Here is a 144,179-nt window from a genome sequence, read left to right on the forward strand (position 1 = left end):
ATATAAACGCTAATTAAATAAATCCTCCCTATGCAGAGCTGAGAAGCTGTTTTCTCAGCCACAGAATAAGGCACATGGTTGTAGGTTCCAGGCTTCCAATGGTGAGACTGTTATCTATGTTGTCTGTTAAGTCTGTCTAGAAGCTTCTCATTTTACTATGATTAAAATACAAAGTCAGAAGGGTTCAATGGCTTATTGATCTATATTTTTTCTCTGATATTATCTTCCCATCTCCTCCTTTCCCATGTCCTCCTCTCACTCTGCTCCAGCTTCCCTGGCCCGTGGGTTTCTTCCTTCTAACACTCAGTCATCTAATAGGAGAGCTACCCTCTTTAATTTTTAAGTATACAAAAATCTAAGTGTACAATATCATTGACTGTGGCTACAACAGTGTTGAACACTAGAACTCTAGAATGCATTCATCTTGTTTACCTGAAAACTTGTGCTCATGAATTAGTAATGCCACTTTATCTACCTCTCCCTCCCCATGCTGGAAAACACCATTCCACTCTCGGATTCTATGAATTTGGCCACTCCAGATATCCCATATAATAAACACTTGCCTGTGATAATTTTTGAGGAAATTCCACACTATTTCCCCTAGTGGCTATACTGTTTTTCATTACCACCAACAGTATACAAATATTCAGATTTCTCTACATTCTCAACACTTGTCTTTTTACATTTTTCTGTAGGAGCCATCCATATCAGGGTAAAGTGCTAAGTCATTGTGATTCTGATTTTCAGTTTGTTGATGAGTCCTGATGTTGGGCATCTTTTTTATACTTGCTTGTCTTGCACTTAACATTGCCTCTCCCTAAACATTTTTTCTCTATGATATGCATGTATCTCCCTAGCATCCTTTGGTTATCACCATCTCAGTTGTACCATACTGACTATTTACAATTGCAATCTGACAATCTCGTGAACTTTGTATCTGGCCTCCCTGCTTGTTTTTGATAGAAATTATCGCAACATACTTTATATATTATTTATGCATTTTAAAAATTTGACTTCTGCTAGAACATAAAGTCAAGAATTTTGCTCATTTGTTGTAGTCTCACATCAGTGACCTTCACAAGGAGGAACACGTTAATATTTGCTAGATAAATGAATTAATTAACATGAAAGTGTTCTATTCTGCAGAAGCTATTATCAATTTCAAGAGAAAATTGAGCATAATGGAATTGGTGAAAATGTACTTGGGATACAAACCAATAGCATTGTGATAAGTAGATTGAATTACTGCAAACTACATTAGAACGGTGTAGGCACTTAAGCTCTCACTCTCCCCATCTACTGAGCATGTTGGTTCTTGTCAGGGACTGAAATGTAGAATAGAATGAAAGAGCCAAAGATCCATTCATTCACATATTGACACATTCCCAGAGAGTCATGTGTTTCACAAGGCTCTAGGAATATAATGCTGGATGGGACCTAGTCTCTGTCCTTGTTGAACTCATAGTATGGGACACAGATAATCTGTTCATTACGATTTAGTACTTTCAGTGGTATGATTGCTGTATGAGGAAAACTTGGGGAAGAAAAGAGGATTATTAGGCAACTACCTGTGTGGATTTGAGAAGAATTTACAAAGGAAGTTAAATTTTGTCTGGATTTTTGTTCAAGACTCTTTCAATTACAACTATAAAATTCAATACAGTTAGGCTTATGCAACTAAGAGAATTTACTGGCTCAGATATCTAAAACACCCAGAGTTAAAGCAGACTTCATGGATGAGGGACAGAAGCTCCATGGCCATCTCTGTGTGAGTTTCTCAGATCCAGTCTCGGAATTCCAAATTTCAGTTTCATCCTCAAATTGTCTTCTCTCATAGGTTGGAAATGGCTCCATCAATACCACATTTCATATCTTTACTCTACTATCATATTGTCTACACAAAGAACAGGCTTTTCCCAACTGCCAAATGAAACTAAGATAGTTTATCCTACTGGATCACTTAAGGCCATTGCCTACTCTTTAGACTGCTATTATAACCAGGAAGTGTCCCATATTAATTAAAATGTATCTGCGTTACTTTCTCAGCTCTGCAGCCACCATTGCAGCAAAAGGAGTTAGAACTATGTCTTCTGGAGTTTAGAAGGGAAGTCATTGTAACTACTCTTTATCCAACCACAGCACAGCTACACAAATGAAAATGCATCAGAATTTGGCCTACATAGAACTTGAATGAGTAAGAATTTTTCAGGGGGATGATGGAGAAAGGTTATCTTAAAGTTAGAAGAACAATATATGAAAAAATAAGAGAATATAAAATGGCATGGCCTATTATGGGAAAATCGCGTTGGACAACAGGGTAGGTAGTCTTTCTAGAAAAAAATCAGAATGAGGGTGTGTAGAGATTGAAATGGAGCCTCTGTATCATAGAAAGAAGTGGGATATTTCCGCAAATAATTTAAAGCTCTACAGCCCTTTTCTATGAAAAAGACAAAAACAATTGATTGCTAATGATCAGCAAGATGTGGAGAACAGTCAGAGGAGTGGAAGTTGTGGTCCCTGTCCTTTAAAAGGTGTGAATAAAATCTGTTAACCAAAGTCAAAATTATTGGTCAATCAAGAGTTCCTCATTGTCAAGTAATGTGTCACAAATTCTTAATGTGCAGTTCAGATAAATTTACGTGAAAACTTGTGAATAGGGGAGGGAAGTCTTCATTGAAAGGCAAGGACCTGGAGCAAACTTGGATCATAAATTCATGTGTAATAGGTGGGAAGGAGCCAAGGATGTATTTAGTGAGTGGGGCTGGCCAGTGTTCAGGCAGAAGGTTAGGAAAAGACATGATCTGAGCAAGGACAGCTGGGGAGGAGCCACAGAATGATCAGAACACCTTGGTTTAGTCTTTTCAGTCCTGGCTCTGGACAACTGTTTTTTTTTTTTTTTTTTTTTTTTTGACAGCCAGAGTTAGAGAGAGAAAAGTCTTCCTTCCATTGGTTCACCCTCCAAACGGCCACTATGGCCGGTGCGCTGTGAAGATCCAAAGCCAGGAGCCAGGTGCTTCTCCTGGTCTCCCATGTGGGTGCAGGGGCCAAGCACTTGGGCCATCTTCCACTGCACTCCTGGGCCACAACAGAGAGCTGGACTGGAAGAGAAGCAACCGGGACAGAATCTGGTGCCCCTACCGGGACTAGAACCCGGAGTGCCAGCGCTGCAGGCAGAGGATTAGCCTAGCGAGCCACGGCACCAGCCAATGGACAACCATTCTTAAAAAAACATCCATTTCCTCATTTATAAATGAGAATAGTATCACCTTCTCATGTGAAGATGCCCTAAAAAGCTAAGAGAAATGGAGTTTAAATTGCTGTGTAGGTGGGGATATTTTGTTACTGATACATTGTAGCTCCTCCTCTTCCTCTGGGTAGGATAATAGAAGGAAGAGGCTCTTGATAACAAATGAATAGAAGGCCAGATTTTAACCCTTTAGTATGAATAAAAGAAAAAGCAAAAAGTGTTAGGATAATGCTGATTTCTTATTAGCAGAATCTGAGAAACATTTTCTTTCCTTTAGCTACTGCAGTCTTTGATAATACAGTGGCATTGATCTTCATTTTTCTTTTTCTGAATTGTTAAGAAAATCAGGTAAAGGTTGATTGATAGATTTTCTGTCATGAATGATACAAGTAGATCCCAAGAGAGCCAAATAATGGATCAAATATTGATAAATTGTGCTGAATACCCAAATGTTACTTTCCTTCTATGTTCAGCAAAAAAAAAAAGATATAAAATATATCTTGACAATTACACAAAAGTTAATTTTCCTTTGTATCCTTTTTTATTTTATTTTATAGGCAGAGAGACAGGCACAAATGAGAGAGGTCTCATCCATTTGTTCATTCCCCAAATGCCAGCAATGGCTTCGGCTGATCCAGGCCAAAACCAGGAGCCAGGATCTCTACCCAGGTCTCCCATGTGGAAGGTAGAGACACAACTATTTAAGCCATCACCTGCTATGCCACCCTGACCCTCCCAGGTGTGCATTAGCAGGAAGCTGGAATCTAAAAGGGAGCTAGAACTTGAACTCAGGCACATCAGAGCATGTGGGATACAGGCTTAACTGCTGGGCCAAACACCTGCCTCCAAGGTTCACTTTTCACTGACATAGACTCTACCTTTTCTCCAGCCTCAAGACATTTGTATTTAAATCTCAGTGCTCCTGTTACTATAAATTATATTCTGTCTAAAACTGAATCCCTCTTCCTAAACACCCAACAATTTCTTTTCTTTTTTTTTTTATCTGCAGCACACCAGTTTGTAAGTTACCTTTAATCAAAAATGTGGTGTAATCTTTGAATAATTCCTGACATTTATAGATTTCAGTTCTTTTATTTCTCTACCTCACCTGCCATTGCCCTTCTCCAGGTCACCTCTGCTCGGGGAAACTAAAATAGAGCCAGTTACCTTTCAGAGTTGTCTGTCTCTCAGCCATCTGATCCCTTTGTCAAGGTCGCCAGACTGTCATTGCCTGGATGGCTCCCTCATTGTGACATTGTCTACTTCCTGCACATCCAAGGTATCTGAAAGGTCAGAAAATGTAGGATAAAGATATTTTGAAACCCACAGCTTTTATTAGTTACCTACTACTTTATAAATGAATACCACCCACCTTATTGGATTAAAACAATAAACGTTTCATTATCATTCACAGTTTCTGGGATGTTGAAGTTTCTGAAGCAGCATGGCTGTCTGGTTCAGTATGTTCATAAGGTTGTGGTCAAGATGTTGGCCCAGACATCTATCACCTTGAAGACTTAACAGTCGCTGGTTTATCTGTTTCCAGGCTTCCCTCACAAGGCTAGCAAGGCCATCCTGGCTTTCACCCAGAGGTCTTGGTCCCCCTCCATGTGGGTTTCTTCATGGGGCTACTTGAGAATCTTCACAATGAGAAAGTTGGCTTCTCCCATAGAGTCTTAGAGTGGAGCCAGCCAAGCACATACTCCAGCAACCTGATGACCTTGAAAGTCATAGAGCACCAATTCTGCTACATTTTCTGTTTAGAAAGGAATCATTAATTTTGACCTACATTCCAGGGGAATGGGATTAAGTACCAGCTTTGAAAGGGAGGAATGTCAAAGAATTCACAGACCTGTTTTAAAACCACTACAGCCTTCATTACAGCCTCCAATAATATGCTCAATATAATTTTCTGCAATCTCCAGCGCCTCTTTAAGTAAAGTATCTCTAAATTTAAAGTAACAGTTCCCATTGTTAATTTGAACAAAGTCCACTAAGTAAATTACTTTCACTGTGTTTCCAGGCTTTTTGAACACTCTGTAGTGTATGTATTCTGCTGTAGAAAGAGTGCCATCAAATGCAATTATTGCAAACCTTTAACTCTCTCAAAATATATTCAAGTTCAGCCAAGTTACTCTACTCTTTTCTAGGGCTTGTTTTTATTGCTACTTCTATGGCTGGACTGGGCCAGTTCCTCTTTACTTTGCTCTGTGTACTAAACCCCCAGTGCTGTGACCAGTAAATTCAAATTGCACCTTTCCAACTAAACGAACACTGTGTCAAGTCTGTTCTGCTCAGTTCTGACCCCTCACGTGCAAACACATGCATTTTTACCTCATTGTGTTTAGTTTACTTAATTCCATCCAACACTACTTCTCTTATAATGTCTTTTGATATCAGGTACTCATCTGAAAAGTGAATGAATACTGGATAAAAATATTTAGCAAAATTATCCAAAGAATTATGTCACCACAAAAATCAATATAAAATATTAGCAAAGTGTTTTCAGACCTGTTTTTATAATAAGTTTATAAAATCTGTTTCTTTTACATATTTCAGTTTGCATGCTAAATTTTTACTGTGACAATTTGACCTGTGTTTAGGCTTCATAAAATTTAGTTCAAAGGAGTAGATTCATAGAAACATTATTTTAAAATGCTTACAACTTTTCCCAAACAAAAGTGAGTATCCATTTGTAATTTTAAATTTCAATTAAATTACCTACTACATTTATCAAATTCACTAGCTACATTTAAAGTATTCCATAACAATACGTGGCTGGTATCTACCATATTAGATAGTACATTCTGGAATTATAGAATAAATGCAAATCTGGCATGTGACTGAGTTGTGAATGACTTTTGTGAAAAGCAGTGCTGAGAAATGAAAAGGGGGAAACTATTAAAGGTTGTATCACTACTATATCTGACCACACTTCACTAATGAAAATTCCTTAACTAATTATTGTAACAAGGATTATGGACAGGATCCACAGCATGGTTGTTATATCTGAGATCCATAAAAGCCCAAGTCCAAACGTAACATAACAAAGTAATTTTGCTTTAACACCTTTTCTTTCAAAAAGTCTAAAGCAGTAATTAAATTACAAAGCACTGAAGCAATTGAAACAGTAGCACTGAAAATAATTACTTCACAAACACAGAAAACCATACGCTAAATATTCTTCAAACATCTCTATTCCCAAACCCTCATACCACAAGAGTGCCCCAATGCCTCTTGTTTTTCTCTACTCAAACTCTCTGTGAAAGTCCTTAGACTATGCCCTTCTGAATTTTCTTTCTCCTCTCTGCCTCTCCCTGAAAGGTGTATAATGTAAGTCAATCTAAATTTCATTTTTGCAACTGAACATTATTGTGCCCCCACAAAACCTGAACAGATCAACACTGAATTACTCTTGGAAGGTAGACAAGTACGATGAAGATTTGGAAGGCTCTGAATGCTATTACTTTCTTATTTTCATATTAGTACATAATATAAATCTTAGATTATATTAGTCTGAGTATTGATATTGCCCTTTGGTTGAAATTTCAGATAAATAAATTACATACAATTTTGAAATAGACCAAATATTTCACTGGATGTCTTGAATGTCTAGAGACATTTTGATTTTCTGACTCTTTATGATCCCTGTATATTTTGAGCTATTTTGCAGCTCTATAAATTATCCAGAGAAATGAAATTATGACCTGTGGTCCTTCAGTTATTTTTTGTGCTATGTATGTTAATCAGTTTTACCAGTTTTATATCTATTGAACAAATTTATTTTAACATTCCTAACAGTCTCTATGTGTATATTGTTTGAAGTTTCCTTCAATGGACTATAATGTCTTACTCTTACCCTCATTAATTAAAATATTTGGAGTGGAAGAGAAATAGCTCACCACCTGTAAAAGCAGGTCTTTTTTTCAATTAAGTTGTTTTATCTGGCAATGGAAGCTGGCAAGGAAAGTAAAGACATGAGTAATTGTAAATTTGTAGGGTATTAAAAATGTATAATACTGTTTTAAAGAGTTTAAATTCTGGCAATAAATAGATATCAATTCTAGCTTAGCAACAAACTGTATGAATTTGTTCATGATATTCAGCATCTCTGACCTTGAGTATGTTAAAACTAAAAATGTTATTATCTGATTGATTCCTTTGACAAACATGCACTGAGCACACAATATACACCTGCTGCTGTTCAAGGCTCTGACACACATCAGTGAAGGAAAGAGAAAAAATAAATTCCCTTATACCTAGGGCTTACATTCCCTTGGAAAATACCAGTAGTATTTAAAAATGTTTAGGCATTGTGTAGGAATTACAATTAAAATGAAGAGAAAGGAGGATTTGTAGGCTCTGCTCTGGATAGGGCTATCACACATGGCTGGCTGTAGTAAGATACTGGTTGGAGAGCTTAATGGAGTGGGAGGCTACCCTGTGATTTTCTGGGGATATAACTCCACAGGCAGATGAAATTACTTGAGTGAAGTCTAGAGACAAATGAAACAAAAGGAAGCAAAACACAGAGAATGAAATAAGAGTCCACTCTTACTAGAATGCAGTGAAGATGGAAGAAGTGAGAAGAGAAGCTGTCCCTAATGTAGAATTACACTCACTGTAAAATTTCCTTGGTTCTGTCTTGTTCTTTTAACAGTTCTTTACCCATTCATGATGTTGGTCATTCAGAAAATCCTGATTCAGTAAGTTATGCACATCTTCCAAATGTTGTCACATTTTATTATATAATGTCAAAAATTCATTAAAATCACCAATCTAAAAGAAAAAGACTCTTAAATATTCAAAACTGACAAGCTCAGAGAAGCAGGCATGAGTTTTCAGAAATGGAATTTTTGTTTGAAAGCTCAACTTTTTTCATTAGTCACAAATGCTGTCAGTTGTTTCCTTGAAAGACTGGGCTCATTTCCCTCATTTTCAAGAAAATGTCTGTCAGATATCCAAGTCTGAATAACTATAATTTGTCACTTGCTCTTTCAAGTAAAAATATTGACTCTTGAAAAAAGGTGGCTAATTTAACTCAAATCCCACACAATTACAGAAGTGCTTTTCCTTGAGACAACTGTCATATTTTTGTAGCCAAGGGAAGTATCTTGTGTATGCCTTTCATTTGTCAGAAAAATATTCAAAAGACATGTCCTCAAGAGCTGAGAGTAATAAAAGTCACAATGTATTGCCATATGCAGAAGAGCACTAATTGAAACTGACCTGTTTGCTTTCTGCTAGTAGGTGATGGTGATGTTTGATGCCACTGCTCAGGTACTGGCAGTTTTATGCATCTCTGATTTTGCACCATGAATGCGAATATTCAGTCAATAGCATTTAGTATTGTCACTAAAGAATTGCTTTCTATGTTGTTAATGCTGCTATTTGTTTTCCCACATTATTAGATTAGGAGGGGAAGATAAAAGATGATCTGAATACCCCCTCCTCCAAGCACTCTGATATGCAATTCAGACATCTTATTTTTTTTAAATAAGTCATTTTTTTTTATTTGACAGGTAGAGTTGTAAAGAGAGAGAGAGAGAGAGAGAGAGAGAGAGAGAGAGAGGTCGTCCTTCCATTGGTTCACTTCCAAAATGGCCGCCATGACCGGTGCTGTGCCGATCTGAAGCCAGGAGCCAGGAGCTTCTTCCTGGTCTCCCATGAGTGTGCATGGGCCCAAGCACTTGGGCCATCCTCCACTGCCCTCCTGGGCCACAGCAGAGAGCTAGACTGGAAGAACATCTGGGACTAGAACCTGGCGCCCATATGGGATGCCAGCGCCGCAGGCAGAGGGTTAACCAAGTGAACCACAGTGCTGGCCCCCAGACATCTTCTTTTTTAAGATTGATTTATTTATTTGAAAGTCATAGTTACAGAGAGGCAGAGGCAGAGAGAGAGAAAGAGAGAGATACAGAAAGAGAGTGTCTTCCATTTGCCAGTTCACTCCCCAAATGGATGCAACTGCTGGAGCTGGGCCGATCTGAAGCCAGAAGCCAGAAGCCTGCTCTGGGTATCCCACATGGATGCGGGGGCCCAAGCACCTGAGCCATCCTCTACTGCTTTCCCAGGCCATAGCAGAGAGCTGGATCAGAAGTGGAGCAGTCAGGTCTCAAACTGGTGCTCATATGGGATTCTGGCAATGCAGGCAGCAGTTTTATCTGCTATGCCTCAGGGTCAGCTCCCATAATTCAGGCATTTTAATTGATGGCCAAATGCCTGCTTCTGGGAGTCTGATTTTTTTTTTTTTCAAGAAAAAAAAAATGTCTCTACAGAAGTTTCTAAGTTTACATCTTCTTAGGCAGGCCTTACTTAACCAACGACTTGGCTACAGGAAGGTGAGAAACATCAACTTTTTGCAGGAGAGCAAGGTCTTTTGTCTTCATGGTTTTAACGATGATGGACCACTCACTGCAGTAGACTGAGACTGTTGATGAAGAAATGAAGCAGTTTCATTCTGCCCCAACCATCTATAAGAGTTACCTATCTGTGGCTAATCTTAGGCTAACAAGAATGGTGATAATAATGGTAAAGACTGATTTGTATTGGGTCTTCATGGCAAATGGTGAGAGATGAGAAACCCAGTTAGTTATCAAGTGTCCAGGAAGAGGGTCTCGGGACAGTGATGTAGCAGAGTTTTTGCTAAAATCAGCTATTACAAGAAAGTGCACAGAGAGGACTGTGAGAAGCTTCAGAAGCCTGACTAAAGTTTGGTCAAAAAAAGAACCTTTGTCAGTTGTGAAACTCATACAAAATATTGGCATCCCCTACAACTAATGTTATAATTCAGCTACTGGTTAGCTGTTTGATGTTAACAAACCTACTGTAGTTGCTGTTTGTCCATAACTGACCATGACTAATATTTTATCCTCATTCTAGAACTTTTTTCTCAGTAAAATAATAAATACAATTTACCTAATATTTGTTTCATAATGCATTCACTAGAAATTGCTCTAACATTCTTAGAATATGTCTATATAATCTTGCAAAAGAGTACATTTTCATATTAGATGTTGGCTAAATTATTTGAAATTTTCTAATGTTTTATACATCTCTGTGTATACATATTTATGCACACTAATGTTTATTATATTGTATAAATTTAGGATACTTGGAAATGAATAAAAGATCCAAAATATAAATGACATTTGGTAGAATCTTGGGGCCCCTTCCCCACCTGTAAGAGACCCAAATGAATATCCTGGCTCCTCTCTTTGGCCTGGTCTAGCCATAGCCATTATAGCTACTTAGAAAGTAAGCCAGCATTTGGAAGATCTCTCTCTTTCTCTTTCTCTAATTCTTCCTTCAAATGAATAAAATAAATCTAAAAACAAAAGATTATCTCTCTCTCTGCCTTTCAAATAAAATGAGATCTTTAAAAATTAAAAAAAAAAAAAACTGACCATCTGAGACTTGTACTTTGAAAACTCAACCCTGGCTGCTGGACAGACAACAGATTGCACTTGGCATCATAGCAGCCAGGCTTTTTTCAAGGAGACTGTTTCAGTTGTACGAAGAGAGAAGATGATGATAAGCATGAAGTAGTAGTATTGAGAATCATGTCACAGAGTCTAGATATGTTGCAAACATAGAGCCAATACAATTAGGAGGGACCAAGATTTGAAGACAGAAGCCTGGGGCTTTCTAACATGTACAAGAACATAAGTGGATATTTGATCAGTAATAGAGACCAAGAAGAAACACCAAGGTGAAGGGAGAGCCAAGACCACTTTGATGAAGCAGAGAAAATAAAATATTTTAAGGAAGAGCAAGTTATCAACTGCAAATTCTTCTAATCTGACCAATGCAATGAAACTTTGGAATGACCATGGGATTTGACTAAAATGTTTATGAGTAACTGATACTGGAGTGAGTAGATGGGTTCAGGTGAGCTCACTGGAGTGAGCCTATGGGTTCAGAAATGAGTAAAAGGAATACCTAAAGCATAGGGACTTAATTATTAAGAACAGGGGAAACTCCACTCTAGACAGGGGGTTAGGGAACCCAAGGAAGGCCTCTTTTTTTTTTAAAAAAAAAAAAAGATTTATTTATTTGTTTGAAAGTTAGAGTTACACAGAGAAAGGAGAGTCAGAGAGGGAGAGAGAGAGAGAGAGGTCTTCCATTCACTGGCTCACTCCCCACTTGGCCACAATGGCCGGAGCTGTGCCAATCCAAAGCCAGGAGCCAGAGCTTCTTCCAGGTCTCCCATGTGGTTGCAGGGGCCCAAGCACTTGGGACATCCTCCACTGCTTTCCCAGGCCATAGCAGAGAGCTGGATTGGGAGTAGAGCAGCCAGGTGTCAAACCAGTGCCCAAGTGGGATGCCGGCGCTTCAGGCCAGGACTTTAACCCACTGTGCCACAGCACGGGCCCCAGGAAGGCCTTTCTAAAAGCAGGATTTATTATAGAATGTTAGTATGCCAGTGGTCCAGTGAACGGGAACTTGATGTAGAGTGAATATGTATATCAAAGAGAAGAAACAGGATCCATAGTAGAGTACAAAGGTAGACTTGTGATCTGAGTCTGGCTATATTTCTGTAATGGGATGCCACAAACCATATGAGCACATACACATAAGAGATTTGATAATGGAAGTAAGTGTATGTGCTATTCTGTTGAGTTCACTGCAGATCTGAAAACATTAGGTAACAGTGGTACAGAGTAGGGGATGATGCACAGGTTGTCTGTTTGTGACTATGCATGTCAGGAAAATGTAAAAGAATGGAATCACCATCACCTAGCAGGAGGCACTGGGGAATTGACACGACTTATTAGCAATTTAATGTTTTGCCTTCTCTGTGACCAGAATTCCAAAATGAGTCGTTCCTGTTTGGTGTTAACACAGGGTGTCATATCCATGATTGTGGTTACATGAAGAGACAGAGCAGTAGATGGGAACTTGTGATGATTCATTTACTCCTGAGGGAAGGAATAGCCATGTATGCTTTTATTGAAGAAATCTGAATTTGCAGCCATGAGAGCACTATCTTTTTTAATAACTCCACAGTCTTAAAAATTTAATATTCAGATTTGGAAGATTGAAGTAAATCCAGAGAATCCATTGAGCCAGTGAATTTAAAGGAGAGAAATCATTTATTTCTTGCTCTGCATTTCAAGGTAGTTAAGAATGTGTCTACTGTAAGTAACCTGGGGGGAAAAAGTGTATGCATTTTAAAAAATGAATCCCATCAAAGACCCTTTAGTACCTCATTTTAAATTAATAGATCATTACTTGCTCTTCCATCCATGACATGCCAAAGGATTTTTTTTTCCATGCGTGTGAAAGTATGCACTGCAGAGGAAAGTAAAAATCAGCACCATTCTTCATTATCAAAACATCAGGGGCTAGAGGTACAAATAGATTGGGCTTCTGAAAAAGGTGTACCTGAATTCTCCCTTCATCAGAGGACCTCCCTCAGGCTTGGCTAGTGCCTCAGTTTTCTGGAACTTGCTCTCTCTAGGGAAAGAGCCCAGAATCCTTATAAATTATATAATGGACCCATGGCATAAGTAGAAAGAAAGAGCTGTGAATTAGCACATCAGACTCATTTCCACTGGTAACCTGATTTTATACCGCACATCTCATTGCTATAAGTAAAGGCAGACAGGATCCTGTGCTGCTTAAATATCTGCTGCCAGGCTTTCTTTAGCAAATTAAGCAGAGTGTTTTAGGGTGTTAAAAGGGTTTCCACTTCTTGCTGTATTCACATCGAAATGGGGAATTGTCAGTCTCCCCAAGTCTGGCAGACCCACATGCAGTACGGGCAAGTCCCCTTGCTGCTGAGTTTTCTGAAGAGTGACACCTTAATAGATCTGCCCCAGAAAAAGACAAATGGAAGTGTTTGGGAAGCCCCTTGGGTTTCCCTCTGAGCCTGGGCATGGGAGATTTGTAAAATGGGACAGTCCTCACGCTTCTTTCCTTAAAGGGAAAGTCCGTGTTACTTATTTGAAATTGATCCAAATGAGATCATATTCCGCTGACAGAGAATAAAAGAAAAGAAAAATTCAGCTATATATTTTAGTTACCTTGAAGAGAAAGAATTGGAACATAAAGAGTCTGCTGGTTTAATGCTGTTAAGTAAGCTGGAACAATCCTGTACTTCAGAGTCAGCATTACTGGACTCTAGCCCCAAACCTGCAAGGATCACCTATTACCTGATTTCACATTTGTTCTCTCACCTATAAAATCAGAGGCTTCATAAATGACTCTAAACTCTAAGTTCCCGCATAGTTGCATCCCCACTGAATGCAAATATGACAACATTTGAATTCTCTGTTCATGAACCCTAACCAACCCTGCACCGTGCATCCCCATGTGACCCCACACCTGTGGTTATTTCTGCCTATGACAGAGGTAGCTTGCTAAATAACATTGTTATTATATGAAAAGCAAAGAGAAGGACGAGAACATCCAAGGGTAAAGAAAAGAGGAGCAGGGAGAAAAAACAAAGCATTAACCACAGGCATTTTTTCTACTGGAGACTACCTCTGGCACCCTCCGCCACATGCTGTATACCTCTCAGCCACGGTCCAGCTTACAGTTCCTTTGCATCCTCCCCAGTTTGGTCGTGTTGGTCCCCTCTCCCTGCAGTGCAGCAGATGCCTGAGTTTGTTCCCCTGGACAGATCAGAGCCTTTGGAGTAGAGGAATTGTGACCTTCTGCTCATGCTCCCCTGCAATGTTCTGTGCGGTCTGCAAATGCCTGGTGGAGTAAAATGAGTTACAGTGAACTCAGACAGGGTCATGATCAACATGAAAGTTGCTGCTAGCTCCTTCCTTAGTGGAAACCCTGGGTTTGGAAACAATAAAAGATAGGGTTAGAGCAGGAAAGAGAAATGTGGAACATCAGCTTGTTAGAGACATCGTTGCTTCTGTGTCTACTATGCTGTGGTAACTAAGCAGCCTTTAGGCTATAAAGGGGAGGATGCCAAGAGCTCACTGCAGTCCATGCTCTGTGCTTTGCCTGTCTCTGTACTACTGTTGCAGGCCCCTTTGTCCTCTGTGTGAGTTACTGTGTGAGTTACAATGAAGGGTGTTAGATTACCTTGATGTTGTATATAAAATGCTTATACTCAAAAATCATTTGCCGTTTGTGTGAAGTCTCACAGAACCTGGCATCCTGTGTTTTATCCAACACCCTTAGTAGAAAGTGGCTTGAGATCCAGCTTAAAGAAAAACAAAAACAATTTATTGGCCCCCATAACTGCAAGACCCAGGTGGTAATTCAGGACTTCAGGTGGGCCTTAATTTAATATGTCATTAGGAATCCATTTAATCTCACAGCTCTGGCTTCTACCCTAATGGCTTCATTTTCTGGCTTCACATGGTGCTACGTGGTTGCAGGCAATGTCAGCCTCACATTCAGCTAGGGTAAGACTCGGGGGAGAAGAGCAGCTGCCTCCTGCTGCCCCACATCCCTGGAAGAAGAAGCCGAGTGCTTCGCTGACCCTCCCTGAACCACACGCCCCACAGTGCGCCTATGTCCTAGCCAGGTGACAGTATGCTGTGACTTGACAGACGTCTGAGTCACTTGCACCCTTGGACCCCACTGGAGGTGCCTAGGCAGAGGGTGGGAGAGTAGTTCCTAAAGCAAAGAAAACCTACGCACCCCACAGTTTGTCCCTTAACCTCTCTATGATTTATTTGGAAGAGATTTTGGAAGTTGTGGCAGCAGATGCTATGGACATTACCAGCCCTGGTTTACTAACAACTCTTTTAATCTGGTGGATTTGCTGTGACTTTATGGATCAACTTCACACATGCAAGAGGAGGAACTTGGCTATAGGTGATTTCTGAAGCTTTTTGTACTCTTACATTTGCTAGTCCTGTGGGTGATACCAAGAAGGAAGTTTTGATGGAGAGAAAATAAGAGAAAGGAGGTGAGGGATGATTCCAGAGTATTTTATATAATTGCTATGAAAGCGCTGGTGCCAAAAGCAAAATCTTAGTGTAAATGGATTATGAGTTTTACTCATACTAACTATTCATTCTGGCTGGTTTATTCTCTGTTTTTGTAGATTCTCCATAGCTATTTTAAATATAAATTTCCCTCTGTAGATGTAAATGTGTGTGTGCGTTAAAATTACTTCCCAATCATTACGTTGGGTTTTTCTCTTCAAATTAATTGATTAGAGAGTGAAAAGAAACTGAGACCTCAGAGGAATGATCAAAACTTTGTGATTTTATTTCAATATACTATACTATTAAAATGGCATAGGTCATTTTTGTGCCACAGGGATTAATAGTAATGGAGAGCTTCTGAAAGCCCTTTGAAAATTTCAGATTAAAGGAATTAAGTTAGATTTTAAAATAACAAATCTAATTACTGGGTTTTCTGAACATCGAAATGAAGAAGAAAGTCAATTTCCCTTCTTCCTACCTTCAGATGTCGTTTAATTTGTTCACTTACCACAGAGGCTGCAAGTTCAAAGGCAGTTTCATCCTTTTAGCTTAAACTCTGAGAAACAAACCTGAATAGACTTGGCCAGACTTAACCTTGACCAAAAAAAAAAAAAAAATAGTAATTGAGTCCGACAGGCCTGAGCCTTATTTAAAATCACAGCTTCCTGTAATAAACCTGTGAGGTGTAGCTTTCTATCCTCACTCAGCTAAGTCCCCAGATCATCACTGTAGGGAGTGACTCCCTAGTGTGTGAGATTGTGTTTGCCTCCAATTTGGAAAATAGCTTAAGTAAGAGCTGACTTTGGCTTTCTGTACCCAGCTGTCTTAGAAGAACATATCACGTTTATGACTTTTAATCATGTAGGCCATCACCCCCTTTAATTTATGGGTGCAAAACAGAGCCCCATTTAGGGAAGAATGACATGCTCAAGGACAGAGCGCTATTGAACACAGGAGTCTCCACCTTGATCTTGATCTTACAGCTCCCATCCTTTAACAACTAAGGCCATCAGTGATCTACTGCCGGATTTATTTTTCTGACAGCATCATCAAACACATTAAACTAATTCTAGATCACTGGTTGAGCCAGAAGCAATATTCTACATGAAAAACATTTTGAATATTTATTGACACATACTGTTAAATCTATTTCTCATCATTATTTTAAGTAATAATGTATAAAGAAAATGATTAGTGATTTAGTATGCTATTGACAAATGTATATTATTTCATGAATAAAAATGTAAATCTCAATGTTTCCCTCATTCCGGGCATTTCTGAGATATTTTCTAGTAAAATACTAACAGAAGATATCTATAACTATATCTATATCTGTATCTGTGTCTGTATCTATATGTATGAGAACCAGATAAACTGAAGATTTTTGTAAAGTTGCCATTTAGCTATTTGACATGATTTTTAATAACCATAGTAATGAAGTATAAAGCCTTCTTTCAGATTTAATTTTTAATGAGACCAGAATAGATGGATCTGTCTTCTTCTGAATTCTTTTTGTTATTTTTGTCCCAGCTGAAGGCTCTAAGAGAACATTCCCCAATTTCTGAGGCAGATGCCATATTAATATTGCATTTTATGGGGCCAATGTTGTGTCATAACAGGTTAAGCCACCACCTGCAATGCTGGCATCCCATATGGGCACCAGTTTGAGTTCCAGCTGCTCCACTTCCAATCCAGTTCCCTGCTAATGTTTCTGGGAAAGCAGAAGAAGATGACCCAAGTCCTTGTGTCCCTGCATCCACATGGACAATAAGGAAGAATATCTGGGCCCCTGGCAGCAGCCTGTCACGGTCCCAGCCATTGTGACCATTTGGGGAGTGAGCCAGCATATGAAAGATCTCTATTTCTCCATTTCTCAGTAACTCTGCCTTTCAAATAAATAGAGTAAATCTTTAAAACAACTGCATTTTATTTCACTCACTAGGAAAACATTTTTTGAAACTGTGGTTTTTTTTAAAATTTGTCTATCTTATTCAAAAGGCAGAGTTATAGTTGGGGTGGGGAGGAGAAAGGGAGAGAGAGAGGGAGAAGAAAAGAGAGGGACAGAGATCCATCTTCCGTCTGCTGTTTGAATCCCCAAATGGCTGCAATGGTCCGAGCTGGGCCAGACCAAAGCCAGGAGCTTGGAGCTTCTTCTGGGTCTCTTACATGGATGCAGGGGCCCCAACACTTGGTCCATCTTCTGTTGCTTTCCCAGAACATTAGCAGAGAGCCAGAGCAACTGGGACTCACACGGGTACCCATATGGAATGCCAGCACTACACATGGCAGCATTATCCTTTATGCCACAGAGCCAACCCCAAACTGTATTAGTTTCACACTTTAGTTGTCATGAAGTACTTCAAACTGAGCAGCCTAAAATGATAGAATTTATTCTTTTTATTTATTTATTTTTTGACAGGCAGAGTGGACAGTGAAAGAGAGAGACAGAGAGAAAGGTCTTCCTTTGCCATTGGTTCACCCCCGCCAGTGGCCGCTGCGGCCAGCGCACTGTATTGATCCGAAGCCAGGAGCCAGGTGCTTCTCCTGGTCTCCAATGCAGGTGCAGGGCCCAAGCACTTGGGCCATCCTCCACTGCCTTCCCGGGCCATAGCAGAGAGCTGGCCTGGAAGAGGGGCAACCGGGATAGAATCCGGTGCCCCGACCGGAACTAGAACCTAGTGTGCTGGCGCCACAGGTGGAGGATTAGCCTAGTGAGCCACGGCGCCAGCAGATAGAATTTATTCTTTATAGTCCTGTGCATCAGAGACTTGGGTTAGTTTCACCAGGTTAAAAGTGAGGTGTAAGCATTACTGGGTCACATCTGGAATTTTCTGGCTTTTTGAGGCCGCCCCATTCATTTGTTGACTTTTCTCCAAACTCAACTTCCTGCATTCCCACCCCTTCTCTGATACTAAGCCCTGGTAAGAATCCCTGGGGCCACTCAGATAATCCATACAGGCTCATCTTGACTTCAATGACCTTGCTTCACTCAGTACCATCTGTGTAATTTTTCAGTTTATCCACTGCCAGTGTCAGAATCCTCATTTTTAAGATGAGGATAATCAGACTGGCTACGTCATTCCTTGTGGTTTCGAAACAAATGAGATTATATCCAGCAGACACACTTTTTATTCAGTTCTGCCACAAAGAGAATGTTCAGTATGAATGTACGTATTTTTGTCTTAGCCATTCATGTAAAAACAAAATGAAAAGCATGTTTTCCTTTTAAGATGATGTTGGATGAAATAGGGCTGAAGTTAAAGTTTCTAATGATTACATCTCATTCAGTGAATAAGTCTCAGATTGATGTTTTAGAACTTTGAAGTGATTGATTATAATTTCTTTGAAATTTACTCACCATTGAGTTATATATAAGAAACTCTTTGATAAAGATGATGGTGATGGTGGCAACATATGTGATAATGTTTGTTAAGGCAAATAGAATTGGTATTTTCAGCTACTCCTGACATTGCCACCCCCAAAGAGGGAGATATATGATATGTTACTCATGGTTTTCTCCTGGGAATAAGCGAATCCATCCCAAGAAAGAATTTATGGTAATCTCATTTCTCAGTCGTTTATGCTTTTAGTCATGTCAAAGAAGCTCCAAGAAAGCTTGTGTTTGCATTTGTTGGTTCTCAAGTGTGTTCAGTTTCAAACAATCTTCATTATAGTTGTGGGACTCTGTGTTTGCCCACATGTACAAATTTTCCATAGTTTAGAAGTTTACTAAATAGATGGATTGTGCCTCATTCTTTGTGACACAAGTGCTTGGTATATGGTAGATATTCAAATCATGTGAATTCAGTAAGAGAATAACACAGTGTATGAACCAATTTATTCAACAATATTGAAGGCAAAGTGTCAATTAAGACTTTTTCAATTACAGGGAAAAGTAACAAAATCATAGAAAAAATGATTTATTGGCTTGTATTACTAGCAAGCACATTGTGACTATTCAAATCGAAGAATGATTTACAGGGACCAGTAATTTGGATGTTAGAATTGGCCCTCCTTGATAGCAAGACTCTTTGTCTAGCATTGTCTAATCATGTATTTTTTCTTCTTCCCAGTATATGGTGATTTCTTTGTCGTCTATTACAGGTAGCATTTTCCATGCATTATGGAGCTTCTAGCCCCATGTTCCCAGGTTAGCAACCTTGCAGGTTAACAGAACATATTTACCTTAGTTTTTTTTATAATTAATTCCAGAAAACAATAGTTGGACATGATTTTAAATAAATCTTTATTTTTTATTAATCACTGGTACTGGGAAAATGGGCCACTTGACTATGTCGGTTCTGGCCACTTGACTACTTCTATGATTATGTTTTTCAAGAATATGGAGATATTGGAGGGTTTAGGACTGTCCCCAGAAGAAAGGGAAAGTTGGAAAGATTGGCAATTCTCTAGATATTATGATCTACTAATATTTTTTTTATTTGACAGGTAGAGTTATAGACAGTGAGAGAGAGAGAGACAGATAGGTCTTCCTTCCGTTGATTCACTCCCCAAATGGCTGCTACGGCTGGCGCTGTGCTGATCCAAAGCCATGAACCGGGTGCTTCTTTCCTGGTCTCCCATGCAGGTGCAGGGGCCCAAGCGCTTGGGCCATCCTCCACTGCCTTCATAGGGCACAGCAGAGAGCTGGACTGGAAGAGGAGCAACCAGGACTAGAACCTGGTGCCCATATGGGATGCCTGCACCACAGGCGGAGGATTAACCAAGTGAGCCACAGTGCCAGCCATCATAAATTTTTGGAAGTGATGATGATATAGAAATAATCCATTGTTGTTTGGAACCATACATCTTTATTCTTATAAATATGGTCAAATAATCTGAGGCATACTGTAGGTTCATAATTTTTCTTCTAAAGACTTTTCAGTAGATATACAAAAAATAGTGAATTTTAAAGGAAACACATAGCTTGCTTGAGATCAACACTTCACACATTAGGCAAGTAGGATCAATGACTACTTGGTGAATAGATGGATTATCAAGACATTTGAACAGTGAATTTAGGATCATACATTCTTCATGCAAAATTCTATAGGTTCTGAGTACTTATATGATTAATATTAGACTATAAATCACTTTACTAGGATTGCTTCAAATTTACTTACTTGTAAGATGTATGTATAAAGATGTTGGAAAACTTCAGTTATAGCAACACAGAACTTGATAATCACATTAGAGAAGAAAATTATGAAACATTCTCAAACATAGCATGGTTCTAATAGTTCAAGGAGTTAGTACAAAATGTAGATCAACAAATCAGTTCTTAATAACTTGGTCTTCTTGGGGCTTAATGCATACCATTGGCCAATACAGCAGCTGTGTTTTTTTATATAAATGTACTAAGGAGCCTCAAGTCTGAGATATTGAACACCTCCCACCAGACATGTCTAGCTCTTCCGACAAAGGAACCTTCTGACACAGTGTCTGGGTGTCACCTCTGCATATGATAGCTCAATTTTGCTCAATCCTGATTGATCTTCCCTTTCCTTTCACAAGCCACTTTTTTCTCCATAATGTGGAATTTGTTACACAACTTGAAGATAATAGTTCAGAATAAAATTAATTGAAAATATATCTTTTAGATCTTTCTTAAGGGGAAAAGGGAAAAAAAAGAGACCCCCCCCCTCCAAGAATTTAACTACTTTTAACTTGACTTTGGATATTGTGATTTGCTCTAATAGGGATAAAAATTCTGGTAGACATTTGAAAGATAATTTTTTTTGTTTGTTTTACAGAAAAAAAGTACAAATCACCGATTAGGGAATACAATAAGGATTATCTTCCAAATGTATTTATTGGCACAAATATTTCTTCTTTCTAACTCAGTGGAATGCTTTAATTTGCAAGAAAATGTAGAAAAGAGCAAATGACATATGAAATATATAGACATCTTGCAGCAAAACCACACTCAAAAAATATTGAGAATTTTTATGTCAGTGAATTTGAATGTCTGAATCTTCTGGGAGTAACAACTCACAACCTGACCATCTTCTGTAACAAATACATCTCTGATATTGTCACGTGTCCATCTAGTAATTAAATTTTTTCCAGAAGGGAGGCACATCTTTGAATAATACATAATCATAACAAATTTGATCCAATTTTATGTTTATATTTCAATGGCAGGTCTAATACTTAATGTGTTTAAAAAGAAGCCCCCTTGGGTTTCTTTAAATGATTTATTACCTTAGCTACACTATTCCTTCAGGTGTAATCAGGAATATTTGTCTTTGTGTCACTATAAGGGAGATATGAGATAGGATATGTTAATATGCCTGCCTTTGTACATAATGTTTTATTAGTCTTTTGTTTGTTTCAGTCTCTTAATTAGTGACAGTCATTTAAAGCCATCCATCTTTGTTCAAATTTATGCAAATGTTGTAAGCTAATAATTAGAATTTAAAAGGACCCTGTTTATCAGCCTTTATTTTCAGCTTGTCTGTCAGTTTGTTCAGCTGAATAAAATGTCTTTCTTTAAAACCATAAAGCTCAGAAATCAATTGGTCAATTCTTAAAAATTCTAAAAGATAATTTGGGTTTCATACCATAGTACCAATCATTTGTAATGTCCTGTGTATAGGCCCCCATCAATAACTTATGTCACTGCTCAGGAAAATGATAAGGTCCTGTTAACATTTACTTCCAAAGTGACATCTTGAATTTATTGACTCATTGCAATTTCAAACAGGATCCTTGTGGTTTACTAATGGTAATTGGAGTTAATGCTAGCTAGGTTGATTAAAATGCTTGTTGGTACTATAAGACATGAACCTTTAATTATAATCTTCTTAATAGTTAGTTCACACAATCAAGACAAAAATTATCACTTGGCTTACAGCTTTGCATATTCATTGTGCACTGAGACATTCACATTTGGGAGATATTGTTATAAAAGTCATAGAGCAAAGAGCTTGGAAGAGTTGTGAGTAGTTCTCTGCAGTATGTTGCCTGGATTTCTTCCCCTATGTTACTGGGGAGGGTCACCCTTCTTTGGAGTGTATGAATATGGGTAGTTCCAGTAAAATACCTGAATTACTTTTCCTATGATTCAGATTTTCCCATGGACTGAGTTTTGATGAAGTTCTAAATATGTATTATCATTCCTGCTGTTAGATAGTTGACATGATAACAGTACAAACAGACCCACAGTACTCTTAGCACTTTTTTTTTTTTTTAATTTTATTTTTGACAGGCAGAGTGGACAGTGAGAGAGAGAGAGACAGAGAGAAAGGTCTTCCTTTTGCCGTTGGTTCACCCTCCAATGGCCGCCGCGGTAGCGCGCTGCGGCCGGCGCACCGCGCTGTTCCGATGGCAGGAGCCAGGTGCTTATCCTGGTCTCCCATGGGGTGCAGAGCCCAAACACTTGGGCTATCCTCCACTGCACTCCCTGGCCACAGCAGAGAGCTGGCCTGGAAGAGGGGTAACCGGGACAGGATCGGTGCCCCGACCGGGACTAGAACCCGGTGTGCCGGCGCCGCAAGGCGGAGGATTAGCCTATTGAGCCACGGCGCCGGCCTCTTAGCACTTTCTAGGGACAGGGGCTGGACCATGCCCACTATCTTGCCTCCTCTGCTTTGCGCACATCAGGGACATAACAGTTACACCAGTATTACTGGTTAAATTAAGAAGAAGCTATTTGTGCATAGAGGACAGAAAGAATGTGGCTGCTGGGGATAAGATGGACTTAGTAGAGATGACAGCCACTTTTGAGTTGATTCCCTCAAGAATCAGTAGCATTTTTTGGGACACAAAATTTTGAAAATTTCCTTTAGGAAATTGAGGAATTTTTGGTTTTCCAACCGTATTATGTGCTAGTTAGGGACTGATATAAAGTTTTAAATCTGCCACATTTTTAACTCAATAAATTACTACATTTCTCTGATACTGAGTGTTCTAGTCTAAAAAATGGAAATTGTAATACTACTTGAAAGTTTAATATTGAAATAGTAAGGATTAAAAATATAAGGCATTTGTAATATAGAAGTGCTATTTAAGTCCTATTTAAGTACTATTTAAGGTTATAGAAATGACATAATTTTAGTATTTGATACTCAATCCAATTTAAAAAGGAAAAAGGATATGAATATATATGTTTATCCTAGGGAGATATAAAAATAACAATAATCACATGTAAAAATGCTTAATTTTGTTATCTGGTAGGAAAATGAAAACCAAATTAAACTGAGATACTACTTCACACCCACTAAAATTACTACAATAGAAAACATAGATAGCAACACATGTTGGCAAAGATGTGAAAAATTAGAACCCTCATGTGCTTCTTGCAAAAGTGTAAAATGGTACAGGCACATTGGAAACATTCCTGGCAGTTCTTTAAAATTAAACACAGCAATTCCATATGACCTAGTAATTCCACATCCAGGAATATATCCAAGATATTTCTAAAGAGAAAAAAGAACATATATCCACACAAAACTTGTTTGTGGATTTTCACAGCAGTATTATTTAAACTATTCCAAGGTAGAAGCAACTCAAATGCCTATTATCTACTAAATAAAGACATAAAAATTTATTACATGTATTTAATGGAATACTATTCAGCAGTAACAATATTTTATTCAAATATGCACACAAGGATGAACCTTGAATACATGCTAAGTGAATGAAGCAAGTCATGAAAGACTACATATTGTTTGAATCTACTTATATAAATTTATATGAAATATCTAGGATAGGCACTTCTATAGTGTGATTTCCTAAGCCTGGAGTGTTGGAGAAAAATGGAGGGTACTTGCTAAAACTATCAGGGTTTCAAGGACCCAAAGAATGTTTTCTGAACGATTACTGTGATGATTGCAAGGCTGCAAATGTCCTAAACAGCACTAAATTCACTCAGTACAACTCACTTTAATAGGATGAAATATGATGTTTTGTGGATTATATTGCTAGAATTTATTTAGAAAACTATACATCAAATGAACAGGTTTTCAGCCTACTGTCAATAGAATCAGGGATTTCTTACTTCTTTCTAGCTAAAATATGGTACCCATTAGCTAACCTTTCCCAGTCTCTCCATTCCCACTTCCCTCTCCAGCCTCTGGAAATCACAATTATATTTCTAGCTTCTATGAGATCACCTGTTCTTTTAGACTCCACATGTAATTGAGACTTTGTGATATTTTTCTTTCTTTGGCTTATTTCACTTAATGACTTCTAGTTTCATCCATGTTTGTTACAAATGATGATTTCCTCCTTTTTGAAGGTTGATTAATATTCTATTATGTATATATATCTTTACCACATTTTCGCACTTCAATTGTTTCCATTACCAGGCTATTATGAATATCTGTAATAAATACGGGACTGTGTATGCCTGTTCGACAAATGGGTTTCATTTCCCTTGCATATTTACTTAAAAGTGGAATTGTTGGATCATATAGTGAAATATTTGGTTTTTTGAGGAACCACCAGAATCTTTTCCACAATGGCTGTACTAATTTATATTCCAACCAAGAATGAACAAGAGTCCCTTTTTCTTCATATCATCCTTCTCAACAACTCTTAGTATTTTTGTCTTTTTGATATTAGCCAGTCTAACTGGAGTGAGGTGATATCTTATGATGGTTTTGATTTGTATTTCCCCGATGATTAGAGAGGTTGAGCATTTCCCCAGGTAGCTGTTAGCCATTTGTTTGTTTTCCTTTGAGAAATGTCTGTTAGATATATTGCCCATTTTTAAACTGGATTGTGTGGCTTTTCTATTGAGTTGGGTTCTATTTGTATTTTGGATATTAACCTCTTCTCAGAAATATAGCTTACAAATAGTTTCTTCATTCTGTTAGCTGTCTATTTACTTTGCTGATCATTTCTTTTGTGATATAAAAGCTCTTTAGTTTGATGGAATTCAATTTGTATATTTTCGCTTTTGTTTCTCATGCTGTTGGGTTCTGGTACAGAAATCCTTGCCCATTCCAATGTGCTGAAGTAGTTTCCCTACATATTCTCCTAATAGTCTCAAAATTTCAGGTCTCACATTTAGATCTTTAATCCTATTTGAGCTAATTTCTGTAAATGATCGGAGTTCAGGGTCTATTTCATTCTGCATATGTATATCTGGTTTTCCCAGCATCATTTCATAAAAAGACTCTTCTTTTTTCAATCCATGTTCTTGGCACCTTTGTGAAAAATCACTTGGCTACGGATGCATTAGTTTATTTCTAAAATCTCTGTTCCACTGGCCTATAAATCTGTATATACACCATTATCATAGTGCTTTAATTATGTTGACTTTATAATATATTTTGAAGTCAGATAGTGTAATGCTTCCTGCTTTGTCCTCAGTATTGCAGTTTATAGAACCATCAACCTCAATCCCCTTCCAAAGCTGTTTACACATACCCTTTTCTGAGCAGTCCCAGACATCTGCAAGCAGAGATATTAGGATCAGAAAATCGTCATCAAAACTACCTGTTTAGCACAACACCTAACCCTAGTAAGCCCTTTATCAAAACTGGCATATTTTAATACTTGTTAATACCAAATACTATTATGACATACCTTCAGTAAGTATTCTTTTATTCAGATTTCAAAACAGATTTATGGGAGATGGAAGGTGACTTATTCTTTCTGGTTTGCCAGGATTTTTCCAGTATTAATAATGGAAGTTCAGTGTCCCCGAACCCATTATTCTCAGATACGCCAAAATAGTTGCTCAGCCTCTATAGAGGATTCATATTGGCTTAACTTCTCAACAAGGAATTCAGCAGTGTACATTATTCTTCTAGAAATGAAATATTTTCAGAGAGCAATTTCTAATTTTGTTAACCCTTTTCAATGTATTTTGTCTTATTTTGAATTATGCATTTATTATTTCAGAGAGGGAGAGAGAGTGGGAAAACCAAGTTCTTTTTCATGACATATAATTTGTTGATTGGCTCATCTCATTTCATGAAGCGATCTTAAATCATTCTCAGAATAGCAACCATGATTATTTTAGGAAACATCAACAAAAGAGTTGATGCAATAATTAAACACACCTGAACTCTGGTTTAAACTACAATTGCATGTTGCATAGAGACTTTTATATTGAACCAAAGAAAAACAAACTTCATTGAAAATGTCAAATTCATCTTTGGTCCTGTTTTTCTTTGGTTTATAAAGTGACATTTTAATGAACACTCATTTCTGGATTAGTGATACAGAAAACAGCAGTAGCTCTTACTAGTTGTTTAGTTCCTTCATACATAACTGGTTAAAGCAATAGTGTCAAATGATAGTCTTTCCCTTCCTCTCCTGTCTGCTCTATTTAAGGATAACATATCTCAGTCTTGGCATGGAATAAACTTTCAGGCCTTTGCCTCCAAAATTAATTTCTATCTTCACTTCCTATATCTCAAACCAAAAGGAAGTTTTCTCCCTATGGTGGATTATCCACCAAATGAGAATTTGAAATTTAAACTCTGCAGAAGGAAGGGTCATATGCAGGAAGTGTGCTTTCTGAACTCTATATTTCTATCAAAGTTGGTGGAATAGGTTACTTGAGGAAGATAATCTAGATAATCAGCTACATGGTGAATGAGTTGCTGGTATGTATCTATCATGAGGCAAGCTCCCTCTCCAAAGATTTGTGGAGAAGTTTGTGGTATAGTGAACAGTAAAGAAATGTTAATCTCCTTCCTTCTCTCAGTAGAGGGATGAAAAACAAAGGTAGTGGAACTCAATGCTCTGTTTACATTGAAGCTTCTAGAAAGTACAATTTGTGAGAATTGTGAAGAAATGTTCCTTGTTAACTGTAGCACTGGTATTTCCTACAGTGTGTGGCTAATAGTTATTCTCAGAAACATTTTATGGATTGAGAAAAGAATTAATGAGTCTTTTTGATAAGCTATATCTCACAAGGGAGATATTATGCAGTTTGCCCAAAAGAGGTATGGAAAATGATTTCACTATCTTTTTGTTTTGTTTCTATGACGTTCTCTCATGACTCTACCTGCCAATTGGAATATAGACAGCAAATTGTAGGGCCAGATGTTTGAAAACAACACAAAAAGCAATCATCTCTCTTATGTACTGTTTGAGGAGTTTCATATCTACTTATTATTAGAAAATTATTGTCTCAAGAGTTGTTCCATTGGCAATTACTGTCTAAAGTAGAGCTAATTATGATTTAAGAAAGAGCAATGATACAAAAACATGATGAAAAACAACATTTTTTTTTCCAAACTGGGAACCAGTGTTGTGGTACTGTGGATGAAGCCACCACTTATGATGTCAACATCCTATATGGGTACTGGTTCTTATCCCAGCTGTTCCACTTCTGATCCAGCTCTCTGCTAATGGCCTGAAAGAGCAACAAAATGTGACTCAAGTGCTTGGGCTCCTGGCACCCATATGGGAGACCCAGATGAAGCTCCTGGCTTCTGGCCTAAGTCTGGCTCAGTTCTGGCTATCTTAGTCATGTGGAGCGTGAATCAGTGAATGGAAAATCTCTCTCTTTCTTTCCCTCTCTCTCCATAACTCTGCCTTTCAAATAAATAAATCTTAAAAAAATTTCTTTCAAGGGCCAGTGCCATGGCTCACTAGGTTAATCCTCCGCCTGCAGTGTCAGCAACCCAGGTTCTAGTTCCAATTGGGGTGCCGGATTCTGTCCCGGTTGCTCCTCTTCTAGTCCAGCTCTCTGCTGTGACCCAGGAAGGCAGTAGAGGATGGCCCAAGTGCTTGGGCGCCTGTGCCTGTATGGGAGACCAGGGGAAACACCTGGCTCCTGCTTTGGATCGACACAGCATACCGGCCATAGCGGCCATTTGGGGGATGAACCAACAGAAGGAAGACCTTTCTCTCTGTCTGTCTCTCTCTCTCACTGTCTAACTCTGCCTGTCAAAAAAAAAAAAAAAATTCTTTCAAACCAACAGGCTCTGTAACATAGTATTTAACACTTTTGTTTATGGTATATCTACTATTAAAAAGTCATTTTCCTGAACTTATAGTACCCATTATGGATCAAAATATAGTCCTTAGAAAGAGATAAGAGTAATATTGTTTCCTTGGTTGATAAGCATTAGATCATCAGGTATATATAGTTAGTCTTGGTTCTCCCAAAGTTTTATCTACTAAGTTACTCATTTGAGCTAGTTTTGACCTTGCCAACAACATTTTTATGAAAGTGGATTTGATTGATTAGCAGTTTATTTGATGAAGTGATTATTTTCAGTAGATTTTCATATGTGAAATTTCATAATAAATCCTGTGGCATCTGATTTGCAGCATTACGGGTTGGTTGCATTAATATCTGCCCCATCTGGTACCCTTTCTTTTTTCTTTTTTTTTCCCCTTCTCCAAAAGTTACTGGTTTATTCTGTTAACAGAAAATCAACATTGCTCAAAGGAAAGAACACTTGAATTGGGGATCAGAAACCTGATTTTCATTTCACCTGCTATAGTCATAATATGTATAGCCTTGAGGTTTTTTTTTTTTTGAGTTTATGGGTTTTTCATTTTTTTATTTTTTATTTCATAAATGTGAATTTACAAAGTGCAACTTTTGTATTGTTGTGGCTCCCCGCCCCCAACCTCCCTCCCTCCCGTGACCCTCCCCTCTCTCTCTCCCATCCCGCCCTTTATCGAGTTTCATTTTCAATTACCTTCATATACTGAAGATCAACTTAGTATATACTAAGCAAGGATTTCAACAGGCTGCATTCACACAACCGCACAAGGTATAAGGTATTGTTCGACTAGTAGTGTTTTTAAGTTTCATAGTAAAACACATTAAGGACAGAGATCCTACGTGGGGAGCATGTACCCAGTGACTCCCGTTGTTGATTTAACAATTGGCACTCTTATTTATGACGTCAGCAATCACCCGAGACTCTTGCTATGAGCTGTCTAGGCTATCGAAGTCCCTTGAGTTCACCGACTCTGAACTTGTTTAGTCAAGGCCGTGTCACAGTGGAGGTTCCTTCCTCCCTTCAGAGAAAGGCGCCTCTCTCCTTGATGGCCTGTTCCTTCTGCTGGAGTCTTGTTCACCAGGGTCTTTCATTTAGATTGTTTTTTGCCACCATGTCATGGCTTTCCATGCCTGTGAGACTCTCATGGACCTTTTAGCCAGATCCGAATGTCCCAAGGGTTGATTCTGAGGCAGGAGTGCTGTTTTGGGCATTTGCCATTCTATGAGTCTGCTGTGTGTCCTGCTTCCCCCGCAGGATCATTCTCTCCCTTTTAATTCTATCCTTCATTATTTGCTTACACTGGTCTTATTTGTGAAATCTCTTCGACACATACCCTATCTTTTTGATCGGTTGTGTATTTATACTTATCACTTTACCAAGTGCGCTGGCATTGGTACCTGCCTTCTTGGTAAAATTGAGTTGAAATCCCCTGGCACATTTCTAGTTCTACCATTGGAGGTAAGTCCGAGTGAGCATGTGCCTACCTATATATCTCCTCCCTCTCTTATTCCCATTCCTATGTTTAACATAGATCACTTTTCTGTTAATTTTAAATGCCTAAGAATGATTGTGCATTGATCACAGAGTTCAACCAGTGGTCTTATGTAGAACAAACAGAGCAACAACAACAACAACAACCACAACAACAAAAATACTAAAAGGAATAAAATAGTAAGTTGTTCCTCAACAGTCTAGACAAGGGCTGATCCTGTCATTGTCTCTCATAGTGTCCATTTCACTTCAATGGGTATCATTTTAGATGCTCATTTAGTTGCCATCGATCAGGGAGAACATATGATATTTGTCCCTTTTGGACTGGCTTATTTCACTCAGCATGATCTTTTCCAGCTTCCTCCATTTTGTTGTAAATGCCTGGATTTCATTGTTTTTTTACTGCTGTATAGTGTTCCATAGAGTACATATCCCATAGTTTCTTTATCCAGTCATCCATTGATGGACATTTAGGTTGATTCCATGTCTTAGCTATTGTCAATTGAGCTGCAACAAATATCAATTTCTAAGCTTCATGGAATCAGCCTTGACAATGATGGTAGTGAAGATGACAATAATGATGAAAAAAAAATGGCTAAGCATTTACTGTGTGGCTTATAGGTATCTAGATGCTTTTAACATGGGAATCCTTTTCATCTTCATAGACATCCTAAAGTTTCTTGCATTTATCTCATATGGAGATGAAGAAACCAACTCTCAAAGAAGAAAAGTCAGTTGTCTGATGTCAGCCTCACTGAATCAGAAGGCATTCCAATATGGGTGTTCACATTCCAAGGCATTGTTCTACTTCTCATCCTGGTGCTCTTATTTTCCACTAGACTCAGATCTCCTTGTGGGGCCTCAGAGCTTCTGTGCAACACTCTCTGCTTAACTGTAATGCCATCTCATCCTATGAGTTTGGAATGGGTGCGTCTTAAATCCAAATGAAGTCATCATGGCCCTTGCTTCCATAACTGCCTGGATATAATTCAATGATGAATACCTTCTTATATGATCAACATTGGTTACCTTTCCCATTCCTTCAATATTTTCTACAACACATCCATGTTAATGCCTCCAAATTTCTGAATATCATTAGACCTCACTATCTTTTGGACTATCATGCCTTTGGAATTTCAGGGCATGGCTATGTCTAATCTCTATCCAGTTGCTCTTAGTACTGTTTGAACTCTGAAGGTATGGACTGATGAAGTCCCAGGAATACCCAAAGTACCTCCTCCTAGTGCCAGGAATGACTCAGTACAACAGTATAGTTATGCTGCACATATATAGATTTAATGATATTTGACTACAATCTATTTCATTTCCCTGCAAACCGTCTACCCAGAGAGCTTAGCTACTTAACACCACCACCAACAGACTCCATATCTCACAAACTGCCTATTTGTAATGTGAATATGGCCAATGGCCAATGCTGCCATCCATAATTCACAAAACATTTTATAATATTATGTGTTTTGCTCAAAGTCAAATGACAATACCAGTTGGCAAAATCTTTTGAATCAGTTCTGTCCATTCAAATTCACTGGGATTCGTGGAATATCCAGTGGGTACTATTCACTGTTTGATATTAAAGATGGAATAGATGAATATATCATCCTGGATAGCAATATTGTTCATTTAACACATTTATTAAGCCTTTATACTGTGCCAGCCATTGTGCTGGAGTAAGTAGTAGGCTGACAAAATCTCTATTCTCATGGAGCATAACTTGCATTTTGAGAAAGAGATAATAGGGGGAAAAGTACTTAATTAAAAATGTGCTTTACTATAGGATAAGTATTATAAAAAATGAACTACAGTGATACAATAGATGATGTCATGAAAGAGTAATGGGTAGGACATGTAGATGAGTTAGGTGCAACTTGACTGAAGTGATGTTTCAGTTGAGGCCTAAAAGATAGGGAGATTGGCATGTAAAAACCTTGTGAAAGAGTTTTCTACAAACAAAAAGAGTAAGTGCAAAGGCCCTTCAGTAGGTGTGAGCATGTCATGCTCTTGTACACCTGCAAGAAGTCAGTGTGGCTGGGGATGTCTCGAGGTAGGGTGGTATGAAGTGCAGCATTAACATAGATATCAGAGATAGCCATGGTCTAGGTTACATCAAGCTCTGAGTGTAGAGAGTCAGATATTTATTTAGATATTTACTTCATTTTCCTACATATTCACTTATTTGGAAAAGCCATGGGAAGCACCAAAAGCTCTTTAAGGAAGAAAATAATATGATCTAATTCAGGTTTTTAGAAGAACTTTCTGAATGTTGTGATAGGACAAAGAATAGGGACCAATGAAGAAAACAAGGAAACTAATGCAAAGAAATTTACACCAATCCAGGTGAAATCAGAGGCTGTTTGAACCACGGTATACTAGGCAAGCCTATAAAAGAAAATTGCACTCAGTGACTTATACATGAAAATTATTAAGATCCTCATACTTGTCAGCTGCCCTATGGGTTTTTACAGAACACTTGCATTCATTCTTTTTTTCTGAATCATTTTTCCTTCCTCTTCTTTGTCTTGCTACTCAAAGTCAGCCTTCAATCTAGAAATCACTTTCTCTCTAAAGACTTCTACCACCGTGAAATTAAGGTTACTTATCCTACAGCACTTTAACTTCCCACTATTATAGAACTGATTTTCTTTTGTTTCTTTGCTGATCTCTGCTCCTTACTGGACTGTAAACTGCTTGAAGAAAGCTCTACAGCTTTGTCAGTGTATTCCTTGCTGGAGTTGCCATGAAATGTGTTAACAACCAGGTGGCTTAAACACCATGAATTTAAGTTATCACAGTTCTGGATATTTCATGTCCAAAATCAAGAAGTTGGCAAAGTCGGTTTCTCCTGAGACCTGTCTCCTAGACTTACCTATGGTCACCTTCTTTTTTTTTTTTTTTTTTTTGACAGGCAGAGTGGACAGTGAGAGAGAGAGAGAAAGGTCTTCCTTTTTGCCGTTGGTTCACCCTCCAATGGCCGCCGCAGTAGGCGCGCTGCGGCCGGCGCACCGCGCTGATGGTCACCTTCTTTCCTGGTCCTTCCACAGCCTTTTCTCTGGTATCTCTTTGTGTCTGCAGAGTTCTCCTTCTTTTAAAGGGCCACTCACACAGGATTAGGCCCATCCTAATGGCCTCATGATGTAATGACATCTTTAAATGCCCTGTCTCCAGATAAAGTCCCATTGTGAAATATTGGCAGTTTGGACTTTATCATGTGGATTCAGACTGTCACATTATATGAATAGTATCTGGTACCTTCTGAGTATTTACTCATCATGTGTTGATGGATCTTTTTGTCTGATTATGCCTCTTTTAAAAGTTTTTTTTTTAATTTATATGAAGGGAACAAATGTCATGTATTTCTTTTTTTAACTTTTATTTAATAAATATAAATTTCCAAGGTACAGCTTTTAGATTACAGTGGCTTTTCCCCCCCATAACTTCCCTCCCACCCGCAACCCTCCCATCTCCTGTCCTTCTCCCATTCCATTCGCATCAAGATTCATTTTCAGTTATCTTTATATACGGAAGATCAATTTACTATATGTTAAGTAAAGATTTCAACAGTTTGCACCCACACAGAAACACAAAGTGTAAAGTACTGTTTTAGTACTAGTAATAGCATTAATTCACATTGTACAACACATTAAAGACAGAGATCCTACGTGGGGAGTAAGTGCACAGTGACTCCTGTTGTTGACTTAACAATTGATACTCTTGTTTCTGGTGTCAGTAATCTCCCTAGACTCTTGTCATGAGTTTCCAAAGCTATGGAAGCCTTTTGAGTTCACCGACTTCAATCTTATTTAGAAAAGGTCATAGTCAAAGTGGAAGTTCTCTTCTCCCTTCAGAGAAAGGTACCTCCTTCTTTGATGGCTCGTTCTTTCCACTGGGATCTCATTCACAGAGATCTTTCATTTAGGTCTTTTTTTTTTTTTTTCCAGAGTGTGTTGGCTTTCCATGCCTGAAATACTCTCATGGGCTCTTCAGCCAGATCCGAATGACTTAAGGGCTGATTCTGAGGCCAGAGTGCTGTTTAGGACATCTGCCATTCTATGAGTCTGCTGTGTATCCTGCTTCTCATGTTGGATCATTCTCTCCTTTTTAATTCTATCAGTTAGTATAAGACGACACTAGTGTTGTTTATGTGATCCCTTTGACTCTTAATACTATCGTTATGATCAATTATGAACTGAAATTGATCACTTTGACTAGTGAGATGGCATTGGTACATGCCACCTTGATGGGATTGAATTGGAATCCCCTGGTACGTTTCTAACTCCACCAATTGGGGCAAGTCAGCTTGAGCATGTTCCAAATTGTACATCTCCTCCCTCTCTTATTCCCACTTTAATATTTAACAGGGATCACTTTTCAGTTAAATTTAAACACCTAAGAATAATTGTGTGTTAATTAAAGAGTTAAACCAATAGTATTAAGTAGAACAAAATTTACTAAAAGGGATGAAGTATTAAGTAGTTCATCGACAGTCAGGACAAGGGCTGCTCAAGTCACTGTTTCTCATAGTGTCCATTTCACTTCAACAGGTTTCATATATATGCATTTTTAAGAGTATAATGATATTCCTCAAACTGCCCTCCTTCTCTCTCATTTTCACTCTCCCTCCTCCTTCCTTTCTTATTTTTCCTTTATTTTTTACAGTGAAATGCTTTCAATTTAGTTTATAATCATAAGCTTACCCCTCCACTAAATAAAAAATACAAGTAGTAAGTATACACTGTTCCTCAATAGTATACACAAGGGCTATAAACAATAATCAAATTTCAAAATGTCCATTTCTATCATAAATATTACTTTGTTTTACCCTCTGTATATTAATTATCACAAATCTGGGAAAACATATGATATTTGTCTTTTGGGGATGACTCTTACCTTTAAGCTTTTAATAATGATTATGTCAAAGGATCAGATAGCTAAGTCCCACTTCTAAGCATATATTTTGGCTTCTGAATACTCCCAAATTTGAGCAGTGGATTCAATTTGGTTTTAAGTAAAAAAAAAAAAAAGCAATTCAATCACAATAGATTTCTCTGTTACCAGGATTCAAGGGTGCAAATGACAACCTTGCAGATGACAAACTGCAGATGATGACATTTCTAAATACTAGAGTCTTCCATTAATGCCTTATTTTTATGTGCAGAATTGTAAAGTATGAGCACTGAAGTGTGCTTTTGGATAATGGGTGAAGCTATATACTCTCTAAGTTAGTCCCCTATAGTGCATTCATGATCTCTTCAGGAGGCTTAACATATGACCCTCTTCCTTCATTATGCTGATGCCTTGAAGTTGTCAATGGAAGATATAATTATCCTCAATTTTTAGTTGAATGATCTCTGCTCTGCCCTACGTAAAGCCTATCTAAGTTGTCATTGCCATACGAACCATATCCTCATCATGGTCCTTGATGACCTGGTTGTTCTCATTTACCTCACTAGGATCACGTGCATTTTTCATGTTTAGTTGTTCATTTCTATGCTCTTGAAAGCCAGACCAACAGAGAGAGATCTTCCATCCATTGGTTTACACACTAGATGTCAGAGCTAAGCCATGCTGAATCTAGGAGCACAGAACTCCATCTGGCTCTCCCACATTGGTGTCAGGTTCTCAAGCTCTTAAGCTGTCATCTTCTACCTCCCAGGAAGCATTAGCATGAAGCTGAATTAGAAGCAGAGTAGCCAAGTCTTGAGCCAGCACTCCAGTGTAGGATGTAGGCCTTGCAATGGCATCATAGTGCCTGCCCCAACATCTGCTATTATCTCTGTCAAACGTCATTCACAGCATCATTTCTCATTCTACATTCATCTAAGATTACACAACATTAATTTTGCATAACATTTTGAAGTGTCTTCACTCCTCCCCTCATACTGGTAAATATTTTCCATTTGGTCCAGGCTTTCTTGGTTCCTGCTTTGCTCCAGTCTCCTTCACAGTGCTTTGTGGCTTTGAATGATTTCCTTAAACATGCAAGTCTCTGGCTGATGCATGCCTCCACATTAGACTATAAGCACCATCCAGGACTTACTTGGTCTCTCTTATACTTGCTGTTCATTCTGCAGGGCTAACCTCACTATTTAGCACTGGATTGTTCTCAGTGAATAACTGTTGACAGAGAATAAAACTGGGACTCATAGAAATACTAATTTACTTCTTGGTAATTCCAAACTAGATAAAAATGTTGAAACTAAACTCCAGTCTCGTTGTACCCACTGACATGGTTATAAATAGATATTCCATGGGAGAATGTGAAGTCCAAAGTTGAGAATTCAAAGTTTTTTTGTTTTTTTTTTTGTTTTATATTTATTAAATAAAAGTTAAAAAAAATTTCCAAAATACAGCTTATGGATTACAGTGGCTTTTTCTCCCCCATAACTTCCCTCCCACCCACAACCCTCCCATCTCCTGATCCCTCTCCCATTCCATTCACATCAAGATTCATTTTCAATTATCTTAATATACAGAAGATCAATTTAGTATATATTAAGTAAAGCTTTCAACAGTTTGCACCCACACAGAAACACAAAGTGTAAAATACTGTTTGAGTACTAGTTATAGCATTAATTCACATTGAACAACACATTAAGGACAGTTTTAACTCATGTGCAGGAGCAATCAACTCAAAGGGAGAATTCTGTTACAATGACACAGGATTTTTCCCAAGTTTCACATTTTATGTGAAATAATTCACAAGATAGGGAATTAAATCCCCATCCCCAGTGATTTTATTGACAACACACACCATAACCTGAAATAATTTTGGTAGGAGTGATGCTAAATATCTTTTCTATGTACACTAATCAATCAAAAATTTTAAGCACTTTTAAAAGCGGAGTAAAAATAGAATAGTATGTGTCATTGCTAATCATTACAAACATACTAACTTCCTGCAGTGCTGTGAAAAGAATTCATTGTGTGTTGTTTTCCTCCTAGAGAGATTCAGAGATTGTACAAAAGTAAAATAAAAGCTTCAAACTTAATTGGATGACAGTGAAAAAGCAAAGTATTATTGTGTAATGCTAAAAATTTTGTTTTCAATAAAGCCGATGAGTTGACCAGAAGAATGACATCATGTTCCTCCCTTGAAGCTGACATGTAGCTATTAATGAAACTTCAGAACAGCCCTTGGTTGTTTACTTAAAGCCATCGCCAAAATCTGTAGACAACACTGTGGACTTCATTCATAGCTGTGTTTGACTAGCAGGAAACAAACAAGAAATTGATTCTTCAGGTTTAGAAAGTATAAAAGGAAATACACTTGCAATTGTATCTTGGAGTGGAGACCATGTTCCTCTCACCAAGTTTATGTAATACCTCCTTCTGTGTTTGCAAAACTGACTGGCTTGAGGCAGACATTTGGTCATAGTGGGTTAGATGCCACTTGAAATGCCTCAATCCCCTATTGGAATGCCTGATTTCAAGTTCTGACTCTACTTCTGATTCCAGCTTCTTGCTCATGTACACTAGAGGTGATGGTTCAAGTAGCTGGGTGTATGCCATTCATGTGAGAGGTATGAATTTCATTCTTGCCTTAGATTTGAACCAGGCCCAGCAGACTGGAGTGAACCAGCATACGAGATATCTTTTTATCTGTCTCACCTGTCTTTCTGCCCACCTTTCAATAAAAAATTAAAAATGGGATGTTTCCCAAAGCCATAAGGTATATGCAAGTTGTCAAAAAATCATGGAAATGTACATTGTACAAAAGTTATGCAAGGACTGAAGAAATTATTTATGCTACAATAGGTCCAACTTTTAATTTGATTTTCCACAATGTTTTAAGTACACCTCTGTGTGTCACTGACACGGATAGAAATATAGTGTATATATTAGTGATAGTGGAAGGTATTCAAACGCAGATAAAAATGGGTTTTGGGATTGTGTATGAATTAAGTAACTCTCTCAAATGTGATAAACAGTAAGTAGTTAATCTATTGCAAAACATAAAATTTGGATTTAAGTGTAAACTTTGAGGTGTTCCCTGTTCCTCAGTGTCTTGTTTGTTAATTCCTGGAAGCCCAGTTATCAATGAGCATCAAAAAGTCCTTGAATTAAAGATGATCAATGCTTAACCTTCGAACTGGAAGCATGTTATAACTTTCTTTCTCTCTCTCTCTCTCTCTCTCTCTCTCTCTCTCTCTCTCTCTCTCTCTCTCCTCTCACACAAACACACACATCCTAAATGTGAAAGACAAGAAAATTATTTCTCAAGTTTGTACTTTTTAAAGTTTATTTTATTTTAAATGCAGAGCAACACAGACATATACACAAATGCTTGTAAAGTTGAGGGAAGAGAAAGAAAGAGATGTACCCTTGTATTTTAACTTAATCAGAAATTAGAACATAAAGATTATAAATAGCTAAATCCTTATAATCACTTAGACATACAAATACACACATAAATAATGCTTCAGTTGGGGACATCTGGAAATTATTTTAAAAATTCTGTAAGGGGCATGAATATAACCTGCTTAGGTATAATTTGTAAGGAAAAGGTGGAGTATAAAATGATTCTTAAATATTATGTAACACTTCAGCTGCTCTTCAAGACAACAGTTCTTTCAGAATAAAATGAGCAAGCACAAGCAGGAAGCCACAGACCAACTTTTGGAAAGAGCCTTAAATTTTGGCTCTTAGGATATAGACTCAATTAGTGAGCCTTCTCTACACCAATACTACCCTTTAAAAAATACACAGATTTGCATCACTGTCACTAAGAAATAATATCATGCAGCCAATAAGAAAGAGTACATCTATTGGAAAATTTTTATCCAAAGAACTTACTAAGATTTAGATGCAAGTAGATATTGGGAATTTGCATTAAAAGTAGACAGCACTATCATTTTTGTAAACTAAAGAATGATATGTATGTTAAAATATAAACTCTTAGGATGATTTTCAATAGCAACTGTATACTGAAAGAGCTCAATCTGAGTAGCATTCCACTAGGTTTAACTTAAAAGAATTGCATGATAATTTGAAAATCATCTGAGAGACTATCTTCTGAATCAACAGGCTTTTAGTGTAACGTAGGTGGCAGTGCTGGAACAAATTCTAGTGTGAAATACTTGGAGTAAAGTGAATGAACATGCGGGACTAATCAGGGCATTGGTACAAGTCCTTAACTGCAAGTGCGTTCCGCTTACCTAGCAAGAACCCACAGACAGTCCACATTTAGACACTATCTCCTGATGAAACACCAACTGCTTAACTTTGGGTGTTGCTGGCAAATTCAGCATCAAGCTTCTGAATGTTACCAGTACAAGGAGCTATGATCTGAAACTTTGGTTTATGGTATCAATTCAATTCTCTAGCTCCCCCACAATCCCATCAGAGAAGTTATCTTACACTGTAAGAGGCATGAAAAATGATAGTGCTACCCATTCATTGTCTTACTTTCTGAATCTTTATTTCCGCATGGCATTAATGAATCACTTCATTTTATGTGTGCTTAATATTCTAACAATTGCCTGACAAACTTGGATGCTAACAACTAGCAATGAGGCAGAATGATGTACCTGTATTGAGCAATGATGAAGTGCCTATTACATAGGACTACTTATTTTGAGTATTTTCCCCTCTCAGCATATCCCATGTACAAAAAAGATCTGAAATTAATATTTCTGTTTATTACTGTAAATTACCCACATATTTACAACGTAATTATTTAAACCTTACTGATGATCAATCATTAAGTGAGCTAAAAGGCAAGGACTTTGATGATTCTTTTTAGTACAGTAATCGCCTGTGTAAGTCCTATCACCATTTATTTGTCACAGCTGGGCTTGGTCTATAAATAGCTCAGTGCGATGATGGACAGTTTTCAAGGCTTGTTGGCACGGAATCAATATGTGGCAGAAGGGAACACATGAATCAATTATGTCGTCCCTGGCAGGGTTACCATGGAAGCTCTAGCTCCTCATAGCACTTTGCTGCTCCTGTCTGAGTAGTTTTCTCTGCGTATCTTTAATTAGAATGGATGCAATTTATTTAGTAATGGAAAGCTTACTTGAGCAAGTTCTGTGAAGGTGTCAGACAGAATTCAACCAGGCATGCATATTCAGAGAAGACTAATGTGAAAATGCAAATGCTGCTTCTAATTTAATACCTTCCTTGGAAAAAAACAGCAAAAAATAAGTTTCATTTGATTGTAAAGAAATTGTGTTTGATATTCCATCTTTACTCAGACACAAAACAATCAGTTCTTAAAATAACCTCTTCTTTTGTGGATGCAAGAATCTGCCATGTGCATATATTCTGTGGTTTTTTTTTTCTTCTGGTGCTACATTAGCATGGCTGTTTTACAACAATAATTTAAGCAGAAGCATTTCTATACCTTTAGTGAAAACACAACAGTTTCCACCTCAGGCGTAAGATATTCCTGGGTGAGAGCTAGAAGTCAAAGGATTAGACTGTGATTTCTCAGGTCAAATGTGTTCCTTTGCTGGCTTGTTCCTTTGTTGTTTTGGGAATCCCTCTTCTGGAGGGAGCATGCCTTGGCAGGTGCTTTTGTGAAGATGGGTATTTTTCACTCTCTTTCCTCCACTCTATCAAAAAGGCTAATGATAATAAATTTAAAGATTTATTATACTCTTTCTAAAATCTCTACCAACGATGCCTAAGCATTTTTCACACATTTCCTGTGTTGTCTTGATCACCAGACTCTGAGGGCATTGTTAACTTCCTCCATTTATAGTGGAGGAAAGGAGGACTCACAAAAGTAAGTGGCCCACATTCAAGGAAACGCCTTTGCTGAGAGGAGCTGAACCTCGTATTTGAATCCAGTCTGATTTTAATTCAAAACCTCATTCTTAATCTGCTGTGATAGACTTAGATATGGATGAGAACACGTGGACAACATATCGAACTGTGTGCCTTAGAGTTGAATAAAATATACAATAAAATAATACACATGGAAATCTACATTCTGTGTTGTTTATGACTAATGCACCTCCAGAAACATCCACTTTTGATAACTTGAATATCCCATTTGTGAGCTGTTGGGGGATTTAAATCTGTGTGATGTTTATGCATCTTTCTTAGATTAACATACCATGTGCTTTTTGTCCTCACATTACCTCATGCTCTAAGCCACTTCTTCGGTGTGCATGATGTTTAATGTTACTATAAAAATAATGTGAAATAAACTGTTTCTTCTCTCATTAGGACACTGCATAATCTTGAGTTAAACATGTTCATAGTGAGTGGTTTTTTTTCTCATACACAAAATGGAAAACAAAATTCACCTTGATGGAATAAATAACTCTATGAAATGCTTCCCTTGGCCCGGCTAACTGGATGTGAAAATTGAGCATACCTGTGGCTCTTGTCTGACCCTCAGCAGGCTGTACTCTGTATTCAGGAAGCCACAGTCAGTATATCTGCACTTACTGAATGCCTTCATAACATCAGTGTAGTTTATGGGGAATGTCAACTGGACATTAATCCATTCCTTCATTTCATGTAATATATGTTACCCTAATGACAATAATGAAAAGACCAGCCATTGATGAAAATGGATTGTTGTCATTTTTTTTTTTACAAAACTCATTGAGGTATCATATGAACACCATACAATTCACCCAATTCTTACTTTGTTAATTTGCAACAAAACTTTCACTTTGTGGGTGATCATGTTGGTATATCTTTGCAAGAACCCCTTATATGTTCTAAATTTCTATAGAACAATCCTTTCTCATGCATGACTTATGGAATCTTCTCAATAACCCTGGAAAGTATTTGTATTTCTATTTCATTAGTGTTAGTGTTAGAGCTGTTTTTAGTTGAAAAATGAGAAACCAGATCTTCACAGAAGTTATAAGACATTCCATGAATCTCAGTTTTGAATCCCATGGCCATCTTATGTCACACTGACACCAAATAACATGACAGTGCGTGTAGGAAGCAGGTAGGTCCACAGAGGAAAACCCAACTGTTGTTACCAAGGAAAAGAAAACAGATGTTAACGAAAACCCAAACATTAGGTATTCACTGAACAAACTTCCTCCATCCCTCAGATCCTTTCAGTTATAATATATTGTATGAATTTGGCTGATCTTTATATATCTACTTTCTAAAACCTGACCCAATGATTCTTTTATTATATCCTTGTTCTCATAGGCATGTTCTCATAGGCATGCTATTTTATCCAATACATTAAGGCCAACTAGTGGGAAATTACATTATATTTTTGGCCCATAAATCTGACAGATATGCAATCACTTAAAATGATTCTTATTAATATAATGCTATGGAGTATATTTAAGTTTCCTTTTTACCTAGGAACTTGTACACTTGGGAATAATATTTGTCTTGCAAACTTGGCTAACTCTGCTGTATTCACTTCTCAGTGTTTTGGGATATTTGGTGTTTCGAAACTAAATACAAAGGTGTCTGATAACTACTGTTTAGTTATTCCTGTTGTAGCCTCTTATGACTTTTTTGTTCATATTCTTTGTGTTTATTCTGATTGAAGGATCACATTTTATGAACTGTCTAGATAACTTTTCAGTCACTCTTTGATAACATTTGTTAATGCTGACAGTTAGCTCTGTTATCATAAAATCAAGTCAGGGGGCTGGTGCTGTGGTGCAGCAGGTTAACGCCCTGGCCTGAAATGCCAGCGTCCCATAGGGGCAACAGTTCTGGTCCTGGCTGCTCCACTTCCGATCTAGCTCTCTGCTGTGGCCTGGGAAAGCAGTGGAGGATGGCCCAAGTCCTTGGGCCCCTGTACCGTTGTGGGAGACTTGGATGAAGCTCTTGGCTCCTGGCTTCAGATTGGCGCAGCTCCAGCTGTTGTGGCCAATTGGGGAGTGAGCCATCAGATGGAAGACCTCTCTCTCTCTCTCTCTCTCTCTCTCTCTGCCTCTCCTCTCTCTCTTTGTAACTCTGATTTTCAAGTTAATAAATAAATCTTACTAAAAAAACAAATCAGTGTATTTTCTTGCTTCTACCTTAGTTGCAGATACTAGTTTTGCAGCCCAAACAGAACGGACTCTATGATAATTTTTTTCATTTATTAAACTTTTATTTAATGAATATAAATTTCCAAAGTACAGCTTATGGATTACAATGGCTTTCCCCATCCCATAACTTCCCTCCCACCCGTAACCCTCCCCTTTCCCACTCCCTCTCCCCTTCCATTCACATCAAGATTCATTTTCAATTCTCTTTATATACAGAAGATCAGTTTAGTATATATTAAGTAAAGATTTCAAAAGTTTGCCCCAATATAGCAACACAAAGTGAAAAAAATACTGTTGGAGTACTAGTTATAGCATTAAATAACAGTGTACAGCACATTAAAGACAGAGATCCTACATAATAATTTTTTTCCCCTTTTTTTTTTTTTTTTTGACAGGCAGAGTGGACAGTGAGAGAGAGAGACAGAGAGAAAGGTATTCCTTTTGCCGTTGGTTCACCCTCCAATGGCCGCCGCGGTAGGCGCGCTGCGGCCGGCGCACCGCGCTGATCCGATGGCAGGAGCCAGGTACTTCTCCTGGTCTCCCATGGGGTGCAGGGCCCAAGGACTTGGGCCATCCTCCACTGCACTCCCTGGCCACAGCAGAGAGCTGGCCTGGAAGAGGGGCAACCGGGACAGGATCGGTGCCCCGACCGGGACTAGAACCCGGTGTGCCGGTGCTGCAAGGCGGAGGATTAGCCTAGTGAGCCGCAGCGCCGGCCTACATAATAATTTTTAAAAAATTAATTTTCTATGCCATTTCCAATTTAACACCAGGTTTGTTTTTTTTTTTTTTTCATTTCCAATTATCTTTATATACAGAAGATCGATTCTGTAAATAATTAGTAAATATTTCATCAGTTTGCACCCACACAGAAACACAAAGTGTAAAAATACTGTTTCAGTACTAGTTATAGCATCACTGCACATTAGACAACACATTAAGGACAGATCCCACATGGGATGTAAGTACACAGTGACTCCTGTTGCTGACTTAACAATTTGACACTCCTGTTCATGGCGTCAGTAATCTCCCTAGGCTCTAGTCATGAGTTGCCAAGGCTATGGAAGCCTTTAGAGTTCGCTGACTTTGATCTTATTCCGATAGGGTCATAGTCAAAGTGGAAGTTCTCTCCTCCCTTCGGAGAAAGGTTACCTCCTTCTTTGAAGGCCCTGTTCTTTCCACTGGGATCTCACTCGCAGAGATCTTTCATTTAGGTCGTCTTTTTTTTTTTTTTTTCTTTTCCATGGTATCTTGGCTTTCCATCAGCCAGATCCGAATGCCTTAAGGGCTGATTCTGAGGCCAGAGTGTTGTTTAGGACATCTGGCATTCTATGAGTCTGCTGTGTATCCTGCTTCCCATGTTGGATCCTTCTCTCCCTTTTTGATTCTATCAGTTAGTATTAGCAGACACTAGTCTTGTTTGTGTGATCCCTTTGACTCTTAGACCTATCAGAGCCATCAATTGTGAACTGAAATTGATCACTTTGACTAGTGAGATGGCATTGGTACATGCCACCTTGATGGGATTGTATTGGAATCCCCTGGTACATTTCTAACTCCATCATTTGCGGCAAGTGAGATTGTGCATGTCCCAAATTGTACATCTCCTCCCTCTCTTATTCCCACTCTTATATTTAACAGGGATCACTTTTCAGTTAAAATTTAAACACCTAAGAATAATTGTGTGTTAATTACAGAGTTCAACCACTAGTACTAGAACAACAACAACAACAAAAATGGACACTATAAGAAACAATGACCTGATCAGCTCTTGTCCTGACTCTAGATGTACAATGTAATACTTTATCCTTTTTAGTATTTGTTGTTGTTGTTGTTGTTGTTCTATGATAACTTTTTAAAAACCTACTTGCTGTGATCTTTAATGCATTAAACAGTACTAGGGGTAACTGAGGCTGTTTCTCAGAGACAGATATAAGCTAGAGAACTTGAAAAATAAATATCTAGTTTGATTTATTGAACATAGATTAACTTTAAAGACAAACAATTTTAAGATACAGTACAGGAACTTAAAATAGTGATCTGCTCTCTTTAGGTGAAATAAGATTCTGTTTCTATTTCTGTCTTTTGGGTAATGCAAAGACCCTTCCCAAAATAGGATAACATACAATGCCATGTTCTTTATTCTGCTGTAAGTTGGTGCTGGCTGCCTCATTGAAATAGCTCTATCCCAGAGAATTGATCATCAATTAGACATTTTTCTCAGGTACTGAATTTTTTTGCATCCCATTTGATTTCATAAAATATGAAACTTTGTCACAGTGTGGAGATGGAGATGCACATTGTGTTCATTTAAAATGTGACACTTTTGAAGAGCTTCTTGTAAATATCATAAATACCATTTTTTCCGGAGTTCGAACTTCCTAATTATTAAACTTTAGCAGTTATTTCAATCTCTGTGTTTCTTAAAGTTTAGCCTAGATGAATCCTGGTTTAAGCTTTGACCTTTTAAAAGATGAATTTTGATATTGGGGATCAATATTTAGATTTACATAACATAATCAATCTTCTCATCACAGTGCTTTCGATCATATTCCTGTTATAGTCCATAAACCTGGAACCAATTTCTCATAAACTCTTCAAGCTACCAAGATGCTACATATAATAATAGCTACATCTACTGAGAGTTTACTCTCTGCCAATATATAGGCAACACTTTAGCTATATCAGTTATTTTTTGTTGTTATTCCTGCTTTTTAAACTGAGCGATTAGATTTAAAAAAAAAAAAATGGATATCAAGACCAAGGACACAGAGTATGTAAGAGATTCGGATCCTCATAACAAACTGACTGCAGAGTCTGCTAGATACAATTGACATTTCTCACTTTTTCCTTCGTGTTTTCCTCTCATTTTCTAATTTTTCACCATATACCAAAGTCATTCCCACTCATGGTCATCACTGTCTTGGCCTTCTGGCTGCAAATACTCCTCTCATGTATTCAAATCCAATAAACGCATCAAAACTAAGCAGATCTCAACATCCTGGGGAACTTCATTGGAACGTATCATTCCAACCGTCCCTTTCCCAAGAAGCCATAGTCCACACATTAAGGGGTGGCATTGTTCTCATCTCCAGCTGAGCTGCCCGTTGGCCTCAATTACTACCACTCTACAATCCCTACCAACACACATGCGTGTATTTCATAGTCCAGCCGTATTTGTGAACCACATCCTTCACCACTCAATTACTTTTTTCCAGAATTTTCCTCTTTCTGTCACATTGTCAACTGTTTATGTTACTCTAGGTTCTGCTGAAGAGACTTTTCTTAACCTCACATAATTCCTACAAAATGTTACTGAGATATGTCATATCAGTTTTTCTCTTCCATTTCTCTCTCTTGAGTTCTGTGTGTTCAGAGTTTTCCTGTCACCCACAACCTCCTATTGGTTTCTCAAATGTGCCATTCATTCTTCCATCTTGAGTCACTGCAGGTGCAGTGCAAGTGCAGGAAATATCTTCTACCTGGAAAACTCCTCTACCAGATATCCCAAAGGGCTCACCCCTACCTTAGTCTAGAGCCTAACATATCTTCTTGGCTTAGCTTTCTTGAACATCCATTTAAACTTGGAAAATCCCCCTTTATATCAGCATATTCTTATCTCTTTTCTATTTGTCTCAATAACATTTAGAACATAAGCTTTCATTTTACAGTATATATTTATATTTTACCTTTAAAAGGATGTCCTATATTACTTGTTTGTTTTCAGTTTTACTCTGTCTCCCTCCAGGACAACAGATAAGGTACACATGCGCAGGGATTTTAGTTTTTTTATTTTGTCAAGTATTTCTAGGATCTAGAAAATTCTTCGTCATATAGTGAATGACCCTTAAGAAGCAGTCATTGAATGAACACTGAGTCATACAAAGTCTCTCTCTGGGGCACATAATTTGATTGGTTTATCATGATTATTGCTGTGCATTTACTATCCCTTTACTGGTTGTCTACTCAAGAATCCCTTTACTATTTGCCTGTTCAAGGATTATTGGCCATCTTTTAAGAATAGGCTTTATTAAACTCTGCCCTCTTTGCTTGCCTTTGTTTTTAAGATTTTTTAATTTATTTATTTGAAAGGCAGACTTAAGAGAGGGAGAGAGGGAGGGGGGGAGGGGGAAATGGGGGGGGATCTTCCATCTACTGTTTCACTCCCCAAATGGCTGGGATTGGGCCAGGCCAAAGTCTGGTGCCCAAAGCCTCCTCCAGTTTCCCACTAGTGTACAGGAGCCTAAACACTTGGGCCATCTTCTGTTGCTTTCCCCAGGCCACCAGCAGGGAGCTGGTTTGGAAGCGAAGCAGCTGGGACTCAAACTGGTACCCATATAGGGTGCCCACATCACAAGCAGAAGCTAAACTTGCTATGCCTCAATGCTGCCCCCCTCCCCGCAATTTTGTTTTTCACAGTAAGAATAACTTGGGGGGGGGGGGGGCAGACCTCTCTCTGTCTCTTCCCCAACTCTGTAGTTCTACCTCTCACATAAGTAAATAAAACTTTTAAAAAAAGAAGAATATCAGGACAAAATATTGCCTCTTCAATCCCTAAATATTTAATTTTAAACAAATAGTTTCATTTCTCTAGAACTTACTTTCCTCATTTATAAATGGAGATAATAACAGTTCTCTCATCTTAGACTGATCATGTGTTAAACAAGATAGCAAGTCGGTGGCTTAATCGTTGCTCTCAGTGTCTGATACATTAGAAAATCTCCATAAATTTTTATTTCTGTTTCCTCTATCCCTAAACCATGGTTTAATTAGCCATTTTACATTTAGCACACTTATGCCATGAGTCTATGCTACCACTAGAATCTCCTAGAAGTCAGTAAGTCTATCTTACTCATCTTGATATCTCCAGAGCATATCTGGATGTCACTGGGTAACACATAAAAACAATGATGTTATTGTTGATACTATCTGTTACACTAGATGCTGAGCTTAGAAATCTGCAAATAGTCTATCATTTGATTCTTTATACTGATTTTTTTTTAATTTTACCCTTCTGGAGACTCAGTCACATCAGCTTCCCCTCTCAATTAGTAAATGATAAGCTGGGGACTAGGATTTAGGTTTGCCTACCTCCAAAATTTTCTTCCAACTCACTTTACTGCAACCATAAGGAATCGATGGAAGAATGAATTGGATGGAGAGTTGGACAGAGATAGAAGAATGGATGAATGCAAGGAAGGAATGAAAGAATAAATGAAACACAGAAGGAAGGAAGGAAGGATAGATGGATGGATGAAGTATGTTCTAAAATTTTAACCGTGACTCTTTTGTATTATTACCTGTACAATCTACAATACATGCAGGCTATGATATAATATGTTAGCCATTAGCACACAGGGTCAAGAATTTTCACATCAGTTTTTCCTTTTTTTTTTTTTTAGCTTAAAAGTTAGAATAATCTTGTCTTTTAGTTAAATTGACATTTTCTACATTGCTTTTCTGCTTAACAAAGATCAATAACTAAGGAAGTTATAGGCAGAATAGTACCATAGGTAAATGTACAGGCTTTAGAACCAAACTACCTGAATGTGTTTAGCTGTATTACTGTCTTTGTAACAGTGGGCAAATTTGCTTAACTTCACTGAGTGCTTAGTCGTCACAATGGCAGAATGCAAATAATATTTGAATAGTAATTGGACATAGTATAAATTTTTAAATTAATACATGTAAATATTTTAATATTTTAAAGATTTATTTGAAAGTTGGAGTGACAGAGTCAGTGGAGTGAGAGAGACAGAGTCAGAGAGGGGGACAGAGGGAGGGACACAGAGAGACAGAGTCTTCAGTCTGCTGGCTTATTCCTCAGATAGCTGCAGTAGCCAGTCTGAGCCAGGCCAAAAGCAGAAGCTAGGAACTCCATCCTATTCTCCCACATGGATGGCAGGGGCCCAAGTACTCGGGCCATCACCTGCAGCTTTCCCAGGTAAATTTGGGAGCTCGATTTTAAGCGGAGAAGCTGACTTATACCAGGACTCTGAAATATGATGCTACCAGCCCCTGTTGTTTTTAACATTTGTTTGTATTTACTTGAAAGGGAAAGAGATACAAAGGAAGAAGCAAAGACATACGTAGGGAGATCTTCCATTCATTGGTTTGTACCTCAAATGTCGCAAAAACTTGGGACTTGGTGAGTTTGAAGGCAGGAGCCTGGAACTCACTTGTGATTCTCCCAAGTGGGTGACAGGATTCAAGTACTTGAGTGATCACCAGCTGTCTCCCAGAGTGTGTATTAGCAGGTAACTGGAATCAGAACTAGTGCTGGAACTCAAACTTTGTCATTCTGATATGGGATGTGGGCAGTGTCTTAACTGTTGCACCAAACACTCACCCCAGTGTCTGTGTATTTCTTAGACTCAACATATATAGTATGTCTAATACATTTTAGCTATTTTTCCTTTGAATCTGTTTCTCCTAGGCACATATATAGGACATGTATTACTTAATCATAAGTTATCTAAGGCATCACTAGCCTTAAATTTGAAATTTATTTTTATGTCAAGTCAAGTCAGTACTGTTGTCAGTATGACTATCCATTGACTGCTATTTTGGTACTCCCTTCTTGAATTCTAGTCACTCCAAAAAGCCCATCTTGCACATTGTTTCCGTTCGTCACACCATGCCAGCAGGATCACTGCTTCAATAAAAGTACTCCTTGGAGATTCTCACTCTGACAATGACAGAGCCTGCTTTCAACCTCAAATATTTTTTTTTTTAATCCAAATCCGATCCCATTTCTACAACCTTAGGCTGACCACTTTAAACGTTCCTTTTATCTCTGTCTGGCAGGGTGTGTTGAGAGTTAAAAATATGTGTTTATTTTCCCATTCTCTGCCAGATATAAACAGTATTTCTAAGCCTGCTTATGTGGGTAGTCTTTGGGGAATCACTTGCATTTTTGCTATCTTGTATCAAATGCGGCAGACACAGAAAGATGTCACATTGTGAATGCTCCCAGGGGACTCTGTGTTTACAAGCTAGTAACATCTTTGATTTTGCATATGTAGACTTAAGAAATCCCTGACAGGTATAATGTAGCTATGTATCTTCTTTAATAGGAGTCCCTACACAGGTGCATTTCTGCTAGCCTATACTCCCCATGGAGGCATGGTTTTCAATCACGTGTCTGGTATTTGACATAGCAACACTGGGTGGATAACATTCTGATCAAAATCCTGTTGGAATGGTGAATAATTCTCCAAGCTGTAAAATTCTCTTGAATATAACATACCTGACTTTGCCAGATATGAATATCTTAGCCCAGTGTTAGTTTTTACCTTTCTTCTCCAGCTCTCGAAAGACAAAAACATTGTCCAATTTTATGGGACATACTTATATACTTATACCAAACCCTGGTAGAGATAACAGTGCCAAGATGGGCAAATAAAATAGGCAGGGAAAAAAAAAAACAGACAAGACAGGTCAGGGTCAAGTGGGTAAAGGAGTAAAATGGAGATAAGAAGCCAGTAAACTTTAGACTAATTTGGTCAAAGGTAAGGCAAGATTTCTGTTGTGGTCCATTTGTACTACTGGCTGCTGTAACAGAACACCCAGGACTGAGTGATTCATACAGTGGGAATGTGCTTGCTCGCCGTTCTAGAGGCTGGGAAGTCCAAGGTCAAGCCGCCAGGAAATTCACTGGCTTGGTAAGCACTGTCCTCTCTTCTGAAGGATGGAATTTTGCATTCTGGGTCTTCACATGTGCCATCATGTGGCGGAAGGGCACAAGAGAATAAACCCACACTCAATCCCATTCATGTGTGCTCTGTCTCCTGAATCACTTCCGTAAGACCCACTTCTTAATCTTAACTCATTGGTCATTACTGATTAAGCTTCGGAGTAAGAATTTTGGAAGACATAATCAGGCTATAGAAACTTAGACCTTCTGTTTTTATAAAGTATGATTGACAGATATTCCCTGCCACTACTCTTTCTCCTTCTCATTCTATTTTTTACTTATTGAGTAAAAACCAGGGACCCTGAGGTCAGAATTGATTTTTTTCTCCTCATCCATAGCCTTACTACTTAGAAGTGTTGGAAGGTGAAGAGAGGGTTCTTTTCAGGCTTAAGATAATTGCCTACTCTCCTAGCTCAAGGGCCAGCTTGTGTAACATGCTTTGCACTTTAGTGAGCTGGCCAGCAAGAACATTTTGCACATTTTCATCCTTAGTGCTCTGCCTGCTATACCCTGGCAGTCAGCATCTTTGTGTTTTCTATTAACCTCTGGCTTTGTTTTTTGATTTGATAGACAAACCTACAAGGATTTTCATGTGAGGAAGACACAGGTGCTTCGATGGCTGATAATTTTGTAGGATTCGTGATCATTACACTGCATTGTGTAGCATCCCAGGCAGGCTGTAGAGTACATCAGATTTTTTTGAAAAGAGATGGCTCCTTGTCTGCCTACAAACCATGTGCTAGCTTGTGGCACTTGGGAAAGCTTACTGGGATTAACATAATTGACAACATTCAAGTCTTACATATCAGATGATATATTATATAAGTAGGACAAACAGTTACTACATTTAAAAGATATGTGTGAGAAATGTAGTTCCTGGATATTAAAACTTTATGAACATACACAGGGCCAGATATTTTACACAAGACAAGTACTTGGTCATAGTCTGCACTAAACAAGAGTGGTAAGCATGAGAATGATAATAGCAGAATGACATGCATGAAAATTAATACCTATAATTCCATATATCTCAAGATGCACATAGCCCCGAATTTAGTAGACAGATATGAGTTGCTTAAAACTGAGGAATGAATGTTTCCTTAAAGCACACAAATACATCATCCAAATCTCAGGCTTCAAGTTATTGCTAATCTGAATAATTTTTACTCTGGAGGTGTTTTAGATAAATGTTTGCTGCCAAAGCTAATAACAACAGGAACAAAATAAACAGCAATTGAGTGAGAAAACAAAGAAGAATAAGAAACAAATTATAAATGGTTTCAAATCTGTCACACCTAAATATGATAAATATGACGGAGAAAGTACAATTGTTTCAAATGTGGAAAAGGTTTGATTTTTTTTTTCAATATAATCTAGAAAGTCAAGAAGGTATTTAAGAGATCATTGTATATTTTGAATTTTACAGATAATCATGGTCATCCTTTGTCATTCATGCTTTAATATCTTCTTGTTATCTGCTGTAGAGTCCAACCCTTTTAGACAGAACTCTCTTCTCCTTTGGTGTTAACCTGCCTTTCCATCCTACCTTTCCAACTGTTGTTTCCACCCAGCACCCCCAATACTGACCAGATTCCATGGATCTTTCCCTTGATCCTGATTTCACAGAGACCTGCAATGTGCTTTCCTGTCTCAGTGCCTCTGCACAGGTTCCCATGCATTAAGTCCAACTCGTGGACTTCTTCTTCCAAAAACCAGTAGTAGTGGTAGTACTAGTAGCAGTAGTAGCAGTAGCAGCAGCAGCAGCAGTAGTAGTACTAGTACTCTGCATATTTTGAAATTATCTGGCTTTATTTGTATGTTCTTCATTATTTTTTTTAACTTTTATTTAATGAATATAAATTTCCAGTATACAGCTTATGGATTATAATGGCTTCCCCTTCCCATAACTTCCCTTCATTATTTTATCCCAGGTTGTATTTTATTACAGTTAATTTTTGCTTCCTCATGATATTCTTGCTTATATGGTTCTTGAGAGTATCTTTAGCTTATTCAGTTTTTCTTTTCATAATGTAGATACTTTTGCATGACATTTATTTATTCATTCATATCATGTGAAATATATTGGAAAAAATAATTTACCATGAGGTATATAGTTGTTTTTTTTTAATCCGGCATATATTATGGCTGATGGTCTGATATATGTAAACAATCTGCCCAAATCTATTTCCTCAAAACACTTTCTTTGCATTACTATTATAGCTCTTACCATGCTATTGGATAGTATTCAACCCTTCAAAGTTTATAATGCGTCATTATAATCATTATAATCAATCAGAAATCATATCATTGCATTTTAAACTCCTAGCACCTAGCACTTAATAGGTTTTCAATAAATGTCTGTTCATTAAATATATATGGTTGGATGCATTGCTAAGTGAAAGATCTCACGCATGAATGAATTCAGAATTTTTAAAGCAAAATATGGTTGCTGAACGTGTAATGTGTTTGGGTCAGAAATTGTAATTGAGGGTATATTGCATATAAGGTGATATACAAATTAAATGTTAACAATAGAGATTGCAAAATGAGGATCATCAAGAGATAGAACCTTATGAAGGTCACATTTTTCTGGCTATAAGGATGAGTAACCCCTGGTCTATGAGCTTAGTGCCTTCATCCTCCAAGCCCCTACAACCAAAAACACATTTTATCAGTTGTCTCTGTACTCACAATGGCACAGTACAAGAGAACTCTTTCTAAAAGTCTTGAGTATTTACTTTCTCACTTGGAAAATTAGTGGATCAGCATGTCTCTGTGGCTACATGGTTCTTTCTTTCTAAGTACTATGGGAAGGGAATGGAGATAATTAGATAATTCCTAAGTATGCTTGAAATCCTAAATTAGATTTTTTTTTAAAACTCTGTCCTCCAGTGCAGGCAAGAAATGTGTCAAGCTTTGGGTTGTCCTTGAGCTCCTGTTGTTCGCAATGATCATACTGATGGTCAAAACCATCATCTTTGAATTACAGAGGGCAGAAAGTATGTATCATAAAATCAGTAATGATGTTTTAGTGCACAGTATGCAGTCAAGAATTTGGAAAATTCAATTTGCCCTTTTGCTGAAGTTATGTAGCTTGTAAGTCTACTGCAAGCTGTCTTAAACAGTTGGAAAAAAAAAAAAAAAAAACAGTGGCACCTGGTGATTTCCCTGAATGCTAGTGTAGCTGTTTACAAGGCAGGCAGGATTGTTGTAAACACTCTTGGTTCACTGTGTCATGAAGATAAATCTGTGCTACAGGAACAGGGGTGAGCCCCTACAAGGCTAGGCCAATGTTTGGGGAACATCTCTTACCTGCAGTCATGAGGAAGCAGAACAGAAGCCTGTATTAACGGTCCAGGACAGGGAATCAGGGCTACAACCTGAGAAGCATGTGCGACTGTGTGTTGGATGAAGGAGGGCCTCAGGGGTGTGGCAGTCAGGGATCACAGGGAAGCAACTTCAAGGATTCCTTGAGATTTCAAGTATACAGTATTTAGCACTTTAGCTCAATGCATTTTTACCATTATTGGAGATCTGACTGAATAACAGGTATAAAAATGACATACCCCTTCCTATCACCCCACTGCACATCTTTCATTTGCTCCCTGAGATGTTTTCCATGGAAAGTAAGACATATATTACAGACTGTGTAAGTGCCACCAGTTTGTAGCTTTCACTTCAGTTGCACGGGTCAGTTAAATGAGCCACAGGAATACTTCTCCTGTTCATGCGCCCTGGGTTTATCTGAATCACTCCCACAGAGAGATGTGGTTGTCTACCTGGCTTTGCTCCTGAGGCACTAAGCTGGTTGTTGTAGAGGGCTAGGAAGGGACTCTAGGTAAGGACAAAAGAATGTTTATTATTATTTTAGATTGGGCAGTGTTTTTAATTTTTTTACCAACTCTTTATCTCCATCCTAAGAGGTAATAATAATGTTATTAATATATAATGTGTTAATAATATAATATATAATAATGTGTTGATATATAATATATAATATAATACAATATAATAATATGTTAATAAATAATATAATATATAATATAATATAATAATGTGTTAATAATCTCATCTTTCCAGGTAACAAAACTAAGGCTCAGTTATGACATAATCTACCCAAGGTTACCTAGTTAGGAACTGACATATCCAGAATTTGAATAATGCATATTCGACTCCAAAATCCATGCTTTTTATAATGCCACCGATTTTACAAAAAAAAACCGATGCTTTGTAGTAGTTGTCTTCTGTCATTTTAGTTCTTATCAATAGCAGATGGCAGAATTACAAATTCTAGGTTAGGAGACAGGGTTCATTGCTTTCCGGACCTTGAGGTCCCTCTCCATCTGGAGCCAACTCCTTGACTGTTCTGTGGCCCCTCTTTCATTATGTGCTGCCTCCTCTATATAATGTCCTGATAGCTGTCAAACCTACATTGCAAAAACTGTTTGTAAGCTGGATTCACAATATCTCAGTTTGAATTCCACACTTTGTTGTTCCTTCCCTGGACAAGTAGGAGTAGGATGTAATGCCCAATAACTTCCTCTCATAGTCCAGTCTTTGCTCTTCTCCTCTTTACTGTCACATTTGAAATCTCTTTTATCCCCCAGCAAATATTCATTTCATGAACTATTAGTCAAGCACTCCTTTTGGACTTTGCTGTGTGAGGTTATTCCCTGAGGAATTTAGGGTTGGGAGAGAAGAGTTTTAGGAAGCAAAGAAGAGTAGTGCTCACAGCTGCCTTTACTCCTATAACATATAGTCATTTTAATTATAAAAATAAAATATTTATGATAAGTACAAGGCAGAATATTCATGCATATTAGTAAATATTTTAGTTTTACAAGTTTTATGTATAATATAGCTCTCAATTTTCATGTAGTTCATTATCTGTTTCCTTCACAATTCTGAGAACATGACTCAATTTCAGTTGGAAAAAAAAAGGAAAGAAAAGTGAAAAAGACCTAAAGTGCCTTGATATTTAAGATTCTGACCATCTTAAAAGCTGTACCTAGTTCTTTACAAAATGTAAACTTTAGCAGGGATTACAATTCAACAAATCTTTTCAGGTACAACACTGTGGCAGTTAACATTTTTGTGTATTAGATGTCATTTTCTATAGGTAATGTCTACTGTAGCAAGGGTTACAGATGCAAATATTTTAGGGAGCAGACAATTCCAATGGCTAACATTTGTTGAACATTTCCTGTGTATAAGCTAATCTTGGCTTAGTTATCATACTTGACATTGAAGAGGAGATTATTATTATTATCTCATTTTGTAGATGTAGAAATTGAAGAATTAGAAAAGTAATCAACCAGCTAACAAGTTGCAAAGTAAGATCACCAACTACCATATCTGACTCTAGAGTTCATCCTTGTCTCAACATTAAACTTTCTTTACAATAGCCCAAAGTATACAATAATAAGACAGTAATGAGTAATTTCAGAATTGGAAACTGAAGAGTAAATGTGTCCCTAAAGTGTATAAATTAAATAACGATGATGATGATGATTGTAATGATGATAAACTCATTGACCAAGAAAGCACATCTTTTGCAGGCTTCCTCGTGTGGGCTACAAGGGTCCAATAGTAGGTACTGATAGAAAGCAAAATTAAATTTATATATGGACTCAAATGTTGAGTGTAATTCTGAGGGATGTTTACACCCAGCCTCCAACATGAGAGAATTTGAAGATAATTGCTCCTTTTTATCTTAACCTGACCATATAGAAGAAACCCATAATCTCAAAAAATTTAATCAATTCAAAAATTGCTCCATTTTTACACTATTCATCTATATTAAAATGATTGGTATGATTGTTTTAAGTAAATATTTTAGGATAAAAAAGTGGTGCATTTTTAGAAACCCAATATCCTTTGTCTATTAGAGGCTGTTATAGAAAACACAATAGCTGTGGGAAAAGGTTCATTGTTAGTTTAAAGAAATCCATTAATTTTCATTTATTCTTGTACTTTTAAAAGATGATGACGCATTGGCTAGGAATACTTCCTGGACAAAAAAAAAAAAAACAATTAAAATTTAAATAGGTTTTCTCACATCATGTCAACTCTTCAAAAAGAAGTCAGCAAGAAACCCAAAACCAAGATCAACATTCGTTTTAAAAATCCAAAGTGGCTTTTACTTGAATAGATAAGTGAGCAATGCCATATTCCTTTTTTAGAACTAGGTGAGGTTAACAAAATGTATTATTACATTATTTTAATTTTATAATAAATTCACAAGTGGAATGTAATGGATAATTCATCAAATTGTTTTTCTTATTCAAATAGGTATAGTCGATAAATCATTCTTGATCATTCTTGATCATTTAACATTTTTCTACCAGAGTAAAATGAATGGAAGGCCATGTCCATCAATAAGTAAGATATTAGAGATAGTTTAATTCTCAGTACTGAGAAGAAAATTTAAAATTGTAGACATAGGGTACCAATAATAGGGCTCAATCAATAATTTTGAATGAATGGATGGGTGAATGACAGAATGAGTGAATGAATGAATATATAAGCAAACTATCTGTAAAACCTTTTCCCTTCTCAGATTTCAATCTCTTTTATTTTCTTGGTAACTCAATGTTAGATGCAGGTAACAGAATGACCAATATTTCAAATTTTAATTCTTCCTCTGTTCTAAGTTGCAGTAAATTCAATATGGAGCCGATTTACTCATCTAATTTCTTCATGGTATCATGCAAGAAATGTTTGCACCCTAGGACCTGTTTCATTATAAGGAATAGTCTTTGTGTGGTTACAGTTGTATTGTGATATATTCCATCACGGACAACAGTCGCCAAAAGCTCTTTGAGAAGTCAGTATCTTCAAAAGGGGAGAGGCCTTTAAACAGTCCTGCATGTCTGCTATGTTATTTTAGTTTTCCTGATTCGTTTTCAGTATTCAAAGAAAGAACCAGGGCATTGTGTTCACAAAGTGATAATTATCCTGTAAACTTTTAAAATATTTATGGCCTTTGTGACCCTTATTTATTGCATTGTGCCTATAGCAATTAAGAATCTCATGGATTCATCCTTAAGAACATAGGATAACAAAATGCCTTCTAGCCTCACCTTTAATGATAACATGCTTTGAACTGTTTTGCTGCTGCTACCTTAACCAAGTACCACAGACTGTGTGGCTGGAAGGCTAGAAGTCTCAGATCAAGGTGCTGGCAGCGTTGGCTCCCTCTGAAGACTCTGAGACTGTGTTTCTTCTTTCATCTCCTTTCTGGTGGTTTGAAGACAGTCTTTGACAATCTTACACTGGTTTTCTTCACATCATTCTTCCAGTATGCGCTTATGTGTACAAAGATCCCTTTTTTTTCCCCATTAAGGACATTAGTCTTATTTGATTAGGGCTTGCTCTAATGACTTCATTCAACTGTGTTACCTCTGTATAGTCCTTATCTCCAAATGGGATCACATTCTACAGGATTAGGAATTAGCACCCCAGCATCTTTTTGAGGAAGACACAATTCAATCCATAACACTTCTCAAAGTGAAATACCTTTGAATATTGTCTACCAGGTAGAGGCACTTATTATTCAATCATTTTGACAACCCAGTGAGGTAGGTGTCATCTCCATTTCAACAAAGGAGGAACATGGAGTTCAAAGAGATCAAGTCATTAGGGCAAAGATAGCACCAGCTAGTGAATGGCAGAGCTAGGATAAAAATGCAGGCTGAAAATCTTTGCACTTTCACTCAACCTTTCTTTCTAGAACATAGCCCATATGGGCAGGGTTTTTCATGGGGTCATTGACTGTCACATTTCCAGTTCCTAAAATAAGGCCAGTCACAGAGTATGCACTTAAATAAGCATCTGTTGAATAAATAAGATTATAAATAAGTTATCTGACATATTCACAAGTAGTTTTTCCTCATTCTAATATGGAAAGAAAGTATATATTCTGATATTCAAATATTAATGGAAACCTGTTGATTTTGTGACTTCCCCACAAAATGAAAATTGTCATAATGCATCATCACCAGTTAGTTTGAGATGCACTACAAACTCTCAATCTCTATATCCTATCAGAGAAGGTACATACCATACACCATATTTTATAATTCATATATGTAGACATATGTCATTTATGATAGAAATATAGCCCTCTGGAGATATGTAGTCCACTCTTCCTTGAAGAATCTACCCAGAATGACTGTAGCTTCCTTGGTTGTACTATTTCAGAAATCTTATATACCATATGCAAGAATATTTCCTGAAAGCAAAGAACAAATGTTAAGTATTTGTTCTTGATTTTGGCAGAAATAATTTCTCTATCAAGTGATTAATGGCCTGAAAAAATGCAAAACAGGGTCAAGTTCATCTTGACATTGGTAGAAATGTTGTGAATATAGAAAGAAGAAATTTTCCCCAGCCTTAGTTCTTTTTCAGTAATTAAGATTGAAATATATTTATCTCATTGAAAAACCAAGATAATACCTGGGAAAGAGATTATAAGATAATGGTTGAATAAAAGTCCTGTTGATAATACAGAGTTTGTACATTTATCTGTAGAAATACATTGTAGCAGTAATAGTGAATTGGAGAATGATTGAATGAAATATGAGAGCAGGAGTTACTTCTCTGGGTGATCTGATCCAAGGGTTTGTCATGCTCACGTTTCTTTTGCACACATTTTACACATGTTATTCAGACATACAGTTTCTTGAATGGCCTCCATACAGGACACACCCTTTTAAGAAGATAGTAGCTGATATCATAAACTCCTGCCTCTAAAGAAACATGACTGATGAGAGAAATTTGTTTATCTATATAAAAAGAAGATGTTTCACATGATCATCTAGGCTAAGACCCACAATCTGCTGCCAGCAAGCTGGAGACCCTAGAACACCAATGATATAATTGAATTCAAGTGTCAGGAAAGTCCATGGCAGGAGAAGATATGTCTCAGGAAAAGTAACTGAGCTGGTCAGTGGGGATGCCTCAACTGCACCAGTGGATTAGAGTTCTCTCATCTGTGGTCGTTATAATAGTTCTACAATTCTACATTTTCTTGGCACATTGAATTGTATTTGACATTCAAATTTGGAGTGCTCTAAGAGGAAACATTCCAAATAATTTATTCTATTACTTTCACTTAGCAGATAAATGACTGATTAGGAGCCTGGGGCAAGGGAACCTGGAAAGAATGAAGTGTGAGTGAGAATAAATGATAGAACGAATGAAACGATATGATTCAAAGTATCTTTGGATTCAAAACTCCAAGTTAATATGTTAGTGATAACTAGATGTGTTCATATCAGATAGCTATGGTTTCTCATTTATTGCTAATTATGAAGTTATAAAATCAGTGAATAACTTTTTAGATTATTATAGTATCCATTCCTCTATTTATAGTGCACTTTCATTTTGATAAATGCTATTGAGAAAGAAAAGCAGTTAAGAGTTATAGGCTACTGGCTTGGGATTGCACATAACTCTGGTATGCCTAGACTTGAATCTATTTCCTTATGTTAATCACACAGAAACATAAGTTGAGGACTGCTGCTGTAGCTCATTATATTGAAGTTAATATCCTGAAGATTGTTTCCCTTGTGCTCGTCCCCCCCCCATACTTTATGATCATGGCGAGTTGGTCGAGACGTTTACTGGAATATCAGCTGTTGCCATTGAGGTTTGTTGCTCCCTAGTATTAGTCCAAGGAGAAATGTGAGTAACCTCTCCCTGCACACTCCACCCTTAAGAACCCAGAAGTATCGGGGCTGGCATTGTGGTGAAGCAGGTTAAGTCACTGCCCAGAATGCCACGATATCATATGGTACTGGTTCAAGTCCCGGGTGCTCCACTTTTGATATGCTTCCCTGCTAATGCTCCTGGGAAAGCAGTGAAAGCACAAATTTTTGGACTTCTGAACCCATGTGGGAAGCTAGGATGTAGTTCCAGGATGCTGGTTTCAACCTGGACCACCCTGGTGGCAGTGGCACTCATTTGGGGAGTGAACAAGCACATAGAAGATCAATTCTCTCTGTCTTGCTTCTATGCTTTCTCTCTCTGTCTCTCTCTCTCTCTCTCTCTCTCTCTCTCTCTAATTCTGCTTTCAGCTAAATAAACAAATATTTAAAAACAAAGAAAGACTAGAAGTACCTTCAAATAAATAAATGTTTAAAAACAAAACAAAACCAAAAAACCCTCCAATTATCCAGGACTGTGGGACTGAGCATGTTAAAGGTCCATATGTTTGATGGGGTGCAGTTAGTACCTGCAGAGCTGCGGTTACTTGTGAAGGACTGCAGATTTACTGCTTTGTAATTATCTGCAATTTCTGTTGCCAGTTTGATCTTCTACTTCATTAAAAGTTTATAAAAACAAGTTGAATGACATGTTGCATGTACTATACTGCTTGATCAGCCCTTAAAATTAGTTCTCACCACATCGTCTCCAAACCCAGTGTCCCCAGTGACTCTTCTATTTCAGCAGGAGAATGGAACTTTCTACTCAAGACACTTGATAGTCTGACTCAGTTTACCCTTCTGCTTTCCATATAGTAGGCACTCAGTAAGTGTCTGTTAGATCAGTAAGGTTGAAATAAGTTACTGAATATTGACTCGGCACTTTTCTCCAAGTTTGTTTTATTGATGCCTTCAATAATCTAATACATCATGTAATAGTATTCTTCCTTTGGACTTGAGGCAGTCTTTGTTAAGTAGCATGGCCAATAATAATCACTAAACTACTAAGTGGTTAAGCTGAGATTCTAACTTAGCCACATAGCTGTGGTATACAGTGTGGTGAAAGTTATTTTGTGTTTAATATCTTTGTTCAGCCAATGCCTTCAAACCTACCACAAAACAACTGATAAAGCCATTCCCCTGGTTCTTCTTTCCTATTTATTCCACCTAGCCAGCTCCAACCATACTATCTAAGCCCCAATCTAACATGGAAATCGCCTGAATCCTCAAACCTACAGATATGCTCTTGTGAAAACAGCAGAGGTCCAGGAGAGTTCTCCAGAACCCTGAGAAAGAGTTCCCCAGAACGCACAGCACTCATCTTCTGCACCAGTTCTTTTGGCTCCTAGCATATGGTATATGGTAAAGTCCAGAGCTGTTGATCTGTATAAGTTTTGACTCAGAGTAATGAGTAAATAAAATATCACAGTTAAGCTCTGAAGTATTCTGCTACTATGCATACTGCCGACTCATTTACCATTAGCTTAATGCTCTTCTGCCTGTATCATTTGCTATTAAAAGACTGATGAATTAGTTTAGGATTGGAAAGGCTGTGCTGGTTGGTTGCTGGCAGAGACTGCTCTATTGCAGATTCCCAAACAAGATGAACCAAGATGGAACTGCAAGACAGAATGCTGCATTTCCTATGCTGTAAGAACAGAGCCAGAATATAAATGGGCTTAGTTATATTTTCTTGTACTGAGGAGCTATATGCCAGCACTGATCTCTGCAATATAACCTAGTAGAGTCACCTGTGTCTATTTTTTAATGTTTTGGTGACCTGACATGGGGAACAAGTCTGCTGAGGAAAAGTATTATTTCCATCATTAAACACTTTTGGTGTCTCAAAAATATTGTAATTTCTCAATTATGAACCTAACACTTAAAAAGTATGCAGATTGGGTCCTAGGCAAGAGATAAAACAATTTAGATAGCAACCAATCTCAACACTCCTATAACAAATATAAAAATATCTTGTGTATCTGAACATTTTTGTTGAGTCATCTCTCAAGTAGACAGTTGGTCTATGTGAGTGGATAAAACCAGCTTTGCTTTCTTTGCCTCCTGACCTCTCCTTTCTTCTCCCCTGTGCCAAGCATATTTTTTGTTCTATCCCTCAGCACGTTCCCCATGTCTACAGCACAATCCAAAAGATGATACTCAAAACACCTCCATCCAGGTTCTAAGTTTCTCCTGTCCACCTCATTGAGAACGTAGGGTCTCTCACGATGTGCCAAGCAGAAGGCTTCAAGTGTTTCTGATTGTATTGTGTGAATTAAACTTGCAAATATTGTCCCTCTTAATATAGACTGTTTCTCATAGTATGGAATTGATGTATTATTCTAGTATTTTTTGTTTTTAATCTCATTTGACATCTATGCTTGACAAATAGAAAAACAGGCAAGAAGAAAGGGATTAAGAGAAAAGAAAATGTTGTCACATCACAAATTGATGATGGTGATGAGGATGACTATGATGATGATAGAAATAATGCACCAAGCTTTATAGTAAATGTTTTACATGAAATATTTAAATAACACTGCACCAATAGTTTACAGATGTGTAGTAGAATCTTTGGTGAAGTATACCAGTAACTTGCTGCATTGGTCTTTACTCAATTCATTCTCAGATTCATTTCCTGCTCGTCTCTGGATAACTCAAGGAATTACATTTTTTAGGCTCCCTTTCCAAGATTCTTATTGCTAAATTCAACTCAGGAATACACTAGAAAGAGATTGGAAGGTAAGAAGCAGAACATAGGTTCTCTCCCATTCCCATCTTAGCAGTGTCGCTGGCATGGTGTCCCTTGCTACAGCTTCTCCTGCATGGTCCAATCTTCTGGATTGCCCACTTCTACAAGGTTCCTATACCACTGCCTCCTCAGATGTCCCCTCTCAAAAGAGCTTCCCTATGTAGCTATTATTATCCTCTTAGTTACCTCAGTGTTCCTTGTTTGACTTCAAAACATTAACATTACCTAGACAATAAACCTCCTGTATTGAATCTCTTCAGTTTGAAATACCTATCCTGGTTTCTTCTTTACCAGACCATGATTAATTCACTTGTTGTAGGATACACCGCTAAATGTTTGCAAAATTAGAAATTCAATCATATGTATCTAACTTCCAGCCTGTATTATTATTTATTTGAAAGACAGAATCACAGAGCGAGGGGAGGGAGGAAGGAGGAAGGTAGAAGGAAGGGGGATAGAGGGGAAAGGGAGAAGGAAGAAGGAAGACAGGGAGGGGAGGTAGGAGCTCTCATCTGCTGGTTCAACCTCTAAGTACCCACAGTGGTTGAGGTTGTACTGACACCAAAGCTAGGAGCCAAGAAAGCAATCCAGGTCTCCCATGTAAGTGGCAGGACACAGTTATTTGAGCCATCGCTGACAACCTAGGGCATGCATTATCACTGTGCTGAAATCAGGAATCAATACTGAATATGAACTCAGGTACTCCCACATGAGATAGGGTCATCATAGTCAGCATCTTAATCACTATGCCAAGCCCTTATCCTGAAACCTATGTTCTTAATGACTACATCTATCTCCAAGAACTTAAGTTCTAAAATAGATGTCCAGCTTTATAAGTATATATTTCACTGTTAAATATCATGTTGGTTTTGTGAAGTTTGATCGTGGCTAAAATTTGCCTTCTCAAATTGAGGAATTAAAGTTTTGTGAGCAAAAAAGTGGTCTGAATTCCACTAGCGCCACATAGCAAAAACTCAACTTTTTAGAAATGCAGAATCCCTCTTCTCAGAATGCATCTTTTAACAAGATCCCCAGTGATTTGAATGTAAAAGATATTTGTATACAGAATAAATGGAGAAATAAAGAATGTGATTTGATCAATACAAAAAGAAAAGGATCTTTAAAGTTTAAAAGATAACAATATGAAGGTTATTTGTTTCTCCAGAATTCAGTTGCTATGTTTCAGACTTCAGCCTACCTTATGAATGAACTATATTCCCAATTCTTTTTGTTAGTATAACTTTGAAATTCATTTCCACATAAAAATTCTGCTTTGAATCTTGATTAGGTTTACAGAATAAGCTTTGAGGACTCAGATTGCTCATAATGTGATGAATAGTTGGTTAAACTCAAAGTAGAAGAAGAAACTTTCTTGTACAAGACTATTCTGGGCACTTGAAAAAAAATCTTAGGCTTTAGAAATGTGCCACGCTTCTAATGTTGCCTCTTTTCTGCTGTATCACTTCTTTTCCAAGCATCAGCCCCCAGAGGACCCACCCTTACCAGGCCTCAAGGTGTTCCAAACCGAGATGACACTGTGCCACCTGCCTTCATCATATTCTTTCTTTCTCAGCAATAAGTTAATATAAAAGTAATGGACTTTAATTCAAATAAATGTGTAGGTGACTAGTGACCTAAACACTCTCAGGGGTATTTTCATATTTATAACTTTTACTATTTTGAGGGTGAGACTGTTTTAATTTCTTTGTAAGGGAATTAGGATTATTAATGCCAGTTCTGCCTACATAACTGGAATTGTATGATGCTCTAAGTGGTTTTGACAATACCTTGGCATATTCCAGGCCAATATCACTGCTGGTATTGGTTTATTTCTTCTCTCTCCTCCTTTCATTATACTACCTGTTTTAGAATTTGTAGAATTCAATAAATTCCATTTTCTTCTTTGGCTAAGTGTCTGTTCCTTTTAGATTCACAAAATATAACTTCTTACCTGTCTTTAAAAACTCCATCCTAATCCCCACAATTTGGTCTTCAAGACCTTTGGCCTTTAAAAACCCTAATAAGAAATGTGCTTCTAGATTGAGTGCTATACCCATGGAGATCCACAGAGCTAATTTTGCTCCTTTTCCTCTGAAATTTCACACTTCTCTCTTGACCTTTGATTACCCATCATGAATAAATTGCAACAAAACCTTATTCTTGGGAGTTGGTGCTGTGGCACAGCAGTTTAAACTGCCACCTATGACACCAGCTTCCCATATGAGCACTGTCCATATTTTGGCTGCTTGACTTCCGATCCAGGAGTCTACTAATGACCTGAGAAAACAGTAGATCCCCCAAGGGTTTGGGCCCCTGCCACACACATATACATGGGAGACCCAGATGAAGCTCCTGACTCTTGGCTTTGGCCTGGCCCAACCCTGGCCTTTGTGGCTGTTTAGGGAATGAACAGGCAGTTGGAAGATCTTTTCTCTCTCTCTTTCCCTCTCTTTCTCTCTCTCTACCTCTCTTTAAATAACTCTGACTTTCAAATAAATAAATCTTTAAAAACAAAATAAAACCTTACTCTCTCTGGTAACTTAATATGCCTTTCATGACTCACATTAGATGGATTCCAATAATGATGTTCTGCAACTAACACCCAACTTCTCTGCAAAGATTTTCCCTCCAGACTTACCTACTAGAAAATATTCCAGTTGTTCTTGTTTGCACTTCAATTTTTGTCATTGTGTGTCTTCTTAAGTAGTTTGTTTCTTAAGATTTATTTATTTATTTGAAAGAGTTACGCAGAGAGAGAAGGAGAGGCAGAGAGAGAGAAAGGGAGAGAGGGAGAATCTTCCACCACTGCTTCACTCCCCAACTGGCTGCCATAGCCCGAACTGCCAGGAGCTTCTTCCAGGTCTCCCACATGGGTGCAGGGGCCAAAGGACTTGGGCCATCTTCTGCTTTCCCAGGCCACAGCAGAGAGCAGGTTCAGAGGTGGAGCAGCCAGGACTCGAACTGGCACCCATACGGAATGCTGGCGCTGCAGGAGGCAACTTTACTCACTACACCACAGTGCCAGCCCCAATCTTCAAGTACTTTTATGCCTCCTAAGTTCTTTGTCTATTCTGCTAACCTGTTTTCCCAGGCAGCCATATTTTATTGTGATGAAGTAAAAAGAGCATGGCAATAGGATAGCTAGACCGGAGACTTGAGTCTTCTTTGTTTGCTATGATTTTTACTAGTATTCCCACTAGTAAAACAGAGTTCATTGCATTTCCTTTAGAATGTTGTGAAAATTTAAAGTGTTATTTTCAAACAAGGGAATAGGGAAAGTCCTTGGATGAGAGTATGGTAAGCCCCAGAACCTCTAGCTCTTATCTTCCTCCTTTCTACAAGTTTCACTTATGGCAAAGGCACACTGGGCTGCCTGGAATCTAAAAGGGAGCTCTTACAATGTGAATGGACCTCTGGGGGTTGGGAGACAGAATAGACATTTTGTGTTCCCTAGGTGATTCTCAGGGACACACACTTTCAGAATACCTGCTCCTGGGGAAGATGCCCTGGTTCATAGGTCTTGATAGAGAGATTCATAGACAAGTAGCCTTTTTATTCTTCAGATAGAATTATTCCAAGGACAATAAAGAACAGGATCATCATAATACAAACCATTTTACTGACTGAAGAGAGAGAGATAATACGGTTGCAAGAAGAAGATGTATAACTCCCTGAGGGGCTGCCTTCCCTGTCTAGGGTAGAGGTTTATATAGTAAATGGATTTTTCTTCATGCGTTTTCTCTGGCCTCTCTTCACACTTCTTTTTCCTCTTTTTTTCCACTTTAAGGAACGTCTACCTAAATATACCCTTGAGTTTCCAATATTTCTGCTCTCGGTGCAATGGTGACCTCATTTACCACCTAAACTCCAAGCGCATTATGTGCGTTGTTACTGACTTTGGACCTGCAGAACTCTTTCTACTTAAATCTGTTTATCATGGACTTAAAAGCAGCTTCTCTACTCCCCTGCTGTCACCAGTATTATAAGAGAATGCGGACTGCTATAATTGGGTCCCTCTTTCACAAACCCTTTCTTTTTCTATTCACATATGGCTGGTTCCAAAAAGGCTGAAGCCTTACAGAACTGAATGACAGGAAGTAGACCTTCAGAGGAAATGCAAGCCTCACAAAGGATGAACGTTTTCTTACTCACAGCTTGTGATGCTATCCGTGGTTTTCTTGGCTTTATTGTTAAGCTTAGAGCATGAGTGCTTAGACTTCTGTCCCTCTGCTAAGAAAAGAGGTGGATAGGTTTGAACCTTGACATTTAAGGATCATTAAGTCAGGAGAGGGACGTTCCAGGCCAAGGGACAAACATGCGCAAGGCTCTAAGTGTTAGTGACATTTGTTTGTTGTTTGTTTGTTTCCTTCAACATGCATAGCAACCTATGAGCCTAGCAACATTAGGTTTTTCATGTATGAAATTAGTAGAGAAGAAAGGAGAAATAGAATTTTTCCTTGAATGGTCAGATAAGGCATTTGTACTCTCACTTATGAGGTAAAATCTCTTTTTTTATTAGAGAACAGAAAACAAATTAATAAATCATGGGTTATATAGCAAAGTAAATGAAGAGAGGACAGTGAATTTATAGTCAGATGTAGTGTGTTCTAATTAAGTCTTTCAGTTAATGGTTGTACATCCTTGCACATGATATTTAAGCTTTAAATTTTCTCGGGTAAGGAATAGTGCCAATTCTTTTTTTGTAGATTGTTGTGAGAGTTAATGGAAGAAGACAACTTCATATACTCTAATGTAATATTTTTCCTATTTATATATAAAAATGCAAAACATTCAATTCGTTTATCCCTAGGTGATGAGTCAGGCTCGGGTCTTTTTCATTTGCTCTCTCACCCTTGAAATGGAATTTTCTTTTTCTAGAATGCTGAGGACCCTGCCTTCTCAGGTCGACCCTTCTGTTGAATGCTTCATCTACACTTCAGTATTTCCACTCTTGTTTCCTTTCCTCCTACCCTCTTCCTGGACTTAGCTGGCTTTTGCAGTGGCAGTGGGTGGGGGCGGGGACATTGGGTGCGGGAGAGGTTGTGAGGGGAGGTGTCAGTGTTACCAGCATTGACTCCCAGACTCCACTTAGGGTGGTGATTTCTGTGCATCTTTGTTTCTGATTGGTGTGGGACATGGAGCAACCATGGCTCACTGAATATTATAGAAACAGAAGCACAGAGAAAACAATTTGATTAACTTACCAAATAGCGCCTTGTTGAACGCAGATCTTGACATTTTGCATTGTTAATTTTGAAGTGAAAAGCCAAACACAAAGGCAGGTGAAGATAAGTTTCAGATAAGTTTAATGGTTAAGGAAAATTTGGTGCTGTTAGAATTGTGGTAATAGTAAAAACCATGATGGAAGGTAAACAACCAAAGAACTAAGGGCCAAGAACTTTTCACATAATCTTGATATGGACAGAAAGAAGCAAAAGGAAGATCCAGGTTATTGTAATTAAGTTAAATGTTTCAAGAAGGAAATAGTGTTACATATTTTATTATTATGAACCCCTTGGTTCCAATAATTTACACATTTAGAGATGTAATAAGAACTGTCAATTGAAGGGGAGTATTTAAAATGGAGTTTTCAGCCTGATTAGAATTGTTCCTAAATTGTTTTTGATTTAAGAACATTTTTGCCCAAAGATATAAAAATGCATGTGTTTTATCCATGTATTTGTGCAACTCCTTTTCAAGTATATGGGAGGAGGGGTCAGTATGGAGATCCTAAGTGATTCTCTGCTTATGGAAAAGCAAATAGAGTTGTCAGTGTGTCTCCTGGAGCCCACGTTAGTTTCCTAGGCTGCTGTAATATATCGGATGTCTTAAAACAACAGAAATTTATTCTCTCAGTTTTCAAGTCTTGAAGTTGGAAACAAAAGTGACTGCAGGGTCACTGAAGGCTCTGGGAAGGAATCCTTCCTTGGTTCTTCCAAGCATCTGGTAGCTGTTGGCAATCCTTAGCATTCTTGGCTTGTAGCGGCATCACTACAGAGTCTGACCCTATTGTCATATAAGTTTCTTCCCATTATGTGTCTTTCTGTGGTTCTTATGGATACACCAATCAGTAGAATTTGGGACTCTGCTAATTCAATATGATTTCATCTTAACTGTGTTTTCAAACCCCTAAATAAGAAAAGGTTACATTCTGAGGTTCTGGGTAGAAATAAATATTTTGGGTACTATACAACACATTACAGAGTATATCTGCCTATGTACATATAATATAGACAGTAATATGTGGAGCTGGCCATGCTAAAGCAAACCTTTGAAACTATTTAATGCTACTTTCCATTAAAGCTGCAGTTTCTACACACCTGCCATTGATTCACAGTAGATTAAACCCTGGTCTCTGAATTTGAGGCATTATATGAAAAACAGAGATACACATTTTCTTTAAGAGAAGAATGTTTTCCTGTTTGCACTTCAGCAGTGTGTATACAGTTACAGGCTGTACTTTTAGATGCTTATGACCTTCAAATGCCCTTAGAAAATGTGTATAACAATGAGTCTCAGTGGCAAGTATACCACAGACCTTCTTTATACCATATCTGCTGCCTCCAAGATCATTTCAAGTTATTATTCCATACATACTAGAGCAAACCAGATCTCCTATCAATCAGCTCTGTTCTTTCAAGTGCAGCAAATCTGAATTTAAATAACAGATGGCATCAAATAGTTTCCTGAGATGAGATCTACAAGAATAATTAGAAGGAGTAATCTGGTTAATACTGATAAGATTTTTGAAATGTAAATGTACTATTTTTTAAATGAGAAGAAATTCATTAAAAGATCTGATAACAGGTGAGATAATGAATCTTGCAAAGTCTTAGCAGGTCATAAATTCTGTAAAGAAGAGCTGTACTTAAGATATTTTTAAAATTATTTTGCATAGACCCAAAGTTTTCTCCTTAGCTCACTGAATAGGGGGAAGTGGGGTGATTAGGTATTTTTAATGACACATCAGTAAAGAAAAAAAATAGGAATGGATGTAGGTTAAATTTCCTCTTTAAAAATGGGAAAAAATAATGCCTGCTTGTACATTGATGACTGCTTTGAGGCAGTCATGATATAAGTTTATACAGAAGGCTAGAAACTTCATATAATTATACATATGCAAAAAATTGAGTGATTGATGGGGATAAGAAAATTATGACTATAGGAAAGTATGAATAATTATGAAAAATGACAAAGGAATTTCTGTACCACCAGTCCTGTTCTTTCATGAACCACTTATATAATTCTGATTTTGAGTATTTCCTCAGAGATATTCTATTGGCAAACAAAACTCAATATATTCAAAATGCAACGTATTATCTTCCTTCCTGTGGCTTTTTTGCTTTTTGTTAGGCTGTTGCTTTTCATGGAGCACCAATTCAGCCAATATTGAAATCATAGGAAATCCTGAAAGCTTCCATGTTTGCTTCCCAAAAATAATCTTCTATGGACATTTCCTCTTACAAAGCTCCTCTGATTCACTCACCTATTCCCCTTTAGCCCACCCTCACTTCAGATTCCATACATATATTTTTCATTCATATTTAGCAAAACATTACTTCTGCTTATTCTTTCAGCATAACCTCTTACAGGCATAACCTCTTACAGCACCTTGTTGCCTGACTACACAACTACTTAAATATAGTCAATGGCTTGATAATATTGTTCAACTTTCAGCTTTTTTAGGCTGCTATAATTGTCTTTTTACACTCTATGAGAGAAAGCATTCCTTCTACCTGTCATTCCATGAACTAGAATTTTATGTTACTATTTTTATATCGATTCATACTATTTTCTCTGAAATGATTTCGTCTTTGGTCTTACGGGAGACACTCAGCAGCATTTAGGTGAAAAAATGACTTTTCCTGCAATTGGATAGCCTTGACCCATCAAACTCTCATTTGGCCAAAGTCATCTACATGCATGCGTCTGACCATTTAGTAGATGACAACTGTTGGGTTTTAAGATTTAGGGTCCAAAAAAGGAGAGGGGATGGCTACTTAAGGTAGAGAAGACTAAATTCTAGGGTGGACGGTGTCAGAATGATAGAGAGAGTGGGGGGTTGAGCCTGGCTGGGCAGAGGGCAGGGAATTTGACACTTGGGTTCATTCTGTTTGGGCAGCAGGCAGAGTCCCTGCTTAAGCTTCTTGTTTGGGGAGGTGCAGAGCACCATGTGGATCCTGAATATGAGTGAGGGGCACACAGAAAGCCTCCTACAGTACATTGTCTTAGCAGTTTGGAATGTCCCCAGATGTGCGGCTGTCCAGAGCAGGAAACATTCCACTAGGCTTTATATTTTCTCTCTGAACCCAGTTTCTGCAGGGCTGGAAGTTCAAGCCTAGTGTTCTCACAGCAATCACACTTTACCCATCTAGCAGCACAACGGTCCAGGTATCTAGGGTCATGTGGACCCTGGTGGGAAAATATGGTAGCTCAAGGAGCTCAACTCACACCCTTGATGGTGATTATTACTTGCGATTTCCTAAGGTTGTTCTGATATGCAGAGGCTGCTTCTCCAGCTCACATCTCATTGCTGTCTTTCTGTACCTTTCCAATGCAATCTTTATTGATCATTTGTCAGATTAGTCTGTTGTTAAGTACAAATTATTAAGTGATAAATAAAAGATCTGAGTAACAGAATAAGAGAAGGATCTTAATACATGTGACATATATTTGATCTAGGTCATGAAGGTTTAACATGTCCCAGGAGGAATAGATACAACATGTGCAATTATACATATATACACATATATAATGTACATATACACATACATGTGTACATGCATGTACATATGTGTATATGTAAATAAAGTGTGCTAGGTAGATGAAGAGCTAGATACCTATCTGCTAAGTAAATAAAGTGTGCTTTCGTAAGAACACTGGGCCTGAGTTCCCGGGCCTACTGAAACTGGGTGCAGATAGAAGATGTAAATGGAATGTTTCCTGCTCTGGAAAGCCCCACATCTGGGGACATTCCAAACTGCTAAGATGATGCACCCAAGAGGCTTTATGCATGCCCCTCACCCACCTATTCAGGTGCTCTGCACCTCCGCAAACAAGAAGCTTAAGCAGCGACTCTGCCTGCTGCTCAAAGGAAATGAAGCCTGGCTTCAACCCCCTGCCCTCTGTCTAGCCAGGCTCAACCCCTCACTCTCTTTACCACCTTGACCCTGTCTCCACCAGAATAAAGTCTTCTCTACTTCTCTACTTTAGCTAGCCGCCTCCTCTCCTTCTTTGGACCATAATTTTTTTTATGATTTTCTTTTTTCTCTTTTTTTAGGGAACACAAATTTCTTTTTTTTTTTATTAAACTTTTATTTAATGAATATAAATTTCCAAAGTATAGCTTATGGGTTACAATGGCTTCCCCCCTCCCATAACTTCCCTCCCGCCCGCAACCCTCCCCCCTCCCGCTCCCTTTCCCCTTCCATTCATGTAAAGATTCATTTTCAATTCTCTTTGTATACAGAAGATCAGTTTAGTATATATTAGGTAAAGATTTCAACATTTTGCCCATATAGCAACACAAAGTGAAAAAACTACCATTGGATTACTAATTATAGCATTAAATAGCAATGTACAGCACATTAAAGACAGAGATCCTACATAATTTTTTTTTTCAAAATAATTAATTTTCTATGCCATTTCCATTTTAACACCAGGTTGTTTTTTTTTTTTCATTTCCAATTCTCTTTATATACAGAAGATCACTTCAGTATATAATTAGCAAAGACCTCATCAGTCTGCGCCCACACAGAAACGCAAAGTATAAAAATACTGTTTCAGTACCAGTCATAGCATCACTTGGCTTTAGACGACACATTAGGGACAGATCCCGCATGGGGTGTAAGTACACAGTGACTCCTGTTGCTGACTTAACAATTTGACACTCCTGTTCATGGCGTCAGTAATCTCCCTGGGCTCTAGTCATGAGTTGCCAGGGCTATGGAAGCCTTTAGAGTTCGCTGACTTTGATCTTATTCCGATAGGGTCATAGTCAAAGTGGAGGTTCTCTCCTCCCTTCGGAGAAGGGTACCTCCTTCTTTGATGGCCCCGTTCTTTCCACTGGGATCTCACTCACAGAGATCATTCATTTAGGTCTTTTTTTTTTTTTTTCCATGATATCTGGCTTTCCATGCCTGCTATACTCTCATGGGCTCTTCAGCCAGATCTGAATGCCTTGAGGGCTGATTCTGAGGCCGGAGTGTTGTTTAGGACATCTGCCATCCTATGAGTCTGCTGTGTATCCCACTTCCCATGTTGGATCTTTCTCTCCCTTTTTGATTCTATCAGTTAGTATTAGCAGATACTTGTCTTGTTTGTGTGATCTCTTTGACTCTTAGACCTATCAGAGCTATCAATTGTGAGCTGAAATTGATCACTTGGACTAGTGCGATGGCATTGGTACATGCCATCTTGATGGAATTGTGTTGGAATCCCCTGGCACATTTCTAACTCCACCATTTGCGGCCAGTCCGATTGAGCATGTTCCAAATTGTTCATCTCCTCCCTCTCTTTTTCCACTCTTAGATTTAACAGGGATCACTTTTCAGTTAAAATTTAAACACCTGAGAATAATTGTGTGTTAATTACTGAGTTCAACCAATAGTACTAGAACAACAACAACAACAACAACAAATACTAAAAAGGATAGAGTATTACATTGTACATCTAAAGTCAGGACAGGAGCTGATCAGTTCATTGTTGCTTATAGTGTCCATTTCACTTAACAGGTTTTCTCTTTGGCGCTCAGTTGTCACCGATCAGGGAAAACAAATGATATTTTTCTCTTTGGGACTGGCTTAATTCACTCAGCATGATGTTTTCCAGATTGCTCCATCTTGTTGCAAATGACTGGGTTTCATTGTTTCTTACTGCTGTATAGTATTCTATGGAGTACATGTCCCATAATTTCTTTATCCAGTCTACTGTTGATGGGCATTTGGGTTGGTTCCAGGTCTTAGCTATTGTGAATTGAGCTGCAATAAACATTAATGTGCAGATGGCTTTTTTATTTGCCAAATTAAATTCCTTTGGGTAAATTCCAAGGAGTGGGATGGCTGGGTTGTATGGTAGGGTTATGTTCAGGTTTCTGAGGAATCTCCAGACTGACTTCCATAGTGGCTTAACCAGTTTGCATTCCCACCAACAGTGGGTTAGTGTCCCTTTTTCCCCACATCCTCTCCAGCATCTGTTGTTGGTAGATTTCTGAATGTGAGCTATTCTCACCGGGGTGAGATGGAACCTCATTGTGGTTTTGATTTGCATTTCCCTGATGGCGAGTGATCTTGAACATTTTTTCATGTGTCTGTTGGCCATTTGGATTTCCTCTTTTGAAAAATGTCTATTGAGGTCCTTGGCCCAGTGTTCTTACGAAAGCTTAGTACACAAATTTCATAAGTACAACTTTAGGAATAGAGTTATTCTTCCCACCATATCAGCCCTCCCCCACCCGTCTTCCTCCTCCCTCTCCCCTTGACAGTTTCATTCTCCATTAAAATTCACTTTCAATTAACTTTGTACACAGAAGACCAACTCTATACTAAGTGAAGATTTCAACAGTTTGCACACACACACACACACAGAGAGAGAGAACTGGTTTTACAGTTAACTCTCAATACAACTCATTGAAGACAGAGGCCCTACATGGGGACATGGGGAGTTAGTGCACTGTGACTCTTGTTGTTAAAAGTGAACACTCTTATGTTTGATGTCAGTGACACCCGAGGCTCTTAAAATGAACTGCCTAGGCTATGGAAGCCTTTTGGGACTACAAACTCCATCAGTATTCGGACAAGACTATAAACAAAGTGGAAGTTCTCTCCTCCCTTCAGAGAAAAGTAGATCTTTCTTTGATGGCCCCTTCTTTCCACTGGGGTCTCACTCACAGAGATCCTTCCTGTAGGACACTTTTTGCCACAGTGTCTTGGCTTTCCATCCCTGACATGCTCTCACGGGTTTTTCAGCCAGAACAGGAAGCCTTATAATTCTCATCTACTAGAGGGTCAGATGCATGCACATAGTTGATTTTGGTCAAATGAGAGTTTGATACACACACACACACATAATTATGATGTAATTCTTTGAGGGATAGAGTTATTGAATGGTTACCATGTTTTAAGGCTTTAATTCATTTTGTCATTAACTTTAAAGATAACCGTTTAATAATATATGGCAGCTTCTGTTAGTTAACTGTCATCAGGTTTTCATTTTGACATCTTTACTAAGAGAAACATGATTGTCTTCAGGGGAGCAGTGGACTAGAATGAAAATGGTTTCATAGGCTCCCATGAAAAAGGTTTAAGTAAATTCTTACTTTTGGCCAAAAGGCTTAGGAAACAGTTGCTTGAGTGGAATGCCCTTTTGAATAAAAGTGCAAAATCCTAAAATATTTTGGTACTCTGTCTCTTGTTCCTATCTTTTCTGACCAAATAGTTAAGGATTTTTCTTGAATCAAGGACAAACTCGGCCCATCAAGAATGGTGACACAGAAAGGTAAAGGAACTTGGGTCATTGGTGGCATAATGGTGCTGGTCTTAAAGTCTTACGCTGCCTGTCTCTGATTTCTTATAAGAAAAATAACCGTGGTAAAAGCAAATGAAGATTGTTGCAAACATTTTGCCCCATGTGGCCAAATACTAACCAACTGAGGGAAAGTAGGTTGCTTAGAAAAATACACCAGGGCTTTCTGAAGATTTATTTATTTGAGAGGCATAACATAGAGAGGGAGTGACAGAGAGAAAGAAATTTTCCATCTGCTAACTGAGTCCCCAAATGACCACAACAACCAGCCTGGACTAGAATGAAATCAGGACACTGGAGTTCCATCTGGGCCTCCAATCTGGGTAACAGGACCCCAACTACCTGGTTCATCCTATGGTGCTTTCCCAACTGCACCAGCGGAGAGCCAGATTGGAATTTTAGCAGTGGAGACTTGAACTGATGCTCTCATAATGGGCTGTGGGTGTCATAGACAGAATCTTAATGTACTGCCACAACATTGGCCCCAATATCCCAATTTATAATTAGAAATTATAGATTAGATCTCATTTATTTCAAAGATGAGCTTGCTTGGCTGATTCTTGTTCTTAACCACAAATAAATTAGTTTATTAAAATCAGATACAATAATTATTTTTCCAAAGTGAAAAACTCAACCATCATAAAATAAAATGTTGGAACTTCTTAGAAGTCATTTTTTCTACCAGAAATAAAAATGTTTTTGTACTGTTTAAATTTCATGTGGTAACATTAAAATTTCATTAGGATTAGACAGTTTTCTATACCAAGTATAGTTGTAAAATAATGAATCCTTTAAAGCATGCTAATAAAGTTCAAAAATCCAAAGGGGCAAGTCTATTAAAGGCTGCCACCATAGGAGACTACAGTCTTATATCTGCAGTACTTCTTCTTGCCCAAATTTCTGAGCACTGCTGTTAGAGAAGTGACTGAAAAGTTAGTCTATGAGCCTCAAAAGAAGTGAATTTTATGACTTCATTTCAAAATGAAAATAAAATGACCATCTGCCTTACTTATAGATTTGATTCCAAATTGCTTTGAGGGATTTTTAAAAAATCCAATTATCAACAAAATCATGAAGATTCATTACAATTTGGCATAATTAAAGCACAGTATGTCTGGACTCATCCCCAAAGTCCCTAGCATGTATCTTCACACTTTGTGCTCTGGCCACAAGCTCCTCTCTGTCTCTGCTCCCCTCTCTCCATCTGTTGATTAGTACTCTCCCCAGCCTCTTTCTACTTCCTCAAATTCCTTTCCTCTGTTCATTTCTGAAAGTGTCATACATGCCATCTCAGCAAAGCTCATCCAGTTCATTCTGTTGAGAGTATCCCAGTTTCTCCCTCTTCCTATTTGAGTACTGTGTCCTATATTCTGTTAATATTATGCACACACACATACATGCAAATATATAGTAGCATAATATTTATATAATATATACAATATCTCAATATAAAGTTTTCAGTTAGTAAACTTACTTAAAGATACTTGCATATTTGTTGCTTCTCACTTGAAAGCTCCCACAGCGCATCGTAGAGTGAAGTAACATCAAAGGTGAAAGGGGCGTAAGAAATGTACTTGTCCAGCTGTTGTTATTACAGGTGAAGAAACTGAGGCCAAAATAATGGAGCGACACGTCCAGATTTTCACAGATGGCAGGAGTGAGGACTCGGGATCAGGTGTCTCCAATCCCAGTGTAATTCCACTATCCCACTTCTCATTGCATGGTGAACCAAGCAGAAACACACATCCAGAGCAGAGTCAATGTGTTAAATTTAATTTTTTAAAAATCACCTTGTTTACCAGAAAAAAATTAAATGTCTAATAATATCAAGATTGGGTGACTTTGGAGCAGTGGAAATTTAATACCCTAATGAGTAGAATGAAAATTAGGATAAACACTTCGGAGAAAAGTTAATAATAATAACTAGTGAAGATGAAGATGCTCACACCACACAATCTGGAAATTTCAAAGCTAAGTAAGATCCTAGCTTAACCCTTCAAAATACACAAAAAGAAGATAGCCACGAAAATGTTTATAGCTGAAGTATTTATAGTCACAAAATATTAGATATCATCTAAATATATATCAACAGAAAATAGAATACTTTTAATTTATTGAAAAATGTAATGTTCTGTTTTACTATTGAAGTAGAAGTTACACATCAATATAAACACATCCAGTAAATATATTAAGTGTAGCAACTAACATCTGGTATATTCATGGAAATATTGAACCTCCAATGTAACACCATATATTACCAGTGGTAATGTATGTATGCAGAAATTTGTAAGTATTGGGTGCATGGGGACAGTCCTGATGAAAAGCATGAGCGTGCTGGGGATGAGAACAGGAGGCGTTAGGAGGAGATGGATGTGATTAGGACAGACTTACACGAGCTCCAGAATCTTTGTAATCAATTATTCTAAGCTTTTGGATTAGTACACAGTGCCTACTATATTCATCTGTATACCTTTTGATATACATAATATACTTAATAAGGTGGATTAAAAATTAATTTTAGAACTTAGTGAGACTGGCACTGTGGCACAGTGGGTTGAAGACTTGGCCTGCAGCACCAGCATCCCATGTGGGCACTGGTTCTTATCCCAGCTGCTCCTCCTCTGATCCAGCTCTCTGCTATGGCCTGGGAAAGCAGTAGAAGATGGCCCAAGTGCTTGAGCCCCTGCACCCATGTGGGAGACCTGGAAGAAGCTCCTGGCTCCTTGCTCCTGGCTTTGGATTGGCCCAGCTCAGGCTGCTGCAGCCATTTAGGGAGGGAACCTATAAATGGAAGATCACTCTTTCTCTCTCTGTCTGCCTCTGCCTCCCTGTAACTCTGCCTTCCAAATAAATAAAAAACAAATCTTTTAAAAAATAAACTGGATATCCTACTACCTTGGAGGGCATTTCCCAAGGTAAATATCCAAATATATTCTTAGCAATGTCAGAATAAAGAAAGAAATGTGTAACCACTGAGATACTTATTTGGAAGTAATGATAGTTATTTGGATTTATGCTTTTCAAAATATTTGATACAAACAATCTATCCTATTCTGTTATACTAATGTTTGTTTTATGCCCAATTAACTCTGAATGAAATGACTGCCCAAACAAAAACCACATATGTTCAGAGGTAACACAAGGCAGAAGACCACAAAAGCAAAAGGGATGTGTAGAGAGTGCCGATTGTAAACCTTGGATTCTGTGTGCAGTTGAAGAGTGTGTGATTGCTGCTTCTGTAGTTGTTTTGTGAGTAGTGTTAGCTTCCCAGGTAGTGCCATGCCCAGCAAGTGCCGGAAGCAAGGGGTATGATTCATTCATTGTGTTCTGTTTTGTGTATGAATTCTTCGTTTAACTACAATACTGCAGCTTTTAGAGATGGAAGACAATTCAGGGAGCATCTAGCTCCTGTTTTTGTTTCATAAGTAGAAACACTTAGGTTCTGTGGGGAACAGCTTTCTCCCAAGGTCACAGGGGGGTATAGGGGAAAAAGAGACAAGAACTATAGTGTGGGGCCGGCTCGATAGGCTAATCCTCTGCCTGCGGTGCCAGCACACCAGGTTCTAGTCCAGGTCAGGGCACTGGATTCTGTCCCGGTTGCCCCTCTTCCATTCCAGCTCTGTGCTGTGGCCCAGGAGTGCAGTGGAGGATGGCCCAGGTCCTTGGGTCCTGTACCCGCATGGGAGACCAGGAGAAGCACCTGGCTCCTGGCTTCAGATCAGCATGCCAGCCACATGCACCGGCTATTGCAGCCACTTGGGGGGGGGGGTGAACCAATGGAAAAAGGAGGACCTTTCTCACTGTATCTCTCTCTCTCACTGCCTAATTCTGCCTGTCAAAAAAATAAATAAATAAAATTTTAATAAAAAAAGAACTATAGTGTGGTTTTTATCCACTTGTTTGAGCCAAACACTCTATAGTCAGGAATCAGAACTCCATCTCCCTTCCCCACAAGTGGCACTGAGATCTGTTGGGGAAAATCCTTAAACCTCATGAGGAAGAAGGATGTCCTAGTAATCTAGAGAAAAGAAAATGCTTAGAGAAAGACTTGTATGCAAGTGTTCATTATAGAATTATTTCTAAAAGTTAAAACTAGAAACAATTCACTTGTCTATCCACTAGTGAATAGATTAAAATAATGTAGTACATTGAAGGATGGAATAGTCATTAGCAATGAAAATGAACTCATTCCTGCTGCCACGTGGTTGGACCTCAGCTTTATGTAATGTGAAAGAAACCAGACATAAATGACCACAGATTGTATCATGCCATTTATATGAACTATCTAGAAAAGGAAAACGGTAGTTGCCTTGGCCTGGAAAGTGATTATAAATTGGCATAAGAGATATTTTTGGAACAACAAAAATGTTCTAATACTAGATTTTAACTGTGATTGTGCAACTCTGTAAATTTGCTCAAAGTCATTCAATTATGTCCTTAAATGGGAGGACTTTATGGTATTCCACAAAATCTATTGTATAAAATGAGGAAGGAGTGTAGTTTTTCTTTAAGCAATTCAAGGTTATTTAACTCCATCCATTCCACCCTCTACCCACTCTTATCCCTCCCCTGATACTTCTCAAACTGTAGGATATATGAAACTTATACCACTCAGAACAAATTATTCTATAAGTAAAATTAATATATCTTGAGATTTTAATGCCTACTGTACATTTTACTTATTTTACCTTTTTATTCATCACAGCTTTGTGAGATAGACATTAATACTAACTTTCTCTTAATGATGAGGAAATTGTTTGGTGTTAACATAGCTTGTAGAAGAGGAGTAGATACTTGCACCCTTGATTTCCAGAGCCTCACTGCTCAACCACCATGCTTATCTATCAGGTGTTCATGAATATTTATTAGGTACAAGAGGAAGTTTTTTTGTTTGTTTCTTTACCTGCTTTTCCTGGTTTTGCCTTTGCAAAAGACAGTAGGCAACTGGATCATGAAATCTTTCTGTCGCAGTTTAGTACATTGAGGAAAATAAAGTCTTTATTATTTTCTGTAATTTATTCCTGAAGTAATATGATAAAGTAGCAGAACAAGAATTCCCAGTGTGTTTGGACTGAATTATTAACCAGCAGCCACTTGCTTTTGGCCACTCTCCATGAGGCTTATCACCAAAAACATCCATTCTCTCTCTTTAACACATCTTTAATTTACTTGGGCAAGTTTATGTAGTAGATGTTTATTGATGGTTTTTTTTTGTTGTTGTTGTTGTTTTTCACAGGGGGAAGGATAGAATGTGTTGTGCTTGTTTTTTCTTTAATGTGTTCATTTTTTTAAAAAAATACCTGGTAGAACAAAATTCATAACCTATTTTTTACATTAAGCAGTGGTTTTCATTGTGTGGACTAGATATAAGAAACATCACTGGAATTAGATTCAGAAACAGGTTAAAATCTAAAAATGAGACTAGCACTTGAGGAAACTGGCTTTCACATTGGCTAAATAAGACTTCGTAACTTATAGTGCTGCTGAGAATATAAAATGTATATGAATGCATGTATCCATTTGTCCAGACAATAGATACTCAATAAAGACCTGGTGAGGTTATTCATCTTTAATTATTATCTCTTATTAAGCAGATTTTTTTCAGAGCTTTACTCCTATCTCTGAGGACAAACTGTCCCCATACGAGAGGCAAAAATTTGCCTAACAGTGTACTTATTCTGTGGAGAAAGACAAATAAGACACAAAGAGAAGCTTCATTAAAGAAAAAGATAGCAATTATATTAAGAGCAGAAGCAATCAAATGACATGATGAAAACTGGAGATTTACCATGTGTGTTTTTGTGAGGTAGATGAGACAGCTATTAGGTAGCTGTGATGGGACCAACAAGCCAACAATGGAACGAATGAGGGATTGAGCATTTCCAGCAGAAAGAACTGTAAGTGTGAGGGGGGTTACAAGATTTTCAGTTTTAGAGCTCAGTGAAAATCACTGAGGCTGAACATTGTATGAACTATTGAAAAAGTAGGCAATACTTGATAAGCCATTAAAATGGTTTATATTTTATTTTAAACAAAATGGGGAGTCAATGAATTTTTTTAATGGGGGGATATATCTTAAGAACTCTTTTTGAATTGGAGGTAATGAGAGTAGAAATAACAGAGGGCAGATAGGAAGTTGTTCCATAGTAAAGACAAGAAAAAATGGAGAACATTACCAGTGTAATATATTGTAGGAAATAGAGTGTCTGAATCACTCTGAATGAAGACACAGAAGAGTTTGTAGGGTTGGATAGGAATGGAGAGAAAAGGCTGAGTCAAGACCATGTCAATGTTACCATGCCTAGGTTTCTGACTTTAGATATTATAGGTCACCATTGACCGCAATGGGAATGCTTGAAGACAGGTTCAGGGTTAGAGTTGAAAGTTTAGCTTCCTTAATGGGAATGCTTGATGACAGGTTTAGGGGTAGAGTTGAAAGTTTAGCTTCCTTTAGGCTACATTGTGTTTGTGATATCTTTAAGGTATTCTAGTGCAGGTGACTGTTACTGATATGGACAAGAAATTAGGAGTTCATGGACTTCTAAGCTTGAGATATAAATCTGGGATAAATTCCATAAAAATTGCAAAATTGAAAGGCTCTCGATTAATTGTGAGGAGAGTTTTATTGTTTTTTATTGTAACTGTATGCATTTATTAATATATGAGAACAGATTTTATGAATTTCAGATATAAATCTGAAGAAAGCAATGATACTTTCCTCTCTCCACGCCTCCTTCCTTCCCTCCTCACCCCTTTCTGTCCTTTTTTCTTTTAATTTTTTGCCAATAACACTTATTCAATTTACTTTATAGTCATAGACTTGGTGCTTCTCATTTTTTTTCTTTTTTTTGACAGAGTGGACAGTGAGAGAAAGAGACAGAGAGAAAGGTCTTTCTTTTGCCGTTGGTTCACCCTCCAGTGGACGCCGCGGCTGGTGCACCACACTGCTCCGAAGGCAGGAGCCAGGTGCTTCTCCTGGTCTCCCATGCGGGTGCAGAGCCCAAGTACTTGGGCCATCCTCCACTTCCGTCCCAGGCCACAGCAGAGAACTGGCCTGGAAGGGGGGCAACTGGGCCAGAATCCGGCGCCCCGACTGGGACTAGAACCTGGTGTGCCGGCGCCGCAGGTGGAGGATTAGCCTATTGAGCCGTGGTGCTGGCTGACTTGGTGCTTCTCTAAACACAGTGTTCTACAAGTAAAAGGTAGAGGGACCACTATTCTGCAGGGTTATAGACAAGGCTTATAGATAACAATCAAACCAATAGATATCAGTTTAGCTCAATATACGTTATATTAGCTACCACCAATCAAAGAAAAATATATTTGTCTTTTTGGGTCTGGTTTATTTTACTAAGTATAATTGTCTCCAGTTGTATCCATATGGTCCTAAAAGATAGGATTTCATTATTTTTTGTATAGCTGAGTTATATTCTATTGTTTATATATAACACATTTTCTTTATCCAGTCATCAGTTGATGGACATCTGGGTTGATTCCATATCTTAGCTATTGTGTATTGAGCTGCTGCAAACATGGAGGCACAGATAAATCTTTCATATGCTGATTTCATTTCATTTGGGCATATTCCCAGGAGTGGAATAGCTGGATCATGTTAGATCTATTTTTAGATTTCTGAGGAATCTCTAGACTGTTTTCCACAATGGTTGTACTAGTTTACATTCCCACCAACAGTGTAGTAGGTATATTTTCTCCATATCCTCACCTGAACTTTTTTTTTTTTTTTTTTTTTTTTTTTTTTTTTTTGACAGGCAGAGTGGACAGTGAGAGAGAGACAGGGAGAAAGGTCTTCCTTTGCCGTTGGTTCACCCTCCAATGGCCGCCGCGGTAGCGCGCTGCGGCCGGCGCACCGCGCTGATCCGATGGCAGGAGCCAGGTGCTTCTCCTGGTCTCCCATGGGGTGCAGGGCCCAAGCACTTGGGCCATCCTCCACTGCACTCCCTGGCCACAGCAGAGAGCTGGCCTGGAAGAGGGGCAACCGGGACAGGATCGGTGCCCCGACCGGGACTAGAACCCGGTGTGCCGGCGCCGCAAGGCGGAGGATTAGCCTGTTGAGCCACGGCGCCGGCCTCACCTGAACTTTTTTTGCTTTGTTTTGTTTTGTATGATAGCCACTGTAAATGGTGTGAGGTACAAACTCTTTGTGGTTTTTATTTGCATTTCTCTGATGCCTAGTAATTGTGAGCATTTTTTCCAGGATGTATAAGGAGCTGAAGAAACCCAACAACAATAAAACCAAAAACCCTGTTATGAAATAAGTAAAGGACACGAAGAAGCATTTTTCAAAAGATGAAATGCAAATGCCTAACAGACACAAATTTTAAGATTAATTTACTTTATCTGAAAGTCAGAGTTACATAGACATAGGGAGAGACAGGAGAGGGGTCTTCCATTCACTGGTTTATTCTCCAAATGCCACAATGGCAAGGGTTGAGCCAAGACAGATGTAGGAACCTGGAACTCCATCCAGGGTGTCCCACATGCGTCCCAGGTCCTCCAACCACTTTCTGCTGTTTTTCCAGGTGAATTAGCAGGTAACTGGATCAAAGTGGAGCAGCCAGGACTTGAACTTATGCTCATATGGGAAGCCAGTGTCACAGGCAATGGCATACCTCACTGTGCCACAGCCCTATTCTTGGAGTTCCATTCCTCTAACAATAAACCAACAGAATGCTCTAAGGAGGATCTCCTTATGATATATTAATTAGCACAGTATTTAATATCCACTATGTCTGGGATCAACAGAGAAGTTAAAATAAAGTCATGATGAAGTTATAAAAATATGTTGTATTTTAGGGAATGCAGAAATCAGATTTCATGTTATGTTACTATCTTATTTAAGAAAATAGGTATGGTTGAACACTCCATGACTTTCAACAGTTTAGCATCACTTGGTTTGGGCTTACTTATGGGTAATAGTGTTAAACTTCAAGATGTTGATTTTATGCTGAATCTTGAACATGCAGATGCTAGTGTTTACTCTGGGTTGAGGAATTGCGGAGTACCATGTGTTTTTGCTGCAAGTCCTACCAAGGGGAATGCCATGTCTCCTCCCACAAAATATGTCTAATTGAAAGGAGACACACATGTGAACCAGTATTTACAATGAAATGTGCCACATCACATATTCTAGAGTAATAGTAAAGAGAAGAATCTGACACATTTCTAAAGGTTAGAAGATGCTGTATAAAAATATGATATTTAAATTGACTTATGAAGGATAAGCAGAGATTGCTTATCCAAGGTAGGAAAGAGAACTCCATGAAGGAGATATATGTGAGGTTGAGAAAGTTACACAGAATTAGAACTCTCATGAGGCTAAATCCTATGGTAAGTATAGCACTTACTGTAATGCCTGCAATATATTTGGCACAAAAAATGTCTGTTGAATGAATAAATGAATGATTGAGTCCAGCAGTTTTACTTATTCAGTATTATTTATTGGACTTAAATTTCTGGCCAATGAAAGCTGGAGACTTGCCCTTTGACACATATTTCATGTTATCAATATGAAATACAAAATACATATTTTTGTATAGGATTCCAAGAGATAATATCAATAGGTAGTTTTGTGGTAAAAGTGTATGTGCTTATGTATTTGAAAGGAGGAGATAAAGAGAAAAGGAGGGAGAGAGAAAGTTCAAAATTACTTTTTTTTAAGATTTATTTTATTTATTTGAAAGACAGAGTTATAGAGAGAGGTACTGACAGAGAGAGGTCTTCCATCTGCTGGTTCACTCCCCAGATGGCCGTAATGGCTGGAGCTACACCAATCCAAAGCCAGGAGCTTCTTCTGGATCTCCCAAAAGGGTACAGGGGCCCCAGGACTTGGGCCATCCTCTATTGCTATCCCAAGCCATAGCAGAGAGCTGGATTGGAAGAGGAGCAGCCAAGACTAGAACTGGAGCCCATATGGGATGCCAGCGCTTCAGGCCAGGTCTTTAACCCGCTGCACCACAGCATGGACCCCCAAAATTACTTTTAAAAAGCATTTCAAAGGAAATTAGCATTAAAGGGAATTGCTCTAAAGAAGCACAGAGCGCAATAGAAGCTGCAAAATAGAAATCAAATAATTATTGTTCTCTGGAAGGAAAAACAATACCTGAATATTAGTTTTAACTTAAGGACCCAGAAACAGTCAAAGACCACACAGTCAAAGTTGACAATAGGAAGTTCAAATGAGAGACTTGATCAATTAGGAAGGAAGAGAGTACAGTCCCTTTCACATACATTGGAGCAGAAACCAGAGACCTGGAAACAGAGAAGTCAATAGAAGAATAGGGAATGGAACCAGTCAAGAGTTAGTGCAATTTATTTTTAGTACCTGATGCAGGTTTGGCTTCAAAGGGACAGGTCTTACCTTTCTGAGCCAGCCGCTCAGTATTAAAAGGCCCTATAGTGATGGGCCAGGCATGGCTGTAGCAGCATTCAGTTCTTGTCAAAAAGCAGCAAATGAAATGAGCCTGCTGAGTGTAGAGCAGGGAGATTTTGTTAAACTTCATTTGCAAAAGATAATCATTCCTTTATGGTGGGAGTGACCAAGTTCAATGACAATGTTGATTATATTTGAAGAGGAAGATATAAAGCTCATTATTCTTTAAGGACATCACAGTTTTATTGAAAACCATTCAAGTGGAATGTTTTATGAGGTTTCAATTAAATTTGTTCTGAATTAAATATGAAATAATTCTTTATTTTCTCTTCGAAAGAATTAATACATAAAGCTTTTCTTAACCTTGTAAACTTGCAAAATGAATGCCATCATTTATCTAGACTACTTTTGTATGAAAGTGGATGGTGCAACTGTTTAATTCCTAGAATTCTCGTAATCAGAACTCTCTAGTCATGAATGATATTATCCACTGTAATTTTGATTCCATTGTGTTTCCTACAGTCAATACTTCAAAAGAGTACCTTGCAGCAGCATCCCTGAGATTCTAAAATTTATTCAGACTAACAATTTTTGTAACATATTCATGCTAATAAATTTATGTATTTCTATAATTGTGCATTTAAAGGAAATGATTCTCACTCCTTAGAGTTTGTACTATCCAACTATTTCACGATACCTCTGCTGCAATTATGAATAGCTTCTAAAAAGTGGATGTGCTTTGAACACTTCTGAGCATTAAAATTTTCTAATAGGTGATTTATGAAATGTTAATAAGGGTCTGCAGGTAATTAGGTATACTAGCTTAAATGAGAAGGTATGTTTCAGCTCATGTAGTCTGAAGGCAATGTTTTTAATGAGTTCCTCTACAGTGAAAAAGGGAATTCACCAAATGTTAATTGGGATGAGATTCTACTTTGAGGGAACCTTGAAGTTATCTCAGAATTTATTGACATCACAGTGGACCTGAAAAAAAATTGGGAAATTATTTTTACATGATCTTTGTTATCAAATGTTAGTAGTTTTGCTAATAATACTTCCTTGTCAGTTACCACAATTTACTGTACCCTTCTATCATTTTTTATACCTGCTTGGCCGTATACGTAATTTTCTCCCTTTTTGGGACTATTCTTCCCTGTTATTTGGAAAAATTCCTATTCCTACTCATTCTTCAAGACTGAACTTATATCTCACATTCTTTGGGAATTCTTCGGGTAAACCTTTAGGCCACTGTCAGCAGAATTCAACCTTTCCTTATCTCCATTCCTTAGCTCAGTATGCATTTTTCTAAGCAGCTAATTACCTTGTTTTGGAGCTGGGAGCCTAAAAGTTTTTCTCCCCCAAAAACATTTAGAACCCTTGAGAGTTAACAACCACATTTTATTCTCTTTCGTACACTGATGCTTAACACAAGTGTTAAAGTATTATAGGCATCCCAAAGACATATTATTTAATGAAATTTATTTTAAAGGAACTCTCCAATGGCTATTTATACTTTGAATTCTTTGCCTTCTTATGAATTTACATTGCTTCTGAAATTATAAATTCTATGATCACAAGAACTATGCCTTCTGTTTCTAAGATATTTTGTATTATAGATCACTACGTAGTATATGTTGATTGTCCGTCTTATTTGTGAGCATGCTATCTTTTTTCCCAAAAAAACCTTTGACTTAAGGTATACAAACTTCATGCATTTCATAAATTCAAATTTAGGAACATAGTGATTCTTCCCACCCCACCCCCATACTCCCACCCTTCTTCTTCCTCCCCCACCTATTCCCATTATTATTTTTTATGAAGATCTATTTTCAATTAACTTTATATACATAAGATTAACCCTATGATAAGTAAAGACTTCAACAAATAGTATTAAAAAATATGTTACTCAACAGTGCAGACAAAAGTTGTTCAAAGTCATGGCATCTCGCAGTGTCAATTTCACTTCTATAAATTACCTTTTAGGTACTCTGTCAGTTACTACAGATCAGGGAGAACATATGGTATTTGTCTTTTTGCTGTTTTTGCTATCCTATAAGAAAGTGATGATATATATTGCTTTACAAACATTTAGTGTTTATTGAAATTATCCAGGTGTTAGGCCCATTTTCTGTTTTTATGAAACTGAAAACATTGTTTATAGTTGTCATAACTTTAATACCAAAGAAAGCAAATATACTTTGTTCATAAGGGATGCCATTTCTTAATGTGGCCATAATTGGCTCATACATAATTCAATAGTTGGTAAAATTTTGGCAACATTTCTCAGCTCATGCCCAAAAGACACTGGAGGTTCTTTTCAGATGTCAATTACTCCATCAGTTCTCTTCAGTTCAACTCAGTCCATATTAATTGAGTGCTTAGGACGTGTTGTGCATTAGGCTTTTTGTAAAGCTGGTATAATGGAAATACTTTGATGATAAGCAGACTGGAATTCTCTTCCTCCCTGGCTCCTTCTCTTATTGTTTAAGTGATTTAGGGAAAATTACTTAACTTCTTTGACCTCAGAATTTAATCTGTTTAAGTGAAGGCTATGAGTCTCAACCTCATATAAGGCTTAAAAAAGAAACAGCTGTTAAAGTGTTTGGAAATAGTTCTCAACAAACATTAACTTTCTGATTTACTAAAAGAAACACTTTTTACCATCTCACTGTGATTACAGTAGAAGTGGACAGATTCCTTAAGGAGTCAGGTGCCAGCTACAAACAAAGGGAATGCTGGTGATTTGTCCAAACTTCCTTATTTTATTGGAATTATTATACATTGGCTTTTTTTTTTTAACAGGCAGTGAGAGAGAGAGAGAAAGATCTTCTTCCATTGGTTCAGCCCCCAAATGGCCGCTACCAGGAGCCAGGTGCTTCCTCCTGGTCTCCCATGTGGGTGCAGGGCCCAAACATTTGGGCCATCCTCCACTGCCTTCCGGGGCCACAGCAGAGAGCTGGACTGGAAGAGGAGCAACCGGGACAGAACCTGGCACCCCAACCAGGACTAGAACCCGGAGTACTAGCGCTACAGGTGGAGGATTAGCCTAGTGAGCCACGGTGCCAGCCTCTGCATTGGATTTTTAAAAGAGAATATGTGCCAGGGAGAATTATAATTCAGTTTCAATGACAGTAACTGTTATGCGTAGCAAGGAAGCCAAAAGTTGGCAAGTGGCTTGCACCCAGCTCCTGGATTTAATAGCTGTAATGGCTTTGCAGGGCCGCTTCACCTTCCTATTGCTGTCTCCTTCTGATTTAGTGGCAGCCTCCCCCCAAGGTAGGGTGTTGATGTCATCTCCACAACTGATTCAGGTTTCTGAGCAGATGATAATTCTACCAGAAAACTGCCAGAACCCATTTTTTTAAAATCATTTTGCTGTTAATAACAATTTGGAAGACATCACTGTGTAATCTCTCTCGCTCGCTGGCTCGCTCGCTCTTCCTCCTCCTCCTCCTCCTCCTCCTCCTCCTTCATTTGTAACTTCTATCACTCTTATCAAATATAGTTAATTTCTGAAAGTACTCACTACATTCTATGGAATCTAATTCTAATGTCATTAATGAGCATTCACTTATTCAAACGTGATATTCCTATCATATCATTAAAATGTATTGAGATTAATAGCAATCATGCTGGTGTATTTCATAGGGAGATAAATATAAATGTAAAGTTGGAAGTTGACATCGCCTTCCTCCTTTTACTCTTCGTTCCTTCTCTGTCTCCGTCTTCCTTCCTCCACCCCCCGTTCCTCATTTTCTTGCTCTTATTTTTTTCACCGTCTTTCCTCCTTCCTCCTGCTCTTTCTCCTTTGCTGCATTGCTACTCATTTGAGGAATCCATCACCAGCAGTCCACTATTGTATTGTCTGCATTTGAACATTTTATTCCATGTTTTTCTTGCAAGTTCTATCTTGTAACACCAGTAGAAGTCCTTTTTATTGCCTATTTTTGTGTCTTCCCAATATTTGTAGATCCCTATCTTATCTCCTGGTTGTCACTTAGCCAAGTACTAGGCATTTATCTCCTTTAATCTGGCCTCATAAATCAAAACTTTCTGTTCCCTAATCATTTTTTGGATCCTTCTCTAAATGATTTTCAGTTTGTCTGTGTTTTTCTGAACTGAAAGTTCCTCAAATAAAATGCAAAAATTCAAGGCTGAAACCTTGCTGGCTGTATTTTGTCTCCCTTTGTTTCTGGACAAACATTTCACAACAAATAAGTGAGGCACAGTTCTTTATCTTGCCAACTCACTGCTTTGTAAATTCATGAAGAATAAGTCTTGACTGAAGTCACTTGAAGTAGATAGAAACATGCATTGTTTTCTCCAGGTGTCAGGAGGCTAAGTTTGAAACCCATTATCACTACTTGGATTCTGTGTGACAGACTTTGCTAATACCTAACTCAGAATTAATGCTGTCTCGCTTCAAAAACAGGGCCCACCTTAGAGTTGGGCAATCAAAGCATGACCCCAATAATGAGAGCCTCCTTACATTTCACTTTCCTCACTAAGATAAAATAACTGAAGTGAATGCTCTGAAATATCTGATGACGTGGACGAATGTAAGGTCTTCCTATCCGTGTGCATCAGCCATGTCCACACACCACATTGACGTGGAATTACAGTACACATGGAGATCTGCTTTGCCGAATCCTACTTCCCAGGTTCTCAGTGTCCCCTGCAGTCTAGCCCCTGCCTCCTAAGGCACTTTGGGCCCAGACACCTAACCTAGTACACCACCTAGACAGAGACCTAATTGTCTCTTTGTCCTGCCATCAAACGCAGTCCTTTTGTTGCCCATGCCCTCCGCACTCGGCTTGTCAGCTTTCTTTTTTGTTATTTTTTTTTCTTTTAAGTTTTATTGTAGGCTTTGCTGCTGGATGCAAAATAGAGGTATACAGTTGTCACAGGGAGGAAAGTACCAATAACATCTAAGCTGTAAAAACCATTCAAAATATAAACATAGTTTGGAGACTACAGTGTGTCAAAGGCTACCCACATTAATACCTTTGGTATAAAACAGTAACCATTCCCTTGAGAAGCAGGTAAAACTCATCTATGAGTTGGTACACACATGGCCCTCTAACTGCTCAATCTCATCTGGTCTCAACTATCTATACCAGTCATGACTCACTTCTGCTCCTCTGTACACACACAGGAAACTGGCAGGTGGGTAACTGAGAACGTTCATCCAATATGGCACAGAGCAGACAGTGGGGCTGCAGCGCAGGCCGCAGGTACCCGTGAGCACACATCCCCTAAACAGACACAAACATGGACGCGAACTGGACCCAAAGGTATCTGCACAACCTCTTCACCTGCTGCTGCTGAACACTTTATTCTGTATAGAAATCCAAGTCAAAGATGAGAAGGGGTTCCCCAGGGACTGCTGCATGCACAGCACTTGGCCGGCTTCCTCGGGGCAGGTGATGTGAGTGGTATCCCCCTGGGAGGCCATAGTTACTTTCTAAGCAAAGGACAGGGTGTTGTCTGCTTTCTTTAAGATGATGATATCGGGCTGCTTATTAATAATTTTAAATATTAATAAGCATGTGGACTCTTGCCACTTATTCAGGGAATTCTGAATACTGGCTCAAATAGACCAGACAACATGGTAAGTTTTTAAGGATTTTATTCAGTGAGAGAAATGCTCAGGAGAGTGAGGGCTTTATTTAGGGAATAAAAGGAAGTCTAGAAGCTAAGTTGGGACCAACAGCAGCCAGGAGCGACCCACATGGAGCACTATGGGGACAGGAAAGCAAAGAGCCAGTGGCCCCTAAGGCCATGCACCTGTGGGGCAACAAGGGGCAATAAGAGGAAGGAGGGAAACAAGGGAGGGGCCTTGCAGGAGGGGCCCACCCTGTTCCAGGCATTTTATTCACTCCCAAGCATGGTTACATAGTCTGATTGGCAGGTGTGTGTACAGGTGGGGTCAGGTAGGGGCATGAGATCACACAAGGGGCCTGCCTACATCAATAACAAGCTGGATAGATGAAGTTGCATTTGCTCTTGTGTCTATGAGGAATTACTAGTTTAATGTGTAATCTATTTCAGGTCACAAATTTGCAATTTTACTTAGACTCTGTATGCATTGTGCTTTACTTTCCAGATACTCTAATGAGTGGTTTAGAAAACAAATGTTCTCAATCATGAACTATTATAAGAAATATAACCTACAAAATGTACAAAACACAAATAAATGTAATTATAAAAGAGATTTCACAAAATAATATTTATTTGATTCTTTTATATATCATTGACCAGGAACCAATGCAATTGATTTTTACTATCCATTAATGTGACACAGCCAATTTACAAAAATACTCTAAGAAATTGTCTTTATATTGAAACGGATTTGACTGTTGTGGGAAAGAGTTTTCACTGATGCCTGTGTGTGCAGAGATACTTCAAAAAGTTTGTGGAAAGTGGAATTAAAAGATGTTTAGTGTGTGTGTATATATTTGAAATCCAAACATAGTTTTCAAAATATACATTTTCTTGAACTTTTTGAAGGGCCTTGGTTTGCATGGATTTCCAAATATTTAGCACCAAAATAAATATTTAATTTGATTTTTCCATGAACTTAAAAAAAAAGTTATTTGAGAGGCAAAGATGGAAAAAAGAGAGAAGCAGATAGAGAAAGCTCTGATCCACTGGGTCACTGCCCACATGCCCACCTTGACTGGGGCAGGGCTGGGTTTGAAGCCAGAAACTCAACCAAATTCTTTGATGTGGGTGGCAACACTCAATTATGGAGGCCATCCCTGCTGCCCCACAGAATGCATTACCAGTGAGCTAATCAGTATCTGGAGCCAAGAATAGAATCCAGGCATGCTGATGTGAGACTATGGTATCTTAACCTATGGACTAATACCTACCCCTCCACAGACTATGTGAAATATCTCCATGTAAATGTGTGTGGTTCTGTGTCAATGTAGGACAGGAGACAATGCATCATGGCCTTAACATATGAGTAGAAGGGAGTTTAGCAAGAGTGTTGTCTAGAGTGCATAAGTATTTATCAGGATGCTAGGTGATTCATGGACTAGAGAAATTCATATGTAATGGGGATATGCATGCATATAAACTACATATAGTGGGGAAATGCAGAACAGCCCAACCTCCAGAAATCCAGGGACTCAATCACATTAGAAAATTTTGCAAGCAAATAGAAGAATCCTGGTATTTCAGAGGCAGACTATGGGTTTAGATAGAAGGGGGAATCTAGATATAAGAAATGGAGCATATGTTCTGAGCAAGGCAGCAGGCAAGGATCACTAGATGCTACACCATGTGTTTGCCAGTTTGTTGCTCTTTTAAATCCATTTTAACTACATGTGTGATTTGCCCAAGGCCGTCCAATTTGCAATCAGAAGATAAAAGCTATAAGCAAAGTCAGTCTGGACAAACAGTACCTGGTTGATCTGTGGAAGCAGACAGGTCTTAGATCCCTTTAGACTCATTCTGGCTTGTTCGTCTTGTTGCCTATGAGTAGAGCAGTTGAACCACATTAAAATTTGCACCTCCTTAAAATTTTATTTTAATGTGTTTTAATGTATTTTTTGATATTTGGTATAAAATTTAAAGTATTTAATGTAATTTTTGGTGACTTATTTGATAAGTTTCTTCTTCAATGCCCTGGTACCCTGTCTGCTTTGAGTTGTACCTCTTTCTTCACAGGTGCTCATAGTTAGTAAGACTCAAAAGATATTTATTTTTTCTAATTTTTTAACTAGGAAGGATTATATGGACTTTTGGTTCTAGCATGTTTATATCTTGAATATAATTCCTTTTTAAACAATTTTGGTTAAATGACTCTTCGTGTTTCTGGTGTACAGGAAAAATACAAACTTGGGAGGTTTTTGACTAACCTTGTAAAATATCAGGATTAAATTCATGGAGAGAAAAATAAGCTTCTCTCTGTGCTCTGGTTCTTTAACAAATGAATCCCAAGTTCAAGTTAAAACTTGCAGTTACTAAGGACACATATGAAGTAGCACTACAAAAGCAACCAGTTTTAGAAAGAAAAAAAAAGCATGCCATTTTCTCTTCCATTACTTGGTAGTATGTTAGAGACAATATACTTATATACACAGTGCTTAAATCTCACAAAATATAAAAGTAAATAAATGATAAAATTTTTAGAAATATGACCTTTCTAAAATCCCATTTCAAACTTTCAAAGTCAGGAGTGTAAGTGAATAGTGAATCTAAAATAACTTTTCTAAATAGAATAGAACTGTAGAGGCTCATTTCTACAATGGATAGCAAGAATTTAATGATTAGGATTAGTTTGGCTCCCAATGATGTTGTGAACCTGTACCTATCCTAGGTAATATAGGCAAGGGCACTACATAATTGAAATTCGATGATAACACAAAAAGAAGAACTTACTCTAACGATGTATTTCAACCTCTTTTTCTAGCCCTGGCAAGCTTTACATAAGCCATTAAAAATAGCTAAGTTATCTATGTTTCACTTGTCTATCTTTTTGGTGAGGTCATTTACAAGAACTGAAGTAGTTACAGTGTAGTGAGGAGTGGCTAGGTCTCTGTGAGTTGAATAAAGATTGAATTGCTTTATTTTTCTCTTATTTTCTTTTAATTTTTATAATGGCATAACTTCAATTTACTTTATAATCACATAGTAGTAGGTAGAAAAGCCACCGTTCCTCAAGAGTATAGACAAAGGCTATAAATAACAATCAGTCATTTTTGCTCATGTACATTAATTTTTTTATACTCTGTATATAAATTACCACAAATCATGGAAAATATATTTTTCCTTTTGGGACTGGCTTATTTCACTAAGCATAATGGTTTCTATTTGCATCCATTCATTGTGAAAAGCTGGATTTCATTTTTTCTTTTTCAGGGTAGGATAGTATTCTCTCATGTATTTGGACCAAAATTTCCTTATGTAGTTATCAGTTAATGGGCTCTGGGTTGATTCTATATCTTAGCTATTATGAGTTGAGCTGCTATAAACATGGGGGTACAGATAACTCTTTCATAGTATAACCATTATGAAAGACAGTATGGAGATCCTCAGAAACTTAAAAATAGATCTAAGATATGAAACAGCCTTTCCATGACTGGAGGTTTATGCGAATGAAATGAGTTGCTTTTCATGCTATTACTGAAGCGGTCACTTGTGAGCTTCAGACAGACTCTCAGTTCATGCATTTGAAAACAATGGGCAGGTAGAACCTTGGCTAGCCACTTCAAGCTTCAGGAGCCACAGTACATTTCTGTTTAGCAAGAGATGACAATCCTGGTGAGTTGAGAGAAAAGGGAAGCTCCAGCAGCACCCAAGGTACTTGTCAACATTCACCCTAGGAACCACTTTGTTCTTTCATAGAAGCCTAATAGTAAGGATATGGCTCTAAAACTTAATCCATTCTCGTTCTTACTGGTGTAGTGGTTTAGAAGTTCTGAGCCTGATGGTGGCTAGGTGTGAGCAAGAACAGGAAGGGAAACATAATTTATAGGTAGAATCAGAGGCAGTTCCAGACAGGGCAGATCCACAGTGCTCAAGCAAAGCCAGCATTGTTGAAACTATTGCCTATCATCCCAACATAGCCTCTGTGAACGGTAGAAGACCTATTCAGATACACAAGTTCTTATAGTAAATACATACTTACCTTATTTAAAAAATATATTAATACAAAGATAAAGATTTCATGTATTTCATAGATACAGTTCTTTATTTAAGATTTATTTATTTGAGAGGCAGAGTTAGGGGGGGAGAGAGAGAGACAGAGAGCTCTTCTATCCACTGGTTCACTCCCCAAATGGCCACAATTGCCGGAGCAGGGCCGATCCAATGGTGGGAGCTTCTTCTGGGTCTCCCATGTGGGTGCAGGGGTCCGACTACTTGGACCACTCTCTGCTGCTTGCTCAGGCCATAAACAGGGAACTGAATTGGAAGTGGAATAGCCGGGACTCAAACTGGAGCCCATATGGGATGCCAGCATCAACACCTCATGGATACAGAATTTTTTTTTTTAAGATTTGTTTATTTATTTGAAAGGAAGGGTTATGGAGAGGCAAAAGGAGAGAGAGAGAGAAAAAGTTATAATATGCTATAAAGTTATAATATCCCATCTGCTGATTCACTCCCCAAATGTCCACGATGGCCAGAGCTGAGCCAATCCAAAGCCAGGAGCCTGAAGCTTCTTCTGGGTTTCCCATGTGGGTTCGGAGGCCCAAGGATTTACTGCTTTCCCAGGCCATAGTAGAGAGGATCAGAAGTGAAGCAGCCAGGACTGGAATGGGCACCCATATGGAATGTCTGTGCTTCAGGCAGCAGCCCTCATACACACAATTCTAAGAAGATAACCATGCTTCCCACTCTCCCTTCCTCAATCTCGTAACCTTAAATGTATAATAGAAACAAGGATTTGCTTATGTATCAAGTTGGAGAAATTTTTGTTAAAATCAATATACTCCTTCTGTGGCTGGGGAAGGCAGTGGAGGATGGCCCAAATCCTTGGGCCCTGCACCCATATGGGAGACCAGGAGGAAGCACCTGGCTCCTGGCTTCAGATCAGCGCAGCATCAGCTGTAGCGGCCATTTGGGGGGTGAACCAATGGAAGGAAGACCTTTATGTCTCTCCCTCACTGTCTAACTCTGCCTGTCAAAAAAAAAATCAATATATTCAAAACCCTGGTTGATTTAAATACATATTTTCCCATTTGAATTTTTCAATGAATTGTTAATATTTTTTTCAGATAGCATTCCAGTAGTTCGTTCTTTCCTTCTTTTCCTCCATCCATCATTCATTTATTGAAACATTTATTGATCAGGCACATGGATATATTTATTAATTAATGGGATATTTTATTATTCCAGGCACTTGGATAAAGACTTTGGCTGGAAACTTAGTAAACATACAGACCTTCTTACCAAGGAATCAAGATTTTTATACAGGAGATATAGTGTCAACCAGATCATAAATCTTGAACAAATCAGAGTTCAGCTAAGTACAAAACAGAAAAGAGGGCTCATTAACAACTCTACCAAGTTGGAAACAGTTAAAGTGATTAGTAAATGATGGATAAGAATTTCTTAGAAGCAAACAGAAACGTGAAGAATTCCACCTGGCACTTGGATTGCTAAAGTAGTTAGTACTTATTTGAACACAGAGGGTGGAATAGGTTATTGGGAAAAAAGAAAGGATGGAGAGATCCTGAGAAGGTTGGGAGGGATCATGTGTGCTTTGCTGTGATTTTAGGATTTCATTCTTCAATCACTGAGAGATGCTGAAAATTGAAGCTGTGGAATGATGTGTCCTTACAGCTCTGATAACAGTGCACATAAAGGGTAGGACAGAGAAAAGAGGAGCATCACAGAGATGAGACAGTCATGCATTAGTTTCATGTCACAGGCAAGATATAGCACAAGATCCTGGGAACAAAATAGCCATAATATTTACATTATTCTAATTATAGCAAAGACATCATTCACATTTTTTTATTGTTTACTTAGTACTGAATGCTTGACATATTTTGAGATTTCAATTCAACAACTCAGGGATGTATTTCCTAGTTTTATTCTCTAGGTAATGTAGCTAAGGCTGAGATGATATCTGCTCAAAGCTGGATAGTTGGCCAGCGTTGCTCATTAGGCTAATCCTCCACCTGAGGCGCCATTACTCCAGGTTCTAATCCTGGTTGGGGTACCGGTTCTGTACTGGTTGCCCCTCTTCCAGGCCAGTTCTCTGCTGTGGCCCGAGAGTGCAGTGGAGGATGGCCCAAGTGCTTGGGCCCTGCACCCTCATGGGAGACCAGGAGGAAGCACCTGGCTCCTGGCTTCGGATCAGTGCAGTGCACCAGCCGTAGTGGCCATTTAGAGGGTGAACCAACGGAAGGAGGACCTTTCTGTCTCTCTCTCACTCTGCCTGTCAAAAAAAAAAAAAAAAAAAAAAAAAGCTGTTTAGCCAGTAAACCATCAAGCAAAGGATTGTGTCCAGGAGTAGGAGTTTTTCCTTATGAACTACTATGAGGAAAGTAAAGGGACACTCAGAAGATCAGTCATGACTACAATAGGAGCAGTAACAGTAGCTATTGCAGTAAGCACTCAGGAAGAATCCAGCTCTAGAATGAATGGAACCTGAAAGTTACAGTATTAGGATCCCAAACATGCCGTACCTCACGCTTTCCCTAGACAGTTCTCTGATGGATGCACTTCACTGGATGGAACCAGGTGGTCACTCTAGTGCTAGAGAGGGCAACCAGTGTCTGTTGTGGCTTTTCCTAGCCATTCTGCACTTGTCACAAAGGTTTGGTGAATAACTTCTACTCCAGCACTTCAGATATTTCTCTTGGCTCTTCTACATTCAACAACCAAATGCCCTGTAGTTCTATGCTAAGCCCACTCCCAGTTTTAGCTTGAAAAATACATAAGAATTTTTAAAATATCCATTAGCCTCCCGCAACCATAGGGCACCTGGACTACACTTGGTAGTTACAACTGAAATGGGAAGTGATAGGCAGAATTCCAAGATTGTTCTCTTGTGTGTACAGCTTATGGAATCCCTTTTCCTTGATTAGGACTTGGAAATATGATAGAATCTCATTCCCATAATTATGATACTGTATGTGTGTATGTGATAGAAGGGATTTTGTGGATGTAATTAAGTGTCCTAATCACTTGATTTTGAATTAATCAAAAAGGAGGATACAGTGAGTGAACCTGTCCAGACCATGCAGGTCCTGAAAAGATAGCAGAGAGATTCGAGGCACAGAAGAGATTTTCCCACTGGCATAGCGAGTGATCTATCATAGTGCAGGGAGGACACAGTGCTAAGGCATGTATTCTCACCTCTGAGAGATGACATTGGCTCTTGCCCGATACCTACCACAAAGACAGGGAGCAAATTTCAAGAGAACCCAAAACTTTAGCTATTTTCACAGTCCTAACCTGCACCTCGAGTTCAGACTGAGTAGAAGGCTCATCATTCATAGAAACTGTAAAATAATAAACCTGTATTGTTCTAAGTTATGCCTTTCCAAAGACTTGTTAGGAAGCAGTAGACAGAAACTCGAAAGACAATAATCCCACAGTTTAGACAGATGCTCTCTTCAGTGATCATACCAACAGGTCATGTTTGACTGGCTTGTTTGGATGATGCTTCCGTGAGTGCTTTAGTGTATTCATGGCTCTGTGCATAACAAATTTATATTTTTAATATTTATTTTCATCTACTTTAAAGACAGGGTTAAGGGTGAGTGTGAGAGTGGGGTGAACAAGAGAGATCTTTGACCCACTGGTTCCCTTCTCTAATGTCTACAGCAGCCAGAACTGGGCCAGGCCAAAGCTAGGAGCCTAAAACTCCATCCAGATCTTCCACATGGGTGACAGAGGCTTTAGTACCTGAACTGTCATTGCTGCCTCCCAAGGTGCATTAACAGGAAGCTGCTTCAGAAGCAGAGAAGCTGAGACACTAGTCAGCCCACCAGCATGGGATGTAGGGGTGCCAAGTGGTGGCTTGACCTGCTGTTCCACACCTGCTTCTGATACATTGAACATAGTGTGCCCTCAGTTTTCTTTGCCTATGTATCTTCTTGGAGGCCACTTTGTGTTATTCACTGTTACATCTTCTTTGTATTGATTGTGATTTTTATTTCCAGTGTGGTCCTATTCACAAGTCTTGTATTTGTGTCTCAAATAAAATATACACTTACTTATTATGCAAAATTAGATTCTAACATGATATAATTATCATGGCTATCATACTCATATTTCGAATATGCCTGTTGAAAATCAAGGATATTAACAAGTGATTAAGTTAGAGTTGCTAGTAATTAAACTACAACATGTAAGTAGCATGGATAATTTTCCAGGGGATTTTTGTGTACAACTTTTCATATTGTGTGTTTCAAGCAATAAAAGAATAAACAGTTTTATGCTGTACTAAAAGAGGAATCTATCATGTCAGTTGTAGCAGAGAGTAATTTGTTGGAAGGAACAAAATTTGGAATGAAATCTAACTAAATATATATCTGCAACTAAGATTTCCATTAAGCAGGCTTAAAATCTGTAGAAATTGTCCCTGAGTTTAACGATCCCATAAATAATCCTCTTTCAAATATTTGAGTCTTATATCAGTTCATAAAAATGAATTATGTATCAGAAAACTTTGTGTGTTGTGTTACTTTTATAGTATTGATTTAGATAAAGATTAGCCTTAGTGGAGTCATGGGAAAGAGCTAGCGTGGCTGCTATTAGATCTCACACTGATACATCTGCTTCATCTAAATTGGCTTCACACGTCCACAAATTTGTCTCCATCAGATGTTATTTATTTCACTTTGCTTGGTTGTTAAGGTGGCTACACATAGTATTTCCCTTTTCGTTTGGAGGTGATGGAAGTATGCTTCAGGAACAGATCTAGGGTAGAAGGTAGGATATGAGGCAGTGCTGAAAAATGTGGAATGTTCACAGTCCTCTATCTGTTAATGTTTGCGTCTAAAGTTCACTTGTGAAAGTTGTTATGAAAACATTCAGTGAATCTTAAAAAAAATACTTTTAAAGATGGAATGGGAATTTATATTATTTCTACATGAGTTCAAGGTACGTTACTTCTATGAGGAAAAATAAATTTCTGGGAAACTGATGGGGCTACATCTATTGTTAGCCATGTTGATCTGTAAAGTGTGTTACTTTCAACTAGACTTTGGTAAGTTGGGCGAAGTTCTCCCTGAGGCTGTGTTACTTATCTGGGTGAAGGTGTTTGGCCAGATTAATGCAGTGTTTCTCACAGTGTAATCCAGAGAAGTCCTGCATTAAAATGCATTAGTGTGCTTGATTAAATGGAGATGCATGGGCTCTACCTAAGATCTTCTAAATCAGAATCTCTTGGCAATGTCTGAAGGTTAATTTTTAGGAAAATCTATTGGCAATTCTTATGTGCACTGAAGTTAGAGAACCAGTTAATATATATATATATATATATATATATATATATATATATATTAAAGATTAGTTCTCTGTTCTCTCTTGCCAGGGCCAGATACCATTTGCATTCCTCCCATTTATATTTAATCCTTTAAGGATGCACAAAGTAAGCTTCCATGTGTTTCTGAGTCCCATTTTTCCTTTTAACCACATTCATCCCTAGCAGCTTGTGTTTGCTATTCACCCCAGCACAGGATTGAAGGGTCAAGTCTGGGTGTGTTGTTGCTCCCTCCATTGATGATATTATCTAAGTATGTAACATTTAAAAATTTTTATTTTAATTTTATTTGAAAGATGAAGACTTAAGGTATATGTAGAAAAAGAAAGAAATCTTCTATCTACTAGCTTAATCCCCTAAAGGCCATACCATCTTGGGCAGAATCCCAGAACTAAATCCAGGCTTTCCACATGGGAGTCAGGAACCCAACCACTTGACCCATAACCTGTTGCCTCTCATGGTGAACATTAGCAGAATATATAATTGGCAGTGTAGCCTGGACCTGAACCAGACACTCTGATACAAGATGCAGGGGACCCAATTGGCTTCTTACTATTTGCACTAATTGAGCATGGTGCCTGGATAGTGAGATTGATAAAGCTAGGCAATATATCCCTGGAAATAGATTCCCTTGGCAGTCAATAGTACACTTTGAAAACTCATTTGAACCTGAGTACAGTCTGTAGTGTGAGGCTGTGCTAACATCTCATTGAATCTCTTCATCCTGTGGAGTGTTTCAGAATGGAAGGCTTCAAACACTTGGACCCAGAAGCTATTTCAATGTTATTTTACATTTTTCTTTACAACATGGATACATATATTTCCTTAAAGGCTAGTTTGTGATACATTTATAAATTCTTCCTTTATGACTTTTGATGAAGATGGTGGTAAATCTCACGAATGGGCATTAGCAATGTGTTTTCTTTAGGATCCTGATCCAATTGAAGACACCCTACCTCTTATCTACACAGTGGCTGAGAGTAATAATAGTACTAGCTCATTGAGTTGTTGCATGAATTAACTGAGATAATTCATATAAAGCAATTAAAACAGTACTTGATGTGTAGGAATGACTCAATAAATCATCATAATAATAACTACCATTTTGAGCATTTACAATGTAAGTTTCTGTTCTAATTGCTTTGCATGAGTCATCTTAGCAAACTGCCAAAGTCATAAAGTTCTACAGGAGCAGAGTGTGGTCTTGAGCCTAATCATACCCTAAAATTCTGTATTCTACTGCTTCTTTCACAAATATTGGTCATTATCTTACCACAATGTGATTGAAATGAATTTCTCATTTGATGCCTTGAGTTTATTTCCATTCACATGGAAGGGCTAAATATGCTTCCTTCTCAGTTATTCAGAAGCTTTTGTTGGATCAAATAACTGCCACAGGAAGAGAGTGAATTAGAGGTAGGCCACTGATGCCCATTTTGTGTCAGATTGGGAGATAGTGTGAAAAATGAGAGGAAAAGTCTTCACAGGAACACCTGGGCAAGCAAGTTGGCTGGCTTTGTTCCTCAAACTCTGAGTAAATTCTCTGCAGGATTTTTCTTCTGCATTGCTCATGTCATGTAGATTACCTTTTGCTGTAAACAAACAAACAAAAAAAAACACAACCACTGAATATCTACCGTACAAGCCCGGTGCAATCTCTGTGATCTCCATCCCCTTCTCCTGCATTCTACTGCCATTGAAGACTAAGTGGGCTCTCCCTGCTCTCATGACACTTTGTATACTTCCTGAAAATCTTGAATCAGAGGCTGCCTGGGAGTGCAGTCATTTGTGGTTGCATCTAAAATACTGTTGGATCATGATCTGTGGAGTCAAATCTGGAGTTCCGTCTCAGGAGGATATTTACTCTTGCAACCCATCCACTCATCCACACTTTCCCTGATATAATGGAAATAATAATGATACCTACCTATGGAAGGCTGCAGTGAGAGAATGTGTGTGGTGTGCTTAATACACTAGTCTGCAGAATGGTGATTATTCTACATTCATTAGCTATTGTCATCTAAATTCTTTTTAATATATTTCAAGCTATGCCAAGACTGAGATGATAGGGTCTTTATTACCCAAACCACTTTGTACAAGGGTACTTCAATTTGTGGACAAACTGAAGAAGAAAAATATAAAGCAAAATAGGAGCAAAAGGTAAGTTTATTTTTGTGCAAGAAATAATTTATATACACACACTTTTTCATAATACATATGTTCTACATTTTGAAGATCAATGAGATGCATGGATTTCAAGAAACTTTGTACTGCAAAACAATATTAAATATTGTTTAATTATATAGAAATATTGTTAATTCAATTTTAAAGTTTATTTATTTGAGAGATATCTATATATCTACCCACATACCTACCTACCTTTGGTTCACTACCCAAATGTCATCAACAGTTGGGGTTAGGCAAGGCCAAAACTAGGAGCTTGAAACTCTATCTACAACTGCCTCATGAGTGCAATGTACTTTACTACTAGAGTCATGACCCCTTGCTTCTCAGGATTGTATTTGTAGGAAATGAATGAGAAGTGGTGTAGTGAAGGCTCAAACCTGAAACTCTGATGAGGAATGCAAGCTTCCTAAGCAGTGGCTTAACTGCGGTGACAAACATCCTCCCTCTAATTTGCTTATAAACATTTTGCAATACATTCATATTGTATCTGGACTGCAGATTTAACAAGTGAATAAAAGGTGAATAGTCACAAAGAAATGAGAGATGCTTAGTTTTTAGCCAGACCAATTAATTGAGATTCTGAGACAAGTACATAGGGAAAGCTAGTTCCCTTTCTTCTCCCCTTTTTATTACCACCCCCAGCAGGGAATTAGAAAGACACAAGTAGCTGGAAGCCCTTTGTTCTCTGCCTCAGTTCATCAAAGAGTAGCTTCATCTCTCGCTTTGGAAGGAAACATTGTTTTCCTTCCAAAAGTCATATTTCTGAAAATGAAGCATAAATGGGATCATTACTGCCAGTAACTGGTGATTTTGAATAAACTGCACTTTAGGGATATGCTCTAAAGTGCAAGAGTAAGGATGTCTCTAATTAAGTGTGTTCATTTTTCTGGGGACAGGAAAAGGATAACCTTAATGTGGCTGTGGTGTCTGTACAGGAGTCCCCAAATTTGTTTCTTTAAAAAGTGAGTCCTTGCCTTGCCTCTAACCCTCTCCATTTAGTTTCTTAAGAACATAAAACATGAAAAGGTTTTTTTTTTAAAGATTTATTTATTCATTTGAAAGTCATTTCAGAGAGAGAGGGAGAGATAGAGCTAAAGAGATCTTCTATCTGCTGGTTCGCTTCCCAAATATCCACAACAGCTTGGGACTGGGCCATGCTGAAGCCAAGAGAGGATCCAGGTGCTGCATCCAGGTTTCCCATGTGTGTGCAGGAGCCCAAGCACTTGGGCCATCTTCTGCTGCCACTTCTAGGTGCTGGATTGGAAGTAGAGCAGCTGGGAATTGAACCAGCACCCATATGGGATGCAGGCACTGCTGGCAGCAGTTCAACCCACTGTGCCACTGTGCTGGCCCCATTGGTTTTTTATTTCTTTATTTGGTAGTTATAACTCATTGCTTTTCTCTCATGACCATATCATACTCACCCCTTATGCCCTCGTCACATCCTGTAAGGCAGCACCCTAGAACTTTTGGTGAGTCCACAATCTCATTCATCCAGAAGAACATATCAAAAAGTCACAGTGAGATGCTGGTTACGTATCCTGTTTGTTTTATTAAATGTTTCTTGTATACTTGGCTACTCTTAATTACTTTACATGAGAAATGTTTTGATGGTCAGCCCCACTGATTTCTGATGCTGGGACACAGGTGATTTCCTAACTCTCCCCATCCTTTGTTTATTCACCTGTTAGAAGAGAACTCGCTCCCCCCTGCTTCCAAGTGACGGTACTCGCTCTCAGGTCCTGTCTGGAGAGGTGCCCATCCGTTCTTACGGATGTCCCTTCCCTAATAAACTTTGCTATTTCTACTTTCCACTTTTAAAAAAAAAGAATGGAACATGGGCAAAGGACTTGAACAGGTATTTTTCAAGAGAGGAAATTCAAATAGCGAACAGACACTTGAAAAAATGCTGAGGATCACTAATCATCAGGGAAATGCAAATCAAAACCACAATGTTTCATCTCACTCTAGGTAGAATGGCTCTCATGCAGAAATCAACAAATGACAAATGCTGGTGAGAATGCAGGTAAAATGATATCCTAATCCACTTTTGGTGGGAATGTCAACTGGTGCAACCACTGTGGAAGACACTAGGAGATACCTCAGAAATCTGAATATAAACCTACTATATGATCCAATCATACCACTCCTGAGAATTTACCCAAACCAAATGAAAACAGCATCTGAATGAGTTATCTGTACCCCCATGTTCATTGCAGCTCAATTCACAATAGCTAAATTACGGAATCAATCCAGATGTCCATTAACTGTTGATTGGATAAAGAAATTATTGTATATATACACTATGGAGTACTACTCAGCCGTAAAAAAAAAAAAAATGAAATCCTATCTTTTGTAACAAGGTGGATGCAACTGGAAATCATTATAATTAGTGAAATAAGCCAGTCCCCAAAACACGGATATCATATGTATTCCCTGATCTGAGGTAATTAATAGAGTACCTATCATGTACTATTTAGGAATGAAGTGGATATTCTGAGAGTCAATGATTATTTACAGACCTTGTTTCTTCTGTTGAACTATTTTACTTAGTCTAGGGTTAGCTATAGGATCATTAGGTAAACTGAAAATAGATCTTTGTAAAAATTAAGAGTGGGAATGTGAGAGGGAGGAGGAAGTGTTGGAGCTGGGTGGGAAGGAGAAGGGGGTGAGGAGTATCCCATGTTCCTAAATCTGTATATATGAAATTCATGAAACTTGTATAACTTAAATAAAATTTAAAAAATAAAAAGAATGGGGAAGATCAGGCATGCAAGGAATTGCTTGGCAAAGCATAGGCTCTTGGAGATCGAGTATCATTTCAAAATATTATTGTGTCTGATCCTGACAACATCCCTTGGGCAAGGTATAATGGATCTATTTTGAGGGATACCAGCCTGAGATTCAGTGTGTAAGTAATATGTATGTATTCAAAGATCTGGAGTTGGCCCTGAAGTCTCTTGTTTCTATTGAGTACTTCTAGCCTTTCTTTCATTAAAAGAGAAGAAAAAGAATGATATAGAGTCAGAGTTTTAGTTTTAATCCAAGCTGTGACTCAAAGCTAACTGCCCTGTTCTTTCAGATGAAAACAGAGGAAGTGTGTGTGTCCCAAGGTAACTTCTCCCTATCCAAACCAAAGTCTTTAAGACATTTGAGGCAGAGATCAAACATGCCTCTCGGATGCCTTCTTTGCCTTGTTTTCATTAGTTACATTAGCTGGGACCACAGATCATGTTCACATCAAACACAGAAGACACAATATAGCCAAGATGTTCCAAGGTGCAGCACTCAGGACTCACCTTGAAGAAAAACCACTGGAATATGCCCTGCTGTGAATGCCTTCCTCAGTGCTCATGGGATACCTCCTGATAAGATGTGCAGAAATCTCTCCAGGTCCAATAGCAGACCCAGCTCTGTAGATAACAGGGAATTGGGTTCAGCCAAATCAGTGACACAGTGCAGGAGGCTTTTCAGGGAGGGTGAGAGTATCAGGTTAGTCATCCCGCAACCACCATTGCTACTTAGACTTGATATTGGAGGACACCACAGTTGGAAAGATGGGCACACATCTTTTTCCTCATTGGCAGGGGATGAGAGCCTTAGAAATTCAAGAAGTAGTAGTTGCTCTATAAAGAAGTAAATAAGGCTGGCACCATGGCTCAATAGGCTAATCCTCCACCTGCAGCACCAGCACACTGGGTTCTAGTCCCGGTCGGGGCGCTGGATTCTGTCCCGGTTGCCCCTCTTCCAGTCCAGCTCTCTGCTGTGGCCCGGGAGTGCAGTGGAGGATGGCCCAGGTTCTTGGGCCCTGCACCCGCATGGGAGACCAGGAGAAGTACCTGGCTTCTGGCTTCGGACCAGTGCGGTGCGCCGGCCGCAGAGCGCCGACCGTAGTGGCCATTGGAGGGTGAACCAATGGTAAAGGAAGACCTTTCTCTCTGTCTCTCTCTCATTGGTCAGCAAGGATTAATCTGTGATGGGGAATTTGGCAATAAATCATAAAGAAAGTCTTTTTTTATGGGTAGATCAGGGATAGGAATTCAAATAGAGGGAACTGCAAGGGTAAGAGCCCAAGTATATGAGGTAAAAAGTCTGGATGAAACCACAGGCTATGGGAAAGAGCAGCTTAGCTCCCAGAGAATCCACAATGGTAACGTCTGGACTCAATAGAAGATGATTCCTCTGGCCCTTTCGCAGGCTGTCTGATACACACATTTCTCAGTCCCAGGACATCTGTCTTCAATGTTAATACCAAAGATGTAACCACTGACATTCATTTACAGAGCAGGCTGAAGGAGTCTAGCGTGCTCCCTGTGGGAGGAAAACACAGAAAATCCCCTTTGAGACTACAGGTGCTTTGTCAGAGTAATAGTTGGTGAAGGAGCAGGAAGAGAAGTGCCTGAAGTCAGTTAACTAACCTGGAAACTTGTTATAGTCAAAGCTACTGGGGTTAATGGATTAATTATAATACCACAAAACAGTTCGGGAGGTTCACGTTGGGAACAAAATGCATTTCTGCACTGATAAGTACTTGTGGCAGTGTTTGAATTGTGAATTCGTGTAAAACTTTGAAATAAAGAGAAGTAATCACGGGCTTTATGTTAAACAAATCAGCATTTGAATCGTGATGCCATCTTTTACCAGTGACGTGATCTTGATCCTGCTACTTCAACTCCCTGAGGCACTATATCCTACTTAGATTTTATCTCATAGTGCTTACTTCTAGAATGGTAGGAGGGGCAATGCATGGAAAGCTTCTGGCACCCTCACTTGTTTAATGATCAGTGACCATTACTATCCAACAAGTCATCTAGGAAGTATGAAGTGCTTCCATGTGGTATTGTGAACAGCATTGAGATAAGAAAAGTATGATTTCTATCCTTTGGAAACTGACCTTATTGAGAGAATGTATACCCAGGTAGCTGTATTATCATCAGTGGGAGACATTAAAAAGGGAAAGATTCCATTTAATTCTCATTAGGCAACTTGGTGCACCAACATGGTAAAGAATGGGTTTTCCAAAGAGACAAAAGTGCTTTAATCAGAACCCTGGGCATGGAGAAGCCCAGAATGTGTGTGAGAAAAGGTAACTGAGCTTACGATAGAGAAAAAGTCAGACCTTTGAGCAGTTCTCAGCTGGTACCAGAGCTCATGAGGAAACCAGAATTCCATTCAGAAGAATTCAGGTTTGTCCATCAGGCAAGCAGGGAGCCAAGGAAGGTTGTCCATTCAGAGCATGGTAACATAGTGACTTTCAGGGTAATTAATCTTGCAGACATGAAAAGTACAAACAAAGCATGGGTACACTTGGGATAAAAGCAAGAGCTAGTAGTGACTGAGCCACTCACTCTGTTCTAAATTACAGCATAACAGCAATGCAATGAGCTAGAAACTAGGTGCATGGATGGCAAGTGGTCCTAGGTCTGAATCCAGGTGGTATGGCCCTGGGGTCCATTTCCTGATTCATTAGACTTTAAACTGCCTGAAAATCCAGCCGCAAATGAAGGAGATGCCTGTGGTTTACCATGCTCTGCCATTACCAGCTCTCTACTCCCTCTGCTCCTGTTTCTCATCTGTGAAAGGGGAGATTTGAATCAGTGTGTGATGCTTCCCAGCTCTCTGGTTTCTTAGTTCCATTATTTTATTATGAGCCTGATCTACTTGAACAATGTTAGGAGGAAACAAAAACAGACACAGTTGTGCAAAATACAGAAAAAAGCAAACAAACAAACAAACAAAAAAAACAGGCAAACGTTTTTTTTTTTCTTCCCAAACTTTTTCTGGCTCCAAATTTACTGACTTTTTTTTTTCCTTAGGCATAGGTACACCTTGAAAAATATATCTGTTTTGGTGCATTGAGTGGTAATGAGCTAGTGCAAAAGAGGTAGCTGCTGAACTCTACAAACTCTTGTACAAATATTAAGAATATGTACTAGTTTCTCATACTTTTGAGACCCTGTGATAGTCACTGCTCAAACAAGAACATGAGTTCTCAGTGTTAGGATCGATCAGGCAACTCACTGAAAGCAAATAAGTGCATATTCAACGACTCCCCTAAGCATCATTCTTGCTTTGCACTCAGCGAGCTGGGACAAAACACACACACTCCCTGACTAGTGAGCAATGTTCCTGAAAAGGCAGAAGCCAAGCAGTCAGTGCACCTCTGGGCATTCTCGGATTTCTCCTCCCATCTCAAGATGCGGTGGTGCTCCGGCCCGGGTCTGCAGCGCCAGCCCAGCCCTTGGCTACTTTACGTTGTTTCCACGGCAACTGCCCAGCCCCGCGGAGCCACCAGCGACAGTGCGCGCGGAGTCCCGGGGCCGCCGAGCCTCCTGAGCCACGCGCGTCGTGTCCTTGGTCCTCGGGACTCTTCTGGCGACCCCGCGGGTCTCGGGGTGATCTGCACCTCACTTCGCGAGCGGCTGGCTGTCTCTGTAAGCCAGATGACCAGGAAGCCGGATCTGTGACAGAGGCGACTGGAATCCACTGCCACTTCTGGCCTTTGCTACAGCAGACAGGAATGAATTTTCCCTCGCTCACGCCCTTTCGCTAAGCCTCTCCGTCGCCCTCCGCTCCGTTCCTTTTCTCTCCTCTCCTCCTCCTCCTCCTCTTCCTCCTCCACTCCCCCCTCCTCCTCTCTCCTCTCTCTCGCCCTCTCCTCCTCCCCTTCTCCGGCAGTAGCCTTCTTAATGTAGTTTAATGGCTTTACAAAGAAAGCCAGGCAGAAGAGCACTTCTCAGTGGCTGTGGTCGGACCATGACCTAGCTGACCATGAACTTGGAAGGGCTTGAAATGATAGCAGTTCTGATCGTCATTGTGCTTTTTGTTAAATTATTGGAACAGTTTGGGCTGATTGAAGCAGGTTTAGAAGGTAAGGGAGTGCTTTTTAGCGACTTCTAAAAATTCTCTGTTTTGCAGTAAAAATTTCTTGAAGCAGATATAAGAGGCACCTGAAATGGTATCAGAGGAAGGCTGCTCTGGGGTGGAGATGCAGCGAGGCAGGATTTTCGGGGCAGGAAAGATGAGTAAAATAAACTTTTTTGTCAGTTGCAGTGATGTTTTCACAGCAAAGGGACATTGAAACTATGAGAAACACTTTGAATCAAAATGCTAGAACCAAACCTGAAGAAACTAAGAGTTTGTAATGGCTGTATCTGCTTATATTGAGAGCTTTCAGCCTATACTGATGTGAGATTATTTAATCTAATATCCCTGTTTATTGCATCAGCAAATTGTATTTGGATGTGTTCTGAGGTGCACTCCTCTCATTGCATTACTCAAATTGAGATGGGCACACATTTGTAATCTCTGTAGTTTAAGATGCAAGCCTAAGAATGACAGACTTTATAAGGTGGTCTCGGGAAGCATTTATATTGTCTGTTTTCCATATTAGCAGAGCGTCTAAGGGGAAAAGTCTCCAATTCATAGGACAGACTTTAATGTAGATGCCAAATAGCCAATTGATTTTCTAGTGTTGCTGTTTATGTCTATTAGAAGCTTGTTGTCCTCTTTTTTCTTTGTAGAATTAAGGTATGTGCTTGTCTGTGTTTTTTCCTCCTGAGTTAAATATTCCTCTGGCGGTCCTCGTCAATTGGGTTGTTATTTTCTTACTGCTCAGAACACCGTTGAAAGTCTGTTTGCACACAGCCAGTTCTGGCTTCTGTAAAGTTGGCAGAACAATTCATAAAAGCATCCCTAGGTGATATTTGACATAGCCATGTTTTGATATTCTTCTTAATTCCAATTTTAAAATTCCTTCAGTAAAAAATGAAAATACATCATAAAGTGTTTACATAAACAACTCATGTGGTCCTCCAGAGGGTGGCTGTCACACTGTGTCATAAGTAAGATTGCCTTTACTGACAGCAAGCATCACATTAAAGTAAGTGTGTCACTCTGATGTAGGTTACCAGAAACCTACATTTCTCACTCAAGTGGAAGAGGGGAGGGGGCAGGGTTTGTTAAAGTAATTTTAGAGGAAGTTTGAAAAATGTTTCAGCAGCCTTCTCTGAAGATGCATTTGTTGTTCTTGGGAAAAAAAAAAAAAGATGGATTCTAAAGACTGGAAGTGGTCACTGCTTTTTTTCTGAAATTGACTTTTCTTGTACCTTGTCATGAAGCCAGTTACTTGGTTCAGCTTCTTTGTACATCAGTGGGTGTTGTTTTAAGTGGCAAATGTGATTGGGACGTCCCAGTTTAATGCACTGATTTCTCTTTTTGAGATTGACAGTTACATGGAAGAGTGTCAGAATTTCTATCTCTGTTAAGGGACTTGTTCTATTTCATGGAGGGTGTGTGGCCATTCTTTAATCTCTTATGTTGAGGGGCTTTTACTCTGGATGGAGTGTTAAACCCTACTCTAGTATTGGTTTTGTTTGTTGCATGAGAAAAAAAATTCACTCTCCCACATGAGAATGTGTGTTTCCTTCTTCTAATAGCTGCTAACCTTTATGAAAGTACTTCTTTTTCCTTTTTTTATTACTTTCATTCCAAATTGCATTTATTTGTATGAAGTGTTCCTTTCTGGTATTTTCTATTTTACAATATCAGCATTTTCCAGGCAAGGTTTGTAGTGTTACTCTGAAAACAATGTGTTCTCTCATAAACTTCAGTATAAATTCAAGTCTGATTTCTGATTTGTTCTAAGTGTCTTTTATGGTAAAATGCTGATAAACACATTTAGGAAGAATTATATTTAATATGTAAAAGTTGGTAGAACTAGAAAGTGATAGTGGTTTCCATTCTAAAGTCTGTATAAGACTTATCTCCAAAGTGAATTCTAGAGTCAAAAAAACTGCAAAACAAAATTTAAGTTGGCTGCTTTCTTTGCTGCTGGAGATAGAATACAAATAGATAGATTCACTGTTTGTAGTTTAAATCTATAGATCCAAACCCGTGTCCTCTAAAATTGCAGTCTAATTTTAATTGTTGAAAAGGATAAACAATGTGCATCTTCATAGATTTTCTGAAACTTTATTAAAGAAGCAAACACTGATGGTCACTTTATTCAGATTTATTTTTGCATAAGAGTTCCCTTCTTTTCCCTCTTCTTTCTCATCTCTGTCTGCTCACGTGTCCTATTAAAGACTTTGAGTAGAAAAATGTGAACCTATGTTAAAGCCTGATTAGTATGATTTTGATTTTTTCTAAATATTTAAGCCTTTTCTTCAAACTTTGTAGCACTGAGTATCATTCAGATTGTAGTTTTTCTTTTTTGTATTATTATATATGCAAATCCATTATGTTGTGTTCTGAAGGGCATATAAAACAATGTTTGCATAATATAGTTGCTATCTTGCTTGCAATGTTTGTAGAATAAATGTACTTTGAAATAAATGGGTGATATAATTTCTGAAATATTGTATTTTCTTATCTCTGAGTCCTTTGAGTTCCTATTCCTTACAGAAGACTAGAGACTGGGACTGTGAGTGTCCTGGGTCCTTTGTCCAAGTCTGCTTATAATAGGCATAAATACATAATGCTACACACAGATCTATGTTGAATATTTGTAAATACAATAGTTACATTTAGCTGGTGACCTCCTTTCAAATGAGAAACAAAACGATAGTCCTAGTACAGCTCCTTCTACCTCCTGTGCCACTGTCTTGCTTCCTAACCTTGGATAATTTGTTCTCCCTCCTTAGTTATCTGAATGAGAAAGATGAACTGAATACTCTCCATGGAACATTTCTGTTTGTAAAATCTATGAGTCTATTAGGTAATTAAAATTAATTTGATAGTTTATATTTCATTAAATAGGTATCAGTGGCCAACTTTGGAAGTGATATGCAATGTAACTGTCAGACAGTCCTTCCCCCCTTTCCATGGTGGGTTACTTCATCAGACCTCGGGCACTATGCTAGTATTTCAAGAGAATAGAGAAATATCCTTCCCTGTAGCTAGAATTTGACATTTGGGACTGTTATTTCAGGCATCTTTGTGACTTAGTTCTCAAAACTTACATGGTGTTCCCATAAAAAATAAGCCCATCATATTATTAGTGAGTAGTTTTTGTAAGTTGCTTATACCCCCAAAAGTTTTAATTTTAAGAGAAGTCAGCTTAACAGGTCAGTGGGCCTGTTAATAGTGTTAACCTGAGCAAAGTTTTAAGGGTGGTATACAATGTCAGTGGCCAGGTTTTAAACTCACAAGCTCGCTCTACTTGGTGAGGAGTTCAGGAAGCTCCTCAGTTATACTAGTTGGGAATACTCCCCTAACATCTCACAAAAGGAATTGCCTCTTTTCCAACTATTCAAAACAAAGTGATTGTTCTGTTCGCAGGTTCTAGGGAGCAGCGAATCAAAAATTTAATGGCAAAGTTATTTCATTATCTCTATTTGCAAGGTAGGACTGTGGAAATACCTACTTTTCATCCAAGTATATAATAAGTTATGTTGGAGTAGTTAATGAAGAAAGAACCATCCTTCTACCAACCTTAATAAAAGGCAATTTTTTTTCAAAAATGCATTAATGCATGACTTAAAATAATTTTATTGCTAATTGTCCTTGACAATAAAGACAAAAGGAAACCAACTGACAGGTGCTTTTTAGAATAAGAGGTGTTTTTTTTTTTTTTTAAATTGACTCTGCTCACTTTATTTAGTAGATATCTGTGATACTGTAATAGAAGCTTCCTCAAGAGGACCAAACAAGATGGTTAGCTGTATGCTCAGAGATGGACTTTTGCAACCCAAGTTTTTAATTTTCCTGTGCTGTTGAGAGAAGGGTGGAGTTGCTGGTATGTTAGTAAACTGGATCAACTGGAACACAACACTGACAATGTGTCTGGACCACAATGCCTGTTGAAGAGCAAGAGGCTGGAGATTACTGGGAGGGGCTGTTACTTCGATCTGTAATAAATTATTTTAAAATTATTTTCATATTTTTCCAACTTCAAGCTTCCTCAAAACTGATGTATATTTGGAGTACTAGAAACATCTTTCTAAACTAGTATTTTAGAAAGATAAAATTTATAACAATAATAATAGAAAATTTTAGCATGTATCTTTTCTCAACATGTAGGAGTGGAATAAACAGAATATTTACAAACATTTGGCTTTCATGAAGTTCTCTTATGGTTAATATTTCCTTTATTTTAAGAACATGAATTCCTAGAAGAATATTAAAAGAAGAGTATTTAGTATGTTCAAAAATTGCATTCAAAGAATCTGGAGTTACTTTGCTTGTATTTTAGTCACAGCTTTACTTCTTCTTAGCATGTGATTTTTAGACTATTAATTGACTCTATAATCCTTATATTTATCTGTAGAACTAAATAACTATAAATAATATCTGCCAAGGATTATATATACATCAAACTAGTGTTATACATAGTATGCAGTGGTATAATGTAGTATAGTATTCTATAAGCATATTACTAGTATAGGATAGTAATATTTAATCTTTACCATCAACCTCTGAAGTTTGTACTGTCAACTCCACATTAGATGTAAGAAAACTTAGACCTGCAGAAGATGAGTAACTTTGCTCAACGAAACGCAGTCTGTAAATTTAGCCCATCAGACTCCATTTTCTATTTTATAGTTTTAATTTCCTGGACATTACACCGTAATGGGAATGCCCAATAATTTGGTGAAGGGGAAAAAGTGTTAAATTAAGTATCCATTAATAGTTTCCCATAAGCATCTCTTGGCCATATTCTATATGTGAAATACTCTCAATCATTTTAATATTATTAAGCACCCTTGCTGTTCTATTCTAAATACAAAATACAGAATATTATAAAGTCCCCATGTTTTAGATTGCACTGCATATTATAACATAAATGAACCTACATTGAATTCTAGTCAAATCACGTGCAGGCTTTGGTTGGGCTCACGGGTAAATGGTGAAAAGAAAGTGGATATAAATTTCATTCTCAGGCTAAGCCCAGTGTATTTCTAGTTTGTTTTAGAGTGACAGGTGGTATTTCTGGAAATAAATGGGACAGGAAAGGGCTGGTGCTTTGGGGAAAGTATAAAACTCAATATAAGATGCTAATGTGAAGAGATATGAGCCTGAACCCAGAACGGTATTTTTGAAATAATCTCAATGTATGCAATGGGCTGATTGAAGCATGAACGAAGACAGTAAGGTAACCCATGCTGGAGTAGAATTTTTATAGTAAGTGCATTCAGAATTGATGTAGAGCATAACACTAACTTCAACTTGATTCTAAATCTTAATAGGAAGTCATCAACAGAAAATGCATAAACCAGCCTTTGTCAGCAAGTCTGAAGCAAAAAGGAATACAGAAGGTTCTAGTTAACAGAAACTAGTATAGAAGGGAGGACAGAAAGAGTCCTGTTTGGAATAGTTAATGGGACAAACAGGGGCAATGGAGTGTTATTTATGCTATGACTTGGAATTTTCATATCAACTATGCTAGATTGCAGGTGTTATTTATTTTGCAGATGAATAAATTGGAGGTTCAGAGAGTAATCATTTGTTTAAGGATACAAGGAAATAAATGCTAAAATTAATTTTAGTATCTATATGACACTGATATAAATGGTACTAACTATGACTATAGAAAATAAATATTCCAAAATAGTATAAAATATACATAGATTAAATAAAATTCATATATTCTGTAAGAATATGCATATAATTTTGTGAAGTTTTTTCCCTTAAATTGGTGTATTATCTTGCATCTAGTACCATATAAAGGCATTGGTAAAGGCATAGCTATGATAATGAGCCCAATATATGATGAAGAGGATTTGAAAAATAAGCAAAGATAAATGTACAATTCACTTAATCTCTGAATTATCAAGGATTCAAGGAACTAAAGATACTTTAGAAATTCCAATTCCAAATTAATCACTTAATAGATAGGGAAACTGAGTCCCAGAGAGATGAAATGTCTTACCAAACGATTTGTTTTTGACAGTGATCTTTTCTGCAAAGAAAATTCAAATGGATTATACCCTGAAGATAAACTTCAAATACAATCCAGGTTGCATTAAATTCTTACTCCAAGTGCAGCTCTCTTGTTACTCTGCTAAAGAACCGATCACTCATCGCTGTAAAATCTAAGGGTCCCAGGGCTTGAGTGATAGTGAAGTTGCTTTCTGGCACAGCTTTTGCATTGGAGATAGGTGCTCTTAAAATAACCATTGGACCAAAGGGCTTAGTTATAAAATGAGATGTTTTCCACATCTATGACTTGTCTGCATATGCTTAGTAAGTAGAGCAGTTACTACCTGATAGTCTGTTCAGAGGAATTTCCAGAAGGCTGAAATTCAATACAAAATGGATTATCCTAATTATTAATCATCATCATTGTTAAAAGCTGAAAGCTGAATAACTTATATTTCTCATTTGCCAACGTCTTACAGGGGCCTACACTTATTTATCAGTGTGATAATCACACATAGGGTCCAGGGTAGCAGGCAATTCTCTGAAAGCATGTGAATAGGTCAAGAGATTCATTGTTAAAACCAACATGTTCATGAAATTGTATCAGTTTATGGGGGGGGGGGGGTTGTTTGTTTTTAATGGGAATCCATAGAGTATGGTTGCTAAGAGCTCAGTCTCTGAAGTCAAAATAATTGGACTTAATAAAAATTAAATTCTAAATATGGACTAACTGTGTGGCCCTGGGTAAATACTACAGAAGTCTGTACCTTGGCTTTCTTATCTGAAAGTGGAATAATCATAGCATCTCCCTCTTATGTTTTGGTATGTGGCTTGATATGGGTTGATATTGGTATTGGCTTAGAAACCTGCCTATGACTTTAATAAATTATTCATATATTATACCACTATGGCCAATCTCCACTGTCTTTCCATTCAAAGAAGGGAGGTGACTATTTAACATCTAAAACACAAACGTAAATTCATTGCTCACAAAGTAAGATAAAGCTCTGTTGAAGAACACAGTTACTTAGAACAAAACAGTGTTAATGTTATATACAGCTTTAGGCTTTGTGAGCAAAGATTAGTAAAGGGAATTTATCACTGAGTGATTGAGTTGGGTTTAAGACTGGTTCTGGTGGTTACTTGTTATTATAATCAAATGACAATCATTCATTTCTCTTTGTGAAACTAGACTCCAGACACTTTTTTACAGAAAGCAGCATTTAAGAATATTTACTGAGTAACTCCCAAGTGCCAGCCACTGTTTTAGACACCACCAGCACAGCTGTAAGCAAAGCAAACCAATCTCATTCTTTTTTCAGGCTAGTCTGCTGAATCTCAAGATACAAAAAATAAACGCTACAGAATTGTCCAGGAGAAGGAATAGTTGTAGAATTCATTTTTCATTCATCAACAAAATGTGTGTCTCTCATGGTTGTTGGCATTGTTTTAAGCACAATCACACATAGTTTCACTCTTTGTGAAATTGATATACTATAGGGGAAGCAAGATAACAGATGGAATATAGAGGAATGTATTACTTGATATGGAGAAAAGAACAAAATTTGTAAGGGGACAAAAACATGGTACTATTCATGATTGAGTGGTCAGAAAGGCCCTGTTGGGGCTGGCATTGTGGTTCTGCAGGTTATGCCACTGCTTATGATGTGAGCAACACATATCAGAGCACAGTCTTGAGTCCCAGATGCTACACTTCTGATCTAGCTCCCTGCTAGTGTGCCTGGGAAATCAGTGGATGGTGGTCCAAATACTTCAGTACCTGCCACCCATATGAGAGACTAGGATGGAGTTCTAGGTTCCTGGCATTGGTCTGGCCCAACCCCAACCATTGTAGCCATTTGAGGAGTGAACCAGGGCAAAGACTCTTTCTGTCTCTCACTCTTTTTGTCACTCTCCCTTTCAAATAAATAAAATGAATATTATAAAAAAGAAAAAAGCCATTGAAGAGCTGACTTGTCTGCAGACATTTGAAAAAAAAAAAATAATGTGTGGGACAGCGTAGAATCTGAGATATGAGGATTCCAGGCAAAGACATTACCAGATACAAGAACCTTTGGCTAGACACGTGGCTCCATGTATACAAGGAACACAGGCCGGCTAGAGTGACTGACAGGGGCAGGTGGGGAATGAGGAGCAAAGTAGAAATGGCCAAGATCACATCATGATAGACCTTGCTAAGGACTCTAGGTTTTATTTTTTCTGAAGAGTTAAGTTCAGAAGTCACTACATAGTCCCTGACTCCTTCGTTCACAAGCAGCAGTAACACTTTCCATACCACTGCTGCCCGGCCCAATCACCATGTGCTATCTATTCACAGATGTTCCTTTGCTCTGTCCCAGACACCTATAAGGGCAAGGATTCAGTCACCTCTTGTCAGTTCTCCCTTACATGAAGCAGCTGCCTCTGTTGCCTCTCACTGACTTTTTCATGTACCCAGGATAAAAATCCATTGATGTTTATTAAGTGAGAACTACACTTCTGCCTGCCACACAGGGCGAGCAGATCTAGTTTCATTTCTTCTTCCCAGGATGAATCAACATCCTGTGATGCAAACGCTACTCTTAAGTGCATCTTTAAGAACAATACAGATTATTTTAATATGAATTTGCTAGAGAAGGAATATTGAGAAGTCCAATAATATAAGTACTCTCCATAGTGACAGAGTTAAGACAGAGGAGGAGAGAGGTTAATGTCACCAAAGGGAAGGCCCATGTTGCTTCCTTTGATTTGTTTCTCCTCCCCTACATATAAGCTTCAAAAAATAAGCCAGCCCCAAGAAGACAAAAGTCTTGAAATTGAAGAATATTCCAAAATGAGGTGAGGATAATACTTGTATGTCCCAGGTAGTTATACATATTGTTTAGAACTAGAAATCATAGAACCTATAATCCAACCCCCTCATTTTATGAGTAAATTGAAGCTAAGCAAGGTTAATTGACTTGTTAGAAATCACAATGCTATTTGGTTGCATAGATACCATAATAATTACATCATCTATGATAGAGTGATAATTACATTCTAAGTGAAGAACTAAGCTTTTTATATATTCATAGTATGTAATTTTGCAAAAATCTTATTAGCTATAATTACAGGAACTCTGGTTCTTTGTTTACTTAAAATATATTGTGAGCATTCTTTTCAACATTCTGTTCTTTTCTAGTTTTATTGGCTTCTACCAAAGAAAGTGGGGAGTTTTCTGATGCACAGGCAGAAACCAGGATCCTAAGAAAACTGCCGAGAATGCCAAGAGCAGATGACATAGACTGGGTTGAAAACAGAGGTTTGGTTTAGCCAGATGCTAAGGCCCAAGTCCTATTGTTGGGAATTCATACTGGTAAAGACACAGAAACAAATCCCAAATGCTTAGTGCTCAGGCATTTAGGCAGGTAGCAAATAAACACTGGAATAGGGCCTCCAGTAGGGGTGTCCCAGAGCTGCTAAGAAAGAAGATGGCATCCGATGTTGTTGGTACCATTGACATCTTCCTCGGTACTTGTTAATCATAAGCTAGGTTCTGTCATCAACACTTTGTATGCATTGTTCTTATTGACAACCATTTTATTTACCATTTACAGCTGAAGATTTCAACAAATCAAGTATATGCCCATTTGATTTCAGTTACTTGCCTGAGGTCATATACCTAGAACTGGTCAAGCTAGGATTCAAAACCCAGGACCTTTTTATTTTAAATTGCAATTTATTATGTTTTTTCATTTACAACTTTTTTTAAAGATTACTTTATTTGAAAGGCAGAGTTACAGAGAGACAGACAGACAGACATACACAGAGAGAGAGAGAGAGAAAGAGAGAGCGCTTCCATCTGCTGGTTCATTCCCCATGGGGCCACAAAAATTAGAACTGCACCAGATCGAAGCCAGGAGCTTCTTCCAGGAATCCCATGTGGGTGCAGTAGCCCAAACGTTTGGGCCGTCTTCTACTGCTTTCCCAGGCACATTAGCAGGGACCTGGATCAGAAATGGAGCTGCTGGGAATGGAAGCAGAGCCCATATGAGGTGCCAGTGCTGCAGACAGTTGCTTAGCCTTCTGCACCATAGTGCCAGCCCATTAGGTTCCTAATCATCAGGTGCCTCTAATTACAGGAACTCTGGTTCTTTGTTTACTTAAAAATATACTGTGAGCATTCTTTTCAACATTCTGTTCTTTTCTAGTTTTATTGGCTTCTACCAAAGAAAGTGGGGGGTTTTCTGATGCACAGACAGAAACCAGGATCCTGAGAAAACTGCCGAGAATGCCAAGGGCAGATGACATAGACTGGGTTGAAAACAGAGGTTTGGTTTAGCCAGTTGCTAAGGCCCAAGTCCTATTGTTGGGAATTCATACTGGTAAAGGCAGTTTTAGTTTAGGCCACTTTAGTAATTAGAGGCAGAATTACCTTAAAGTAAATGAAATGTAGGCTACAGAGACTTTCAAGTGTAGGGTCCCCTTCCTATTTGCATTCTCAATACATTAACTTCTACACCAAATTGATTCATTCTCTCTCTCTCTCTCTCTCTCTCTCTCTCACACACACACACACACACACACACACATTGCTCTTGTCTTATAAACCCCACCTTGTCAAATCATAAAAGTCCACAAAACCAAGATGTGTTTCTGTTGTGATCTTTGAAGACCTTGCATTTTGCTGAATGATTAAAATTTATGCCAGGGAACATGGAAAGTAAGATCCAGTCTTCTGGGACAGGAAACTGGATGTAAAGGTCCTACATCCATGGCTGCACAGCTTTCGTGCTTGACCCAGTGAAGTGGGAATCATTTGGATAACATGTATTGCCATGCCACCTTCAGGGGAGAGGGAGTCTCGTTTTCCACAGAAACTGGAGCTTCAGCCTGTGGGAGGGCTTCTGGGACAAATGGCTTCATGCCTGAGTGAAAAGAACATGGACTTTCTCATCAGACCAACATGGTTGAACTCTACCTCTCCACCTATAACAACTTGCTGGAGCCTCATTTTCCTCAAGTTGATCATTGTGAAGATGAGATGGATGGAGGGTGGCAGGTTCTATCAATGTGCTCTAAATATGAACATTAATAGTTAGACAGTCTAAGAAGTTAGGTAGGGCCAAGACTGAGGAAATGAAGTAAGGTGAATATCATGTCCCGTGTGTCACTTGTTCTATAAATGATCATCTAGCTATATGCTGTGGATGTGTACTGCCACCCTAGAAATACCTGTCCTGGCACTTTTTTATGAAGATTGAAATCTTTCATATTCATAGTTATTCATTCATATCATTGAGTTTGCATTAACTAAGCTCATACCAGGTGCTCTTCTTGGTGCTAGAGATACCAAGGGGACACAACTATTAGGATCCTTGCCATTGTAGAGATGTTGGCTTTTGCTGCAACAGGGGCACCCCTTCCCTGTATTGTGTTAGGGAAAATGGAGAACATGGGTGTAGATATTGGAACATTCACTGTGGGAAGTTGAGCGGCATTGTGTCTGATTGCTTTCTTCTTCTCTGTTACTGTGAATCACAGTGAGGTGAGAAACACTGGTGAAATGGAGAGTGATGATGCATGTTTTAAAGAGAGAGAAGGTACAAACTCATCTTACCAGAGTTTGGAAAGTGAATTTACTGAGTGAATGTGAGAAAATTGCCTGGCAGTGCTGAGTGAACATTTGAGATTTGTGGTCATAATTTTTAAGAGTCTCCCTGAGTCAGATAAAAGAAGCATTTTCTTGCGTCTATTTCAGCAGATCGTTTGTAGCAGACGTGTTCAAAGAGAAGGGCAGAACTGGGTAGTAAATGAGAGAATGGGGAAATAGCAAGCAGATTAAAGAAAAATCTACTTAGAAACTACCAAATATGCAAAAATAATATAGCAGCACAGAATGTGGAGGTTATGCTACAGAAGTCTTAAAATGGACCCAGATAGATGGAAAGAAAGCAGAAGATGGTCAAGTATTTGTTACCCTGTTACGCATATAGGACACCCAGAGGGAGTTTCTGGATCCTGACTTCAGCCTTACCCAGACCCAGCTGTTACAGTCATTTGGGGAATGAGCTAGCAGATGGATAGTCTCAGATCTCAGTTTATTCTCTCTCTCTCTCTCTCTCTCTCTCTCTCTCTCTCTCTCTCTGTCTCTCTGTCTCTCTCTCTCTCTCTCTTTCCTTCCCTTTCTCCCTTCCTCTCTCTGTCTCTCTTTTTTTCTCTCTCTCATATATGCTCTTCCTTTCAAACAAATTAAAACATCTTAGAAAAATGGACATAGGTATAAATGGGATCTTCCCATCGTGTGATGAGGCACAGACTAGTGATGAAATATTTTCATTTCTCAATGGTGTGGTCACAACAGGATACCAGAAAGCAAAATAGTGAAATTGTTAAGTGACAGGACCCAATAAAATGTTTACAAATACAAATTTATTTCTTCTAGTGAGAATGGTTGAGAAAATACTCTCAGACTGCTCCTAAAGCAATAAATGAGTTCCTAAAAGTTGTATGTGCACTTTGCCTTCACAAATGGAGTAAATTAAAATGTATGAAGAGGAATTTTCTTATGATATTTTTAAAAGAGAAGCTTTATTCATTTGATATTTTAACAGTTATGAATTTGTAGAGTGCAACTTTCAGCTGAGAATTTTTATTAGTTTTGAAAAGTTTAGTGTCTAATGTCTTGCCATCAAAAATGAGTTTCATTGGTTATTTTTTTTTAATTTTTTGACAGGCAGAGTGGACAGTGAGAGAGACAGAGAGAAAGGTCTTCCTTTGCCATTGGTTCACCCTCCAATGGCTGCCGCGGCTGGCGCGCTGTGGCCCACACACCACGCTATTCCGATGGCAGGAGCCAGGTGCCTATCCTGGTCTCCCATGGGGTGCAGGGCCCAAGCACTTGGGCCATCCTTCACTGCACTCCCGGGCCACAGCAGAGAGCTGGCCTGGAAGAGGGGCAACCGGGACAGAATCTGGAGCCCTGACTGGGACTAGAACCCGGTGTGCCAGCGCCGCAAGGCGGAGGATTAGCCTAGTGAGCCGCGGCACCGGCCTCATTGGTTATTCAAATCAAGTATATAACTTTGTATGTAAATGTACACATATATACTTGTGCACAAATATGTGTTCACATAAATATATGCTGGACTCATAGATGCACATACCTTATATAACATACACACACACACACCAAGAATATAGGCCATTAGATCTATCAGCTAATGTGCACTGACACAAATAATTTTGTATCAAGATCTGTGAAGGCTCTGTGCGAGATGGATTTAGTTAAGTGGACAAGTACAGGAGGAGAAGAGAGTCATCATGAAATAGAGTACTGGGTAGGGATTGAAACTTGACTGGATTGGGATGATGCATTCTGTGCCTTTGGAAGGAATATGGCCGCCTGCTCTAACTAGTTATGTGATCTCATGTTAATTATTCTTATCTGCAGTGCTTTCATAAAATCCTCAATTGTATGTAACTCACAGACCATTTCCTGGAAAGAATACATGTTTATCGGCCAATGCCGCGGCTCAAAAGGCTAATCCTCTGCCTGAGGTGCCGGCACACCAGTTTCTAGTCCCAGTCGGGGCACCTGATTCTGTCCCAGTTGCCCCTCTTCCAGTCCAGCTCTCTGCTGTGGCTTGGGAGTGCAGTGGAGGATGGCCCAATCCTTGGGCCCTGCACCCGCATGGGAAACCAGGAGAAGCACCTGACTCCTGGCTTTGGATCAGCGCGGTGTGCTGGCCACAGTGCGCCAGCCGCAGTGACCAATGGGGGCTGAAGCAACAGAAAAGGAAGACCTTTCTCTCTGTCTCTCTCTCTCTCACTGTCCACTCTGCCTGTCAAAAAAATAAAAATAAAGAAAGAATACATGTTTATCAGACACAAAGAACTTAGTATGCCTGGTGTTGGCCCCTGGTAGGGGTGCAGGAAGAAACTGTTGTCCAACAAATCATACACTTCCTCTGTTGACCCTGGAAAGTCTCCTTAACCAACATGGTTTCCTGGATGCCTCTTGAGGAGCCTACCCTGAAGATCCTTCTAAACTCAGTCCTTCCCTCATTTAATCAGTGTTATCTCACATGGCCATGATTCAATTCTGAATTCAGTCATGTTGGATAACAGCATTTTTTTAAATTGCACATTGATAAATTTTCCCATCATACTTCCATAAATCCCGTGAGGCTGACAAATACCACTATGTTGAAAAGATGTTCAGAACACATTTCTTAAGTTAAAAGGAAATATTTTAAAACAGTATACAAAATAATTTTCTTATTTTAAAAATATACACATAGATGTTGGAGGGGGTAAACACTGACATTTTTCATTTTTCTTTGAACATAGCCAATTTGGAGTATATGTTGTGTAACTTTTTCAGTGGATTATTTAAAAAGGAAAACAGTATCCATATGAACTACAAATTGTTTTTTTTTTCCAAGAGGAGAAAGCAGTGCCCTTTGGAACACAGTAATTTATCAATTTAAAATGAAAGCACTTTTTGTCCAGAAAACTTATTTAAAATTGAGGAGTTCTTTGCTTGTTTTTAATCTTTAAAAAATAAGAGAATTCAAGAGAAACATCTCAGAACTGATGCCATGTTTTGTACCTTGAAGTCATTTTTCAACTTGAAGCCAGTTTCAAGCTTAGTTGATAAAGAGCTGTCACCATAAATATTCCCATGTCAAGGAAGTTATCAAGGGCCCAGGATATTGATGTTCTGCCTAAGAGCTTTGCTCACCTAAAAGAGGAGCTCATTTTCTGTACCTTCCATGAGAAGCTGTAGTTTTATGATTCTTAGGAATAAACTATTTTACTCCATTGATGTATTTTGCTTCATTTCCTCTGAAAGGGAAAATTGGCCTGGGTGTGTGATGTGTGACGTGTGATGTGTAAGGATGGAGTGAGGAGGAGGAGGGTACAGAGCAGGGGGTGCCCTTTCTGGGCAGTTCTCAGCTTTTCTTGCTTCTGAGCCTGAGCAATTTTATTTCCCTGGCAGCAGCTTTCTTTCATCTGCCTGGGTGTCAATCATGCAAAAACCTTGGTAAGAATTATTTATCGTGAGGCATAAATTAAAATGGAATGAGGCAACAAGGAGTAAATGGAAACATTTAAGACTGGTATGTTACATTAAATGACTCACTAGCCAGGGATCCCATGTACGTCTCATACTTTTCCTTCTTTCAAAGTATTTAGAAAATCTGGCCATAAGGATGATCCATGTAATTTTCCTTTTCCATTACTAGATTTTTTTTTTTTTTTTTACTGAATGGTTAGAAGACAACGTGGTTGATCTTAATTCACAGCAGTGCAATTTAGTGAGAGAAAAAATTCTTCTCTGAGGCTATATGTTATGGTCTGGGAATCCAAAGCAAATAGGATTATGACCTGTATTTTCACAGAACTTATTTCCCAAACAATTCCTCTAGAATGTTAACACAGAGTGTTGGGTCCAAATAGTAATGTGTTTTTTTTTTTTTGTTTTGTTTTGTTTTGTTTTTTTTACCCACACTTAGCTAATAGCTGGTGGCTCAATCTTTATTTTTTGTTTCCCTTCTTCAACCAGTGGGACTAAGATCCACTGGGGAGCATTGTTGTGCAGAATAGTAATAACTCATTTTATATATGGAATTTGAAGTGCAGTCAGCAGCAGAGAGGAGTAACTCAGCCATTATTGCTAGACGTTGTTTCACAGGTGACCTGGTGGTGGTTGGGAGCACTTCCTCTGATTGGCTCTCTGACTTTGAACCCTAGCCCTAGCATTTGCCCAATTTTTGATTGTGGGCACCCTGATTATCCTTTGTGTTCTTCAGTTTTCTCATCAGTAAGAAGATGATACTAATAGTTATTCTCAGATGTTTGTTTGTTATGATTTGTGAGGCAGAGAGACAAAGAGAAACAGAGAGCTCTCTCACTCCCCAAATTCCTAAACTGGCTGGGGCTGGGCTGGGCTGGGCTGAAGCCAGGAGCCAAAGCCAGAAACTAAGTGTCTTACATAGGTAACATGAATCAAGTTACTTCTGCTATCACCAGCTGTTACCCAGGGTCTACATTACCAGGATCTGGATTCAAGAGCCAAAGCCAGGAAGTAAAGCCAAATACTCCATAGAAGACACAGGCATATTAACTGCTAGCCTAAACACCCACTCCTTCATAATGTTTTATTAAAATATACTTTTCAATTTTTAGTTGACAACTAATTGTTTGATTTACAGGATACAGTGTTGTTACTTCCATACATCAATACAATGTATAATGATCTGAGCAAGGTAATGGACATAACAATCACCTAAACATTTATCATTGCTTTCTGTTGGGGACATTCAACATCCTCTCTACTAGCTCATTTGAAATATGCAATTAATTATTGTCAACTATAGTTATCCTACTGTGCCATAGAATGTTAGCACTGTACTGCTATACCCTTAGGTTCGGAAGATAAAGTTAAAATAGGCAAACCACCTACAGTGCCTGGCTGAAGGTTAGCACTATGTTATGAGTTTTACCTTATGATTTGTAATAATTGACAATTAGTTTTAAAAATCCAGTCTTGATCTCTACTGCATTTTTTCTGCTTTCCTCTTTTTTTTTTGGAATTGTTATAGCGGCTCCTGTTATAGCTTGATTCTCCATTTACATCAGTTTTGTTTGTATGTTTTGCCTATTGACTAAGCATAACCCATGCATGGTTAAAAATTTGCAGAGAAGCAGGTAGTTACTGGTATAGATATCACTTGCAGGGATAAGCAGATATTCTTTGACCCACTGCTGAGTTTATAAACCCACATGGGTTGTTATAGATGTGTATGTATCTTTGGTAGCAAGAAAAGACCTCAAGAGAAGCTGTCATAAATTTCATATATCAACATAAATACTGGCACTGGTAGATAAAGCCAGATGCTGGTGTTCGAACATCTTTCTACCCCAGCAAACTCCAAACATCTTTTTTTTTTTAAGACAGATTTTTTACCTCCTGCTTATTATGCTTATCTTCTCTCTAGGAGTACTTGGAATATACTCAACAAATGAGTGTGAAAGTATAGTAAGGGCATTAGACAGATGACCATAAATCAATATTCCATGCATAATGTTAAATCAATTTTATAGCATTTTCTTCTTAAATATTTTGATATTAAGTCTCTCTCTCTCTCTCTCTCTCTCTCTCTCTCTCTCTCTCTCTCTCTCTCTCTCTCTTTATCTGTGTGTGTGTGCATATGTATGTATGTAAGTGTATCCTAACTGCTGGTCATCTTAACTGCTAGGCTAAATGCTCATATATATTTGCAGATTTCCCAATAACAAAACCATAAAAGGAGAGGAATTTGAAGATGGGAAGTTAAAGAAAGAAATAAGAGACTAATAGCCTTTGTTAATCTTTCTATAGGATATAGAAGGCCTTCGAAGGCATCCCGACTTTTAAATGGGAATCATAAACAGAAGGCAATTTAGTAGAAAACCAGTGGGTATCAGTGTCTGACACAATTTGTGCAAGTCACTAGTGGTATTTTTTTAAAGATTTATTTATTTATTTGAAAGGCAGAGTTACAGAGAGGGAGAAGGAGACACACACACACACACACAGAGAGAGAGAGAGAGAGAGAGAGAGATCTTCCATCCGCTGGTTCACTCCCCGAATGGCCACAACAGCCAGGGCTGTGCCAGGCCAAAGCCAGGAGCTAGGAACTTCTTCCCAGTCTCCCACATGGGTGCAGGGGCCCAAGCACTTGAACCATCTTCAGCTGCTTTCTCAAGTGCATTAGCAGAGAGCTGAATCAGAAACTGAGAAGCCAGAACTAGAACTGGTGCCTATATCAGATGTCTGCAATGCAAACTGCTGCTTAAAATGCTATGCCACAGTGCCCACCCCTACTAGTGGGATTTTTGAGAAGCAAATTAATTTACCTGTATTCCACGTTCCTCATTTGGTACATAGAGTTAATAATATGTATTTTGGGGATGGTTATGATGATTAAAAGAGCTAACAAATATTATATCCTTAGAAGAGTCCCCAATCTTACTTAACTCTGTTTATTACTTTACTATTAAAATGTGCTTCAAATGTTACATAAATATATTCTCTTATTTGCCTTTACATAATGATTATAAGAGATATGGAACCTTGTTTACTATGCAGTTCCTTTCATATATTTAAAAGCATATTCTAATGGTAATATACATAGAATTATCTTCATTCATATAAATTTTACTTTTTACTTTCAAAATTAATGCAGGCTCATAACATTTCAGACAATGCAGGAATCTTTGAAATATGAAACAAACTCTTCAAGCTCTCACATCCCTCCTCTCTCGTGTTGTAGGGTGCTACTTCAGTCACTGGGGCGTCTCAAATGTTTTCAGTAGAAGGTGAAGTCAGACAATGTATAGGGGGCAAAGACCCCTATGCAATGATGGAGCCTTGGGTACACTATAGGCCTTTGTTGGAGACCCAAATACATGTGGACACATTAAAAATGTTGAGGATCTTGATGTAATCAAGTCGAATTGCTTTTGTTTAATGCCAAATCATATTAGCCTACTATTAACCTCTTACAAAACATGCTTGGGCCATGTATTAAACTATAGGTTGATTGCCTGGAAGAATAAAAAGAACATGAAAATTGGGTCCAGAAGGTCTGATTTCGACTCCCAGCTCCATAGCTCTGTCCATTGGTCTTTTTATTTCATTTTTAATTTCTGAGACTTATTTTACTAACAAAACAAGGATAATATCTTATCCTTCAAGACTCATTGAGAAAACTAAGAGACAACAGATGAAAAGCATAAGCATATGTCACAAATGTTGCCCCTTCCCTTCTCTCCAATGCATCCAAAGACGTTTACAGAGATTTCCTCCAGACGTCAGGAATCCCTAGGGAACTGTCTGGCAAATTTCTTGTTGCAGAGAAATGCTGATGGTTGTGGTTTAAAATAGGATAATGGATGCCTCACTCCATGAAGAATTCTCTTCTACAGAAAACACTGCCAGGGATTGGTCTCAGTCTCAAACCTGTCAGTTCCCCCAAAAGCAATCTTACATCTTCTCTATTTTGTCATTTCTGTGGCTTAAGGTGCAGCCAGTTTGGGGTGCCATGTATCTTATAATATACTCAAGTCAGTTTAATTTTTCACCTGCTCAACCAATTATTGTGTCACAGTAACAGGTCAGTGTGGTCTTGTCACAGGCAAGCATCCGGAGTGGCTTTTCACTTCCACCTGAAATATACACACAATGTCATGCAGCCAGGCATTCTACTTACATCAACTATCCTAATCTCTTGAACTACATAATCTAAAGTTAAGAGCTATGAGGCTGGCTTTTAAAATAGAATGACAGCAGTATCAGGGAAAGAGGAGTGTGCAAGATAAGTGGAGGACATGAAGACTCCCTGTACATCTGCATTTAAATGGAAAGAATTGGAGGAAGGATGAAAATGGATGAACATAAGCTTCAGGTGCTCTCATGGGCAATTTTCATTTGGAGCTGGTGCCACTCCTTACAAATTGTCTTGTATCATTGCAGTAAGTCATCCCATGATTGAAACAAAGCTAGTTGCTTCTTTCTGAGTGCTGGATGACAGACATCATGTCATTTGTTTTATAGATTGTAGTCTGGAATTGTTTTCCTTTGGTAGGTAATTTGCTCTTCACCTGCTATCTAACATCAAATTATACTTTTCTTTATGATTTACCTGTAATAAAAAGGAAATTAGGATATGCAGTTATTTCTAAGTGATTTAGAATGTGTGATTCAGATACTGAACTGATGTTCTGAGCAAATTCTTATTTGTGGAGAATTTTAATGTGTTGGTATGTCGCTTCTCAGCCTTTTTTGCTAAGACCAAGTATAGAATTTATTCTTATCAGTATATATGTACTGGCCAAAATAAGATTTGGAATGAACAATATTTGAAACATTGGAAGGAGGTAACTGTTTTCAAGCAACTTCCACTTTCCTTAAACAGCACTTAGATAATACATGTAACTAAAAATATTTTAACCATTCATTACAAATAAAATTAAAGAAGATTGTCAAATAGACTTGACTTTGTTACTCTAGTTTGAATTAATACTTCATTTAAAAATAGATGATAATGGATCAAACTGAGTCATAACAGGAAGCCTTTGAGCATACCTGTGTGTCTGTATTTTTTAAGGATAAAACATAACAGAAATATCACTGAAATAAAAAGGGTGTTAAAAACATTAATGCAGATACCAGAACTATTTGGCTTCAAATTCAACTATGCATCCTACTAGATGTTTGGCTTGGACCAAGAGCTATTGCAGGTGCTCTGGCTACCTTGCCTAGGTCTCTTGGAACCTCTTGGCTTGCTGAGTGTATCTATCCCCCAGTGGTGTGCACTTACCAAGGGCTCACGCTTGTGGTCTTTTTCTGGAAGATCACCCTTGGATGACTTCAGACAAGATACTAGATATTACACATATACACAGAAACTGAGACTTACTGAAGTACCACTCCCTTGCCTTACAGAGAGAAACCTCTGTGCTCCTGTTTTTCCTCCAGTCACTTCCATGGATCAGGCTAAAGCAAGTCCTCCTCTGAAACATCCTAGCTCCTGCTTCCTTCTACTCTCTTTTCCTACAATATGTTCCTAGCATACCTTAAGCCACATACACACAAATCCTGAGTCTAGTTATACATCCTGGATACCCTGGGACAGTTGACTTAACTTCCTTGCATTTCAATATCTTCTGCTGGATACTAATAATATCCACAAAGCAAGAAGAGCCAAGGACTGTAGCCAGCTCAAAGTAAGAATTCAGTAAGGTAAAATAACTTCTATTATTGCTGCCTTTTGTTGTAGCTGCTAGTATTCCTTGAATGTTTAATGTAGTTAACCTTAATTAAATGGATCCCCCCCCCTTATAGATTCAGTAAATACTTTTTACATGGCCTATCCAGGATTAATTTCTATTTGCAAAAACTTATGCTCTAGTACAGATATTCGACAAATACTACAAGGAATGTGATTCAAAGAAGAGTTTGAAGGCAACTGAAGTATCCAAGACATACAAGAGCAAGATTTTTTTCAAAATAAGGAGAATTCACTATCATGATAGAAAAAAAAACCTTGAAGGAAGTATGAGTGAATGAATAGATGGTCAATTAGCCTGCTAGCTGGCTAGAATTTTTATGTAATTTTATTTAAGACTAATTAATATTCCATAAAAATTGACCCATCTCAAGTGTATAGTTCACTGAATTTAGTAAATGTATCATATTTTACAACCATGAAATTAAACCATTTTTACAACATTTTTTTAACCCCACTAAGGTCCAACCTGCCTATTCATTATTAATTTCCCTTAACATCCATAGCCCCATTCAGCCATACATGTACATTTCATTCACTGATTTTCTGGGTATTTATAAATACATATTCATCAAATATATGTCCTATTGTATCTGTACTTTTTCTTAACATTTGAAATCTATTTTGCATATTTGAGAATTTTTATTGCCAAATACTATTCCATTGGATGGATTTTGTGTGACAGTTCAGTAGTTTATGGGCATTTGGGTTGTTTTCAGTTTGAGGCTGTTTTGATTGTAAATATTTCAATGGAAGAAAGAAATGTCTTAACAACTGAAAATGGTCCAGCAAGGAAGAAAATTTGAATCCAACATGACAATGAAAAGTTTGTGTTGTCTTAAGAAGTATAATTAACTCACATACCAGAGTGGAGAGGCATAGAGAAATGTGAGGAAGAATAAAAGCAACCGCACAATTTTGCACTGTGTGAGGAGTCACCAAGAGGCTGATGGAAAATGTATATGATTTTTAAAAATTATACACGGACTTCAAAAGTAGCTTGCACCAAAATAAACTCATTCTTATTATTCTCATAATAACTTTTCATAACTGTAACTTATTCTAACTGTCTGAACAGGCTCTAGTTGAAGACACCAAAGATAAGACATTAGTTTCAAAAGAGTCCCTGTGAGAGCAACATGAATTCTGCTAAAATTAAAGGAAGAATAAACATCAAATTGATGGCAAAGCCCTGGATAAAGAACAGTGAAATCATTGATGCAGTACACAATGTTGATGGGACAGTGCCCCAAAGATATCAATGGTTTAAAAATGAGTAAGTCATGTTATAAAAGGATAATATTGAAGATGAAATCCACAGGAGCAAACTTTCCACATCAGTTTGCAGGAAAACTCCCATCTTGTTTGTGCTCAGATTGATGAGAACCAATGAATAACACCAGAGATAATAGCCAAAACCATAAACATCTCAAGTAGTTCAGTTTTACATGATTCTAACTGGAAAAATAAAGATTAGCAAACTTCCTGCTGTATGGGTGACAAGGTGGTTGTGCCCACATCAGCTGCAGACAAAAGTAGAGTCTGCAATGGAAATCTGAAATATGTGGAATTGTGATCCTGAAGTGTTTCTCAAAAGCTTTGGGATAGGAAATGGAACATGGTTTTACCAATATGATCCTGAAAATAAAGTACATTCAAAGTAATAGCTACCAGGAGATAGATGTGATCCAGTCAAGGTAAAAAGGGGGCAGTTCAAGAGCGAAGGTCATGCAATAGTTCTTTGGGATGCCTAACCCATTTTTCTGCTAGCTTTCTGGAGGGCCAAATGTTAATAACATCTGCTTATTATAAGAGTATGCTGGGACTGGCACTGTGGCATAGTGGGTAAAAGCTGGTACCTGCAGTGCCAGCATCCTATATGGGCATCAGTTCAAGTCCCGGCTGCTCTACCTCTGATCCAACTCTCTGCTAAGGCATGGGAAAACAATGGAAGATGGCCCACGCACTCGGGCTCCTGCACCCATGGGAGACCGGGAGGAAGCTCCTGGCTCCTGGCTTCGGATCAGCATAGCTCCAGCCATTGCGGCCAACTGGGGAGTAACCAGCAGATGGAAGTCTTTCTCTTTCTCTCTCTGACTTTCAAATACATCTTTAAAAAAAAAAAAAAAAAAAAAAAAAAAAAAAAAAAAAAAAAAAAAAAAACAGAATGCTGAGAATGTTAGCCAAAGTTTGAGCAGAAAACTGCCCAGAAAATCTTCACTAGAGAGTCCTTATCCATCATAACAATGCTCCTGCTTATTTCTCTCATCAAACAAGGGTGGCTTTGTGAGGACATCAATAGAAAATTGTCATTCTGGTTTGGTGCCTTCTGACTTCTTAAGATATATTGCAAGTGGCTCATTTTTTCTTCAGTTAATAATATGCAAAAGACTGAATTGACATGATTAAATTATTGAGACACTATTTCTTTAGGGGTGATTAAATGGATATTGCAATTTCTTGCAAAACTTACTTGACTTTGATGGAAGTTATATTGAGAAATTTTTTTTTAATTAACATTTATTTGTGTTTTTTGAAAGGCAGAGTGACACAAAGGGAGACTTACAGAGAAAGATCTTCCATTAGCTGGTTCACTCCCCAGTGGCTGTAACAGCTGAGGTTGGACCAGGCTGAAACCAGGAGCCAGGAACTCCATCCAAGTCTCCTACATGTGTGTCAGGTGCCTAAGGACTTGGGCCATCTTCTGTTGCACATTACCAGGGATCTAGATAGAAAGAGATCAGCCAGAAATAAAACTGGCGCTCAGGTTTGGAATGCTAGCTGCAAGCAGAAGCTTAACCTATTGGATACATTGGCCCCAAGACTTTTTTTTAAATTTTCAATTCGATTTTTATGAACATTTTAATTCCTTTCATATGTTAAAGAAATGCATATATTCTAATGTGTTTGACCTAAAAATATTTCATGTGAAAATACTTTGTAATACACTATATAATGTGCTTCTCTGCCAGAATAATAGTGCCCATTATCATTTTAAAGACTCTAAGAAGTCTGCAGCAGATATCAATTTTTAAATATAATTTAAATGAAATCATGTCTAATCCATTCTCTTACCTACATCTATATCTATATCTATGTCTATAGATAGATATCATGCACAAATGAATTAACCATGGAATTGATTTATTTTTTGTGGTTGCTGATATTACGGATTTGAGTCAAATGTTCTAAGGATACACTTTGGGTGATACATATAAAAATGAAATGTGTCAGGTTCTGATTTGAAGGCCAGAATAGAAACTGTATAAAACATTTATAAAAACATAGCTAAAGCATAATGTGGAGATTTCGAAAATTAACATAATGGGGTGGTGGGTGTTTAGCTTGTAGGTTGAGATGCTGGTTACAACAAGCAGTTTACCTGGGTTTGGTGCGAGCGCTGACCCCTGACTCTAGCTCCCTGCTAATGCAGACCTTGGGAGGCAGCCGTGATGGCTTCAGTAATCGGCTTCCTGCCATGCACATGGGAGACCTGAATTGGTTTCAAAGCCACAGTTTCATCCTAGCCCAGTCCTGGCCATTGTGGGCATCTGTGAGTGAACAAGTGGAAAAAATTCTCTCCTTCTCTCTGTCTTTCTCTCTCTGCCTCTGCCTCTCAAATAAATTAATAATTTTAAATAAATGAAATCAAATTAGTGTAGCACACCATTATCAGCACTAAAACAGCAGATTCTGTAATATACAGCAACATGGATAAACCTTGAGGAAATTATGCTAAGTGAAATAAGCCCAGTTACAGAAAGACAAATGATTGTATTTATACAAGGTATCTAAAATAGTCTAATTAATAGAATAAAAGAGTTTAATGATAATTGCCAGGGGCTGGGAGAAGAGATGTAGGAAGTTACTAATTCACAGATATTAAGCAAGATGAATAAAATTTAGAGATCATCTGTAAACACTATGCTATAGTAATAATCATATATTATATCTGTAAAATATAAGTAGAAATCATGCTATGTGTTTATACCAAAATCAAATTAAGTTAATGTAGTTCTTTGATTTCTTAGCAAATCTGTAGTTCATATTTCTCTTAGAACAAGTTACCCTATGTCAATACCACTTTTTATGAGAATAACACTATTCCTTCCCATTTTTCCAAGTCAGTTTTTACATACTGCTGTCATATATCACTGTATGTTCAGAAAATCAATTTTATTGGTCTTGATCAGAATTTTTAATGAAATAGAAATGATTTCAAAGTGCATCATATAATGTTAAGTGAAGTGTTTTTTTATGAGGTTTTTTGTTTGTTTGTTTGTTTGTTTTGTTTTAGGAGAATGTTGTCCCAATGTTTGAGCAGTGGATTGTGGTTAAATGAAAATCATTTCTCTAGCTTGTGGTTTTCCAAAGTTTTAAGAAAATATCAGAATGGCATCTGGACAATCATTTCTGACACTGTATCAGTGAGAAGATATTTATACCCTTTCCAATCCTAGTTCAGTCCTTTGATATAGAAACAAGGTAGTCTCCTTTAGGTACCAGTCTGACATACTACAAACACTTGTATTTCTCTCGGTTTGCAGAGATCACAGTCCTGAGTTCAGGAATAAAATTTTAAAATAATATTGTCTCATTATATTTACATTTTACTAACTTTTTTGTGTTAAATAGCTACTTCTTTATAATTTGGTAGTAATATTTGGGTCCATTATTAGGATAAAATATATTTCTTTAAGAAAATAATAGTAGGATAAACAAAATAGAGGTTTGGTAGAGCTACCTAAGTATGTGAGTAACTGAAATTTTTAAATACATCTCTAAGATTAACCAAAATGAGAATGTCTGACATTTATGAGACATTTTCTAATATTAAAATTATTTTTGGACTCGTTTCACGTTTCTTTGATGATCATATACTATTTCTTTGAATCAACTGACTTTTTCTAGATGTTAGCCAAGCAAACAATATGCAGTGGTTTAGAACTGAAGGTTTGCTGGTGAAAGGTTTGGACATGACTTAAAAACTACTCCCTAATAGCATTTTGTTTCTCCCTTTGCCAAGGAACCTGCAGAAAGATTGCATCCTGTGATGAAAGGCCCAGGGCTATTTCTACATCTTCATCTCATTAAGTGCAATCAATTTAGCTGGCACTGACAGAGTATTTCACTTAATCCAATATTCAGTCATAGGGAAGTTGCCAATGTACACAGATTATCAATTTTCAAATAATTAGAAATGCAATATAATACACCCAACACTCTCATGATGCTGGACATAATTTAATCTCTCCTTGCTGAATCACATGTGAATTCAACGTCCTGAAGTCTCCCGAGAATATCAGTTGAGTTTGTACCATCTATGTACCTAGATACCTTTTAATTAGATTATAATTTATTAAATTCCAGATAACAGAGTTTACTTGAGCTCTGAAGATTTTCTACCACCTTCATGACAGGCCAATTACTGCTCCTAAGTTAAATCAGATTTTAACTCAGACCTTTATTTGCCTCCTATACATTTGTCTGTCACAGTGTCATGTGTGACTGCATTAGTGGAAATAACTGGTTTGTGTAGTAATAGTTTAAGAGGGTATGAATTGTGTCTTAGAGAATGAAGGACAAATGGACCATACATTAGCAATATATGGTGTGTGCTTTGTTGTCTGTCTTGTGTTCTATTAGATAACAACAAAATGACCAGGGCATATATATCCCAGACTCACACTAAATTTCAGATATACAAGGAAGTCCATTACCTTCATAGATTTCTCTTTCTAAGTTCTCAAAGAGTCTTTATTCACATCATATGTCCTAGTTCCCACAATAAATCATCTTTCAATGTTCTAATTGCTTTTTATGTCAATTTTAACATCTCCCACATTGCAAGTATTGAGTGACCCAAGTGTCACTGGTGATTAATAAAAGGATTCTTTCATTGAACAAATTCTCTCTGTAGGTTATTGAAGGCAATTTGGCTTTTGGGTAGAAATAGCAAAAAGTATAGGAAAGAGGAATGTTATAATATGGTTTTTGTTCCAAGTGGGTCAACCTACTCAATGTCTTCATGGGAGAAGAGGCAAGGAAGAAGTAAGAGAAGCAGAATAGAGTCTTTTGCTATTGCTTTTGAGAACCAAACTGAACCAAACTGGTAGAGATAATAAGTGTTCTGTACTTTACAGTTTGCTTGATATGTTTTTGTTCTCAATATATTGTTTGATAAATACATCATGCCACATTTCTATTTGCCTTATACCTCCTCTGTTTCCAAACTTTTGACCTTCCAATAAATATAAAAAGCCTGTCTCTACAAATTTACAAAGCGGTCTCCATATCCAAGCTGATGACCAGTGAATAGGGTGCATTATAAAGTTGCTGTGTTTAGCAGAATCATTGTTTTGCATCATACACAGTTGAGTACATCTTGATTTTGAATAGTTGTATGTGATTTTTTTTCCATAGGCAAAGAAAAGAATGGAATGGATGTGGATTATGTATTCTGCTAATGCAACATCAAAAAGCCCTGCAATATTTAGACAAACCAAGTGACTAAAACAGAATTCAGCAGTCTACCTTTTAGCATTAAAGAGGATGTGGCAGTCTTTCTTTGATAGCAATGGCCTTCTCCCTAATAGTTTGGCTTGCGACTTTTAGAAACGATTGTGAAATGCATTCCTTGAATATTAAAGTGCTGCTTTGTGAGATGTTTGTTCTTACACCTGAAAGAGTAAGTTTGGAAAGTCCTCATAATTAATTTTTAATTAAGGGTCAGGTAATATGCCCATTTCATAGATGAAGAATCTAAAGCTCAACTAGATTACATCAATTTTTCAAGGTCATTATCCTAATGCATCCAAAATGTAAGTTTGATGTCAGCAGAGTTTTACTTATAATGTCCACTGCTATGTCCCTCGTGCCTAGATAGTAGCTGGCTGAATAAATATTTAAAGAATAGAAGAGTGATTATGTCAATAAGTAAAAGTCACAGAACAATGATAAATATCTAACTTAAAATACCATAGAAGAACAACTTAATGAAGGTATAGAAAATATGCTGCATACATCCATGGCACTAAAAAAAAATCTAAAAAACAAGAGCTAATAGGTATGTTTTAATAATTTTTATTTATATATGGTAAACAAATTTCCTGTGTTTCATATATACAGATTTAGGAATATAGGGATACTTCCCACACTAATCTCTGTCCACTCACTCTCTCAGCATTCCTGGTCCTTCCTTCTTTATTCTTTTATTTAATTTTTACAATGATATACTCTCAATTTTGTAATCATAAGCTTAGCCCTCCAAGTGTATTTTTAAAGCACTATTTGTTAAAACGATAAGCAGATACCACAAACTGATTATTAAAAGACAAATCTAAAGTCAAATATTTTTACTTAATAGTCATTCTCATCAAATCATGAATTTAACAAATGTATAATCAAATTATACCTTGTGACCTCCTCCATTACACAAAAAAGTACAAAGATGATGAAAAACTAAAAAGGCATCTACTTGCAACACTCTGACTTGTATGAACTTTGCTTCTTGATACACCATATTTCAGACTTTGTTATCTTTTGATACAAAATTTTATAATAAATATATTCTTACTCATACTTCTTGACTTTTCAATTTCAAATATTACCTGTCATCTTCATCTTCTTTTTCATTAATTTGAAAGGCAAATTTACAGAGAGAGAATGAGGGAGGGGGGATAGAGACAAAGAGAGAGATCTTGCATCCACTGGTTCACTTCCCAAAGGCCACGGCAGCCAGGGCTAGGCCAGGCCAAAGCTGGGAGTATCATCTGTGTCTCCAACATGGGTGCAGGGGCTCAAGGACCCGGGCCATCCTTTGCTGTTTTCCAAAGCCATTAACCAGAGGCTGGATCAGTAGTCGAACAGTCAGGATAGGGATCGGTGCCCATATGGGATGCGGGCACTGCAGGAAGCGGCTTAACTTGCTAAGCCACAGCGCTGGCTTAAGTGTTTTTAGTTCGGAAAGTGAGGACTACATTCTCAAAACTCCCTTCTCTACCTACCTTCCCACCATTCACCAAATCCTCCAGTTGTTTCCACTCACTATTCTAGTGCCTACATTGTGACAAGCATGTACTATTGATCAAGACTCTTCTAGGGAGTCTGCAATGATGGCATTTATTTTTTGTTTTCCCTGGAGTTAGTGATTGCTCTTTGTTTTGCATTTGCTATGTTACAATGTACGTACAATTTCCCAATCCCAGTTCCAATCACCAACTATAATTCTCTTTCAGTATATTGAGATGCGTCCTGAGATCCTTTAAATCCACTTTGTCCCTTTGTGGATTCCCTCCTAAACCTGCTTCTCTTGTTCCAGTTGATACCCATGGTTCTCTATTCTTGCTGCGTAAACCCCTTCCTGGGACTCACTTGGAATGCTCCTTGCTTCCCTCTTATCTTCTATTTCTTCCAGTTAATACAATGTGTCTTCCTGCTAAGAAAGAGGAATTTTTTTGGCCAGTGCCGCGGCTCAATAGGCTAATCCTCCACCTGCGGTGCCTACACACTGGGTTCTAGTCCCAGTTGGGGTGCTGGATTCTGTCCCGGTTGCCCCTCTTCCAGACCAGCTCTCTGCTGTGGCCCGGGATGGAAGTGGAGGATGGCCCAAGTGCTTGGGCCTTGCACCCACATGGGAGACCAGGAGAAGCACCTGGCTCCTGGCTTCAGATCAGCGTGGTGCGCCAGCCGCGACGGCCATTGGAGGGTGAACCAACGGCAAAAAGGAAGGCCTTTTTCTCTGTCTCTCTCTCTCTCACTGTCCTCTCTGCATGTCCCCCCCCCCCAAAAAAAAGGAATTTTTTTAAAAAGATTTATTTAGTTAGTTAGTTTTGACAGGCAGAGTTAGACAGTAAGAGAGAGAGAGAGACAGAGAGAGAGAAAGATCTTCCTTCCATTGGTTCAGCCCCCAAATGACCACTACGGCCAGTGTGCTGTGCCAATCTGAAGCCAGGAGCCAGGTGCTTCCTCCTGGTCTCCCATGTGGGTGCAGAGCCCAAGCACTTGGGCCATCCTCTACTGCACTCCCGGGCCACAGCAGAGAGCTGGGCTGGAAGAGGAGCATCCAGGAAAGAACCCAACTGGGACTAGAATCCGGAGGACTGGCGCCGCAGGCGGAGGATTAGCCTAGTGAGCTGCAGTGCCGGCCTTAAAAAATTATTTTTTATTTAATTGAAAGACAGAGTTGCAGAGAGAGGTAGAGACAGAGAGAGGTCTTCCATCTGATGGTTCACTCCCCAGTTGGCCCCAAAGGCTGGAGCTGCACGGATCCGAAGTCAGGAGCCAGGAGCTTCCTCCGGGTCTCCAAAGCGGGTGCAGGGGCCCAAGTACTTGGGCCATCTTCTACTGCTATCCCAGGCCATAGCAGAGAGCTGAATTGGAAGAAGAGGAGCCGGGACTTAAATCGGCGCTCATATGGGGTGCCAGCGCTCAGGCCAGGGCGTTAACCCACTGCGCCACAGCGCCCACCCCGAAAGAGGAATTTTTTTTTAAAGTTCTCAATATCTTTTTTTAAAGAAAAAATTGCTATAATGAGTGATCTATGAAAAAGATTTTCCTTGAGAATTTTAAGTTACTTTTCCAGTGTTTCAGTGTTGTGTGAAAGCTCAGCGCTATTCTATTAATCTAACCGTTTCTTTTCTCCTCTCTGGAACCTCTTTAGTGTTTCAGTTCCTAATGGTGTACCTCAGTGTGTGTTCCTTTCACGCTGTCGGTCTTTTTGCTGAGCTCCTTCAGTCTGAAAACCTACGTTTTCTGGGGAATCTTTGGCCTCATTTCCTTGAAATGATTCTGCTTTTGTTTCTGCAAGTTCTACCACTCAGATACATGATGTCTTGAACTTTATAATTTTTTATTTCTTGTTTTCCAGCATTTGTTTTTCATATTTCTTTCTGTGAGATGATCTCACCCTTATTTTTATCTTCTTTAATGAATGTCATTTCATATCTGTTAACGCTTCTTTAATGGTCCGGAGTTCTTTATTGTTCTTTTCCCCTTTTACAATGGTTACTTGTTCTTGTTTCATTTTTATGACTCATTTTAAAATTTTATCCTGGGCTATCATTGTATTCTTAAAATTTATTTTCTTTCACTCCCTGCACCAAATCTTTGCTTCTCTGAATCCCTTGCATCGCTTGTTTTGGTTCCTGTCTTTCAAGACTGTCTGTGACCACTTCACAGTGAGAGGGTAGCATGCATGTAGATCAACTGTGTGACTTTGTAGTCCTTGTTTATGAATGACTTTCACTGTACATTCATGAATTAAACATATAGTTATTGCATTAGAAGATTGGGAAAGGTTCCCATTCCTGGATCTTTTCTTTGGGGCAAGAGCTGATTTCCTATAATATGTTATTTAGAAATTGGATTAGGCTGTACAATCAGAGAAATCTATTTGCTTAATCATAGGAGAGATATTGTTACTGTGTTTTGGGTTTTGGATTTTAGCCATTCTGAGAGGGGTGAAGTGATATTTCATTGTGATTTTGATTTGCACTTCCCTGATGACTAGTGATGTTGAGCATTTTGTCATGTATTTATTGGCCATTTGTAATTCTTATTTTGAGAACCGTCTATTAAAGTCCTTTGTCTGTTCTCAACTGGTTGTTTTTTGTTGAGTTTTTTATGTTGCAGATATAGTCATGATATTATTACTTAGATAGGTGATTTGCAAATAATTTCCCAGTCTCTTGGATGTCTCTTCACTGTGTTGATCATGTCCTTTGGTGTGCAAAAGATTCTGGATTTGATATAGTCCCATTTGTTTAGTTTTGCTTTGGTTGCCTGTGCTTTGGGGGTCTTGTCCAAGAAATTATCCCATACTACATCAATGTCTTGGCGTGTATCCCCTACATTTTCATCCAGCAACTTATTAGTCTCAGGTCTGAAATTTAGGTCTTTGACCCATCTTTATTTGATTTTTGATTATGGTGAGAACTATGGGTCTAATTTCATTCTTGTGCATATATGAATCCAGTTTTGCCAGCACCATTTGCTGAAGAGATTATCCTTACTTCATTGTATGATCTGAGTAATTTTGTCAAATGTCAGTTGGCTGTATGTATGTAGATTAATTTATGGGCTTTCTATTCTGTTCCATTGATCTTGTGTACCGCTTTTTATGCCAGTACCAAACAGTTATAGTTACTATAGCTTTGTAGTATGCTTTGAAATCAAGTATTGAGATGCATGCAACTTGATTTTTCTTGCTCAGGATCACTTTGGCTACCTGGGATCTTTTGTGATTTCATATGAACTTTAGGATTGTTTTTTCTAACTATGTAAAGAATGCCAGTGGTATTTCGATAGGGATTGCTTTGAATTTGTAGATTACTTTAGGTAGTATAGATATTTTAATGTTATTGATCATGATCAAGGAGTATCTTTCAATTTGTTGTGTCCTTGATGATTTCCTTCAACAGAGTTAGCAAGTACTACTGAAACTACACTATAATCTCCTTATATTTGGTTGATACATAATTTGGAATTTAGTGACTAGTATTTTCCTTGACAAAGAATAGATATGTAGGGTCTGGCACTGTGGTGTAGTGGGTAAAGCTACCACCTGTGGTGCCAGCATCCCATATGGGCACTGGTTCAAGTCCCGGCTGCTCCTCTTCTAATCCAGCTCTCTGCGATGGCTTGGGAAAGCAGTAGAAGATGGCCCAAGTGGTTGGGCCCTACCAATGGTGGAAGACCTGGAATAAGTTCCTTGCTCCTGGCTTCAAATCGACCCAGCTCCAAGTTGTAGCTACTTGGGAGTGAATCAGTAGAAGAAGGATCTCTCTCTCTGTCTCTCCTTCTCTCTATCTATAACTCAGTCTCTCAGATAAACAAATGAATCTTTAAAAAAAAGAATAGATAATGTAATAAATATTTGGATGTACCCATCAAAATATGGTACATATATAGTTTATGCCATATTTTCTACTTTAAATAATTTTTTGTATCAAACATTTGAAAATTTAGGAAGAAACAAAAGAAGAAAAGGAGCAAGGAGTGGTGGAAGGAGAAAGATGACAGGTGAAAGAAAGAGAATATTGATCACTAGAAGCCAACATAGTTTTATTTATTTATTTACTTATTTATTTATTTATTTTAATTTTTGGACAGGCAGAGTGGACAGTGAGAGACAGAGAGAAAGGTCTTCCTTTTGCCGTTGGTTCACCCTCCAATGGCCGCCGCGGTAGGCACGCTGCGGCCGGCGCACCGCGCTGATCCGATGGCAGGAGCCAGGTGCTTATCCTGGTCTCCCATAGGGTGCAGGGCCCAAGGATTTGGGCCATTCTCCACTTCACTCCCTGACCACAGCAGAGAGCTGGCCTGGAAGAGGGGCAACTGGGACAGGATCGGTGCCCCAACCGGGACTAGAATCCGGTGTGCCAGCGCCGCAAGGCGGAGGATTAGCCTAGTGAGCCGCGGCGCCGGCCAGTTTTATTTATTTTTTTAAAGAACTCCTCAACATGCCTTTTTGCTTAAGGGATGTTAGAATTGAAATTGAGGAAAAGTGTTGATTTAACTCCTATAGACAGTGGCATATAGTGCCTGAGCATAAGGCTTCAGATATCAGTTTGTAAGAGAACAAACCAATCATGCTAATTCCTATTCCAAATAAGGTACATCCGCAAGCAGTGAGGATAGTGATGGGAGGTGGCTGCAAGCTACTCATATTTTCGACGGGTATTTTGTTGCCCAGTTAGGTAGAATGTTGGTGGTACCATTTGATCAAGAAAGGCTTATCATTATAAAGTTCTGTTGCCCCTTGTCCATGAAGGAGAGGCCTGAACACTTGGATCTACAGAGTTCATGAAAGATGCCAGACTCTTAAGTGTCTTATTTTACCACAACAGGAGACAGGACGACTAAATTTAAAACCTGTCTGAGCCATATTCTACGTATCAGTGTGTGCTGGAATTACCTGGTCAGAGCTCCCCTTAACTGTAAAATGAGAATTACAATCAAGTTTTCTCATTGGAATGTTGGGAGGATCTGATGACATTCCATGTGTTTCATAAGTGGAAGTTAACACATTTCCTAAGTATACAAATAAACACTTGCCTGCTTTCTGTATCCATGTGCCCACTCAGCTCCAGTAGGCTGAGTTGCTGAAGTTCATATCCACTGATTCAGAGACGTTTATTTCTGTGTTACATTAGGGCTGATAGCTTTTAGTATGGGCTCAATGAAATGTACGTTAGACACTGTTTTGCAGATGTGTGACCTTCTAAGACTTTTCATAGCATAAAAGAGCACTTGACTGAAAGTCAAGAGGCATGGGTTCTGAATATAGATTTGCTGGGATCCAGTTATTGAGTCCATGGTTCTTGGGAAAACTATTTTCCTTCTCAGGATCTCAATATTTTAATCAATATAATTAAGAGTTTGGATTAGAAATCCATAGCCACAAATGCAGATGCATGAATCAATATATCAGATTTAGTAAGGGCACCTATTAAATAAAGCTAACCCTGGAATCAAGTGTAAACCAATAGAAATTGAATATAAAAAAGGTCCAGAACTAGCTTTCTGAGTTATTACCCCAGCTTTGAGTACAATGGTTTTACTCTATCAATTTCTTTTTGATTTCATTTAACATACATTGTCACGTTCAGTTACTTAAAAGTTCTTAAAAGAATTGTGTTAAGAAAAGGGAAAAAGTCAAGTATGCAATATTCATAGTGATTTGGAATTAAGATCCTTTCCTTTCACTGGCATTCATACAAAAATGAGAC

Source organism: Lepus europaeus, chromosome 16, assembly GCF_033115175.1.
Source record: "Lepus europaeus isolate LE1 chromosome 16, mLepTim1.pri, whole genome shotgun sequence".
NCBI lineage: Eukaryota > Metazoa > Chordata > Mammalia > Lagomorpha > Leporidae > Lepus > Lepus europaeus.